This window comes from Hypanus sabinus, chromosome 13 (assembly GCF_030144855.1).
Source record: "Hypanus sabinus isolate sHypSab1 chromosome 13, sHypSab1.hap1, whole genome shotgun sequence".
Classification (NCBI taxonomy): Eukaryota; Metazoa; Chordata; class Chondrichthyes; order Myliobatiformes; family Dasyatidae; genus Hypanus; species Hypanus sabinus.
In genome coordinates this window covers 48496845-48618740 of record NC_082718.1, presented here as the reverse complement: position 1 = coordinate 48618740, position 121896 = coordinate 48496845, and the positions used below count along the sequence as shown (strand labels likewise).

The 121896-nt window shown below is 40.8% G+C and overlaps 1 protein-coding gene across 1 annotated transcript; it reads left to right on the top strand.

The window, feature by feature from the left end:
• Window positions 1–3139: 3139 nt before the first annotated feature.
• Window positions 3140–117642, top strand: ano2b (anoctamin 2b). The gene is made up of 25 exons (XM_059987571.1): window positions 3140–3340; window positions 3926–4252; window positions 13968–14066; window positions 31402–31550; window positions 32793–32847; window positions 33713–33764; window positions 34387–34442; window positions 35251–35292; window positions 35580–35644; window positions 39749–39883; window positions 41292–41452; window positions 55736–55818; window positions 59265–59336; window positions 60995–61075; window positions 90494–90568; window positions 90769–90970; window positions 93213–93324; window positions 94282–94339; window positions 94466–94566; window positions 96700–96851; window positions 101720–101872; window positions 101987–102039; window positions 104206–104384; window positions 107615–107720; window positions 116801–117642. The coding sequence occupies exons 1-25, from the start codon at window positions 3191–3193 to the stop codon at window positions 117080–117082; spliced, it is 3000 nt and encodes a 999-aa protein (XP_059843554.1). The 5' UTR covers window positions 3140–3190; the 3' UTR covers window positions 117083–117642.
• Window positions 117643–121896: the final 4254 nt, after the last annotated feature.

Sequence of the window (121896 nt, the reverse complement as noted above, 5' to 3'; positions counted from 1 at the left end):
TCTGAATAAAAACTGTTTCAGAGGTAATTTCGTGTCTCTGGTGTTTTTCCTCAACTGAGCAGGTTAATATTTGTTAATTTACTTGACGTGGTCAGACTTTAAATCAAAAAGGTTATGCTGTCCCGTATACTTGAGAAACCAAAATACATATTGCATATGAGTAAATGTAAACAATTTCTTTAATTCTTTTGCCAGCAGGTAGCCCTGTGATTCTCCCACCCTGCTCACAGCAAAAGCCTGTAGAAGTGTCAAGGGCTGGACCAGCGCAGTTTGAGAAATATTTGACAGTTCCCCAGGTTTTGCCCAGGAAACATTTCAAAGACTCTGAGCGAGTTGTGGACCATGCAACCTCAAACCCATTCAGTAAGGAGGAGCCAGACTTCCCACTGGTAAGTGTGTGTGTGTGTGTGTGTGTGTGTGTGTGTGTGTGTGTGTGTGTGTGTGTGTGTGTGTGTGTGTGTGTGTGTGTATTACAGACCCACTGATATCCACAGCTACTTCTACCTCGCCTCCAACTACCCTGTCACTTGTAAAAGGGTACCATTCCTTTGACTCAGGTTTTCCATCTCCACCACTTCTTTTTTTCAGAATCAGAATCAGGTTTATTATCACCGGCATGTGACGTGAAATATGTTAACTTCGCAGCAGCAGTTCAATGCATACATAATCTAGCAGAGAAAAAATAAATTAAGTGAACCATAATAATAATAATAACAAATAAACAAGAAAATCAATTACATATATTGAATAGATTTTTTTTAAATGTGCAAAAAGAGCAATACTGTATATTAAAATATTAGTGAGGTCATGTCCAAAGCTTCAATGTCCATTTAGGAGTCGGATGGCAGAGGGGAAGAAGCTGTTCCTGAATCGCTGAGTGTGTGCCTTCAGGCTTCTGTACTTCCTACCTGATGGTAACAGTGAGAAAAGGGCATGCCCTGGGTGCTAGAGGTCCTTAATAATGGATACTGCCTTTCTGAGACACCACTCCCTAAAGATGTCCTGGGTACTTTGTAGGTTAGTACCCAAGATGGAGCTGACTAGATTTACAACTTCTTGCAGCTTCTTTCGATCCTGTGCAATAGCCCCTCCACACCAGACAGTGATACAGCCTGTCAGAATGCTCTCCACAGTACAACTATAGAATTTTTTGAATGTATTTGTTGACATGCCAAATTGTTTCAAACTCTTAAGAAAGTATAGCTGTTGTCTTGCCTTCTTTATGATTACATCAATATGTTAAGACCAGGTTAGATCCTCAGATATCTTGACACCCAGGAACTTGAAGCTGCTCAGTCTCTCCATTTCTGATCCCTCTGTGAGGATTGGTATGTGTTCCTTCATCATACCCTTCCTGAAGTTCACAATCAGCTCTTTCGTCTAATTGGTGTTGAGTGCCAGATTGTTGCTGCGGCACCACTCCACTAGTTGGCTTATCTCACTCCTGTATGCCCTCTCGTCACCACCTGAGATTCTACCAGCAATGGTTGTATTGTCAGCAAATTTATAGATGGTCTTTGAGCTATGCCTAGCCGCACAGTCATGTGCATATAGAGGGTAGAGCAGTGGGCTAAGCACACACCCCTGAGGTGCGCCAGTGATCAGGATTTTCACTTCAGGAAGAATGTCTTTCACCAGACAGTGGTGAATCATTGGAATTCATTGCCACACATGTCTGTGGAGGCTAAATCATCGGATATAGTTAAAGTGGAGATTGATAGGGTCTTGAGTAGTAAGGGCATCAAAACGTACAGAACGAAGGAAGGAGACTGGTGTTGGAAGGTAGAATAAATCAACCATGATCAAAGGGCAGAGGAGACTCGATGGCTGATTGGCTAATTTTTCTCCTATGGTCTTACGCTCAACTGAGATGTATTTCTTCTTCAGAAGTAGGGCTTTCCCCTCTCTGTTATTGACTACTCCCCCACTTGCATCTTCCCTTACCCCTGGCCTCAGGCAGAACAAGGATTGAAATGCTTTGGTCCTCACCTATCACCCCACAAGCCTTTTGCATCCAACATATTATTTTCTGTAACCTCCGGTAGCTATAGGATCCCATTACCAGCCACATCTTCTCCACTCCACCCTTTTCTGCTTTCTGCTGGGACTAGTTTTTCTGTGGCTCCTTGGTCTGCTCGGCCCTGCCCACCCATCCCTCTTCATTCCCAACCTCCTTCCACTGTAATCGCAAGAGATCTATCACCAGTCCCTGCAACTCCTCCCTCATCACCCTGCAGGGCTCCAGACAGCAAGTCCTCAGGCATCAAATACATCTGTTGTGGCTTACTCTACTTCGATGAGTCCAAAGAGAAACTAGGAAACAGCTTCACTGAGCCCCTGTGCTCTGTCTGCCATGGCTGCCTGGGGATCCTAGTTTAATTCAACTCCCCATTCCTTCACCAACATATCTGTACACCTCCACCACCGCTGAAACTAAACAATCTAGAAGAACATCACCTTGTATTCCACCTATGTAGAATATAAACTGTTGACATGAACGATGAATTCTCCAACTTCTGGTAATGGCTCCCAGTCTGTCCGTTTTCCTCACATTCTGGCCCCCATCACCATGTCTCCTTCCCCTCATCCACCTTCCTGCACCCTCCATATGCCCATCACCCATACACTTTGCCCACTAGTTCCACTCTGACCTACCCACTTCTCATTTCTCTGTTTTATGCTCCAACTTTCCTTCCTATCAGATTCCACCATTGCCCGCCCTTTGTCACTTCCACCTGTCTCCTCCCGGCTCCAGATGCATCTCCCTATCTGCCTATCACCCCCGCTCACCTGGATCCACCTATCACCTGCCAGCACTTGTACTACTCTTCTATACTGCCTTTCTCCCACTATCTTTCAGTGCAGATGAAGGGTATTAACCTGAAATTTGGGCTGTCCATTTTTCTCCATAGATGATGTCTGACCCACTGAGTATCTCCTGCTGTGTATAATTAAACAGAAGCTTGTTACCAGGGTTGTCTTGGCAACAGTAAATGCAGATTATATCTCCCAGGATTTGCCTGTAACAGGCTGACTATAAAAAACACCTAACCAGAACAAAGCAGTGGTTAATGGTTAGCACTTGCAATGTTAAGTGCTGGCTCTTCCATTTGGTTTCCATACCTCAGCAGATCTTCTTTTGAGGAGGAGAGGTGTAAGAAAAGTGTCTGCTCTGCTCAATTGAAAGTTGATGGAAATAAGCTGCTTCTTTTGGCAAAGAAGGATTGCTGAGTTGTTCTGCACCAGCTGTCTTCACGTTGTTTGTTCAACTAACTGCCTCATGGATCTTCTTACTCCTCCCAGTTGTGTTGTGAGTTTAATACCAGAAAGCCTGTTTCAGGTGAAAGATGTCATATCTTTATTTGTCTCTTCATCTGTGCTTCATTGGGTTGTGGATGCATTTGCATTAACAAATGCATGAGTTTGCTGGATAATTTCTGTCTTTACCTTTCCTTCTGTACAAGTTTATGAATAATATTGCTTAGAACTCATTTGCAGTTAGTTTTGATAGAATCCTAGGTTGCATTTTGCTTTGCAAAGAAACACTAAGCAAATACCTGTGCTGTCTATTATATCTTACACTTTGCCGTCAGTTCTACTGAATTCAATGGATCTGAATATCAGACAACAAGGTGCCAGGGGTATTCATGAGATTTAAAGATTAGTTACACTTGTAATGACTCGTTTCATTTTCCTCACCCTGAAGAAAATCAAAGTTTATTTCTTTATACAAAGGCTTGCTGGTGTATATCTTACAAATACTGAAACTATAGAAACACAAATTGTACGAATAACAATATTAACAAAACAATGTTTTGTCGTGTTTTTGGTTTGTTTAGATTCGTTAAATAGTCATTACTAGTTATAAAAAATGGGAAGTTGCAGGTAAAAACTTAATGGGTGCTGCTTTTTTCTCTTCTCTTAGGTTGTTAACAACTACATTGAAGATAATGAAAAACAAGACAGTAAGAAAGGCTTGTACTTCAGAGATGGGAAGAGAAAGGTAGACTATGTCTTAGTTTATCAAAACAAAAAAGTTACTTCGTTGTCCACAGGGGCTTTCATCCTGAATGGATCTGCAACAATTTCGCACAAAATTAAAGAGCATGCAGAACATCAGGAGTGTAAGCAAGAGGATGTGCTGGAGACTGGCATTCCACATGGGTCTGTGGAGGAAGAAAAGAGAGCTCGTAGAGAAGAATTTGAGAAGAACCTCATGGAGAGCGGGCTGGAGATAGAGAAAGACAAAAAGGTGAGAATATGAATTTTCCTCTGATAAGAAATTTATTAAACCTTAAATTTGAGTTTGGGATTTGAACTTCAGTCTCTGGATTATTGGTACAGGCTTCTGGATTATTTACCCAACAATTTAGGTGTCGTGCCCTCACCATTTCTTAAGAGTTTAAAAAAAAGGTGGGCCATGGGCAAAGATGTTTGTGCAGTAATATCCAGACCTTGATCAGCCTATTGGAAAGCAATCTATCATTAGAAATCCCACAGATCACTGTATGTATGTACTGTTCTGTATGCTATAGAAGTCTTCTGTTCTATCAGCACATTCCCACCTACATTTTGTTAGTGGGACAGTTAATCTCAGACTTACCAAAAGTAATCTGATAGAATAAACTACAAATTTTATTTTGAACCTATAATGCCAAATTGGGGCAATTAATTCCAGTTTCTTTGTATTTAAACTTGTGTAATAAGTAATACAATGAATGCTCTGGCATTTCGTAATTTGTACTGGGGTCAGTATCTTTTTGTGTGCAACGAGCTAATATGCAAGTGAATGCAATATAAAGTGTTTTTTTTTATTTTTGATAGCCCTTGGACAATCGGATTGGATTTTGTTTTTAAACTCTGTCCAAATTCCTAGAATTTTAGAGCAACACACACAAAATGCTGGAGGAGCTCAGCAGCTCAGGCAGCATCTATGGGAATGAATAAACAGTCAATGTTTCAGGCTGAGACCCCTCCTCAGGCTCAGTCCTAGTTATTACAAAATTCTTTCCTAAATCTAAGATAAACATTTGTGGTCAATTAAAATTAGAAAATAAAACATGGAACTCTATAATTAGAAAGGTCTTCAAATTTCTACTGAAGGGTAATAAGCAGGAATGTTAAATACATCTCTTTCTAATTCTCTGCATCTCTGTTTCAGTAAACCAGTCATCCATTTATGTTTAACCAGATGTTAGTTCTCATAGCTGATTTCGACTAACTATTCATTAAATTAAGCCAAGCTTCCTGTGCAGAAACAAATAGCAGAGACATTAATTTATAAGTTGCATTTCAGTAGTTCGATGGGATAAAGAAACATAAAAAGATTACCTGCTTCAACAGATTTTGTACAATTACAGGATCAGTCCCAATCCACAATTTTCCCCAGTAGCTCTTAAAATTTGTTGCAATTATATATTCAATTCTTCGAAAGTTATTGTCAAAACTGCTTTTGCAGCTTGTCTGCACGATAACAATTTGTTACACAAATTCAACCTGGTTCTTTTGATAGTTATTTAAAATATTAAGTCCCATAATTTTCATTCCTTTCACTGGTGGAAATAATTTCTCTACTTCTGCTGTCAAGAACTTCTGTAACATCACATTGCGGCCTGTCCCTAGCACATTCTTAGGTGAATTAATGAAATGATACATTTCACAGTATGCTTGTGACAAGAGGCCTAGGCGAGGAACAGGTAAGGTTTCGTATATAAGCAGTGGGTGAGAAGATCAGTGGTATAGTGCATACTCCTAAGCACTATGCTGACCCGAAAAATTGATCAGGAAGTGTAAACAATGACATGACTAAGTTGTGCTTTCCCTTGCTTGACCTATGTGCAGAGCTGTTCTTGTTCCATGTGCAATACAAATTTAATACCCTGCTGTGTACTTAATTCACCTCTATTCAATCCAGTCAACACCAGAGTGACCTACATGTAGAAATCAAGTCTGGAGAGTGGGAATAGACTTTGTACCTGCACTACTTAAAGGAATACAAAAGTAGAAAGATAAATGGAAGTACTCAGCAACTCAGGCAACATCTCCAAAAAGATAAGCACATTCTCTGTCTCGAGTCCGAAGCAGTTACTCATGTCTCTCTGCCTTTGCTGCCTGACCTAATGAGCATTTTCAGCTTGTTGTTTGCCTTTGTTTCAGATATGTTTTTAGTTTGGTTGATATCAGAAACTCTTGCAGCAGGAGGGGGTGGTTATTATCTTTTTGAGACTTTTAGACAGTCACTTGAAAAGGCAAGGCATAAAAGGTGTGAATCTTGCATAAGCATATAGGATTAGAATAGATGGGCAAAATGGTTGGTATTGATGTGGTGGGCCTGTTTCTGTGCCGTTTGGCTCTGTTGTCATACAGTGAGATTGTCCAGCTCCGACCATTTTCTGTTTCACATCCATGCAGTCCTTTAACGGAGCTTCATTAGGCCCGATTATCTGGAAGAGCTGCTGGCAAGCCTTTCTGCACTGAATGAACCACTCTGTTCAGAGGCATTTAAGGATGGATGCTGGTTGCTGGTCTAGCTAATGAGACTTGCGACTTGTAATTAAATTCATCCTTTTAAAAAAAGTGAAAACCCTTTGTACTTTTTATTTGGTCCTGGACATTGAGATGATTTGTGGTCCTTTCTGGCTGCCATACTTAACTTTAGCTTGGCAATGTCTCAAACCAAGAACATTCACGCAATTCATCATCATAATACATTGATGGCTGACAATAGATTAATTATTAGGAATAAGCAAAGTAAGGTTTGTCCTTCAAGAAATCCAGCACATTAATTACAATGATCTCTGTGCACTGAGAGACTGAAACAAATGTTGGCTGACAACAGTGTCGCACAAGATGGAGTTAAAAATGAAGAATATGCAAGGATATTTTTAGTGATGGGTTGTCCCATTCTGGATTGTGAAAGACTTCATTATAACATTTGTACCAGATCCCTGTTGTGCAATTGGCAACCTAATTTTAAATTAACAGCTGGTTGTTAGATTTTCCAGAGCCTGGAGGGGATGCAGCTGGCTCTTGAAGTCAAGTATTCAATTGAGCATCCTGATGGGTCAGTAGGAAGTGAAGGGCACACGTACCATTCCAACAAATAAATCTCTGATTCCTTCTGTTTGTAACATTTCATTGTTGAAATTAAACGTAGATATACATGCAGACATATGCACATATATGTGCAGAGGCATAAAATTTTTAAAAATGTATTATATTTTCTTAAGATAGAATCTTGGCACCTCCAAACTTTCCAGTGTATTACCACTGTACCCAGTAATAGCACCCTTTTCCACCTAATATATTACCACTGCTTTTGCACCCAGCTCTCCCATTTTCTTGTGTAAACAAGGAGATCATGCCCTATTTGCTTATTTACTGCCTGTTAAGCCTGCTGGCATTTAAGGGCAGCAGTGAAAATTCCTCATCACTGTCTGTCCTTGGCCATCTTTTCTATTATGCCACAAGTGCAGTTTAGGGTCCGAAGCCAAAGTTGGCCATGTTCTTGATGGCGTTTTCAGGGCTTCCTTCATCATGCCTGTAGCTTCCTTTTGGTTTTCTCATTAGTCAGCCATGTAAGTTTGGGTGGAAACTCAGGAATACAGTTTCACACAGATGTAGAAGGATACTTCAGTGCTGTTTTCATAACAGTTTTTTCTGAGCTGAACCCTCAAATCTAGAGGACTGGTGGGCCACCTTAGCTTGACTTCTACCTTCTGGCCTGTTTGTCATGGGTGACCCTACCAAGAGCCAAAGTATGAGGCCATGACTCCAGCCGCATAGCACTCCAGCCTCCAAACTACACTTGTGGCTCTTATCCAGTATTCAGTGCCTTGAAAAAGTATGCAGCTCCCAAACCTTTGTTCACATAAATGAATGAGAAATTTTGATCAATTTAACTGAGAATTTTTGTTTGTGAATATGCTTCATGCTCCATTTTTCACAGTAAAAGCCAAAAACAGGGAAGCATAAAATACTAAAAATTCAAAAACTGAAATGTCAGCAGTTCAAACTATTCATCCCTCTTTTCTCAGTACTTAGTAGAACCACCTTTCGCAGCTATTACAGCCAGCAGTCTTTTTGAATAAGGCTCTATTAGCTTTGCACAAAGTGGTGGAACAAGATTTGCCCAGTCCTCCTTGCAAACTTGCTCATGCTGTGCCTGGTTATTTGGGGAGTGGTGATGGACAGCAACCTTGAGGTCTTCACAGAGATTATCAATCAGGTTAATGTCAGGGCTCTGACTGGCCATGCAAGTCCATCAATTTTCTTCATTTGAAGCCATCCATGGTTGTTCGGGCAGTGTGCTTTGGGTTCTTGTCCTGCTGAAAGATGAATTTCTTCCCAGTTTAAGTTTTCTGGCAGGGGCTAGAAGGTTTTTATCCAGGATCTCTCTGTGTATTTAGCAGCATTTATCCTCCCATCAATCCTGACTAAATTTCCAGTCCCTTCTTCTGAAAAGCATCCCCATAGCATGAAGCCACCTCCACCATACTTCACAGTAGTAATGCTGTTATCTGGCTGATGCACAGTATTAAATTTCCGCTATATGTACCGTTTAGTGTTGAGGCCAAAATTTTTCACTTTAGTCTCACCTGACCACATGACCTTCCACATCTTCATAATACCTTTTAAGTGGCATTTCGCAAAGTCTCCACAGGCAAAGATATGTATTTTTCCATTAGCAAAACATGCAAAAATACTGAGGTAGTGTTCATGGGTTGATAGTTTATTGTCTATTCAGAAATCTGAAGGTAGAGGAGAAGAAGCTGTTCTGAAAATATTATATATGTGTTTGTGTGTCTTCAGGCTCCTGCACTTCCTCCCTGATGGTAGCAATGAGAAGAGGGCATGGCCTGGGTGCTGGGAGTCCTTAATGATGGATTACAGGAAACCTCAATGATAAAGCCTAGGTTACTAGTCTAGTAAGTTAGCCAACAGTACCATACTCACAGGGTTGACCTCTTTGAGTGACGTTGAAGATACACTTAATCAAACACCGAGCATTTAAACATTTCACCTCCATTGCATATATTGGAAAGAAATAAACTATTAGGTGAACAATTTATTTCAGAAAACTCTGTACCTGTCTGCTTCAGTACCCACTTTTATTTAACTATTAAATTTAAATTTACAGAGAAACAGACCACTCAGTCCATTGCTCCCACCCACAGGAAATTGAGAGAGGGGAGACTGGTAATGACATGAATTGTGTGAGGGAATAGCCAATACTCTCTTTATGTATGTTTTATATATGTATAAACAAGCAATTGACACTGTGTTCCTCTGGGCCAAGGTGCAAAGCACTGCACCAACAGTCATACATAGTACAAACATGTGTAGCACATATAAAATAGTAGTGAGTATGCAGTCACACAGAAAAATATAAACTATCTCACGCCTCTGAGAGTCATTCACTGTAGTTTGATGCTACATGGATGTTGTCAGCAAGAAAGGGCCCACAGCACTCTGAGATGAACACAACCCAGCTTGTCTTCCAGCGAACAAACACTGGATGGAAGCACCAATGGAAGGGGGCAGCCCCCAAAACCATATGGACACTGCCACACACCACCTCTTACATATCCTTTCCTGGGAGGCTACAACAGGAGACCCCCTTGCATGAGGCCCAGTCCACACTATAAGTGAGGCCACACAGCTCCCCCGCCTTTGGTCTTTTCAATAAGCCAGTGAACCAGACTTGCCGTACTCTACATTACCAATGTCCAACAGGGTCTTGCAATCACAAGAAAACTATCTGAGACGATCATTCGCTGTGAGACTGCACGCCACCTTCATGTACGAACCCCGATGCCTTTGAGTAGCAGACGGCAACGCAGTCTACACCAGTCTAGCTCCTCTGCCAATGAGCAACTTGCTAACGGGGTAGACCTGTAGTACTTGATGTTCCTAATGTTCAGCATTATGATCTTGTGACCATAAAAAAGACGCTTAAAAAGCTAAAGGGGGAAAAGGAAGAGAAGTTTGAATAGGAAGGTGGATGGAGGAGAAGGAGGACAAGCTGGCAAGTAATTGATGAAACATGTGAGGGGGAAGGTGGGTGGGAGAGAGTGGGGTGGTTGAAGTACAAGCTGGGATGTGATAGGTGGACAAGGCAAAGGGCTGAAGAAGAAGGAATCTGATAGGAGATGGTAGTGGTCCATGGAAGTAAGGGAAGGAGGACAGGTACCAGAACGAGTTGATGGGCAAATAGTTGGAATGTATTAATCAGAGAACATTGACTGAGTTGCAGTTGCTCTACTCATAGAGGCAAGCCATATACGGGTAATGATTTTAAACAATGACTGTTTAGAGCTTGGTTAGGGGTATATACATGTAGCTTTAGATTCTGGGTCTGAAAGATTGAGCCTACATTGACATGAGCAATTTTTGAGGCTCCCACCCTACACAAACAATATTATTATAACCATTATTATTATATCGTTCTTGTGGTAACCAGGATCTACAGTGATTGTTGTTTATGACCTATTTTGTATTGGCCCTTCTCAGTTTTGATTTTCACTTTATCTATAAAGTACCTTTAATATTTACCTTTGATAATATCTCTAGCATACCTAGTTTAGCCATAGTGCAGATTTTCAGTGTGGCTTCCTCTTAGCAAGAAGAAATGGATGAATAGCAGAGACTGGGTTATTGGACTTGGAAGGCAGAGATGAGGAAACCATGAGTGGTCCTAGTGTGTATAGACCGGGAAACCTGGTTGGCAATCTCTGAGCACTTTTGCTATTTGGTTCTGCTTCTTTTCTGAAGTTCTGAAAATGCCTTGTACAGTTTTACATGAAGAGATGTAAACTTTCTGAAGGAAGAGGGCAACATTTGCTGTAGTTCATAACATCATTAGTCCACCTAATTAGCCAGTGCTATGGAAATTCCAGGGAGAACCAACCGGTTCGAGCAGCTTGTGTGCAGTTTCAAATGAACTAATTAATTAATCACTATTCTTCAAGCAGACCAATGTAATAGGGTGAAGTCATTCACATGGGAGAGACAGTTGAATGAGCAGACCTTTTAATTTTTGGTAGATTAGGGGCATTCATGAGTACTTGAAGCTTTAGGTTGTCCTCAGGTGGCCATTGGTGCTCCTTCCCTGGCCCATGATATTAATTCAACCAAAGGGGACTTAATTAATGCTGAATCACTGTGTTCAGTTTCATCCAAATAAATGCATGTTATTTGGGAGGCAGCCCTGATTCATTGGTCCCTTGATGCTCCAGTCATCCAGTAGAATATCTGGAATTGAGGGAATGGCTGACTGACTTGACTTCCTGAAGCAAGCTCTTTGTGCCTGGTCATTTATGTTAAGTGGGCCAGGGGAAGGAGGACAGGACTGATAGGATTGTTCTGATGGGCCAAATAAACATCCACTGTAATTAAACAAGCCCCTAGAAGTACTTGTAGTTAGTGCTGTCATTGTACTTCCAAGATTGAGTTTCTGAAGTGGAATACACATTTGTTATTTTATACCAACAAAAGAGTGTCAATTTCTACACCTAATGATGTTCATCACCATTTGAAAGATACAAGACTTTGAAATAGATTGACAGGAAAACATGCTGAGAAATGGAAAGCACAGAATTAAGGGTTATTGTTTTTATGTTTGGATTTCCTTACCAGTTGAAAACTATCTGACCTTGCTGCTTTCAGTTTCATTCATCATCCTTTTGAGAATTATTCAGCTGAGTGCTCATGTTTAAGGTTAAGATGACCCTCTCCTGGATCCAGTACATAAGTGCAATTACAAAGAAAGCACAGCAGCGCCTATACTTCCTTATGAGTTTCCGGAGATTCGTCATAACATCTAAAACTTTGAAAAACTTCTATAAATGTGTAGTTGAGAGTATATTGACTGGGCTGCACCACAGCCTGGCATGAAAACACTAATGCCTTCAAACTGAAAATCCTACAAAATGTAGTGTACATGGCCCAGTCCACCACAGGTAAAGCCCTCCCCACCGTTGAGCACATCTATATGAAACATTGTCACATTGTCGCAGGAAAGCAGCAACCATCATCAGGTCTCTCACCATCCAGAACACGTTCTCTTCTCATTGCTGCCATCAGGAAGGTGGTACAGGAGCCTCAGGACTCACTCTGGCATTCCTAGTCCTCGTGCTTCTGTACCTTCTTCCTGATGATAGTGGGTCAAAGAGATTGTGGGATAAGTGGTAGGGATCTTCATGAATGCTCCTAAAACTCTGATCCTTTTGAGCTCCTGAAGTGTTATGCTTCCTGCATTTGATAAAGTACTTTTACCTGAGGTATTTCCTTACCTTTGGAACTGGTATCCATCCATTATATGCATAGAATCATTGTTCTTCGTGGTGGTAACTTCTCGATCCCTTGTTTTGTTCGTACACTCTACATATTAAGTACTTGAAGTTTCTCAATTCACCATTTTACAATTAACACCTCCTCCTGATGCTAACTTTACCTTCAACCTTGCTTCCCAGCACACCCTTTGTGTTGCCAATGTTTGGTTTCTGGCCGCCTTAGAGTTATTGAGCAGCAGCAAGGAAGCAGGCCGTTCAGCCCATCATGTACGTGCTGACCATCAAATACCAATCTCCACTAATCTCACTTGTTCCATAGCCTTAAGTTCTGTGCCTTGGAGATTTCAAGTGCTCATCTCGATGTGTTTTAACTGTTGAAAGAGTGCCTGCCTCATTCACCTTCTCGGACAGTGTGGTCCGGATCACATTCACTCTCCGAGTGAGGGGGAAAATCTGCTTATTCCATCTAAACTTCATATTTCTTACCTTCCATCTATGCCCCCGATTTTAAAAACCTTCGATCAGTTAAAATTTCTCACTATACATCTTGTTTATGACCATCATTGATTTGTACTTCACTCGGGTTCTCCCTCAACCACCACTGCTCTGAAGAAAACAAACCAGTCTCTCCTCATAACTGAGATAGTTGACATCCAGGAGGAGCATTCTAGTGAATTTCTTCTTAATACAATCTTTCTGAACTGGCCAAGAATATGCATATCCTCCTCTGTGACTCTGATATGAACTCCTCATAATTACCATCTCAATAAATCTGCTTTTGAAAACATTGATTATACCCTCTTCCAATATCTCTTTAGCAACTTGCTTCTACAGTGCCATTCCTTCTTTGTTCCTTCATGTTTCTCTGGAAAATGACAATATACACTCTGTGACCACTTTATTAGCTACACCTGTACACCTCCTTGATGTTGCAAATATCTAATCAGCCAATCACATGGCAGCAACTCGATGCATAAAAGCATGCAGACATGGTCAAAAACTTCAGTTGTTGTTCAGACCAAATGTTAAAATGAGAAAGATGTGTGATCTAAGTGACTATGAGCATGGAATGATTGTTGGCGCCAGATGGGGTGGTTTGAGTATCTCACAAGTTGCTGGTTTGGGATTTTCACATGCAACAGTCTTTAGAGTTTATAGAGAATGGTGCAAAAACAAACAAAAAAATCTAGTGAGTGGCATTCTGTGGGCAAAAAAAAAGCCTTGCTTTGGAGAAAGTTTGATGGAAGAGGTAGAGGAGGTACCTTGATTGGCATTGATTGTAAGATAATTATCCTCTTCTCTGTTGGCAGAAATCTGTTCTAAAATTCCACTTTGGCTTCAGCCTGTTGATGTTCTTTGTGTTTAAACAGTGATGGAAAGGCTGAGATACTCATCTTAAACTTGGATGAGTAATTTAGAACAGCGAGGATTTTTGGGATGATTATGGTAGCATCAAAGGAGAGTGCAGATCTAGAGGAATGAAGCAATAATATGCATGATTCCTCTACCAATCTGAGCCTTTGGAAAATTGGGAGAATATATGTTTTGGTGGGTGACATTAATACCTTAAAGAATGGGATGCGTGAATTTTCTGTATTGATTTTTTAACTTTCTCGAACTCTTCTGAACACTTACTTGTAACTAATTTTAATTTACTTTGTTTTATTCTTTCAGTGTAACTCCCATGGCATTGGCTATGTCAGGATACATGCCCCTTGGCAGGTCCTCAGTCGAGAGGCAGAGTTTCTAAAAATAAAGGTTCAGACCAGAATGGTATGGTATGATTCAATGAAACACTTTATCTGTTAGAAAGAATAAAAGTGAGTTTTTGTTTTGAAGTTGAGCAGCTGCTACAATTATCCGAGGTGACTGAATACAAAGACAGGTAGTATTTACACAGATAAATACAATTATGATATTGACATACAATAGCATGTTTATTGAAAATAATCTAACATTGTTATTTTATGATATTGTAATCTTGTAGTATTATGAAAGGAAGATGTTTGATATTGTGTGTTATTGTGATGGTGTGCACACAGAGGAGTTTGTAATGTCAGAGTCTTGTACGAATGGGAGTCATGAGTTCTGCTTTAGTAAACTTGGGCTGCAGATTTAATGGCTATGGAAGTTATTCTTTTGGAGTATTATTGTTATGCATTATCGAATGATGCTGTGTACCTTTTGTGTAATTAGCATTTGGATTTCCATTTCACTGGCTCATAAATGACTTAAATTGCAAATGTTATCTGCCTTGCCAATACAGTATACAATTAAGAAAGTTGGTTACATCAATTTATGCTGGTGGAGAGATGTCCAAAAGCATTTCTAATTTGTAGTAGATTCATGAGGATTCTCCCATGCGTATTCAGTGTTTTAAAGTACAGCATGTTTCATGTGGAATGGTTTTATGCTTTTAAAGGGCCAATAATTTTTAACGTATTATGGTAATAAATCAATATTAAAAAGGTGTGAGCGGTATTATTTTCTGACCATAGTTGCCAGAATTTCTCATTTTTGAATTACTCTGATTTTACTTTACCCAAGAGAATTAAATCATTGAACCAAAATGTACAAATAACACAGAACATTGCAAACTTGATATAATAGATAATAGACAATAGGTGCAGAAGTAGACCATTTGGCCCCTCAAGCCTGCACCGCCATTTTGCGATCATGGCTGATCAACTACTATCTATACCCAGTTCCTGCCTTGTCCCCATATCCCTTGATTTCCCTATCCATAAGATACCTATCTAGCTCCTTCTTGAAAGCATCCAGAGAATTGGCCTCCACTACCTTCCGAGGCAGTGCATTCCAGACCCCCACAACTCTCTGGGAGAAGTTCTTCCTTAACTCTGTCCTAAATGACCTACCCCTTATTCTCAAACCATGCCCTCTGGTACTGGACTCTCCCAGCATCTGGAACATATTTCCTGCCTCTATCTTGTCCACTCCCTTAATAATCTTATATGTTCCAATCAGATCCCCTCTCAATCTCCTTAATTCCAGCATGTACAAGCCCAGTCTCTCTAACCTCACTGTGTAAGACAGTCTAGTCATCCCAGGAATTAACCTCGTGAATCTACGCTGCACTTCCTCTACAGCCAGAATGTCCTTCCTTAACCCTGAAGACCAAAACTGTACACAATACTCCAGGTGTGGTCTCACCAGGGCTCTGTACAAATGCAAGAGGATCTCCTTGCTCTTGTACTTAATTCCCTTTGTAATAAAGGCCAACATTCTATTAGCCTTCTTCACTGCCTGCTGCACTTGCTCATTCACCTTCAGTGACTGATGAACAAGGACTCCTAGATTTTGTATTTCTCCCTTACCTAACTCTACACCGTTCAGATAATAATCTGCCTTCCTGTTCTTACTCCCAAAGTGGATAACCTCACACTTATTTACATTAAACGTCATCTGCCAAGTATCTGCCCACTAACCCAGCCTATCCAAGTCACCCTGAATTCTCCTAACATCCTCATCACATGTCACACTGCCACCCAGCTTAGTATCATCAACAAATTTGCTGGTTATTTTCAATGCCTTCATCCAAATCATTGACGTAAATTGTAAACAGCTGTGGTCCCACTACCGAGCCCTGTGGCACCCCACTAGTCACCACCTGCCATTCCCAGAAATACCCATTCACCGCTACCCTTTGCTTTCTATCTGCCAACCAGTTTTCTATCCATGTCAATGTCTTCCCCCCGATGCCCTGAGCTTTGATTTTACCCACCAATCTCCTATGTGGGATCTTATCAAATGCCTTCTGAAATTCAATGTACACTACATCCACTGGATCTCCCCCGTCTAACTTCCTGGTTACATCCTCGAAAAACTCCAACAGATTAGTCAAGCATGATTTACCCTTGGTAAATCCATGCTGGCTCGGTCCAATCCTTTCACTGCTATCGAGATATGCCACTATTTCATCCTTAATAATGGACTCTAGCATCTTCCCCACCACTGATGTCAGGCTGACAGGTCGATAGTTCTCTGTTTTCTCCCTCCCTCCTTTCTTAAAAAGTGGGATAACATTAGTCATTCTCCAATCCTCAGGAACTGATCCTGAATCTAAGGAACATTAGAAAATGATTACCAATGTATCCGCAATTTCCAGGGCCACCTCCTTTAGTACCCTAGGATGCAGACCATCTGGACCTGGGGATTTGTCAACCTTCAGTCCCATCAGTCTACTCATCACCGTTTCCTTCCTAATGTCAATCTGCTTCATTTCCTCTGTTACCCTATGTCTTTGGCCCATCCATACATCTGGGAGATTGCTTGTGTCTTTCTTAGTGAAAACAGATCTAAAGTACTCATTAAATTCTTCTGCCATTTCTCTGTTTCCCATAACAATTTCACCCAATTCATTCTTCAAGGGCCCAACATTGTTCTTAACTATCTTCTTTCTCTTCACATACCTAAAAAAGCTTTTGCTATCTTCCTTTATGTTCCTGGCTAGCTTGCGTTCGTACCTCATTTTCTCTCCCCGTATTGCCTTTTTAGTTAAGTTCTGTTGTTCCTTAAAAACTTCCCAATCATCTGTCCTCCCACTCACCTTAGCTCTGCCATACTTCCTTTTTTTTAATGCTATGCAATCTCTGACTTCCTTTGTCAACCACTGTGGCCCCTTCCCCCCTTTGAATTCTTCCTTCTCTGGGGGATGAACTGATTTTGCACCTTGTGCATTATTCCCAAGAATACCTGCCATTGCTGTTCCACTGTCTTTTCTGCTAGGCTATCCGTCCATTCAACTTTGGCCAGCTCCTCCCTCATGGCTCCATAGTCTCCCCTGTTCAACTGCAACACTGACACCTCTGAGCTGCCCTTATCCTTCTCAAATTGCAGATAAAAACTTATCATATTATGATCACTACCTCCTAATGGCTCCTTTACTGCAAGTTCGCTTATCAAATCCTGTTCATTACACAACACTAAATCCAGAATAGCCTTGTCCCTGGTTGGCTCTCGTATAAGCTGTTCCAAGAATGCATCCCGTAGGCTCTCTACAAACTCCCTATCCTGGGGTCCAGCACCAACCTGATTCTCCCAGTTCACCTGCATGTTGAAATCTTCCATAACTACTGCGACATTACCTTTGCCACATGCCAATGTTAACTTCCTATTCAACTTGCACCCAATATCCATGCTACTGTTTGGTGGCCTGTAGACAACACCCATTTGGGTCCTTTTGCCCTTACTGTTCCTCAGTTCTATCCACACAGACTCTACTTCTTCTGACCCTATGTCCCCCCTTGCAAAGGACTGAATCTCATTCCTCACCAACAGGGCCACCCCATCCCCTCTGCCCACATTTCTGTCCCTACAATAGCACGTATACCCTTGTGCATTCATTTTCCAGGTCTGATCTCCCTGCAGCCATGTCTCCATTATCCCAACAACATCATAGTTACCCATTCGCACTTGGGCTTCAAGCTCATCCGCCTTATTTCCGACACTTCGTGCATTCAGATATAGAATTTTTAGCCCATTTCTCCTCTCTCTGTTTGAATCGCTGCCTATTGTGCTTAACCCAGCTCCCCGAACTCCTATCGGGCTATACACCCCTAGAATTTTGTTGTCCTTCCTAAATTTACTTATTCTTTCAACACATTTAACTCCATGTTCCGTCAGACCATCCCTCTGTACATGTGTCCTCCTTATCCCTTGTTCCTCCTCACCTTTCTCTACTACACACTTAATATTCCGGAACCGTGTAGTCCCCACCTGTCCTTTATTCTTCCTCTCACTATCCTCTCTCACATTCTGGATCCCCGCCCCCTGCAAATTTAGTTTAACCCCCACCCCCCCCCAGCAGCACTAGCAAACTTCCCTGCAAGAATGTTAGTACCGCTCCAGTTCAGGTGTAAACCGTCCCTGGAACAAAGCCCAATTATCTACAAACCTGAAGCCCTCCCTCCTGCACCATCCTCTCAGCCACGTATTAATCTTTATAATCTTTCTGTTCCTTGCCTCAGTCACACGTGACACAGGTAGCAATCCTGAGATTGTTACCCTCGAGGTCCTGCTCTTCAGCTTCGCACCTAACTCCCTGAACTCCCTACGCAGGACCCCCTCACTCATCCTACCCACGTCATTGGTCCCTACATGGACCACAATATCCGGATTCTTGCCCTCCCCCTCGAGAATCATTGAAATCATTTTTGTTGCATCTCTTCAGAACCTAGTAACCAAATATAACAACCAAATAGCAAAATAGTTTAAAACTGTAGCGCAGCTTGCTTTTAAAATTTTCCCAAGTCTTAATGTTTTATCCTCCAGTCTTTGAATATACCCACTTGAAAATGAAAGCAAATTTTGTTGCCTTGCTCCATTGCATGTTCAAAAATCATTCTTAATGGACTTTTGAAACTTGCATCTTTTGTTGTTGTCTATGCATGCCTTAACACCCTTCCCATTTCATCTGCACCAAGTGAATCAACCTGTTAAATAATGAGCATGTGTAATGCCAATAATGAGCCCTAGAAGGCTTGAGAAAGATCAGTAAGGCAGGCAGGAATAAATGTGTAGACCACTTCAGTTGGGATGGTAATAGTCTGGGACAGAATTTATTGGTTTGTTTCCCTCCCGTTTCTTTTGGTCTCTAGATCTCATTGTCCACCATCTATTGCTTCCTAATGCTGGTGAACACAGAGGACTCCCCAGTGCTGCTTAAACTGGCAATGAGTCACTTAAAATTAGTCATCCATTGACCCCTCCATTGCATTCTGGTTTTAAGTTATGACTGGCCAGTCTAGTTGAAAACATGAGAAATCCGAACCAGCACACACATAAAGGCTGGAGGAGCTCAGCAGGTCAGGCAGCACCTATGAACAAGAGCAAACAGTCAACGTTTTGGGCCGAGACCCTATATCGGGACTGGTAAGGAAGGGGGAAGATGCTTGAATATAAAGCTGGGGGGAGGGGAAGGAAGCTAGCTGGAAGGTGATTGGTGAAGCGAAGTGAGTGGGAAAGGTCAAAGACAGGAGCAGAAAGAATCTGATAGAGATGAGAGTGGACGGCAGGAGAAAGGGAAGTGGGAAGTAACAGGCAAGTGAGAAGAAGTGAAAGCTCAGAGTGTGGAATAGAGAGAGGGAAGAGTTTGTTCTCTGGAAAGAGAAATCGATATTCATGTCGTCAGGTTGGAGGATACCCAGATGGAATATAGTGTATTGCTCCTCTACTCTGAGGCTGGCCTCATCTTGGCACAAGAGGATATCATGGATCAATACATTGGAATAGGAATGGGAATCAGATTTAAAACATTTGGGAACCAGGAAGTCACCCTTGGGGCCGTTGGTGTGGAGATGCTCGATGAAGTGGTCCCTCAATTTAGGACAGGTCTCACCAACGTAGAGAAGGCTGTATTGGGAGCACGGACACAATAAATGACCCCAGCAGATTCATGGGTGAATTGTTGCCTCACCTCAAAGGACTGTTGGGGCCCTGAATGGAGGTGAGGAAGGAAGTGTATGGGAAGATGTAGCACAGCAGATCTCTGCTGCTTGCAGAGATGTGCCTAGAGGGAGCAGAGGTGAGGCACGAATGGACAAGGGAATCATGGAGGGAGCGATCCCTGAAGAAAGCTAGGAGGAAAGAAGGTAAAGATATTTAATGGTGGGATCCCTTTGGCGATGGTGGAAGTTGCAGAGGATAATGTGTTGAATGCAGAGGCTGATAGAGTGGCAGGTAAGGATAAGGGGGGCTCTATCACTATTATGGCAGCAGGAAGATGGAGTGAGTGCGGATGTACAGGAAACAGAGGAGAAGCAGGTGAGGGCAGCATCAATAGTAGAGGGAGGGAAATTCTGTTCTTTGAAGAAGGAAGACATCTCTGATGTCATGGAAATGAAAGCCATATCCTGGGAACAGATCCGGTGGAGGCAAAGAGACTGAGAAAAAAAGAATAGCATTTTTACAGGAGATAGGGTGGGAAGAGGTGTAGTTGAGATAACCATGGGAGTCAGTAGGCTTATAAAAGATGTCTTTTGACAGTTTGTTTCCAGAGGTGGAGATGGAGAGAGCAGGAAAGGGAAGGGTCTCAGAGATGACCCAAATGAATTTAAGGGCAGGGTGGACATTAGAGATAAAATTGATGAGCTCAGCATGGGTGCATGAAGCAGCACCAATGCAGTTATTAATGTAGTGGAGGAAGAGTAGGGGAGTATAACCAGCAAAGAGTGTTCTACAAAGCCGACATAGGGACAGGCATTGCCTGGACCCATGTGAGTGACCATGGCTACCCTTCGGTTTGGAGAACGTGGGAGAAGCCAAAGGAAAAATTGTTGAGGGTGAGGACCAGCTCTGCCAGATGGAGGAGGGTAGTGGTGTTAGGGGATTGGTTAGTTCTTTTGTCAAGAAAGAAGCAGAGAGCTTTGACACCTTCCTGATGGGGGATAGAAGTGTATAGGGATGGAATGTCCATGGTGAAGATGAAGCGGTCAGGCCCTGGGAATTTAAAGTTACTGAGAAGATTGAGACCATGGGAAGTGTTGTGGATGTGGTTAGGAGGGACTGAACTAAGGGCAATAGCATAGAATTGAGATATGTGGACACTAGTTCAGGAGCAGGCAGAGACAATGGGCCTACCCAGACAGACTGGTCTGTAGATCTTGGACAGGAGGTAGAAGCGAGCAGGCGGTGTAAGGGAACTATGAGTTTGGTAACAGTGGTTGGGAGTTCTCCAGAGTGGATGAGGTCAGAGATGGTGTCAGAGACAGTTTTGATGGTGTGGAGTGGGGTCCTCCTCGAGGTGTAGGTGTGAGGAGGTGTCTGAGGGTTGTCGTCATCACACCCCCTTCTTCTGCAGGTTTAATGGTAAGTTTGGGATTGGTGCTGGGAGAGTGGAGGTCAGTGCGTTTTGAAGGGGTCAGGTTGCAGGAGGAGAGAGGAGCGTTGAAATCGAAATGGTTATGTCTCGTTGGCAATTAGAGATGAAAAAATCCAGATCAGGCAGAGAAGCATAGCGAGTTAGTTGAAACCCAGTTTACCCCCTCTTACCTTAGAGTTTCAGATCCAAGCCTGTTGTATGAGTGATGTTCAGTGTTTCAGCCACAGCTCTGTAAAACATTTCACCCTTTGGCCTGTCCATCCACCTTGCTCAAGTAGTTTGAAGGTCCACTAGGCAGTGAGACTACATCTTGTTGAGTGCCGCCGCATATAACTTCCAATATACCTGCTGATTACAAAATGGAAAGAATCTTGGCCTTCAGAACCAGAAGATAAATTTAAACAAATAGATAAAATTAATAGAAGCTTATGAATTCTAATCAGCAGTGGGGAGAGTGTGCTATTTCAAGATCTTGGTTTCAATATCTGAGGACCTAACTTGGATGCAAAATATTGATGCAGCTATAAAAGGCAAGACATTGGCTATATTTTATTCCGAGTTTGAGGAGATTTGGTTTGTCAACTGAAACACTCAAAAACTTCTGCAAATGTACTATTGAGAGCAACCTGGCTGGCTGCAACACCGTCTGTATGGGTGGGGGGGGGGGGTGGCTACTGCACAGGATCAAAATAAGTTGCAGAGACTTGTAAAATTAATCAGCTCCATCATGGGTACTAGCCTCCGTAGTATCCAAGACATCATCAAGGAGCGTTTCCTTAGGAATGTGGTGTTCATCATTAAGACCCCTATAACCCAGGACATACCCTCTTTTCATCATAACCATCAGAAAACAGGTACAGAAGCCTGAAGACACACACTCAGCGATTAAGGAACAGCTTCTTTCCTTCTGCAATCTGATTTCTAAATGGACATTCAATGCATAAACAATACCTATCTATTTTTTTTAAATTTCTGTTTTTTGCACTACTTATTTTAAATTAACTATTTAATAGATATACATAGTAATTAAGATTTTTTTCTCTATATTTATTTAACAAGTATTTCATTGTACTATAGCTAAAATGTTAACAAGTGTCACAGCATATGCCGGTAATATTAAACCTGATTCTGATCCTGATTTTATAGGATTAAATTTAATATAATATAAACATAACTTTTCATAAAGATATCCGGTGCCTTCAATATTGCATTGTGAGAACATGGAGGAAATGAGCTGAGCAATGAGGATAGAAGCTGAAGAAATCAGATTAGTTTTTAAATGTTTTCAAAATGAACACTGCTGAGGGCGATTACTGCTATTCTTTAAAAACTGTCTCAAACAAAACTTGCATGGCAAGGTCTGCAAGTGGCATGAAACCGATGGTGCAGAAAACTTCTCCAATGCCCTTTCAGATATCTGACCAGCTTTGAATTCCAATGGATAGAGTGGCTGAAAACTCTTGTAAGATCTATTTCACAATCAATGGCAACAGGCTGCTAGGATCCAGAATAATATTGACTTATGAGGAAATGATCCCACAAAAATAAGAGAGAGGTAGGTCAAGCTAAATGGAATGGTAAGGAGGTAGTACACGCAAGATCCTGGAGATCTCCCTATGTCAAGGAAGGAGGGTGAGGTGCTGCCCTCAGGGGGGCAGAGAGAAAGGGCTGAAAGAACGTTGAGAGATCTTGGGAAACGTGAATTAGGTTGTGATCTATAACTTTCAATAAAAATGTTGAATCCCTTTGTTTTATTGTAAAGCTTAATTGAATATATGCAATGCAAACTTTTCATCCAAGCCTCCAAAGGCCATGGTGGCTGATGCCTTGGGACTTAAATTTCCTATTGCCATTCAGCAATTGTTCTTCACAAAATAACAAAAAAAAGTAAAACTGATCCTAATATTTTTGACCTAATACCAGGAGTAAAACTTTTAAAGCAACAGACACTCTGTTGGAGTATCAGAGGAAAGGAGCTGCTAACATTTCAGGTCGGGACCCTGCACCAAGTCTCATGATGCAGGTTTTGACTCAAATCATTGACAGTTCACTTCCTCTCACATATATTGATCAATCTGCTGAGATCTACCAGCAGGTTCTTGCTCCAGATCCCAGCATCTTTAGTCTCTTGTTTCTGTGAAATACCTCTAAAGATAGATATTTTCTCAAAGTTAAAAGTTCAAAGCAAATTTATTATCAAAGTACATATATGTCAGAACTTTCTTGCTGGCATACACAATAAATCCAATAACTGTAACAGAATGAATGAAAGGCTTTTCCAACAAGGGGTAAACCAGTGTGTAAAAGACAACAAACTACAAGTAAAAAGAGAGAAGAAGAAGAAGAAGAAGAAGGAGAAGAAGAAAAAGCAACAGCAATAAATATTGAGAACAAAAGATGGAGAGTCAATGAAAGTGAGTCCATAGGTTCCGGGAACATTTCAGTGATGGGGCAAGTGAAATTGAGAGACATTTTCTCCTTTGGTTAACTCAGGATACGGAGCACGTGCGAGACCTATAGAAAAATCTGTGATCTGTGACAGTAACTCTGTTTTTTGCTCCACATATTGCTTGAGCTGCTGGGTCTTTCCAGCATTTCCTGTTTTCATGCTCCCTTGACAATGAACCTGGTCTCTTTTACCTTGCTCACGAGAGCCAACTTTTATCAGAATCAGGTTTAATATCACTGGAATAGGTTAAGAAAGTTATGGTTTAGTGGCAGTGGTACAGTGCAATTTGTAAAAATGTTAAAAATTACAGTAAGAAATATGTATAAAATAAATTAAGTAAGAAATGCAAATATACTGAGGTAGGTTGGTTCATCGTCTGTTCAGAAAACTGATGGTGGAGCGGAAAAAGCTGTTCCTAAAACATTAACAAATTCCTTCCGTATTTTTGATGAAGCACATATATTCCTGTAGCTCAGGTTACAGTGCATCCTGTCTTACTCTTTGTCTCGCATTCCACAAGCAGTCAGTCAGCTGTTGTTAATGTTCTGGATTGCCATTAATTTGAAAGACCTTCATCTGATTACACTGATTTAATTTAAATTTGTAGACGTGGCTAATGTGCAAAAAAAAAGGCAGAGAAATCAATAAAGAACAAGATGAAGCATTTTCCAGGGGTTTTTGAATAGCATGTTTATTAAATGTCTCAACTAAAGACGTTGTTTGAGTCCTCAGCTGAGCAATTCCTTTGTTATTGGATCAAGAATCCGGGCCTTTAAGCAGCTTGAGGCAATTTATTTAATGAAGATATAGGTCATATCTCATGGGTATTATCTCCAGTTTGAACCTGAATTCGGTCGCTAGAATCCACTGAGAAATTGCCTTCATAGTTGTGTAACATTGCCAGCTGCAGCATACTTACTGTTTCAAAGAGTTACTTAATTGTCTCCTATGTTCTTCCACAATATTTGCTGCATAAGGGTACTTTGAATTTGTGTAAATGACATTGTCAGAGGCTGTTAGAAAGGATGGCCACTTTAAGGTTCATCAGTAGGAATGATTGTTATTGTGGAATAGACCAACAGCGGTCTCAGCCATTGGCTGCCCCTGTAATTGGTTAGCTGGTTTATTAATAATGGCAATAGCTATTGTAGAATCGAACATGGAGATACTTTAAGGTGAATGCTTCACTGATAGAAAATTTAGATTAATAGTTCCATCTCTGGCATCTAGCCTGCGATATTTCTTGGATTATTAACTCCAGTTTGTAGCTCATTATACCAAAGCTTGAAAAAGCAAAAGGGCTAACTCTTGCTATTGTAGCACCTTGACCTTGGCTGCCATCGCAATTGAAAAGGAACATCCAGTATTTGGTTGGGCATCTTTTAACCACTTCCTTCCCCATTGATCACTGCCAAAAACAAGGCTTAATTGCTGGCATTTGTCGTGCTTTAGATCAGATGTATCTCCTAATCTCCTATCCATTATTGGGGACATTAGCCAATAATTACTTGGATCTGTAGTAACTCATTGCATCACATAAAAATCAGCAATCTGGACAGTGTGCAACTCCACAATGACCATAAGTGGAAACCAATGGATGCCCGGAAGGGGACATGTTATTCAGTGTTTTTGTGTTCATCTATGACAGTAGTGTCTTTACTGTGGAAGACACTAGCAGTGTGCCAGAGGTCTGTGAGTGTCAGGGAGCAGGAGTGTGTGCCATTGCTATTGCAAAGGAAAAAGTGCTAGGCAAACTGAAAGTTCTTAAGGTGGATAAGTTACCTGGGCCTGATGGACAACATCCCAGAGTCCTGAGAGAAGTTGCTGAAGAGGTAATGGATGCATTGGTCATGATCTTTCAAGATTGCTTGATTCTGACTTGGTCCCAAAGGGCTGGAAGATTGCAAATGTCACTCCACTCTTTAAGAAGGGAGGAAGGCAAAACAAAGGAAATTATAAGCCAGTTAATCTAACCTCAGTGGGTGGGAAAGTGTTAGAGGTTTCAAGGTGCTTGGAGACTAATGATAAAATAAGCAAAGTCGGCATGGTTTCTGTGAAGGGAAATCTTGCCTGACAAATCTGTTAGAGTTCTTCGAGGAAGTAACAAGCAGGGTGGACAAAGCAGAGGCGGTGGATGTCATTTACTTGGATTTTCAGAAGGTGCTTCATAAGTTGCCACACATGAGGCTGCTTAATAAGGCAAAATCCCATAGTGTTACAGGGAAGAAACGAAATGACTGACAGGCAGGAGGCAGCGAGTGGGAATAAAAGGGGCCTTTTCTGGTTGGCTGCTGGAGACTAGTGGTGTCCCTCAGTGGTTAGTATTGGGACCACAACTTTTCATATTAATGATTTAGATAATGGAATTGATAGTTTTGTGGCAAAGTTTGCAGATAATTCAAAGATAGTTGGAGGGATAGGTAGTATTGAAGAAGCAATGCGATTGCAGCAGGACTTAGACTAATTGGAGGAATGTGCAAAAAAAGTGGCACTGGAATACAGTGTTGGGAAATGAGTTATAACGCAATTTGGTAAAAGGAACAAAAGTGCAGACTATTATCTTAATGGGGAGAAAATTCAAACATCAGAGATGCAGAGGAACTTAGGAATCCTGTGCAAGACTCCCAGAAGCTTAATTTACAAGTCGAATCTGTGGTACAGAAGACAAATACAGTGTTGGCATTTAATTCAAGGGGAATAGAATATAAAAGCAAGGAGATGATGTTGTGGCTTTATAAGACACTAGCTAGGCTGCACTTAGAGTATTGTCAACAGCTTATCTCAGAAAGGAGGTGTGATTGGAGAGGGTCCAGAGGAGATTCATGAAGATGATTCTGGGAATGAAGGGGTTAACATATGAGGAGTGTTTGGCAGCTTTAGGCCTGTACTCACTGGAATGTAGAAGAATGTGGGGGGGGGGGGGGGTGTGGATCTCATTGAAACCTACTAAATGTTGAAAGGATTAGATGGGTGAATGTGGAGAGGATGTTTCCTATGGTGGGGTATCCAGAACTAGAGGGCACAGCCTCAAAATTGAAGGGTGACCCTTTAGAACAGTGGTAAAGAGGAATGCTTTTAGCCAGAGAGTAGTAAATCAGTGGAATGCTCTGGCACAGACTGTGGTGGAGGCTAAGTCCGTGGGTATATTTAAAGTGGAAGTTGATCATTTCCTGATTCATCAAGGCATCAGGGCATCAAAGGATAGGGCGAGGGCAGGTTTTTGGGGTTGAGTGGTATTCAGGATCAGCCATGACGGAATGGCAGAGCAGACTTGATGGGCTGAATGGCCTAATTCTGCTCCTATGTCTTATGGTCATTTAGTAGTTTTCCATGGCATACAGAGGTCCAAAACAAATGAGCCTTTTGACCCACTAAACTTGTTCTGACCATGTAGCACCTATTTACACTAATCCCACTCTAATCCGCCTTATTCTATCCAGATTCCTGTTAACTCTCTCCAAATCTTAGCACTCATTTATGCACTACAATTAACAGTGTATGCACACGCTGTCACACACACCACACGCTGGCTTCCCCTCTCTCATGTACTACACGCCCGCACACTCTTTCACATAAACCACATGCTTATTCTCTTTCTCATGCACACACACACACACACACACTCACTCACTCACTCACTCACTCACTCACACACACACACACACACACACACACACACACACTCACTCACTCACTCACTCACTCACTCACACACACACACACACACACACACACACACACACACACACACACACACACACACACACACACTCATACACACACACGCACTCACACTCACTCAGATACACACACACACACACACACACACAATTATACTGGAGTTATGAGCTAAATCCTTCCTGTGCTGGTGTTCAGAAGGTCTAGCTCCAGAACGTATCATTTGATCATTTGCTACAGGGTACTTGGTATTTCCAGATTGTAGTAGTTCCCAGTCTTTTTGATGGATTCTTATTCAGTTAAGAGGAAGAGAAATGAAGAATACGTTATTGCTATTGTCCTTGCCTTTGCTGTCCACAACCGCTGAAGTAATAAGGAGAAGATAGGCAGAAATATTTGAGGATGTGCTCAGAGCTCCAGGGTCTTCCTGGTGCATCAGCAAAGTGCAGATTGAGAACCTTGTGAACACATATTGGGAGCTTGTAATGGGAGAACAATACCACATTATTGATGACCATCAGCCAGCTGATCTGCCCCGTCTCAGAATCAGGTTTAATATCACCAGCATTTGTTGTGAAATGTGTTGTTTTGTGGCAGCAATATCATGCAATACATAATAATAGAAATTGATAGTTAAATAAGTAGCGCAAAAATAGAAATAAAAAGGTAGCATTTACGGGTTCAACGTCCATTCAGAAATCAGATGGCAGAGGGGAAGAAGCTGTTCCTGAATCATTGAGTGTGTGTCTTCAGATTTCTGAACCTCCTTCCTGACGGTAACAATGAGAACAAGGTCAGAGCCTACACTTCCCACATCACCCTCATTAGCTACTTCAGAATCCACAAAACTCAAGTGGAAGCAAATCAAACTGAATCCCAAAGGACTGACTGAGAAATCCCATTTCCCTGTAAGCTCTTTTCTCTCATGTATCCATTAACTTCCCCTTATTCTCCTGCCACCTGCGTACACCTGGGGTAGTTGACAGTAGCTCATTAGCTTACCCAGCTTTTTAGATGTGGGGAGCAAGTGGGGCTCCCAGGGAAAACCCAGACTGTCTTGGAGACAACAACCAAGCTTCACTCCAGTCGTGCCAGAGATTAGGACCTAGGTCACAGCTATTACAAGGAAGCATCAATCCTCTGCTTTGTATAGTTCAATAATAAAACTTTGTACAGTTGAGTTAAATATTTATGAAAATACTAAGTTTTCAGGATGTTTATCCATACAGCAAAGAACCTAAAGGGAGTTGAATTGATCAGGTTGATCAATGGGCCTATCATTACCATACTAAACCTTTGACGAACTGGATCAGTGACCTCCACTGCCATGTCTTATCCCCAAAATAGTAAAAATAAACATTCTACATCTGTTTCAAGTCTCATTTTGCTGCATATTTTGGTTCCTCATCTCTCCTTTGCTTCAATTATCTTGGATCTGGAATCTCTAATTATCTGCAGTCTTGCCAGACCAAACAGTTGCTCTGGATTTACTAAAACCCCTCTGGTCTGTGCTAGCTGTTATGTTGCAATTATCTGAAAAGCATCTTAAAATGTTTAATCAAATATATTTTCCATCAGCTATTGTGACTGCAGTTTAAATTTGACAGACTAGCAATGTTTGGCTCTCAGTCCCAGCCTCTTTGTTCGGGGCCAGCTCGTGGCAGTCAGTCTTTAAATAAGGAGTTTTGGGGATACAAGTGCATGTAATAGATACTACAGTGAGGATGAACTCCAGCATCTTCATTAAACGATGATGTTATCAGATTGTGTGCAAGTTTGATAGATGATTTCTTAGCCAGTATCACAAGTGTGAGGAGGTCAGGCCAAGTCAGGCATCTGCAATGCTGAAGCTCTTTGTATATCTGAACACTGAGAGAAAATCATCAATTCAGGTCAAACTTTCAAACCTTTGTTTGACAAAAACCTTTGGAACAACATAAAAGTGCATTTTTCTGCAACAGAACAATATTAATCTGAAAGCTGAAAGAAAAAGATGACTTTTTTGACTATAGTGTCAAAAACCAGGAATTAAAATAATCATTGTGCCACAATTTGCATCTCATTACATATTTATTTGTCTCTCAGGTTTAAAACAAAATCTTTTGAGATCATACTTTTGATTAATTGATATGCTGAGAATCATTGATACCGATTAGTAATTTATGCATGGGATATGGCCTTCTCTGACAATGTGGCCATTTATTCCTCATCCCTATTTGCCTCCGAATTGAGCAGGCATTTGAGATCCAATTCAAGAGGTGGATATAGGTAGACTGAATAAGACAGGCACATTTGTTTTGGAAAAGGAGAAGTATGTCAACTGTCTATTTCCTTCCACAGATACTGCCAGATCCTTTGGGTTCCTCAGGTGCTTTTGTGTTGCTTCAGATCCTAGCATTCCTAGCCTCTAATATCCCCAATATGCTGCTCACTGCAAAGTCTCTTCAAGTACAGATAAATGTCTTGACCAGAAATGTCAACTGTCCATTTCCTTCCATAGACGCTGCCTGACTCACAGAGTTCCTTCAGTGCTTTGAATGAACCATATGGGTTTAGTTGATCATCCAGGAGTTTCATGATTACTTTATTAAGACTAACTTAAACTCCCTAACAGCCATGGTGGACTCAAACTTGCATCTCTGGATTAATTCTGGCTGCGAGGATAATAATCTCACTTGTGTTACTAATTTCTCTGTGCTGTAGCTACTGCTACTGAATAGCTGAGTTTCCATGATTCAAGATTCATAGATTCAACATGCATTAATTATCAAAGTATACCTGCAGTATACAACCCTGAAATTAGACTTCCTCACAGACAGACATGAAACAAGGAAGAATCATAGAACCAACCAGTTCAAAGAAAAACATCAAACATTAAATTTCCCTCCCCCACACACAAAAGAAATTAACAAATGGCAGCAAAAATTAAACAATCAAAAAGTACAGAATATAAAACTCAAAATCAAAAGTCACTTTTCAGTTCAGATCATCTCAGTGTGTATTATCTGCAGGCTTCTCCAATTCAAAAATCGCCCAAAATTAGTAACAAAAAGGAACAATCAGAACTAGAACAGAAAACTAGAACACGTCATTAAAACTGTATCAGAGTCCAAATCTGCAAGCCATTGATTAAATTGCCCTTTGCCCTGGCATCATACGCTGACAGCATTGAGAGAGAGAGAGAGAGAGAGATCACTCAAATGCAAGCACCTTCCCTTAGGAACAACATGCGAGAGTAAATGAGAAACCATCACACGCAGACACCTTCTCCAGCAGCAGTGAGCAAGAGGCTGACGGCACTAAACAATCACTTGCCTTCTGCACCCGCCTGGATGATTTCAATCTTCCTTGGCATTTTAATCAGTGAGATTGGCAAGAGATGGGGTCACAAAAGGACCTGTGTCTGAAGTTATTTATTTGGTGGAAGTTTTGTGATGATAATGTATTCTCTTTTAAATCTCAGGATGTAGACTGTTAACCACAGTCAATAAAATTGAAATTCTCTGCTTTAAATATTCTGTGAGATATAGCATATTTATAAAAAAATTAAATGTTTATTATCTAAGTACATACATGTCATCATAAGTAACCCTGAGATTAATTTTCTTGTGGGCATACTCGATAAATAAGTATTATATGTAGCCTGTAGAACATTGCGATAGTTCACCAGCGCCATCTTGTAAATGACATAATATGTTTCAATTAAAAATCTTCTCTCGAGTTAGTGATAGAACAGACTGCCCAAACTTCTTCAACCATCTTGGCAAACATTTGTAAAAGGTGCAATCAGTGATTAACAAGGCTGGATTTCAGGAATGCATCAATTAATATTCTTGTTCTGACACTGAACATGTTATTCTGAAGTGTGTTTCTTTATGATTCTTTGTTTTACCACAGAAAATATCCAGCTTGGTTAAGGAGTTGTTATACACATTAACCATGCCATTTTAAGGCTTGGAAGGTAGGAAGGAGAAGTTATTCAGATTCAAGTTCAATGTGAAGCTTTACACTCATAATTAATAGTTAGAAAATCCTAGTAAAGAAATCTCCTTCATGGAGAAATACTCTGATGAATCCCAGCAGATCTATTGACTGGATTTTACTTTAGTGTTTAACCTGAGTCGCTCTCACTTCTTTCCCAGACATTTGAAATAAAACACGATAGTGGAATCACAGCAAAAATGAACTCAGTTTTGCAGAAATTCACAAAGCCTTTTCAACCCAGGGTTGGACAGATGAACCGGAGCAGCAAGCACCTATCACACCCCTTCAGCAGAGACAAGATCCATTTGTAAGTACTGCATGGAAGTCCATGATTTTAATAATACTAACATTTAGGGGTCCAGGCATGCATATTAGCAGATGGAAGAAAGTGAATGAATGATCATTGCCATGATCGTGATGAAGGTTCTTGGCCCAATATTAAAGAGGACACTAGAAGTTTCTAAACATGCATAATGTGATGCTGGAGAGGTAGTGATGGGGGTCAAGGAAATGTCAGACAAACTGAATATGTACGTTGCATCAGTCTTCACTGTGGAAGACACTAGCAGTATAGTGGAAGTTTCAGAGTTGTGTTGGTGTTTACGCCTGAGCTGGAATGACAGGCTTTTAACTCAGTGATCACCAATGCCAGGGCAATGATAGAGAGCCAGGCCTCCAGGGAACTCAGTGCCCCAGAGACAACTTCCCTTCCCTGCACTTTTCAAAGCCCCTGGATATATTGCTTTGTATCACTGCACCATGAGAAAGTAGGGAGAGAAAGGCTGCACCTCTACTCTGTCCGCAACAAGCAGGACTTTTTTGTGGCCAACCATTTCAATTCCAATTCCCATTCCTATTCCGATATGTCTGTCATGATGAGGCCACTCTCAGCTTGGAGGAGCAACACCTCATCTTCTGTCAGGGTAGCATGCAATCTGGTGGCATGAATATCGCTTTTTCGAACCTACAGTAATTTCTCTTCCTCCCTCTTCTCTTCTTCCATTCTCCATTCTGATTCCCCTCTCACCCCTTCTCCTCAACTGCCTGTCATCTCCCTCTGGTGCCCTTCCTCCTTCAGGTTCCTGTATCACCTCCCTGATGGTAGAAATGGGAAGAGGGCATGTCCTGGATGGAGAGGGTCTTTGCTGATGAATGCAGCCTTTTTGAGGCATTGCCCCTTGAAGGTGTTGTTGATGGAGTTGACTGTATCTTGTTATCCTATCCTGTCCTACCTTGTTTTCCAGTGGACTCTATGGTTATCTGCCCAAGTTGCACCAAAGAAACTTGGTGGAAATTTTCTTGGTACCATTGCTCTGGAGCTGTTATTGTTATAATAATGTAGTAAGAACTGATGAAGCAATAAACAAAGAAATAAAGAAATGGAGAATAGTGTGTGGGTTGAGTCTTAGTTGCAATGGTGATTATGTAGTACAGAGTGAAGGGAGGGCAGTAAGTTTGGGTTTCAAGAAGCAAAGGAGAGGGTGGTACAGAGGCAGAATACACCTATACCAGATGTATAAATAGTTAACAACCTCTCTGTTATTTACAGGTACAACATAACAAATAAGGAAACATTTTTTGACAATGCAACTCGGAGTCGAATTGTAAGTCAAGTTATCAAAATGAATAGTAAATCTCATTATAAATACCTTGACCATGAAAGCACCAGTTGGAGTCCATTCTAACTTATTGCTTGGTTTGAAAAAAGCTGCCAGTATACCCACAGTGTATCTATGATGGACCTTGATTCCATATTTTTCCATATTTTACATCTACATTCCAGCAATCAAGATGAATCCAAATTTCAATTTACAGTTTGTCCACACAGCCTAGTTCCTGCCAATGGCCAGATTGATGCATCAGCCTAAGTGCTTGTGAAAGTTACTGTTGAACAAATTACTTTTGATTGGTATTTATTTCTGTCCGGCTGGAATTCCATGAATTTGTTGACTTAGTGCTCACTTTTTTTTGGGATGTCTGGGGGGGGGGGGGCATTTACTTTAATTGGTAAATATTATTTCCAAACTATACAGTGATTCAATGGGATTGCTTCAATACGATATAGGGAGACTCTTTCAAAAACAAAGTCATACTTCTCATTCCTCCCTTTGAATCATGACTGCAAAACTTAGCCCAGTTCCCATTATTTCAAAAACAAAGTTTGCTGTACCAAAAGCAACTCAACAAGCAACTCAAAAAACTTCCAATATCACAGTGACTTAATTCTGTCTAAGCTAAAAACACATTGAAATCAAAATGTACATGGTGATACAAGAGTTGGAAATGAGCCAGTTTTTAATTCATATACATTTCCATATGTTCTGTGACCTTAATACTCAATATTTTAGTTACCTGGGCCCAAAAGTAGATTGTGCATCACAGTAGCACTTGAAGACATGAATATTCTTTTCTGATGATGCTAATGCAGCTTGACTTTGGATTATTGACTTTTTTTTAATTTCCATAAAGGTTTATGAAATTTTAAAACGAACATCATGTGCAAGAGCCCGATATAACATGGGTAAGATTGCTTCACAATCCATGAAAGCTTCTTTCAGGGTAATCTTTAAGTAGCTAGATACAGGTATTTACGGGGGCAATTTGTATTATTATTATTCTGGTTTCTGCTCTCTTCCTTTCCAGTCCAGATAAAGAGTCTTGGCCTGAAACATCGATAGTTTATTCTCCTCTATAGATGCTGCCTGACTTGCTGAGTTCTTCCAGCATTTTATGTGTGTTGCATGGTTTCCAGCAGCTGCAGAATCTCTTGTGTTGATAATCAAACTCCACATACCAAAATATCTGACCTAAAAATTCTGTCGCGGCTAAAATGTTGAGTTAAAATTATGCTTTTGGGGGAATTTGTGCTGTTCTTCACAGCAGCCAAAAGAGCGATATTGGTAGGGAGGCCCAGGTAGGTGCAAATCCTGGTGGTGGGTGCAGGAGGAGGATGGGGCTTGTGGTTAGGAAGCTACGGACCTGCTAGGGATGGGGACCATTGGGGGAAGGGCATTAGTGGGGAGCGTTGCTGTCATGACAGCATGATGCCAAAAAATGGCAACGTGAATGTCTTTATCAGCTGGTTCAATTGTCATTACAAGGTGCTGTGTGGTAGAAATTGATATTGTAAATTTGCTTTTCAGGTATAACAACTTTAATAGTAAATGGTGTCTATGACTCAGCTTATCCACTTCATGATGTAAGTCTGACACTTGCTGTTTAATCTGTTTTCTAAAAGGGATCACTGCACAATAATACATTATTTGGTGGTGGAGTTTCATGTTGCAGTATAATACAGGGAAACAAAGTGATCAGACAACAACTGAGTTACTTACCACAAGTATGTACTAAAAGAGAGTGGGAAAGTGGATGGAGTTCAGGAGCAATGCTTAAGGCAAAAGGGGTATTCTGACTTTGGGAATGAAAGATAGACAGCAGAAATCAGATTTCTGCAACGTAACTCATCTGATTTTCAGCTCTATTGAGGGCAGCATTTTAAATGTAACAATTTAAAGATAATGAAAATCAGATATCTGAAAAAATAAGGTTGCTTAGTTATGGGAAAGAAAAGTTATATAGAAAGCAAGCAAAGACAGTAAATAATAACAATCATGTTCAGACTGTCATGAGCAATATTAATGCACATTAAATAATATGTTTAATATAAGGACTTAATATAGGAACTTACTGCCAATCATCGAACATACTGCCTCAGGTAGCGGTTGAGACAAAGAATATGTAAGATTTTAAGAGGGGGCTGGATAATTGTATGTAGAGCAGGGGTCCAAACCTGGGGTCCTTGGACTCCTTAGTTAATGGCAGAGGGTCCATGGCATAAACAAAAGATTAGGAACCCCAGATGTTGCGGAAAGGATTACTCCAATAAGATTAAATGAAAGAGTGAAGGAGGAGGAATGTATGGAACTCTAAAACTAGTGTGGACTTAATGGGTAAAATGATCTTTGCACTATTCTGTATAATTCCATGTAATATTTATTTTTACAAAGGGTGATTATGACAGACCTGACCCAGAAGAGAATGAGCGCAGGGTAAGGGAGTCATCTATAATATTCTTTACTAATACCAGCTCTTGCACTTTAAAGGTTAGAATAGAAATAGGTGGAAATGTATTGATAATAGTTACACTGATCAATTCTTTTGTAACTTTACTAAGTGTGCTGGCTGTTGCAGGTTCAATATAGTGAGCAGCACAAAACTAAATACCACTAACTTCATTTTGCTTGATAGATTTGTGTTGCTAGCTTGAGATAACACAATATCTGTTAAAATACTAAGATGCCTTCCAATGTATTAATACTGTCTTTTGACATTACAGCTGCTATACCAAGAATGGGCACAATATGGAGCGTTTTATAAATACCAGCCAATTGATCTCATAAGGTAGTTTCTGACATATTCTTTTCAGATTCTGGAAATATATTTTTTCCTTAACTGTAATAATCATCTCAGACAATCATTAGGATTGTAGATAACTTTCTCTGTAATTTTGTGTGTTCATCAGTGGCTTCTGAAGCCAATGAGGGAATCACAGAATGGTAGCTAGTGGGAGATGGGTGAGTAGTCTGTGATACGGTCTGTATCTTTCACCACTCACCCAGGGAGTCTTTGTGCTGCCACTTCATGGATTAGAGGTTTCCCATACCATCCTGAACGTACATTGAGCAGTTCTCCCCAGTGGGATTGTGGAGTTGTAATTCTTCCAGGAGCTTTGAGCACATCCTAAAACATGTTCTTTTGTTTACTTGGAAGTCTCTTCCTCTGAATGATCTTGTTATATCATAGCTAGCTGAAAAATCTGGTTCCTATCGTGCAAAAGATGTAACCTACCCAAAATGGCCAAAATGGTAACTACAGCCACAGTAGTAGGAATTTTAGCCCGGAGAAGGTACTGCCATTGATTTTCTTGTCCTTTCTGTAAATGTAAAGGATTTTAAGGTATTTTTCAGTGACTTGCGCTGCCCACTGTGGCATTTAATAGCTTATAGGTAGGTAGCCAAAGGACAATTAGTTTTATGCCAGACCTGAGGTCTTGAACTTAGAATCATATAATTGTGCACTTTTAGTACCTCCTGTTCACACTGACTATGATCTCTGTTTACATTAATCCCATTTGTTGGCATTAGCCCCGTATCTCTCTGCACCTTTCATTTCCAAGTACCTACCTTTTTAAACATTTTAATTGAATCTGCCACCACCAGCTCCTCTAGTAGCTTGTTCCAGGGATTCATTGCCCTCTGTGTGGAAAACCTCAGATCTCCTTTAAAATTTTCCCTTCTCACCTTAAGCAATGCCTTCTAGTTCTAGACTCTTCTAGTAGAACTTTCTTTTACTATCTATTCTATCCATGCCCCTCATAAATTTATAAACCTCAAAACAGCCTGCTATATTCCAGTGAGAATCACAGCTTCTTCAAATACCCCTTTCCTTAATTGACCAAAGGCTCTGTTCGCTCATTGAAGGTAGTGGTGAGTTTCATCATTAATGTTTGCCCTTGCTGAGAGAAGGCTTCCAAGATGTTTTTTTCCAGGGTCTGTGAACTTTTATTATCGCTGGACGAGTTCTCAATCTCACCAAGCAATTTCTTTCATCAATCAGATGATGGAACCCCCTTCTCAAATTCATCTGTTTATGGAAACTCATCTCTATCTTACTCTTGCAAGCAAGAATATACAAACCATGGTACTAACCAATAGATCCTCCACAGATCCATTAGCAGTAAATGCCAATGTCAATGAACGTTGCCTCGTTGCCCCAGAAATTTTCTCCATCTTCCTTGCCATGACATTATATTCTACCTACACTGAACTTCTCTGAAGATTGAAGCTACTCTTCAACAATGGACTGAAAAGCTTGAGCTTGTAGATATTAAGAAAAAGGATCTGCTGGAGCTTTTGGAAAGCATCAAGTTGGATAAGCTCCCGAGACGGGATGAGACGTACCCCAAGCTACTATGGGAAGCGAGGGGAGAGATTGCTGAGCCTCTGACAATGAACTTTGCATCACCAATGTGGATGGGAGAGGTTCTGGAGGATTGGAAGGTTGTGGATATTGTTCCATTATTCAAGAAAGGGGTCAGAAATAGCCCAGGAAATTACAGACCAGTGAGTCTTACTTCAGAGGTTAGTAAGTTCATGGAAAAGATCCTGAGAGGCAGGATTTATGAACATTTGGAGAGGCATAATATGATTAGGAATAGTCAGCATGGCTTTTCCAAAGGCAAGTTGTGCCTTATGAGCCTGATTGAATTTTTTGAGGATGTGACTAAACACATTGATGAAGGTAGAGCAGTAGATGCACTGCATATGGATTTCAGCAAGGCATTTGACAAAGTACCCCATGCAAGGCTTGTTGAGAAAGTAAAGAGGCATGGGATCCAAGGGGACATTGCTTTGTGGATCAAGAACTGGCTTGCCCACAGAAGGCAAAGAGAGGTTGTAGATGGGTCATATTCTGCATGGAGGTCGGTGACCAGTGGTGTGCCTCGGGGATCTGTTCTCAGACCCCTACTCTTCGTGATTTTTATAAATGACCTGGATGAGGAAATGGAGGGATGGGTTAGTAAATTTGCTGATGACACAAAGGTTCGAGGTGTTGTGGATAGTGTGGAGGGCTGTCAGAGGTACAGTAGGACATTGATAGGATGCAAGACTGGGCTGAGAAGTGGTGGATGGAGTTCAACCCAGGTAAATGTGAGGTGGTTCATTTTGGTTGGTCAAATATAATGACAGAATATAGTATTAATGGTAAGATCAGTGGGATTTTGGGGTCCGAGTCCACAAGACTCTCAAAGCTACTGCGCAGATTGACTCTGTGGTTAAGGAAGCAAACAGTACATTGGCCTTCATCAATCATAGGATTGAGTTTAGGAGCCAAGAGGTAATGTTGTAGCTAAATAGGACCCTGGTCAAACCCCACTTGGAGCACTGTGCTTAGTTCTGGTCACCTGACTATAGGAAGGATGTGGAAACCATGGAAAGAATGCATTGGAGATTTACAAGGATGTTGCCTGGATTGGGGAGCATGCCTTATGGGTATAGGTTGAGTGAATTTGGCCTTTTTTCCTTGGAGTGATGGAGGATGAGAGGTGACCTGATAGAGGTGTATAAGATGATGAGAGGCTAGCACGAGAGGGCACAGTTTTAACATGCTTGGTAGTAGGTACAGAGGAGACATCAGGGGTAAGCTTTTTATGGCAGAGAGTGGTGAGTACGTGGAATGGGCTGCCAGCAATGGTGGTGGAAGCGGACACAGTAGGGTCTTTTAAGAGACTCCTGGACAGGTACATGGAGCTCAGAAAAATAGAGGGCTTGGGTAACACTAGGTAATTTCACAGGTACTGACATGTTCAGCACAGCTTTGTGGGCCAAAGGGCCTGTATTGTCCTGTAGGTGTTCTATATTTCTAAAAGGAAGTTCTTCAGACAAGGGCAACTACACTCCAGAATCAAGGTTGCCCAAACCTCCAGAGAGGAATTGCATTTGTGCATGCTCAGAAGCTCAATTCAAAGCAACCACTGGTTCTTTCACTGAAGCAAAGAAAGGATTGGCCTTTCCTTCAACATCTACAGTTCATTTGTCCTCTATTAACCTGCCCTTGCTTCCATACTATCAATAATGTTCTGTGCTAAAGCATCATGTACCAAATCATTGCTGGAGGGGAAAAAGAAATCCTTCACTGAAAAATCATTGGTGTCTATCTTGTAAGTGATGCATTCACTGTATTTATCTGGTGGGAGAATAAATCTAGTACTCTGTCATGGAGGTTGGAGTGGCTGGTTTCTGATGATATAAATTTCTGTCTAATAAAATTAAAAACCTGAAGAGTGTGACCAAAGAATGAACTTACCTGGATTCCTGATGCATATAACTATCCCTTAAATATCTTCACATAAAATTATAAGCCATTCTGTGTATAATACTACTCCTCTCTGGAGTATTTGAATTTATAATTATTAAGCATTTTAATTTAAAAACAGCATTGTGATTTGTGAGTATGCTGGAGGAACTCAGCAGGCCTGGAAGGGAATAAACAGTCAGCATTCCGGGCTGCGACCCTTCATCAATCCTGATGGCAAGTCTTGGTCTGAATTGTCGACTGGTTATCCCTCCATAGATGCTCCCTGACCTGCTGAGTTCCTCCAGCATTTTGTGTGTGTTACTCTGGATTGCCAGCTTCTGCAGAATCTCCTGCGATTATGATTTGTGACATGTTTAGGTATTATAAAATTGATCTTTCTGTTATGTATTTCAGTGAACCATTTAAAACCCAATAATCTGCCTGTGATTCTTTTGTTGAATTCATGTGCCCACTGAGGGGCCTATCTCAGACAGATTATGTTAGGGAGAGTGCTACATCTAAAACTGATTTTTCGATGTGTGGTCTCTTTGAGCAAGGTCCCTTGCTGGAATCAGGGAAAGGCTTGAATATTGCATCCTACTTTCTACTAGTTTAACTTCTAGTCATCTGTTATCATATTTTTCATAGGAAGTACTTTGGTGAGAAGATTGGCCTGTATTTTGCATGGTTGGGACTATACACTGAACTGCTGATGCCAGCATCACTGGTTGGGATCATAGTATTTTTTTATGGTTGTGTTACTATGGGCAATGATATACCAAGGTAAGATTTTACTATAAACAAAATAAGAGAAATTTGTTAATGCCTAATCATTTATTGAGAAGAAATAAGAGCATATTAATCCATTTAATATTATTGAATTGTCTAATTCTAGCAGAATTATACAATTATGTAATATTATACAATCACAGTTGTATAATATTGTTCAATTTAAAGTGCTGTTGAACCATCAATTGGCTTTGGCTCTTGGTACATTCACCCACACCAAACAGGTCAAAGGGCAGAGGCATCCGGGTTTAGGGTTCAGCTCAGGGCTAACAACCTGGACTGGTTAAACAAAACTTTTAGGGAAGCAGCAATGAAGAATCCTTCCACATCTTTGTACGATGGTATTCCTGAGTCTTCACCCAGGACCTGCATGACTGACAGTAAATCGAGAGGGAGCTATTGACAGGGTGTAGGAAGCTGTGAACGCCACCAGAGATGGAGGACATTCATTGCTGACTTAAACGCCAGCGGTGTAATGGGCAAAGGAAGAAGATTATCAATTGAATCAGTGATTTGTAATACCCATCAAAAACTATTGGTACATAGAATAATAGGAGATTGATGACAGAGAAATAAGCCATTCAGCCCTGAGGTCTATACAACTACTAATGCTCCACACAGGTCTGCTCCTACCATACTTTACCTCACACTATCAGTATGAACTGTACTCATCACGCTTCACCCTCGAAACATCCATTTACCTCAATAACCTCAACTGATAAAAGCTCCACACCTTGAATACAGAATATAGTTGAAAGATCCTTGTGATCAGTAATAACAACCAACAGTTTAGATTGATTATACAGATTGGAAATTGTTCTATTCTGTGGCCATTTCTCTTTCTTTCCTTAGACAGCTGAAAGGACAAGGAACCATACATATTTGCAGGCTGAAGTACATTATACTCAGCACCGAAAGCACTTGTTCAGGCCAGCTTCAGTTACAATGGAAATGGGGGGAATGTTGACATTTTAAGTAGAGAAACATTCAATTCCTCATGTAATTCAGCCTTGTGTGCCTGCCACAATTTCTGTGAGAAGTGCGCATGGAATGACTTAATTCACCAGCCTCCATTCTGAACTCAGTGCCAATGGAGACATTAACTTCATTTATTGGGCATCCCCAGTGCAATCTAGAGCTAAAGTGAGACAACATTCAGGCAAGTCCCCTGCTTTCCCTTGGCCCTTTGGTTTCGTCCATCACACCCACAACTCCTGAGACCTCACTTAAGAGGATGAGAATTCTTGGGGGGGTTCATCATGGGAATAATAAAGGAAGGTGATTTAAAAAAAACCCTTACCATTTTGAAAATTTGCATCAGAGATAACTAACTTAAATGGAAATAAGATTGTGTTAGCTAAGTTCAAATCCTCAATATCCTTTGGTTTTCTCTTTGTTTCAGTATGGAGATGTGTAATGAGCAGAATAATTTCACCATGTGCCCACTCTGTGACAAGTCCTGTGACTACTGGCATCTCAGTACAGCTTGTTCCACGGCCCGTGCCAGCCATTTGTTTGATAATCCTGCTACTGTCTTTTTTTCTATCTTCATGGTCCTCTGGGGTAAGAATTATCTGCTGTTCTGCTTTTAGTTAAGTAATAATTATGTAGCAGGTGGTACTAATTCCTGCCTAGTGGTGCTCAGCCTTTGGATACTATAAGTGCATATTGGCTACTTGTTAGCTTCTCCAGAACCTCTTAAGCAGATTGAGCATGTGGTTCCCTATGCAATACATACCAAGTACTGGAGAACTCAGCAGGTCAGGCAGCATCAATAGAGGGAAAGGAATAGTCAACGTTTCAGGCTGCAACTATTCATCAGGAGTTTGGCTTCAAGTGTCCTGATAAAGGGTCTCAGAATGTCATGTCAATGGTTCACTTCCCTCCGTAGATACTAGCTTGACCTGCTGAATTTATCCAAAAATGTGTGTGTGCTGCTCCAGGTTTCCAGCACCTGCAGTCTTTCTTGTGGATTTCTGTACTGTTTTACAAGCTGTGTAACAGCTTGTTTAGGCACCAAGAGCGCAAAGGTGCATACATTCAAAAAGTTAATGAATACCTGTCAGATAACGATCCCTGGCATAAGTGCCAGGGCATTGAGGGCATTATTGACTATGCAAGGAAAAACAGCACTGTATAGATATTTAGCCACTTTTATTCAAAGAAATTAATTATTAACTGAAAGCATGAAGAGGTGGTACTACAGTTTAACACCTACGTTCTCAGCAGCATATCTCACCCAGTGTGCCAGAGTAACGTCATTACCATCCTAAGGAGACAACATGGGTAATCACACCACTGGTAATGTGCCGCAGACTTCCAGGCAATCCAAGGGAGAGGAAAGAATAAATGTGTAGGTGTTATTTCTAAAAATTAAGTGTTCTAGGGCAGAGAATACAATAGCCCTAATACTAACACTACAGAATGTATTGAGGGCACAGAATTCCTAAACTTTATTCTAAGTTTTTTTTTTAACTGATGGATAGCAAATCAGGTAAGAGTCGGGATTAGGGATGTAGTTGGTCCAAGGGAACAGATGGTGGTGGGAATTCTTGATTTGGTTCAGGGAATGAAGATGGGCCGGGTAAAGGAGTGTATTTTGGTGGCGGTGGCCATAATTATTTTAGAATTAGCATAGTTATGGAAAAAGGCAAAGGCAAAATAGGAGTGAGAGCCTTAAATTAGGATAAGGCCAGTTCTACTGGGAGGAGCGTTAACAAAAGAGAGTTGAAAGCATCTACTCAAAGTAAATAAGTCTCGGAACAATGGGAGGCTTTTAACAACATTCAAGGGGTTCTGGGTAAATGTGTTCTGGAAATATAAAAGAGTTGGATCTAATCTTTTTTGTATTGGATTGATCTTGAGTCAAAAATGTTGTATTAAGTTTTGGAAGGATCAGAAGTTATTTCTTTTTGAGGTGTATTGTTTTGCAAGACCTTCTCAAGCTGGAAGCTATGAGAATGTTTCCTTCGGTAGATGAGTTTGAATGTTGAAGCACTGTTTCAAGATAAGACTAAGATGTGAAGGGATATTCTCTCTTGAAGTTTGTTAATTTTTAATGAAGTAATGTGTATACCAAGTTCATAAGGACATAGGAGCAGTAATAGGTCATTTAGGGCCATTGACTTTGCTCTGCCAATCAATCTTGTCTGAATTATTTTCCCTCTCAACCTTCTCTCTGTAGCCTTTGTCACCCTTACTAAATCAAGAACCTGTCATACTCTGCATTAAATAGAGCCATGCCTTGCCCTCCACAGTCCCTGTGGCAATGAATTCAACAGATTCACCACTTGCTGCCTAAGGAAATCCCTCCTCATCTCCATTCTAAAGGGACATCCTTTTCTAAGGCTGTGCCCTCTGAGCGTAGACTCGCCCACTTTTGGAAATACTCTAGTCCAGTGTTTTCCAACCTGGGGTCATGAACTCCTCAGTTAACAGTAAGGCTCCATGGCATAAAAAAGGTTGGGAACCCTTGCTCAAGGCCTTTCAATATTTGGTAGAGTTCAATATGATCTCCACTCATTCTTCTAAATTCCAGTGAATACAAGCCCAGAGCCGTCAAATGCTCCTCACATGTTAACCCTTTCAGCCCCAGGATCATCATCATTAACCTTCTCTGGACCCTCTCCAATGCCAGCACATTTTTTTCTTAGTTATGGAGCCCAAAAATTATCACAGTACTCCAAGTCATAAAACATACTGGAGAATCAGTGAGTCTGTCTAAACTAAAGTGAGATCCAGCATTTTTGGAATTGGCAAGTTAAAACCAACAATTTATTCTATACAATTCAAGATCACTTCCTGAACACAAGTGTTGTTGAGTGCCATTGAATTGATGCCAAATCATGTAGTTGTCAGATTGTCCTCACCTACCACCCCACCAGCCTCCAGGTCCAACATATAATTCTCCATAACCTCCACCACCTCCAATGGGATCCCACCACCAAGTACATCTTTCCCTCCCCCCCCCTTCTGCTTTCCACAAGGATCACTCACTATGCGACTCCCTTGTCCACTCATCGCCCCCCATCCCTTCCCACTGATCTCCCTCCTGGCACTTATCCTTGTAAGCGGAACAAGTGCTACACCTGCCCTTACACTTCCTCCCTCACCACCATTCAGGGCCCCAGACAGACCTTCCAGGTGAGGCGACACTTGACCTGTGAGTCGGCTGGTGTGGTATACTGCATCCGGTGCTCCCGATGTGACCTTTTATATATAGGTGAGACCCGACACAGACTGGGAGACCATTTTGCTGAACACCTACGCTCAGTCCACCAGAGAAAACAGGATCTCCCAGTGGCCACGCATTTTAATTCCACGTCCCATTCCCATTCTGATATGTCTATCCATGGCCTCCTCTACTGTCAAGATGAATCCAAACTCAGGTTGGAGGAACAACATCTTATATACCTGCTGGGTAGCCTCCAACCTGATGGCATGAACATTGACTTCTCTAACTTCTGTTAATGCCCCTCCTCCCCTTCTTAAACCATCCCTGACATATTTAGTTGTTTGGTGTTTTTTCTCTCTCTCTGCCCATTACCCTGCCTATTCTCCATATCCCTCTGGTGCTCCCCTCTCCGCCTTTCTTTCTCCCGAGGCCTCCCATCCCATGATCCTTTCCCTTCTCCAGCTCCGTATCACTTTCGCCAATCACCTTTCCAGCTCTTAGCTTCGTCCCACCCCCTCCGGTCTTCTCCTATCATTTCTCATTTCCCCCTCCCCCCACTACTTTCAAATCTCTTAGTATCTTTCCTTTCAGTTAGTCCTGATGAAGGGTCTTGACCCGAAACGTCGACAGTACTTCTCCCTATAGATGCTGCCTGGCCTGCTGCGTTCCATCAGCATTTTGTGTGTGTTGTTGTTTGAATTTCCAGCATCTGCAGATTTCCTCGTGTTTGCTCATGTAGTTGTCAGTAGGGTTTTGGTGGCAAGATACAGAAATAAATTACACAAAGTACACTGCAGATGCTGTGGTCAAATCAAGACGTACAAAAAAGCTGGATGAACTCAGCAGGTCGGGCAGCATCCGTTGAAAGGAGCAGTCAACGTTTCAGGTTGAAACCCTGTGTCAGGACGAAAGGTCTCAACCCGAAACATTGACTGCTCATTTCAACAGATGCTGCCTGACCTGTTGAGTTCATCCAGCTTTTTTGTACATAAAGAAATAGATTGCATTGCCAGCACTTTCTTCCATGCAGGTACTGCTGCTGCCCAGATTAGGATCCAGCTGGGATTCCAAACAGAATGGGATTGAAACTCCTGTCATAATGGTGGGGGGGGGGGTGCAAAGGGAGTGAAACCAAAAGTAAGACAGACACTGAACTACCAGAAACAGGACTAGGCATGAGAAGGAAGCAAGAGAAGTGAGGAAGAAAGGACACTGGACATGACACAGGCTCCAGACAAGGATTCCAGGCCTGGGCAAGGACTTGACAAGGATAGCAGAACCAGGACATGGAACTGGGAACTAGGAGCCTGGGCTTGGTCTCTGAGCCAGAGACTGGACAAGGACCCAGAACCTGGGTCTTGACTCAGGTTCAGACTCCAGAACCAGGTGAGGACAAGAAATGGCTGCAGGACAAAGAGAGGCACAGGACTGGACATGAGATTCCTGGACAGGACAAGGGAATCCCAGCAGGAGGCTGGGCAAGGCTCATCGACAAGACAAGAACAGAGCCCTGGTCAAGGGAGAGACAGGAACATGCAACACCAAGCCAAGACCCCTCCTTGGATACAGGACATAGGGCCAGGACTCATTACACAGAACACTGAACACAACAAGGCAGTTCCCAACACTAGGTAGTGGCAAAACAGTCAGACCTACCTAGCAAATGTGTGGACACAGTCAGGCAGTTCCTAAGAAACATAAGAAATAATAAAACACACAATAAATTCAAAGTGCCAGAGAACAGCCAGTAACATCTGACCCAGCCTACTCATGGATATCAGGGATGAGTTGACATAGCATCCACACCAGGATCACCAGACTCAAAAACAGTTACCTTCCACAAGCAGTAAGACTGATGAACACCTCCACCCACTAAATCCACCACTATTGCATTATTTCCTGTCAGTCACCTTCTATACAGCCTAGCGTCAATTTATGGACGCACAATCTATGTATCTGTAGAATGACGTCAGTGTGGATGTGCAAAGGCCATCTCTCCTCAGCCTCCTCAGAAAGTAGGGTCATTGGTCAGTTTACTTGACTGTGTTCTGAGATTGTGAGAGGTTGTATGTAATGACTACTTCAAGAGTTTGAAACTGCTTGCAACGTAAAGGGAGCCGTGTGTGGTGTGAGGTCTCCTGAAGTCGCTAATCATCTCCTTTATCTTGTTAACTTTAAGGAAGAGGTTTTTTGCCTGGCACCGGGCCTCGAGCTCTTTCACCTCCTCTCTGTAGGCTGTCTCATGGTTGTTCCACTGCTATGTCATCGGCAAACTTTACAATGAGATTGCTCGGGGGTTTGGCCCTGTGGTCCTGTGTGAGCAGCGTACAGCAAAAGGCTCAGCTCATAGCCCTGGGGGAAACCCTTGTTGAGGATGATGGGGAGGGAGTAGTGGCTGTGCATCCTGACTATTTAAGGTCTGTTGGTTAGGAAGTGCAACAGCCAGTTGCACAGAGGTGTATTTAGAGCAAGGAGTAGGGGTTTGTTCACCAAGAAATCTGTGGGTAATAGTGTTGACCTGAAATCCAGAAACAGCATACTGACAAAGTATCCTTGTTTCCTAGGTATGTCAGGGCCACGAACATGACAGATCTGTCAGAGAGTGGTTCTGTCAGTAAGCATGTTGGTGAGTTTTCAACATGGCAGGAATGATGCTTTTGATTTGTGCAATTATCAGCCGTTCAAAGCACTTCATGATGATTGGCGTCAATGCTAACCAGCATTAGTCATTTAGCTCTGAAGGTGTAGCGTTCTTTGGTATAGAGATGATGCGGCTGATTTGTAGCTCATTGGGGATACCAGACTGGATGAGTGAAGATGTGTTGAAGATATCAATGAGCTGGTGTGCATGCTCCCTGAGTCCTTAGCCTGGGATGTTGTCTGACCTGACTGCGTTATGGTGGTTGACTCCGCAATGTCTACAGACGGTGGCTGCTCACTAGGGAGCGGGTTAGCTTTTGTGGCTGGCATTATGTTGGTTCATCAAAGCATGCAAAAACGTTGTTTATTGTATCAGGGAGGGAAGCGTCACTGGTACAATCAACACTGTTTTTCCTTGTGTTGTCAATAATGCCCTCGATGCCCTGCCACATATACTAGGGGTCGTTATCAGACAGGTGTTCCTTAACTTTTTGAATGTATGTACCTTTGCCCTCTTGCTGCCTAATATGAGGTTTCACCTGGGGGCTTGAGACTGTTCTGTCACCGCACATGAAGGCAGCATCCTGGGCATTCAGAAAAGACTGTACAGATGCTTGTTTTGTAGAGAGCTGATGATACTGTAAAGCTCTCCCAGTGTGCCCTTGGTGTTCATGCTCAACGTTGATGAACACAACAGTAAACTCCCTGAGCAGATACTGTGGCCAGCACTTAATGGTAAGATGCCTAATTTTCCGAGAACAGAGACTGCTAGCTACAGTTGAGTTTGTGAGCCATCTCCCTTGAATTTCCCTGACAGGGAGTTTCTGTCTGCATGCAACAGTGTCATCCCATCGAGTTGGAATGCTGTGTTGCGCATGTTATTGTTCAGCCACATTTCAGTGAAAACTGAAGTATAGCAGTTTCTCATCTCTTTCCATATGCTTATTCTCTGTCTCATTAAGTTCAGTTCATCAGCTAGTGAATGGACATTGGTCAGGAAAAGTGATGGTACCAACTGTCTGGATGGGTTGATTCTCAGCTGAGTTAGAGGCCCAGCACTCTTGCCATATTTCTGCTTCCTCTCACACCATCTGTGACTGCCGCTTCCTCAGCTGAGCCACTTAGGCCAGGTTGCTGTCGCCAGCTCTGGTGTCCATAAACTCCCTCGTCTATTAACTCCACTGCAGGCAGATTAAATGTCATTTTGTCTAAGAGTTCAGTGATGCTGTATTTGTAGAGCTTTGGATGACTGAAACCTTGACCAGAAGCCTTGAAACTCTATCTAAGAATTGAAAGCTAACAAAATTATTGGGAGCCAGAGTAGCCACTGCGACTCTGCGCACCACCATCTTTTATCTTTATAACAGGACAGAGTCAGGCTTGAGGGTCTACTCCTCCTTTCTTGCATTCTTGTGTTTATTCGCAGAATAATCTTTGTCATCCTGATGTTCTAGCCCAAATGAAGAGAAGTTCAGGTGAACCTTACAATGACAATGCTTGGCCAATGATAGTCTACATGACAAACTCGAAACCACTTTGAGGGTAAACTGCTTGTACAGTGGTCCATACTCATTTTAAAACAGCTGTTTTGTTTGTTTCATCTTGTACTTGAGGATAAGGAATCCATATTTCAGAGCAGATAAGTATCCTTTATTGATTGATGTTATACATGAAAATAAACAACTAGAGGAAACATTTCAGTGGAATTTTCAAATCAGGCATCCCAATGGGTTGAAAGCAAGTGGCTTGCCATCTTCCTCAGATGTTTCCCTCCTCAAAGCAAAGTGTTCTACTTTATGCTTAGGATTTGATTGGACAGCTGATGAACTCATTGCCAGATGTGCGGCTATTCCAGTTTGTCTAATGAGGGGAGTTTTTTATGAAGTGTACTTATAAAAGCAATCTGTCTTGTATTAGTACTATTGTCCACTTCCGAGCAGGAGACACTGCTTCATCTAGGTTCACTGCCTGTGGGAACCATGATCACTCCAGGCAATGTATATACTCAGTGTCCACTTCATTAGATACACCTGTACATCTGCTTGTAAATGCAACATCTAATCATCCAATCATGTGGCAGCAACTCAACGCATAGAAGTATGCAAACATGGTCAAGAGGGTCAGTTCATAATTAAAAACTGTGCAACCAAGTTGGGATAAGAAAACAAAGGACAGCTTTTATACAAAATTCAGATGGGGGATGGTGCGAACTCAACTTGGAGATGAGTATAAAGGAGGGAAGAGGTTATACATATACGTTTATGTATTAGACATTCTAGTTTGAATAATTCCTTGTTCAGAATTAATATGCATGAAACGGGCATTTGTAGAGAGTGCACTTGTCAAGAAATTGTGCAGCGTATATTGTTTAAATGCCATTCCTATGAGATGCAAAGGAAACAGCTAATAGATCTTTGGACAGACACAGTTTAACATGAAAAGTTTGTTAGGATATCTCTGCCACATTATGCATGTAAGTGTGTGTTTGACTTTCTGAAAAGCTTTAGACTCTTAGATATTGTTTGAATTTATTGTGGAGAGGAGAATTTAATGGGTATACTTCCTGTATCTTTACTCTACACTACACCTCAGGAAGTGGCAGTAGTGCATCTTATGTTGGTCTGCCAACTGCCATTAAACTTTACAAGAAGAAGAAAGAAGGGGGGCAGTTGTTGTTCAGACCAAATATCAGAATGGGGAAGAAATATGATCTAAGTGATTTTGACTGTGAAATGGTTGTTGGTGCCAGACAGGGTGGTTTAAGTATGTCAGAAATTGCTGATCTCCTGGGATCTTCATGCACAATAGTCTCTAGAGTTTAGAGATTGGTGCGAGAAACAGTAAAAAGCATCCAGTGTGCAGCAGTTTTGTGAGAGAAACATATTGTTTATGAGAGAGGTCACAGGAGGATAGCCAGACTGGTTCAAGCTGACAGGAGGGTGACACTAACTCAAATATCACACATTTAAAAAGTGGTATGCAGAAGAGCATCGAACCTTGAAGTGGAATGACTATAGCAGCAGAAGACCACTAGTCCTGTTTTAAGAATACAGATGGTTAATAAAGGTTTAGAAGCCTGAAAGTAGTCTGTGAACACAGATCTGCTCATAGTCCAGAAGTAAATGGCAAAAAAATCACTTGTTAGAAATTATTGATTAATTATTTAAAACTCAGAATAAATATGCAGCAACATCATTTTTTTCTTCACAATGAAAATATCATGTTCAAAGTTAAAGCGTAAGTATCATTTTCTGAAACGATGCAGTTTCCAGTAGATAAAGTTTAGGAATTACGAGTCCACCAGTTTCAAAGAGTTCATCAGTTAAGGTAATTAACATGCTAACAAATTAATATAGAGTAAAATATAAGAAGAAACATTATGAGTAGGAAATTCAGCTTGTGTTTACTCTGCCACTCAATATGATTATTGGTGATTTTTCTCTCAACATCACATTCATATATTATCCTATCTCTGGATTCTCAATATTGAATTATTTGCCATGCTTGGGATATTAAAAACAAGAGGGTGTGGGATTAATGTCAGAAGAAGGTGTTTTAATGGGGATTTGAGTGGAAAGTTATTTTAAACACAATGGTTGTTACCTGGAACTTGTGGTAAGAGGAGACAGTGAAATCAGATATAATTGTGTGCAATTCTGGATGTTAGGGCTTTGGAAAGGATGTACAGTAGATTTCCCAGAATGCATATGAGCTTTTAGGAGAGCTTGAGCAAATGTGAGTTGTTTTGTCTGGAGTGTTGGAGGCTAAAGGAGACTTGATAGAGGTTTCTAAGATTATAAGACGCATAGGCAGTGTAGACAACCAGTATATATTTCCCAGGGGAGAAATGGAAGCCCCAGAAGACACACAGTTAAGATGAAAAGGGGAAAGTTTAAAGGAGGTGTGTATGCCACATTTTTTTGTACACAGAAAGTGGATGGTGCCTGGTACGGGCTGCCGGGAGTCATGGTGGAAGCAGATGCAATAGTGTCATTTAAGAAGCTGCTAAGTACACACATGAACATTTAGGGAACAGAGGGATATGGTATGGATTATGTGCAGGCAGAAGAGAATTATTTTAATTTGACATTCTGTCTGGTAAAGACATCACATTCCAATGCTGTGCTCCTTTATGTTCTTATAGGCCAGGGGTTCCCAACCCGGGGTCCATAGTCCCCTTGCTTAATGGTATTAGTCCATGGCGTAAAAAAGATTGGTATCCCTGTTCTAGGTTTAAGAGACATTTAGATAGACTTTTGAATTGGCAAAATATAGAATGATACAGACCTAATGCATATAAATAGGATTAGTGTGGATGGGCAAAATAGTTGATAGGCTGAGGGCCTGTTTTCTGTGCTCTACAATTCTATGATTCTATCTAGATTATATTCAATGATTGAGCCTCTACAGCATCTTGGATGTAAAATTCCAAAGATTCATCACCACCACCTGGGTGAAAAGTTTTTCTAATCTCTGACTGGAGTGGCTTACTTTGAGATTGTGCCCTGCTTTGATTCATGACATCCATGAGAAATATCAGTTACACCCCTGCCCTGTCAACAATGTTTCGCTCTTCCGTGAGATCAACTCTCATTCTGCTAAGCTCAGGAATGCCTAGGCCTAGTCTACTTAATACACCTCGAGTTGTAAAGCCTAGTGGTCTTTGATCATATTTTTATTTTCTGGCCTGATATGTTACTAAAAAATATAAGCTGACTGGGATTGTACTGGGATATCAGGGAATTTGGGGCCAAAGTGGATGGGGTAACCGACTGTGTAGCCCTTATTCGATCAGATTGTAAAATTAATAGCACAAGCACTGAGAAAGGAGGTGTAAATTTGGAGTGATTGAACTCTGCATTCAGTCTAGCCCAAAAGGAGAATTATTATAGGGGAAAGCTTGGAATAATGAAGAGAAAAATGCGACAATGGGAAATTTTAAAAAAACATTAATCTTCTTTTACTTGTATTGTAAACCTGTGCCAAAAAAGTAAGCAAAATTTCATGGCTTTAGCCAGGTCAGTTATTCGATCATAATCATGTCATTTTCAGTTTATATCAAGCGATTACAATTCTTCTCAGAGATGGCAAGATGATTTTGTTAGGAAAAGTACTCTGTACCAAAGGTTCAATTTTGCAGCTCATAGCTGGCTGGTGGTGTAGTGGCAGCTATACCGGACTTCACGGTAAGTGGTCCTGCATTTGAATCCGGTTGGCTCCTTGTATGCTTTCCATCCGTGCTGGGTTAAGCATCGAACTAGCAACACGGCCTCACAAAAAAAACAGACGAAACAGCCACAAATGCTGCCCAGTGTGCCACAAGGAGCCAAGAGGAACAACTTGTCAGCTAATGGGTTCATTGATAGTCATAAGATGGTATGTATTGGTCTTATGAGAAGATGAGCTTCAGCAAATTGCAGCGATGGGAGAATTTGGTTACATCACAATCATCTGCCATGGCATTCTGAAAAGTGATCTCAGCTCGATCTAGATTTTCTGCCCATGGAACATCTGGTGGAATAGGACTTTGAGTCTGGAAATTTGGAGGATTTTAGCCATTTTCCATGAAGCAGGAATGTATCAGCCTACCACTGTGAAATACTGCTAATTAATTCATCTCGTCCTCATCTTGCTGTCAGTCAGGTCCTGATTTGTAGCATTCCCAATTTTCCAAATATTGATATAAATCACAGTGCATGCAGATCTGTTTTCTTTTTTCTTTCTTTTTAAATCTTTTTATTAATTTTAAACAAACATAAATAAAACATGAATACAAAGTGTTTGAGAGTACATAATTAATAGTTTAAATAGACATTCAGATATATAATAATAAAAATATATAACCTCCCAAACTCATAACATTGATGAACAAAGAAATAAAAAGAAAAAAAAGACCCCAGAAAAAAAAGAGAAAAAAAAACACTAACCAACATGGGCCATTGAATAATGTTAAGTACATATACAGTAGTGCCAATAACTCCGAACCTCCATCCAAATAATTAAGGATAATATAAGTAAGGTTTAGGAAAAGACAATTCAACTCATATGAAAATGTTGAATAAATGGTCTCCAAGTTTCTTCAAATTTAACTGAAGGGTCAAAAACAACACTTCTAATGTTTTCTAAGCTCAAACAAGAAATGGTTTGGGAAAACCACTGAAGTATAGTTGGAGGATTAGTTTCTTTCCAATTCAATAGAATAGATCTTCTAGCCATTAGTGTAACAAATGCAATCATTCGTCGAGATGAAGAGGATAGACAACTATTATCCACCATTGGTAAACCAAATATTGCAGTAAAAGGATGCGCTTGGATATTAATGTTCAGAACTCTTGAAATAATACTGAAAATATCTTTCCAGTAATTTTGTAAACAAGGGCAAGACCAAAACATATGGGTTAATGAGACAACATCAGAATGACATCTGCCACAGGTTGAATTAACATAAGAATAAAATCGAGCAAGTTTATCCTTAGACATATGAGCTCTATGTACAACCTTAAATTGTATTAGAGCGTGTTTAGCACAAATAGAGAATGAATTAACTAATAGTAACATTTTCTCACATTGCTCAATGGATATAAGACAATGAAGTTCTTCTTCCCATTCCTTCTTAATTTTTTCTGATACATCTGGCTGTATATTCATAATCATATTATAAATGACAGCTACTAAACCCTTTTGACAAGGATTCAGAGCTAAAATTCTTTCCGTAATGTCCAATGGACCTAGTTTTGGAAAAGACTGTAACTCATTATACAAAAAATTTCTAACTTGCAAATATCTAAAAAAATGAGTTTTAGGTAAATTATATTTATTAGATAACTGTTCAAAGGACCTGTTTTCTTGACTCACATAAAGAGAAAGGTTTCAGGGAAAAACCTTTATTTTATGAACAACCTCATCCTCTTCTGACTACCTATTGAAATAAATATAACCAAACTCTGCTTAAAGAAATAATGACATTTGGTTAATAGTTTCAGAAACCAAACGATATTAGGCAGTGGCTAGCAGTTGAATGCCTGTATGTTTCTAATACATAATAATCTGTAAGTAATTGTTTTATATATTAAAACCTTAAGGAGCATTGAACTATGGCATCACATTTTTATTTACGTTAATTTACCATGAATTAAGGAAGTTTGATTAATAGCCAGGCTTTTCAAAGTCAATATATTAGAATATTTTAACAATAACCATCTGGATTTGGAAGTCCCATGCAGCATTTTATGAGCACTCTTCTCGTAAATCCCCTCACATTAAGTTTTGATTGTTACACCCCAGCTTTAAAAAATTGACCTTGCAAACATGACTTTCTCCAATGAGAATCATTTCCAATTCCTATTCTCATCTCCCAAGTCTTTATTTCCATTCTGTTCTTGAGTATTCAATCTCCTCCTCAGCCCTAGAATGATTTCTTAATTTGCTCCTGTTGGAAAAGTACAGACCCACGCCTTCACTCTTGAATGTCTTCCCTGTCTGATTGTTCATACAATATTCAGCACCAGGTGAATCACTGCTCATTTTCATCAAGATCAAGATATCCTAACTCTCCACCTTCTGTCCCAACCATAAATTTATATCCTTCTGTTCTGATTCCCGGCCACAGAGTGAATTAGGTTGTGATTGCAAATGTGAAGCCAGTTCTTCTCCATCAGAAATTCTACCTATTCCATCTTATGACATTGCCTGTCTCTCCCAATCTATTTCTAAGACTCACATTCATTCCTTGGGCATCTCCAAGTGCAGCCAGTCTATTGTTTGTGTTACTATTCTCCTGTCCTCGGCATTTACACATCTAAGCTCATGCAAAACTGTTGCCCAACTCCTAACCTATATCAAATCCTATTCCTTTACTTTCTACTTGCCAGTCTTTCAGCTGCCTTTGTAGTATATTCCGGCCAGACTTCTCTCTAGCCCTGCATTCCTCTGTTATTAACTTCCTGTGGATCTCCACATCTTTCATCCCACTATTGGCAGTCGCATCTCTGGTCCACCAATGCTCATGTATTTCTTCCCTAAACCTCTCTGCCTTTTCAGTTCATTCTCCACCTCTGAGATCCTCCCTATGCAACATTGGCAAGTTTTCAGTCACCTTCTTTGGCTTGATGTCCATTTTATCTAATCAGAGTTCTGTGAAGCAGTGTGTAGCTTTTTGCAAAAGCCAGCCATTCTAATGTAAGGAGTTCCATGAGTTTTCACAAAACTCTGATTTAAGATAAAGGCATTACAAAATGTAAGCCACACACACAAAATGCTGGAGGAACTCAACAGGCCAGGCAGCATTTATGGAAAAGAGTACAGTCAATGTTTCAGGTGGAAATGTAAGAAAATATCAGTTTGTTTTTATAAATATGCAGTGTAATTCAACATTATTTATTCATTCATTTACGGGATGAGGGCATCACCAGCTAAGCCAGCATTTATTGCCCAGCCCTAGTTGCCCATGAGAAGATGGTGATGAGCTGACTTCTTGGACTGCTGCAGTCCCTGAGGTGTAGGTACACCCACTGTGCAGTTAGGGAGGGAATTCCATGATTTTGACCCAGCGACAATGTAGGAACAGCAATATGTTTCCAAGTCAGGACGGTGAGTGACTTGGAGGGGGATTTCCAAGTGGTGGTGTTCCCAGGTATTTGCTATTCTCGTCCTTCTAGATGGTAGTGGTCATGGGTCTGGAAGATAGCACTTTAGTGCACTAAAGACAGATGTGTAACTTCTAAAACTCACTGACAGGTGATAATCTGAGTTGGGTTAACACCTATGGCTGTTATTTGAACTCATGTTTCCTCAGAAGTTTGTCACTATACTGAACGAACAAGAATTTTGTACTTCATATTCACTGGTGTTTCTTTTGGCCCACTCACAGTTCTATCAGAGGGGCCAAAGGCAGTAAATAGAATTAATGTCTTGCTGAACTGTTCCTCGAACTGGCATTTGGGAAAGAAATGAAAAAGTCGGCAGCTGCCGATTATGTTTACAATCTGACTACTTTTTATTAACATCTTTCATTAAAATTGCTTTCTTCACAGCAACCTTTTTCCTGGAATGCTGGAAGCGACGACAGATGAGATTATGTTACCAATGGGATTTGACTGGTCTGGAAGAGGAAGAAGTGAGGAAATGTTAAATTTCTTTTGACATTGAATATATATCTAGCATTTAAGAGCCACACTAAGTAATTCAATAATCCTTGTCAGAGAGAAATAACGTTGGAAATAATGCAGCAAGGTACAGTTAAAAACAAATGTGCTGCAGATGCTGGAAATTGGAAATAACGGCAATAAAATCCAAAAACTCTCAGCAGGTCCGGCAGCATTCGTGGTAGAATTATAATATAGATAGATCTTTGAGTTGAAATGTCAGCTCCCTTTCTACAGATGCTCTGAAGCTGCTGAGTGTTTCCATTTGTTTCATATTCTTTAGTGGAGCAACACTGATTGTGCGCTCTCATTAAGATCATCATCCTGCTGGGAGCGAGTATTGTGGAATAATCCCAATAGTATAATAAAACTCCTAAAAGCAGCACGAGTTGCCGTACAAATCAGGTCGGTAATGAAGTAGATGTTGTGACACTTAGTGGCACCTAATAGCTCAGTGTTCCCAGGGTCACTATTTTCCTTGGTTTACAAAGCTAAAATTGTGTGGATAAGGTCTCTGAGGTTCACCCAGCATCTTTAACATCGGTGCTCACACGAAATGGTGGGGTTGCTGAGTTACAGGTAGCAGATAATGCCTATAGTTCCATGAGGGAGGTAACCTCATTTTTTTCCTCTCTAAATTAATTTCTGTTCATACCATCAATCTCTCAACAAATGTCGATGGAGTCCTTCAACTAAAGCGAAGTCTCATCAGACTTGGGCATATTAACAAAAGCCAAACCTCCCTGGATACATCTACCACCCTTCAGCCATGCATGTCACATTCTTGTTACGTTCTTGGTGTCACTTTAAGCTCTAAACTATTTGCATTAATGTAATAAGGGGTTAATAACACTTTTCAACCACTCTAGCACAATATTGGATGCAATGAACACTTAACATCTATACTTTGTTAAGCAAGTTACAAACCATAAATCTGGTCTTCTGCCCTCACTTATTCCTGTGTGTTTTCAGTGGGTGCACCTGTCCTTGGCAATTCCATCAGCCTGATTGATTTTAAGGTCTGGATTCCATGGCCATCCCGAGATTAAAAGTAGATTGAATGGATTTTAGCTTTTAAGCAAGAAAAGAAACTGGATCTTCTAGCATTTCCCATTCTCCATTGATTCAGTGATGTAACCTTAACTGGCCTATTTCCTTCAGACATTAGTTTGCAGGTGAAGTTCACTACAAGAGCACAGAGTTATCCTTCACACATGTTTGAAGTATCTGTCGAACCAGTTAAAATGCCCCAGACTTCAAAAGAAATCTCAAAAATCTGAATAACTGAATAGAGCATTAAGTCTATTTATTCTCAGGATCTGAGGTTCAATCCATCCACGCAAATTGAATAGTTCAGTCAGCTAAAAGCATTCCTCTTACACAATCAATTATTATTTGTTCCTGTTGACTGAGGATCCCTGTCACAGTGTTACTCATAGCTCAGAACTAAATTGACACCAGATTGACAGTCCACGTAAGCTGCTATCAAGATCCTTAAGGTCTTGTTCCAGTTTGTTGTCATTCATGTGTATACCACCAAACGAACCAACATTCCCCTGGACCTAGGTGCACAACACAGTTCATACAACAAACACACAACACATAAAGGAATATTAACACAAATAAAAAAGGGGCATTTATGACACAAGTTTAAAAGTAAACAGTATAATGCTACTGGTGCTTCATATGTGATGGTGGTGCTTTTGGAAATATGAAAAGAAGTTTTAATCATGGTGAGCTGGTTAGGGTTGGGTTCTTTAATGCAATAAAATAGGAAGAACATTACTCTGTATCTGACTTGTATTGGCTGAAGAAATGGGACTAAAGTCATTACAAAATTCTTGTAACTGTAGTATATAGCAAAGTAGCAAGTTTCAGCTACATGGTGAAAAGGACAGAACAATTAATTAAAATCTAATGAAAATTATCTTGGTAAAGTTATTCATATTCACACCATATCTGCTATGTTCTAAATTTATAGAGGTATTAACATGTTGATTAACAATTGAGGTGAGATAATATGTATGGAACTGTAAAATGGATGCTTGAATTACACTAACCTCTACTTCTGTCATTCATTCTTTATTTATGCAGCTTTTGTAGCCATTATGTGTTTCTGGAACTGTTACCACTAACATGATCCCCTGAGCTAGAAATGTTCTTTTCTTCTATGAAAGATTTTATTTTAAATTTGATTCCTTTCTCTCTTTTGTTGCCAATTATGCATCAAGGAACGCATACAGGTTTGAGATTGTTTGAATGTGGACATTTCCTTTGTTTGCCTTTTAGTACATCTCAGCAGCATTAGTACTTATATCATTCTGCAGAATCTGTACTGCTGTCCTTCCCAGATGAATGTTTTTATTGTAATGTGTAGTCCAGAATTGTATACAGAGCACCATATATGATCTAACTGGACTTTTACACAGAGCCGAACATGCACTTTCAATGTACCTTGTATATGTGAAAGTCTGTTTCGTCCTTTTCCTGATTATTTTGAATCTGTCTACAATGTCTAAGTGATCTGTATAAATTGACTCCATCTTTATGCAACTCCTCATTTTCTATTAACAGTTTACTACTTTCAAACAGTTTTCTTAAACAAGAAGCCCTCCATTCAGAATTACCTTAAACATGATGAAAACCATCTGCCGCAAATTTGACCATTCACTTAGTTCCTTGTGATGTTCTCCCTCTGTTTATGCCAATTATAATACCATCCTTGTGTCAGTGGCAAACTTGGTTATGTTATCCTTGTCACTAGACAAAAATGTAAATATTTGAAGGTCCAGCACAGATTCTATTAAGATTACAGCAACCCCTTCCTTCCTATCTGGGTGGATACACACTGTACCTAATCTTAGTCTTCTAATGCCTAACCTTTTTAAACATTTACCTTCAATTCAGTCATTTTTGCTTTTATGAGACATTGTGGAACTCGATACTATGTCAATGCATAGATATTCCCCTCTCTATCACTTTGGTTACTTACACAAAGATTTTACTGAAGTGTCACAGATATAACCTGTTTACAAACCCACATTGGTTACCTCCAGTCAGATTCTTTGTGCTTAATTTTTGCCCCACAAATGTTGTGTTCAGGAGTTGCATATACAATTTTCCAAAATCAATTGTTGCATTGTTAAGATTTTGGAAGATTAGGGCTAATTTCTCAGCAATACCATCATCTACTTAAAATCATAGAATAGAAACCATGTCTTCTTCAGGATCTTTACTGAAAAAAGGCATTTTCCTAAAACTTCCTTCCTTCCTTCAAAAATAGTGCAACATTCAAGTTAAAAAAATATACCAGTGCAGGGAAACCATTTTCCAGCTTTTTGATGCTTCTGACTGGGAATAATATTTCATCAGTTTCAGTTTACTTGAATTGTTCTTAACAAGTTTTTTTTTGTTTTAGGAGCATCCAAGACCTGAATATGAAACTAAGCTTTTACAGAAGAAACTTTTAAAAGAAAAAAAAGAACTACATGTAAGCTACGTGATTATATTTTTACTGCAGAAGAAGTTTATCTGAAGCCTTGTTGATAATATTGGCAGGGGTGGCACGTTTTGGGAGATCGTCGTTCTGAGTCCCTTGCCAACAAGAAATGCTCACGCATAAAGGCAAGGCTATTGGGAGTGGGCTGTCATGTAAGAGAATATTGATTTGGGAAAGGCATCAACCCAACTGCAGAAATAGATCCTCATAGAATGCCTTTTTCCTGAGATCTGTCAGACCTGGCCACCACAATGCCTTTCCTGGCAATGGCCTTCACATGACTATATTCTGTCACCATATTCCAACCAGCCAACACACACAAAATGCTGGAGGAACTCAGCAGGCAAGGGAGCATATGTGGAAAAAAGTACAGTCGATGTTTTGGGCCGAGACCCTTCGGCAAGACTGGAGAAAAAAATTCCCAACCAGGCATTTGAGGTAAAATCTCTAACAAACTCCCACCGTGATGCTGTACACATTAGATTACAGCTGGGCCATTCAAAATAAACCGTCTGTCGTGCCCAGTGCTCCTGATGCAGCCTCATCTACGTTGGTGAGACCCGTAATAAATTTGGGGACTGATTTGTCAAGCACCTCCACACCATTCACCACAAGCAGAATTCTGAATAACCAAACATTTTAATGATGATTCCCATTCCCATTCTGTCTTGTTGGTCCATCACCTCCTTCTGTGTCAAGGTGAGGACACCCTCAGCAATATCTTCTATTCCATCTGGTAGCTTCCAACCTGATGGCATGAGTATCAATTTTTCCTTCTAATAAACAAATTCTCCCCCCCCCCCCAATTTATTCCTCACTCTGTCATTTAACTTCTCACCTGCCTATAACTTCCCCTTGAGTTCCTTACGCTTTCCCTTTCCCCTATGGTCTCTCCTATCAGATTCCTTCTTCTCCAGCCATTGACCTTTCCCTTTCCCACTTGGCTTCACCTATCATCTTCCAGCCAGCCCTTTTCCCTTTCCCCCCTCCTTTTTATTCTGGCACCTTCCCCCTTTCTTTGCAGTCCTGAAGAAGGGTCTCGGCCTGAAATGTCGACAGTCCATAGCCAAATATTTCCACAGATGCTGCCTGATGTGTGTGTTGTTTTGGATTTCCAGCATCCAGAGAATTTCTCGTGTTTATTTTAAAAAGCTGGAATATTAATTGTTGGCATTGCCTCATTGTCTAAAACAAGTTGTGATGAGCCATTACTTTCTATAACACCAGTCATTCTGAAGAAGATATTCACACAAAGCTGTTGGGTAGGGGTTTTGGACGTTGGCAATGCCAAGTTCAGACAGTGTGTGGCTTCGGGAGGAACTCATGGGTAGCAACACTGACAGGTTTGTTTTCCTTTGTAATGAACAGCGTCAATGAAGCTGCTGCTGCCACAGCCTTAGTGAGCTGTTACGTACCTCACTCTGTTGTTTCAACAATATATCTTTGCACATGAGAGAGTTTCTAGCTTGACATCTTTATTCTGTAAAATTAATATTCAGAGCTTGCATGATTGTGGCTCATGCTTAAAACTTTCTGTGATGAATCCTTGCTTTAATAAGATCAGTGTCTGTCATATTGCTATTGATGCCTGTTTGACTTTGATCACCGTCTGTCCTTCAATACTGATAAACAACATTATTTTACAACAGGAAAAGGGGCAGGAAGAATGTACAAAAGACAGTAACAAATGGAGGGAGAATGTTCTGTCAGCCATGGGTGGGCTGAACCTGGTAACTATAACCCTTTATAATAATCATACTTGTCAAATGCTGAACCTAAATTGAATTAACTGCAACATTTATTGGGCCATGTTTGGTCTTCTTTTGTAATTTATATGTTGAAGGGATGAAAGGAATAGATTTACTTTTCCTTGTTTTACATCCTGGGTTCATTGGGATGAATAAATTAATGGTTGAGGTTCAGATTCATCCTTGTTTAAATTTTAATCAAATATACTAGACAGAATTTGATCCTGGAGAAGATAAGGGGGACAAACTGTGTCATAGCTCTGAGGTGCTGCCTAACATAGTCGGAGTCAGGAAAATAATTTAATCTGCAGAGAGTGGAAAGTCCAGATGGTAAAATGAAGCTTAGATGAAGAGTTCTTTGAGTATTTTCAAGATCGTTTTTTTTTACAATAGTAGATCCTAAAGTCAACTAGAAAGTAAAGTATATTCAACTGTGCCATGAGATAGAATGAATTAATGACTGATGAATTAGAGAAGGTACCTTGAGGGACTATCTATCTGAATATGACTGAATCTTATGTTCAGTAAGGGAGAGAACAAGTCAAATACACTTATTTCAAGTAAGGCAATTATGAGGGCATTTGCCAGTTCACTAAAGTGCATTGGCGGATTCAATTAAAGGATCGAGGGAGGAATTCGTGGAGTGTGGGAGGATTATGGTCATGAGGGGAGTTACACAGAACATATCATTAGAGCCATGGAGTCATGTGGGCCTAGATCCCAATGGCTAGTGAGATAGTTGGTAAGTAGGTTCTAAATTTCTAAAATTCCCTGGATTCCTCAATTGGAAAACATCAAATATAACTTCTTTGTTCTAAAAGAAAATTAGATAGGCAGCTGCAAGCCACAGGCCAGTTAGCTTAATACGGTATGTCTATGGAAAATATCAGGAACTATTACTAAAGACATTACAATAGCACACGTAAGAGAAAAAGAAATATTTTTTTATTGAAGTACAACACAGAATAGGTTATTTTTGCCTTTTGAGCTGTGCCGCCCAGCAACCTCCAATATAACCTTCGCCTAATCATGGAACAATTTACAATGTCCAATTAACCTACCTACCTTTGAACTGTGGGAGGAAACCCGCGCGGTCACAGGGAGAACATACAAACTCCTTACAGATAGCAGCAGGAATTGAACCCGGGTAGCTAGCACTGTAAAGCATTATGCTAACCACTACCCTACTGTGCAGACCAAGTCACTGGAGTTTAAGTAAAGGGAATGCATGTTTGGTCAGTTTCTTGGACTTTTCCAGGAAGTAACATGCTGCGGATAAAGGTTGTTGAAGAAAATAAAAGTGTGACTTATTGGTGTGATTAAGGATTGGCTGGCTCACAGGAAGTAGAGAACAGGCATAAATATTTTGTTTATGGTTGGGTAGGTTAACCCTAATCCTCCATTTAATTTAATGCACGGTTAATGTACTACTGCGTTCTGGAATAGGATATCAATTTGTTCACAGTTTATAGATTATTTGGGTAAAGGGATTGAAGGACTGCTGGCTAAAATTGCTGATGACGTAACAAAGTAAGTTGTGAAGATAACAAGGCTACAGAGGTGCATGGGTAGGTTAAGTGAGTGTACAACGATCTGACAAATGAACTATGATGTGAGAAAATAGGAAATTGGCTATCTTGACAAGAAAAAAAATAAAGAAACATATTATCTACATGACAAATGAATGCAGAACTCTGCAAACAGAAAGATCTGTGTGTAGAGGATGGCACAGTAGCACAAGTTCACACCTTACAACTTGAAAAGTCTGAGTACAAAGTAACACGCACAACACGCCGGAGGAACTCAGCAGGTCGGGCAGCATCCGTGGAAATGAACAGTCAATGTTTCGGGCCGAGGCCCTTCATCAGGACTGAAGAAGGAGGGGGCAGGGGCCCTAGAAAGAAGGTGGGGGGAGGGTGGGAAGGAGAGGGCTGGTAGGTGCCAGGTGAAAAACCAATAAGAAGAAAAGATCGGGGGGGGGGGGTGGTAGGGGAAGCAGGGAGGGGATGGGCAGGAAAGGTGAAGAAGGAATGTAAGGGAAAAGCACTATGTGAAGTAGAAAAAGGCAGAATCATGAGAGAGGTGATAGGCAGCTGGAGGAGGAGGCAGAGTGAAACTGGGATGGGGGAAGGGAGAGGGAGGGAATTACCAGAAGTCGGAGAATTCAATGTTCATGCCAAGGGGCTAGAGTCTACCCAGATGTTAGATGAGGTGTTGCTCCTCCAACCTGAGTTTGGCCTCATCATAGAAACATAGAAAATAGGTGCAGGAGTAGGCTATTCGGCCCTTCGAGCCTGCACCGCCATGCAATATGATCATGGCTGATCATCCAACTCAAAACCCTGTACCTGCTTTCTCTCCATACCCTTTAGCCACAACTTCCTATCTAACTTCCTCTTAAATATAGCCAATGAACCAGCCTCAACTGTTTCCTGTAGCAGGGAATTCCACAGATTCACTACTCTCTGTGTGAAGAAGTTTTTCCTCATCTCGGTCCTAAAAGGCTTCCCCTTTATCCTTAAACTCTGACCCCTCGTTCTGGACTTCCCCAACATTGGAAACAGTCTTCCTGCATCTAAACTGTCCAATCCCTTTAGAATTTTATATGTTTCAATAAGATCCCCCCCCCCTCATTCTTCTAAATTCCAGTGAGTATAAGCCTAGTCGATCCAGTCTTTCTTCATATGAAAGTCCTGCCATCCCAGGAATCAATCTGGTGAACCTTCTTTGTACTCCCTATATGGCAAGAATGTCTTTCCTCAGATTAGGGACCAAAACTGCACACAATATTCTAGGTGCGGTCTCACCAAGGCCTTGTACAACTGCAGTAGAACCTCCCTGCTCCTCTACTCAAATCCTTTTGCTACGAATGCCAACATACCATTTGCCTTTTTCACCGCCTGCTGTACCTGCATGCCCACCTTCAATGACTGGTGTACAATGACACCCAGGTCTCATTGCATCTCCCCTTTTCCAAATTGGCCACCGTTCAGATAATAATCTGTTTTCCTGTTCTTGCAACCAAAGTGGATAAACTTTATCCACATTAAATTGCATCTGCCATGAATTTGCCCACTCACCTAACCTATCCAAGTCACCCTGCATCCTCTTAGCATCCTCCTCACAGCTAACACCGCCGCCCAGCTTTGTGTCATCCGCAAACTTGGAGATGCTGCATTTAATTCTCTCGTCTAAATCATTAATATATATTGTAAACAACTGGGGTCCCAGCACTGAGCCTTGCGGTACCCCACTAGTCACTGCCTGCCACTCTGAAAAGGTCCCGTTTACTCCCACTCTTTGCTTCCTGTCTGCCAACCAATTCTCTATCCACATCAATACCATACCCCCAATTAAGTTTGCACACTAATCTCCTGGGTGGGCCCTTGTCAAAAGCCTGTTGAAAATCTAAATATACCACATCCACTGGCTCTCACCTATCCACTCTACTAGTTACATCTTCAAAAAGTTCTATAAGATTTGTCAGACATGATTTTCCTTTCACAAATCCATGCTGACTTTGTCCGATGATTTCACCTCTTTCCAAATGTGCTGTTATCAGATCTTTGATAACCGACTCTAGCATTTTCCCCAACACCGATGTCAGACTAACCGGTCTATAATTCCCTGGTTTCTCTCTCCCTCCTTTTTTAAAAAGTGGGGTTACATTAGCCACCCTCCAATCCTCAGGAACTAATCCAGAATCTAAGGAGTTTTGAAAAATTATCACTAATGCATCCACTATTTCTTGGGCTACTTCCTTAAGCACTCTGGGATGCAGACCCTCTGGCCCTGGGGATTTATCTGCCTTTAATCCCTTCAATTTACCTAACACCACTTCTCTACTAACATGTATTTCCCTCAGTTCCTCCATCTCACTAGACCCTTGGTCCCTTACAATTTCCGGAAGATTATTTATGTCCTCCTTAGTGAAGAGAGAACCAAAGTAGTTATTCAATTGGTCTGCCATGTCTTTGCTCCCTATGATAAATTCACCTGTTTTTGTCTGTAAGGGACCTACATTTGTCTTGACCAATCTTTTTCTTTTCACGTATCTATAAAAGCTTTTACAGTCAGTTTTTATGTTCCCTGCCAGCTTTCTCTCATAATCTTTTTTTCCCTTTCCTAATTAAGCCCTTTGTCCTCCTCTGCTGGTCTCTGAATTTCTCCCAATCCTAGGGTGTGCCACTTTTTTTGCTAATTTATATGTTTCTTCTTTGGAGAAATTGTTATCCCTAATTTCCCTTGTCAGCCATGGGTGCACTACCTTCCCTGGTTTATTCTTTTGCCAAACTGGGATAAACAAATGTTATAGTTCATCCATGCGATCTTTAAGTGCTTGCCATTGCATATCCACCGTCAACCCTTTAAGTATCATTTGCGAGTCTATCTTAGATAATTCATGTCTCATACCTTCAAAGTTACCCTTCTTTAAGTTCAGAACCTTTGTTTCTGAATTAACTATGTCAATCTCCATCTTAATGAAGAATTCCACCATATTATGGTCACTCTTACCCAAGGGGCCTCGCACGACAAGATTGCTAACAAACCCTTCCTCATTGCTCAATACCCCAATCTAGAATGGCCTGCTCTCTAGTTGGTTCCTCGACATGTTGGTTCAGAAAACCATTCCGCATACATTCCAAGAAATCCTCTTCCTCAGCACCCTTACCAATTTGGTTCTCCCAATCTATATGTAGATTGAAATCACCTATTATAACTACTGTTCCTTTATTGCACGCATTTCTAATTTCCTGTTTAATGCCATCCCCAACCTCACTACTACTGTTAGGTGGCCTGTACACAACTCCCACCAGTGTTTTCTGCCCCTTAGTGTTATGCAGTTCTACCCATATTGATTCCACATTCTCCAGGCTAATGTCCTTCCTTTCTATTGTGTTAGTCTCCTCTCTAACCAGCAATGCTACCCCACCTCCTTTTCTTTCCTGTCTATCCCTCCTGAATATTGAATATCCCTGGATGTTGAGCTCCCATCCTTGGTCACCCTGGAGCCATGCCTCTGTGATGCCAACTATATCATATTCATTAATAACTATCTGCACATTCAATTCATCCACCTTGTTATGAATGCTCCTCACATTGACACAAAGCCTTCAGACTTGTTTTTTACACCACTCTTAGCCCTTATACAATTATGTTGAAGAGTGGCTCTTTTTGCTTTTTGCCTGCCTGCCACTTTTACTTTTCACCTTACTACTTTTTGCTTCTACCCTCATTTTACACCCCTCTGTCTCTCTGCACTTGTTCCCATCCCCCGCCATATTAGTTTAAAGCCTCCTGAACAACAGTAGCATATGCTCCCCCTAGGACATTGGTTCCAGTCCAGCCCAGGTGCAGACCGTCCTGTTTATACCAGTCCCACCTCCCCCAGAACTGGTTCCAATGCCCCAGAAATTTGAATCCCTCCCCCTGCACCATTTTTCAAGCCATGTATTCATCTGAAATATCCTCCTATTTCTACTCTGACTAGCACATGGCACTGGTAGTAATCCAGAGATTATTACCTTTGTGGTCCTACTTTTTAGTTTATCTCCTAACTCCCTAAATTCACCTTGTAGGACCTCATCCCGTTTTTTACCTATATCGTTGGTACCTATGTGCACCACAACCACTGGTTGTTCACCCTCCCATTCCAGAATGTCCTGCAGCCGCTCAGAGACATCCTTGACCCTTGCACCAGGGAGGCAACATACCATCCTGGAGTCTCTTTTGCGGCATCAGAAACATCTATCTATTCCCCTTACAATCGAATCCCCTATCACTATAGCTCTCCCACTCCTTTTCCTTCCCTCCTGTGCTGCAGAGCCACCCATGGTGCAATGAACTTGGCTGCTGCTGCCTTCCCCTGATGAGACATCTCCCCCAACAGTATATCTGTTTAGGAGGGAGATGACCTCAGGGGACTCCTGCACTACCTGCCTACTGCTACGCTGCCTAGTGGCCACCCCTTCCCTTTCTGCCTGTGTAGCCTTTACCTGTGGTGTGGCCAACTCACTGAATGTGCTATTCACAACTTTCTCAGCATCACGGATGCTCCAGTATGAATCCAATCGCAGCTCCAGACGCTCAATGCAGTCTGCCAGAAGCTGCAGTTGGACACACTTTCTGCACACATAGTCGTCAGGGACACTGGAAGTATCCCTGATTTCCCACATGCTGCGGGATGAACAAACCACGGGGCCAATCTCAGCTGCCATGACCTACCCAATACTTGCCTCAACTTTTGAAACTTTCTCCTTTGAAAGTAGAGGAGGCCATGTATAGACATGTCTGAATAGGAATGTGAAGCAGAGTTGAAGTGGGTGGCAACTGGGAGATCCTGTCTGTTGTGGTGGACGGAGCGGAGGTGCTTGATGAAGTGGTCCCCCAGTCTGCATCAGGTCTCGCTGATGTAGAGGAGGCCACATCAGATGCAACAGATGACCCCAACAGACTCACAAGTGAAGTGTTGCCTCATCTGGAAGGACCGTTCGGGGCGCTGACTGGTGGTAAGAGAGGAGGTGTAGGGACAGGTGTAGCACTTAAGCTTGCAGGGATAAGTGCCAGGTGGGAGATCTGTGGGGAGGGACATGTGGACCAGGGAGGTGTGGAGGGAATGATCCCTGTGGAAAGCAGAGAGGGGTAGAGAGGGAAAGATGAGCTTAGTGGTGGGGTCCTGTTGAAGGTGGCAGAAGTTGTGGAGGATAATATGCTGGATCTGGAGGCTGGTGGGGTGGTAGGTGAAGACAAGGGGAACTCTGTCCCTGTTGTGGTGATGGGAGGATGGGGTGAGGTCCGAAGTGCGGGAAATGGAGGAGATACAGGTGAGGACATCATTGATGACGGCAGAAAGGAAACCATGATCCTTAAAGAAAGAGGTCATTTGAGATGTCCTGGAACGGAAAGCCTCATTCTGGGAGCAGATGCGGCGGAGACGGAGGAGTGTCAAGGTAGCAGTTGTTCAAGGAAAATTAATGAAGGAATGAGTTTCCTCTGTAAATGGGCATAGACTAGCAATGGAAGGATATGCATCGTATACAGGCAGAAGAGATTTAGTTTAATTTGGCATTGAATTCTGTACAGACATTGTCAGGCAAAGGGCCTGTTTCAGTGCTGTACTGTTCAATAGAGTGAGTGATTTGTAATATACCTATTAGCTGGTTAGTCAGTTGTAGTCCTTGTTAGTGAATACCAAGGTTGATAAATGAAGCACCCTCTTGGTAAATATCTGTCTGTTGTGTTGTGGTGTTGTGGTGAATCATCAAAGCAATTTCATTCTCCTGGGATTGGTGCATGAGGTATGCCTGCGGTTAATATCAAAACTGTTTGATTTTATGAGCACATATGAGCTTTATGAGAAAACTGTAATTTACAGTTTGTTCTCTGATCCTGCCCCTATAAAACGTGACAAATACTCTCCAAGCTTCTTTGTGAAGCTTCTGAATTTACTGCCTCAATCACCCGGAGAAAGTTTTAAATTTCCATCCATCACAGTCAAGTCATTTAAGTGGTGCAAACATCTGATTAGCAGCATTAGAATAGACGTCATAATCGTCTTTTGTGTTACTGAATTAGATTACAAAATGAGATTACATTTTTGCAGATGTGATGCGATGGCCGGGGAACAGAAAGGATATTAAAAAAAGATTTGCATTATGTACACCCTTCAGCAACCTCAGCACAATGAAACCTCTGCACTGAATGACAGGAAGCAGTGTATAGAACACGAGGAACTTGGATTCATTATTTTTCTGAGCACTACCAATAAAGTGCTGTACTCTTGTTTACTCTCCTGTTTAAAAACTTTTCTTAAACCTCAGCTCACCTTCATAAACTTCAGTTCTGAATGCTATTTGCTTACTTTCGTTGTTTGCATGATTTTTTTCTCTCTGCTCACTGGCTGACAGTCTTAGTTTAAATGAGTTCTGTTGGGTTTCCTTATTTTGCGGCTGCCTGCTAGGAGACAAATCTCAAGGTTGTAGAAAGTATACATACTTTGATAATAAGTGTACTTTGAAGTTTGATAGCATGGTTATTCATAGTTAATGGGGAAACATAGTACTGGCACTAGCTATCACAGCTGATGAATTAAAAACTTATTGCCAAGGAATGTAGTCAGCTGATAGTGTTTCTACCTCTTTATGCCTAATTTCTGAAGAAAATTCTACACTCTTTGTGTGGAGGTGATCTGTTCATGTGTTTGCTGGTATAGTGATTCACATTAGAACATAAAATGGCCTGATGTGATTATAAGCTTATTCAGGTTAAGGGGCTTTTTTTTTAATATACGTTAATAATCCTTAGGTCATAAAGAATAAATGAGCTGTTTTCAGCTAAGACTAGGGAGTGGACAATTATGATGATGCCATTTGTGATGTAGAATACATTGCCCACCATGAAACACAAGAAGAAACTGCATTCACCATTGCCCAACCACAATGGACCTTGCTAGATTCTCTTCAGCTTTTACACTCTCTCAGTAATGAGGCAACAAGATGGGTAAATTTACTGATTTAACACTCATTGCTCTCAGGATGCACAAAGGGAAAGCAGTTTTAATATATGAATGTGGAGACTGACTGATTTTTACTGACTTTTTTTCATTTTTATTAAATGAAAAAATAATTATTAAAAATGAAAAACAAAGCAATTTGTAAACTTGATTGGTTTTACCTTCAAATTCCGAATATGCATTGTCCTTCCCACACTAGGGGAACTAAATATAGAACTCTAGTGACTAGTCAGGGAAAATGTCACATCAGTATTGAGTCAGGACAGGCCAGAGAACTAATCTAATGAGGTTTTATGGATGGAACTGAGGAATAAGAAAAGAATGACTATGTTAATTGGACTGTATTGTAGTCCACCCAATGGTCCGAGGGAGGTAGAGGAACAAATCTGCAGAGAGATCATGGTCTGTTGCAAGAAACATAAGGCTGGTATAGTAGATGATTTTGTCTTTCCACATGTTGACTGGGACTCCCATATAGTAAAAGGACTAGATGGGATAGACTTTGTCATACGTGTTCAGAAATATTTTCTTATCCTGTACATGGAAGTCCTAATGAGAGAGTGTGTGATTCATGATCTCCTATTAGGGAATGAGACAGGGCTACTGACAAATTTTTTTTATGGGGAACTCCTGGCATCTAGTGATCACCATGCCATTAGTTTCCAAGTAAATATGGAAAAAGATAGATCTGGTCCATAGGTTGAGATTCTAAATTGGAGAAAGGCTGATTTAATTTTGGTATCAGAAGGGATCTGGCAAGTGTGGATTGGGACAGGCTGTTTTCTGGCAAAGATGTGCTTGGTAAGTGGGAGGCCTTTAAAAGTGAAATTGTGGGAGTACAAAGCTTATATATACCTCTCAGAATAAAAAGCAAAGATAACAGGTTTAAGGAAACTTGATTTTTCAAGAGAGATATTGCATCTCTGGTTAAGAAGAAAAGAGGAGCATAGCAGGTATAGGCAGGTAGGAAAAAATGAGATACTTATGGAATATAAGAAATGCAGGAGAACACTTAAGAAAGAAATCAGGAGGGCTGAAAGAAGGCATGAGGTTGCCCTAGCAGACAAGTTGAAGGAGGATCCTAAGGGTTTCTTCAGATACGTTAAGAGCAAAAGGAGAGCAAGGAGCAAAAATTGTTCTTTGGAAAAGGAAGATCAGATGGTAATTTAAGTGTGAAGGCAAAAGAGAAGGGGTAGATCTTAAATGCATCTGCATTTACTCAGGAGAACGACACATATTGTAGAATTAAGGCAATGCAGCAGCAAAGTCATGGACCCCATAGGGATTACAGAATAGGGGATGTTTGCTGTCTTGGGGCAGGTTAGGGTGGTTAAATCCCCAGGGCCTGACAAGGTGTTCCCTCAGAACCTGAGGGGGGCAAGTGTAGAAATTACAGGTGCCCAGCAGAAATACTTAAATCATCCTTAGTGACAGATGAGGTGTTAGAGGATTGGAGGATAGACAATGTCATTTTGCTGTTTAAGAAAGGCTCTAAAAATAAACCAGAAAATTATAGGCCAGTGAGCCTGACATCAATTTTGGGAAAGTTATTGGAAAGTATTCTAAGTGAATGGATATATAAGTATTTTGATAGACAGAGACTGATTAGGGATAGTCAGCATGGCTTTGTGGGTGGTAGGTCATGTCTACCCAATCTTATAGAATTTTTTTAGAAAGTTTCCAGCAAAGTTGGTGAAGGCAAGGCAGTTTCCACATGGATTTTAGCAAGGCATTTGACAAGGTACCACATGGGAGGTGGATCTAAAGGTCCAGTTGCTTGGCATTCAAGATGAGGTAGTAAATTGGATTGGACATTGGCTTTGCAGGAGAAGCCAGAGAGTGGTAGTAGATGGTTGCCTCTCGAACTGGAGGGCTGTGACTAGTGGAATGCTACAGTGTTCAGTGCTGGGTCCACTGTTATTTCTCATCTATATCAATAATCTGGCTGATAATGTGGTTAACTGGATCACCAAATTTGCAGACGACACCAAGATTGGGGCTGTAGTGGACAGTGAGGAAGACTAACAGAGCTTGCAGTGAGGTCTGGACCAGCTGGAAAAATGGCAGGTGGAATTTAACGCAGAGCAGTGTGAGGTGTTGCATTTCGGTAGGAGGACCTAGCAGGGTAGGTTTTACACATTGAACTGTAGGGTACTAAGGAATGCAGTAGAACAAATGGATCTGGGAACACAGGTAGATAGAGTCATAAAGAAAGCTTTTAGCACATTGGTTTTGATAGATCAAAGTATTAAGTACAGGAGTTGGGCAGTTATGTTGAAGTTGTATAAGGTGTTGGTGGGGCCTAATTTGGAGTAATGTGTGCAGTTTTGATCATCTATCCAGAGGAAAGATGCACATGAGATTGAAAGAGTACAGAGAAAATTTACAAGGATACTGCTGGGACTGGAGGACCAGAGGCGTATAGAAAGATTGAACAGGTTAGAACTTTATTCCCTAGAACATAGAAGATTGAGGGGAGATTTGGTATACGAAATTATGAGGGGTATAGATAGGGTAAATGCAAGCAGGCTTTTCCACTGAGGTTGAGTGAAACTTCAACGAGACGTCATGGGTTAAGGGTGAGAGGTGAAAAGTTTAAAGGGAACATGGGGGGAAACGTCTTCAGTCAGTGGGTCTTGAGAGTATGGAACAAGTTGCCAGCACAAATGGTGAATGTGATTTTGATTTCAAAGTTTAAAAGAAGTTTGAATAAGTATATGGATGGGAGAAGTATGGATGACTATGATCTGAGTGAAGATCTATGGGACAAGTCAGTTTAAGTGGTTTTGGCATGGACTAGATGGGCTGAAGGCCCTGTTTCTGTGCTGTAGAGTTCTATTACTCTTTGACTCTAAATCATAGAACATGCCCCAATAGGATAGTCCATTCCCGATTCTATAGAATTATGTTTTCCTTATACCACTGTATAGAAACCCATATGCCCCAAAACAGTAAATAGATTTGCAATTCATCAATGCTATGTGAGGCTCGCACAAAAGAGAGCAAATGCTGGAATCTGGAGCAAAAATAAACTGCTGGAGGATCTCAGTGGATTGAGTAGTATCTGTTGGCATGTGTCAGGAGGGATAGAACTGCCAAGGACCCATCTCTCAGTACTGGCACAAGGTATCAACCCACAATGTTAACAGTTCTGTTTCTCCACATCAACTCACTGAGTTCCCCCAGCTGTTTGATTTTGCTCACCAAATGACTTCCTTTACATTAGAAATACTAATTCAACTGTGTGGATAAATCGACTAAATAGAAAAGCAAATTTAATTTGGCTGGTAGGCCAAGAGGGATATCAATAAGATGATGCAATTTGGACTGCTTGCCAGTACTGTACTTCATACTTCTCCAAAACAAAATGTTTGCTTCCATATTCGAATCATTGGTTCCTACAGTATATGGAGACTGTATAGTGTGGTGTCATAGCAAGAACTGGTCCACTTTTGCATAAAATAATGTACCCTACGGCACCAAAATGGAGAGCTGGGCAATATATAAACACAGCAGATTCTGCAGATGCTGGAAATATTGAGCAACACAAGCAAAGTGTGGAGGAACACAGCAAGTCAGACAGCATCTGTGGAGGGAAATGACCAGTTGATATTTTGGGCCAAGACCTTCCATCAGGACTAAGAACTGTGTTAGACGAATTTGTGCTAACAACTGCAGTCAAGTTCATCAAAGAAGAAAATTATATGAAGACAAAAAACTTGTTAACTTTTCCTAAAAGTGGGATTGGATATCTGAGTCTGATGGAAAGAGATGTTTCTAGACATTTTTTTGAAAATTGTTTTTACTAGAACTATTGAGACAGTATAGGAGTAAGTCGATGCTGACGCTTCAGAGCCCATGGAGTTTCAACTCATTTATCTCACGATCTTTCTAAATAGTTGAATCACATGAATTGGAGCAGCAGATAACAATTAGGTTTATTCCCACCCTATGTTGCCTTTGAAGACAGGGATCCTCAGACCCAGAAGAAAGACACAACAGGAGAGACAATGCCCCAAGTGGAGAGACAACAAAATCTGACCACGCGCTCCCATAGCTTCATGTGACTCTGATCACTGGGGTGCTAAGCAGGTGCTACACCTTGCCCAATTGTGACCTTCAGGCTCGCAGAGGGAAGGAGCACCTTATACCTCCTTTAGTAGTACCACCCCACCACCCAGTTTTTGCACCATATAGAACAAATTTCCACCTCAACTGTATGTGTATAAACCAAAGACTTGTCAATCCTGTCCCAGGGCCTTCCTCACTTTCCAACCACCTTCACCTGCTTGTGCTTATATAGGCAATAGAATCATCTAACAGAAAGCAGTCAGTAACACCATGTTAAAATGATTTCTCTCCTGCTTTGGTGCACATTTCTACTGTAATTGGAAATGCATGACTTATTCAAATCAAAACCAGGACGTATTCGTGGGTCTGTTAAGTGTTATGATGTTTGTTGATAATCCTTTATCCTGCCACAGGTGCAGATGATAAGTGCCACACTTCTGAAGTATGAAGTGTATTGTGTCAGCAATAAGGAATTGCTTTGAAATAGAATCCTGCCAGTGCACCTTGCCTAGAACTCTTCAAGAGCGTAAGAAAGATTGCCTCCTTAATAGGTTCTGCAGAAAAGATTTAAGTCTCTGGCCAGTGAAGTAGCCACTCGATATTTTTTACCAATCAGTTTCAAACTGATTGCCACCATTGATATTGGAATTCAGAATCTAACTTCTATCAAGTACGTCCAAGAACCCGATGTTAGATTTTCCATGGAGACCTGGTATCACATTAGTGCTTAATTAGTAGACAATCTCCTAAATCCTTCTGGGGAAGCAAATATTAAACTGCTGGATAATGTTGGTAGTGCCTTTGGGACTAGCTCCTTCATTGAGGTGTCAGCCATAGCTCATTAACAACATTTCCATCTCCAACTCACTACAGTGTTTTAAACTGGGCTGAAACTCCAGTTTTTCGTATTCAAGATTGAGAGGGTAATGTGGCCAGAGATCCCAACTTTCCAGTGAGACATTAACACTTTATTTAACCCTCTGCCTGAATCAATAAACCACTTAGCTGATGATTATTTATTGCTCTTTCTGTGAGCTTAATGAATGCAATTCAACATTATAACAGTGATTGTATTTCAAACAGTGCTTTGGCTGTGAAGCACTGTGAACATGCCAAGGTGAAGATTGCTCCAAATACAAATCCAGAAAATGATCACAAAATCTGTCAGAACGATACGGTACATGAGCAGAAAGGGGCATTTATGTTCTAGTTCCACCCAGTATGGGGTGGATGAAATTTCTGACAAGAATGCTAACATTTTAAAATAAATCAACTCAACAATCTGAATTAACTTCTAATTATTTACCTGGATTTCTTTTGTTCCTGAGCCTTTGTGGCCTATTTCATCTCTGATCTTTCATCAAACTCCCCTCCCATTGAAGAAGCATGATTGAATTCCTTTTAAGGAATTTTTAATTTTCCTTTTAAGCGTTCCCAGCTTTTTTTAAAGCCATGGACCCCTAACGTTAACCAAAGGGTTCTTTGACACAGGTTGGGAACCCCTGTTTTAAGGAATGTTTTTTTTTAACAAAACTCTTTTGAAATCACAAGTGTCAGTTAGATCTGTGGATATTCAGTTTTTGAGAGAAACATGGTCAGAATGGCTTATAAATTTAAACTTGAAATTATAAGGAAATGAAGTAAACAGCAGGTCATTAGGTAGGAATTTACCACCATTTTCAAAGCTCACTCTTCACTAGTTAACAAAATTATCCCCGATGGAACTCGGATTACTGTGAGGTGACAACACTTTCTGTTGCGTTATTGGCCTCAACTGTCAAAAATTGGTGTTATTCAAAGTGGTAATTTGAGAATTTGTGACAGGTGCCATAACCCTAATAATGGAAGAAATTATAGAACATAGAACATAAAACATAGAACTCTACAGCACTTTACAGGCCCCTCAGCCATGTAACCTACTCTAAAATTTCCCTACCACATAGCCTTCTATTTTTCTAAGCTTCATGTACCTATCTAAGAGTCTCTTAAAAGATCCCATTGTATCGACCTCCACCACTGCTGCCTGCAGTGCATTCCACACACCCATCACTCTGTGTGAAAAACTTACCCCTGACAATCCCTTCATTACCTATTTCCAAGCACCTTAAAACTATGCCCCTCATGTTAGCCATTTCTGACCTGTGAAAAAACCTCTGGCTATTCACATGATCAATACCCCTCATCATCTTATACACCTCTATCAGGTCACCTCTCACCCAAGGAGAAAAGGCCAAACTCACTCAACCTATTCTCATAAGGCATGCTCTCCAATCCAGGCAACATCCTTGTAAATCTCCCCTGCACTCTATAGTATCCACATCCTTCCTGTAGTGAGGTGACCAGAAATGAACACAGTACTCCAAGGTATAGGGACAAAGGGGCAACAAATGAAAGGAAGATGTGACTCCACCAAAGCTTTGGAATTAAATGCATGCTCTGATCCTGTTTAGTAGGTCCCTTCCAACTGCTGAGGGTCCCTGTGAATCTGAGAAATGAAAGGTCCGCATCTATGGAGTGAAACAAGGGATGGCTGTGCTTACTCTCATTACAGGTGGAGTGGGTGACACAGAAAGCTGTGAGATAGTAATGCCCTTTTTTTCAGTGAAAGATCTAACTGATCTTTGAGGCATCGCAGTTAGAAGGAACATGCAATAACCTGGCAATATCTTCTTCCACACCGCAGCAATCTGATGTGTGTGGTAAATTACTAGCCGGGCAGAAAGAAAATGGACAAAAATAAAGATAGTAGTAGCCAATCACAAACAAGAGAAAATCTGCAGGTGTTGGAAATCCAAGCAACACATGCAAAATGCTAGGGGAGCTCAGCAGGCCGGGAAAAGAGTAAACCGTCAATGTTTCTGGACAAGACCCTTCAGCAGGACTGGAGACAAAAAGGATGAGCAGAGTTAAAAGGTGGGGGGTGGGGAGGAAGAATCCCAAGGTGATAGGTGAAATCAGAAGGGGGAGGGGTGAAGTAAAGAGCTGGGATGTTGATTGGTGAAATGCTGAGTTCCTCCAGCATTTTGTGTATAATACTAGCCAGATGCCTATTAGAGAACACTTTGCTCTCGATCCCAGAATTTTGAAAAAGAAGGTTTCTTCAAAGACACTGAAAGCCATGTTGTGAGGGTTCATGTGCAGTGACATCTTCTGGCCAGCTGTATGTATTGCAGTTTCTTGTGATGTAAGGAGAAAGGAGAACCTATATTGGAGTAGTGAGTAAAAAAGACTTAGACCAGGACATGGAAAATGGAGTTTTGGACAAGGTCAGATTTACAGAAGAATGATGATGGGAAACAGTTCAAAAGAGTTTTGGAAATGTAAAGATGACAGAAGTAGGGAAGTCAGTTTGAACAGAGGCATAGTTGGAGTCAGGGTCATGAGGGGATGATGTGTGTGATGGAGCAGCTATTGGGTCAAGCAGAACTCCAGTCAGAACTAAATTGGTGACATCATCTAAGGCAGGATATATGCTAAAACTTATCATCTTGAAGCTTGAATTGAGTGATGCAAAACTGAGAGTCACAACAGTTAAGTCATACCTGCTATGTTTGGTCTTAATAAAGATAAACTTGCCATGGGTAAGCACTAGAGAATTTTATTACTGAGTTGTCCTCAACACTGAGCGCATGCGGCCAGGTCTCTGTCGAAGCTTCCGGTTCCGGGTGAACCATATGCATTGCCTACTGGGAAATAAAATAATTTATTGTTCACACATAGGACATGAGGGCACAACTTCAGGATTGAAGGATGTCCCTTGAGAAGAGAGATGTGGAGAAATGACTTTAGTCAGAGGGTGATAAATCTGTGGAATTTGTTGCCATGAGCGGCTGTGGAGGCCGAGTCCTTGGGTGCATTTAAGGGAGAAGTAGATAGGTTCTTGGTTAGCCAGGGCATCAAAGGGTATGGGGAGAAGGGAGGGGAGTCGGGATGGCCAGAAGATTTGGAGCAGCCCATGACTGAATGGCAGAGCAGACTTGATGGGCCAAATGGCTTAGTTCTGCTCTGATATTTTATGGTCTTATAACACAATACCCTATAGTTTAGCAGAGAAGTCTTATCCCAAATAAAGAAGATTCTGAATGTAAGCACATTAATCTGTGAATAGAGTTCAAGGCCAGCCATGAACAGAGGTATCAGCACAGATAGTTTCAGTTTCATAGCTTGAACAGAGTTGAGAGAAATACAATATGTATTTTCTGCCACCAGCTTGGGAATTTTAAGTGGTGATAAAAATGAGATTGGGAGATTAAGGGCAACAATGGGTAGGAAAGAAGTGGAAGCTGTTGGGCTAGGAGCCATTGTATGCCTTCGTAGTAGAGGAACTATGCTTGGTTGTGGAGATACTCAGATCAATGATCTTCTTTGTACTGATTTCCTTGGGGTGCAGCAGGTATCGTTCTGAGACTCACTTCCTCAGTTCAAAGCAGCCCATTTACTGGGTGTTTACAAGGCCAGATACCAAATCAGCTGTTTCTCTGTGGATGTCTTGGTCCCTGGTGCAAAGTGACCTATTTCCTTGTATGTCTTGGTGTTCATGTGACAAATAATCCTTTAAGTACCACCATGGGACCCAGACCAGTCTGAGCGGGTTTGAACCGAAGAAGGGAAGCATTTCAATCAGAAAACAGCTACTGTTATTTTGGTGGAGTATGCCAAGCCTGGGGAGGTCTAGCACCAGTGAACTGGCTCTTGGAATTTATGGTGTTAAATCCACTTTCTGCTTCTCAGCCAAGGAGTAATGTTTTACAAAGCTGTGTTTCTAACAGTAGCACCAGCTGCCAGGAGGTATCTTGGGAAATCCTGCCATGTGTATATCAAGCCAAACAGTTTGTAAATTTAGTTTAACTCAAGACTGAGGCTGGACTCAGGTTTAGACTGGAGTGAGACACCCTGGAGGTAGAATTCTCATTGTGTTTCACAATCAACCCAAGCCTTTATGTTGCAGTTATAACATACAGGAGGTTGCTGAATGCACATGTAATGAATAATACAAGATGTGGCCAACATCAGAAGTATTGATTTGCAGACTAATCACTTTTTTTGTCACTAGACTCTTCACCATTACTTGAGAAATCACAGAGTTATGTTTAGCTCAAGTTGCCTTTTAATTACAACCCCCATCTCGTGTAATTCATGATTCTGTGCATTATATTAGAATTTTATGACAGAAAGGTTTTCAGTTCACTGGAGTTTGTAATTGTCACTGTTGAGTATGCAGAAGGATGTATTTTGAAGTGAATGTTGCCACTAGGGGGTGTGCATGTGTAGACAATCTACCCATCTGCATAGAAACTTGAAATTTTGGATAAGGGGTAAAGTCTTGATCTCTTCTGTTATAGGTACATGTAAAAGCCCCTTGGCACTTATTTTAAAGCAGCACCCAGAATTTTATTCAGTTTTCTGACCAATATTTTGCTCTTCAAAAAAACGCCATCAACTGCTGTCTCATTTACTGGGACAGAAATATTTAAATTGTAATTGATTTTAGCAATTAGCATCTTGGAGCTTAAAAGGCCATTGGTTAAAAAAGCACTCACCTTGGAATGTCAGCACATAATGAAGAACTGAGGGGCTGCAATATTTGAGTTGACTTGTTTCAGGTGAAACATTAAACATTATTCAGCTCTACACCAAGTATATCCTTGGGCACAGCCACCTCTCGACTAAGAATATCAAGTCATAAGAATAATCAGATATACGAAAGAGGAAAATTAGTTGTGAAAGAAACAAATTGAATGGTTGATGAAGTTGGGAGGCGATAAGTGGAAAAGGCAAAGGGCTGAAGGAGAAGGAATCTGATAGGAGCGGAGAATGAGTCATGGGGGAAAGAGAAGGAGATGGATCACCGGGGGCAGGTGAAGAGAAGAGAAGAGGTAAGAGGAGAGCCGGCATGCAGAATGGAAGAAGAGGGAAGGGGGTGTGGTGAGAAATGACCGGAAGTTAGAGAAATTGATGTCCATGTCATCAAACCAAAGGCTACCCAGACAAAATATGAGGTGTTGATCCTCCAAGCTGAGAGTGGCCTCATCGTGGCAGTAGAGAACACGTGGACCAGTCTGGCTTCACCTGTAACCTTTTAGCTTGTACTGCTTCCCCTTCCCCCACCACCCTTTCCTTCTGACTTTTCCCCCTTCTTTTCCAGTCCCGATGAAGAGTGACAGCCCAAGTTCTTGACTGTTTATTCATTTTCATAGACGCTGCTTGACCTGCTGAGTTGCTCCAGCATTTTGTATGTGTTACTTAAAGTTTTAAGAACAGGTTCTTTCCCTCCACCATCAGATTTCTGAATGGACAATGAATCAACCTAGGAACACTACCTCACTATTTTTACTAATCTTTTTGCACAACCTATCTAATTTTTAAATATATTTTTTATTTGTAATTCATGTTATTATGTATCACAGTGTACTGCTGCCACAAAACAACAAATTTCTCTATGTGTTAAACCTGATTCTGGTTCTGCTTCTGCTAGTCACGACAAGAAACTCATTAAAAAGGGTCAATTTAGAACGGAGAACAGTAAAACAAAATACAGGCTCTTCAGCTTGCAATGTTGTTTCAAGTTCAATCTAAACTTAACCTGCTCCAAGTTCAATCTAATTGCTCCCTCCCTTAGAGCCCTCCATTTTTCCCATGTGCCTGTCTCAGTCTCTTAAATGTCCCTAATGTATCTGCCTCAATCACTACACCTGACAGGGCATTCTATGCACCCAGGACTCCACGTAAAAAAAACTACATCTGACATCCTGTCTATACTTCCCTCCAATATTAGCCACTTCCACCCTGGGAAAATGTCTCTGGCTATCCACTCTATCAATGCCTTGTATCATCTTGTTCATCTTTATCATGTTGCCTCTCATCGTCTTTCACTCCAAAGAGAAGATCCCCAGCTCATTCAGTCTTTCCTTATAAGACATGTTCTCCAATCCAGGCAGCATCCAGGTAAATTTCTTCTGCACCCCCTCTAAAGCTTCCGCATCCTTCCTATAATGAGGTGACCAGAACTGAACACACTATGCCATATGGTCTAACCAGAGTTTTATAGATCTGCAACATTACCTTGCTGTTCTTAAATTAATTTCCCTGACTAATGAAGGCTAACACACCAGGCACTCTTCCCCACCCCATCAGCCTGTCAACTTATCAACCTGTATAACCTGAATATACCATCCTGTCGATCCTATTAACCTGTATAACAGCTTTAAGGGATCTATAGGTGTTGTCCCCAAGATCCCTCCATTCCTCCACACTGTAGGAATCCTGGGTACTCTGCCTTCAAGTCCAGCTTTTCAAAGTGAATAACTACACACCTTTCCAGATTGAGAAGCTGCTTCTCTTTTCCCCATGATACTCAATACCATTCAGCCCACTGAGTCTCCACTAATTACTAGATTAATTCTGTCTGTCCCATTCCCGTAGGTCTTTCCCTGTGATCTGTTCTGAACTTGCCTGACACTCACCTGCACTGAGGTATAATTTACATTGGCCATGTTACCTGGGATGTGGGAGGATATGGTGCTCTCACAGGAAGCTGATAAGGTGTCAGGGACAGCGTGCCAGTCCCAAACACAGATCATGGGAAGTGAGGACTGGATTCAGGTCATCGAACTTGTGAGATGACAACTCTAAAGCCTCACCCTTTTTTTTATCTTTAACTCATCTGTTTTTGTAAAGGACAAACGTGTATCACAGAAATATTGGCTTCAGCAGCGCTCTAACTATTGATTTGACCTGCAGTGTTTCTGCTGGATCGTTGGAAGTGGTACCAAATCAAAGCTGAGTCTCTGAATTTTCCCTGTAAACCTTTACCTTCCCTTCAAGTTTGAACTTTGGATCAGTGTTTGATTATTGGTACTGACGCTTTGGCAAAGGGCCAGTTTCCATGTGGTATCCCTCTAGGACTCTGAGTCCTGAGTTCAGTTGTCCTTTGAAAATTCCTGTGGGATGTGCTTTCACCACTCTTTCAGGACATGTGCTCCTAATCATGAGAGCTGACTGGGTGGAGAAATGTTATCTCTTTTCCTTCATCGCTCTTCAGATAATTTTGTATGTAGATCAGTGATGTTTGCTACCTGCTATACTTAATAATTTCTCCCCATTGGCTGTATCTAGATTTCTAAAATTTAAGCGTAACTTATCATCCACATCCATGTTCCATTGCTCTAATAGCCTATCTGAAACAATTCATTTATTTTACATGACCCCTCCAGGCTGATGTGCATCACTTCATACTTTGCATTGCCAAACTCTGAGGTGCGTCTGCCCATTTCAATAACCTCCCTTTGCAATCCTAAATTTGTAGGCTCCTAAAGTTGGGGCTGATGGAGCACCTCTGCTCTGTCCACCACAAAAGGTGGGATTTCAGGTGGCCACCCATTTAATTCCATTTCCCATGCCCATTCTGATATGTCAGTTCATGGCCTCCTCTACTGCCACAATGAAACCACCCTCAGGTGGCCTCCAACCTAATGTCATGAACATTGAATTCTCTAACTTCACCCCTCCCTCTTTCTTTCATTCCCTTTCCTGGCTTCCCTCTTACCCCTTCTCTTCTCACCAGCCTATCACCTCCTGCTAGTTCACTCCTCCTTCCATTTTTGTCCTGGTCCACTCAGCTCCTCTACTGGATTCTTTCTACAGGCTTTATCTTTTCCACCTACCTACTCCCGGCTTCTCACTCCATTTTTTTTTTCTGGCTTCATCTCCTTTCCTTTCCAATCTTGCTGAAGGCCTCGGCCGAAAATGCCTGCTGTTTATTCCTCTCCATAGATGCTGCCTGACTTGCTAAGTTCCTCCAGCATTTTATGTGTGTTGCTCTGCATTTCCATCATCTGCAGAATTACTTGTGATTAAATTTGTTGGCTATCTTTCACACTAGACATTACATTGCCATATTTTGCATTGTCTGCTAGTTTCAAATATGTCAAATGCAAACCATTCACATAGTGCATGAGAAAAACAATCTCAGTATAAATCCACAGTATAATTTCTATGATCAAGCTGTAAGTCCTAAATTAGCACTCCCTCCCCCTGTCAAAGCATGAAGAAGAACAGTGAAACATGTGTGAATGATTGTGACTGTGAGTGCTTGGACAAGACTTTCCAAGAGTCAGCACTGGCTCAATAAACTTCAAGTTCTCTAAAACAGAAAGTGTATTTTCCTATACTGTAAATGATGGGGAGATGATCCTAGTAGGGAAAATAATCAGAGACACTACTGTGGTTTATTAATGGTTGGTCTTTAGAATTGACTTGTTCCCTTAGTTATGTTTCACTGAATATGAATAATTTGCTGGCAATGGCAACAGATGCATAATATTTTTGTATGATTGAGATACCAAAGGGCAACCTGCTTGTGGTTAAACAGTTCTGTTTGGACAGGGAAAGTGGTTATAAAACCAGAATATATTATTTCATCTGATTGTTCCAGTTGTTTTTTATTTACTTTACAGCTTCCCAACAACCATGTGATATGAGGAAAATGAAGTCACTTTTTTCTGTATTGTGTAATTGTATCAGTTGTAACCAAGCGAATTAGCCTTTTTTCCATAAAGATTGCCTGTTTACTCCTGTATTTTTATTATGCAGTGTCTCAGAAAACAGTAATTCTCTTTGCAACCACCCTGCAATTCATAAAGTTAGACTAAAAAGCCAAACAAGAGGAATCTTAGAGATTTTGTTATGAGCAATGGGAAACCAATGGGATTTGGACTCATTGTCTGAAGAAGGGGCTTGGCTCGAAATGTCAAGTGTCAACTCATTTCTACAGCATTTTGTGTGTGTTGTTTTGGACCCAAAAAGCATCTTTAATTATTATGGCCACTTACACTCAGTGGATCTGTTACCTGCTTAGAGGTGAAAAATAGATCAAACAAGCTAAAGTCAACTTACAGTGAAACCCCATACTGGTCGAAACAGAGAACAGCACAGTATAGTACAAGAACAGACCTATCAGCCCACAATCTTGTGCTGAACCAATTGAATTAGTAATCAAATGAACAACTAAACTAATCACTTCTGGCTGCAGGATGTCAATTTCCTTCCAATACCTTCTCATTCACATGCCTATCTACAAATCTCTTAAAATTCCCCAATGTGTCATCACCCCAGGCAGCGTATGCCAGTCACCTACCACTCTTTGTGTAAAAAACTTGCCCCTCACATCTCCTTTGAGCTTACTGCCCCTCACCTTAAATGCATGCCCTCTGTTATTAAACATTTCAACCCTGGGGAAAAGATATTGTTTTTCTATCTATGCTCTCATAATCCTTTCAATCTCTATTAGATCTCCACTCAGCCACCACCAGTCCAAGTAAATCAACTCAAGTTTGTCTTCATCAATTATCTGTTTGTGTTAAACTTTGTGGCTAGCAGTATTGACATGTGGTGCTGTTTTCCCCAGGGCTGTGTATGATAGATTTATGTTTCCAGGAACAGAAAATGTTGGCTTTCTGGTTTTCTGACTCATACCTATCTTCCTTCCCAAAGCATCAACTGGTTGATCCTCCAACTCTCGAACTTTTAAAACATTAGAACATTAGAACGTTTTTGACATAAACGGGCCATTTGGCCCAACAAAGCCTGCCAAATTCCTATTCACATATTGTGGTGAAATAACTATTGAGTTTAGATTTGAAAGTCTCTAAGGTACTATTCTCAACTACATGACTAGATGGTTTGTTCCATGTGTTCACAACTTGCTGTGTAAAGAAATGCTTCCTGATGTTAGTCTGAAATCTCCCTTTAACCAATCTCCACCTATGGCTCCGTGTCCTCATTGATGGATTAATTCTGAAGTAGCAGCTGGCATCTATCTTAATTATACCCTTAATGATTTTGAACCCTTTTATCATGTCTCCTTTCATTCTCCAGCTTCTCAGGCTAAACGGTTTAATTCTTTCAATCTTTCTTTATAGCTCATACCCTGCAAACCTAGAATGAGTCTAGTCACCCTTCTCTGGACTCTCTCCAGTGTCATCAAATCCCTCACACAAAATGGAGACCAAAATTGTACACAGTACTCAAGGTGTGGTCTCACAAACACATTATGCAGCTTAAGGAGAATTTCTCTTGACTAGAACTGCACTGTGCATTATATAGCCCAACATTCTATTAGCCTTCCTCATCACTTCTGTGCATTGTCCAGATGTTGATAGTGATGAGTCTATCAGGATGCCCAAATCTTTCTCATACACTGTGCTTTTTAACTCAAGACCCCCCCCCCATTGTATATTTATATCTAGTACTTCTACGTCTTACGTATAATACTTCACATTTATTTGCATTACATTTCATTTGCCATTTATCTGCCCACATCTGGATTTTGTTCAGATCTAACTGTACTGATTCTGCTGTCTAAATGTTATCAGTCCATCCCCCTAATTCTATGTCATCAGCAAACTTTATTAGTTTATTTGTTATGTGTTTATCCAAATCATTAATGTAAATTAGAAGCAGCAGTAGTCCCAAAGCTGATCCCTGTAGAACCCCACTTTAACATCTTCTAGGTGTGAAAATGATTTTCTCACCATAATTCGTTTCCTGTTTTTGAGCCAACTCTTTCCATTCGCATTACCCTAAATGCCTACCTCCTGTAAATTGATTATTAACCTCTCATGGGTACCTTGTCAATAGCCATCTGAAAGATCATGTTGATGATATCAACCACACTATTGTTATCGTAATATTTTGTTGCCTCTTCATAGGGCTCCACCATATTAGTAAAACATGATTTCCCCTTTCTGAACCCATGCTGGCTTTCTGCCAATATGCCTGTTCTTATCAGATGCCTGTCCACCTCATTCTTTATTATTGTTTTCACTATCTTCCTTGCAATACATGTTAAGCTTACTAGTCTATAGTTACCAGGGTCAGTGTGGTCACCCTTCTTATATACTGGGACAACGTTAGCCCATTTCCAGTCTTAGGGGTTTCACCAGTCTTCAGTGACTTTTGAAGAATACATGTTTGTATACATAATCACAGACCTCGTAAGATACATTTGACAGACTTCACATGAAACAGGGACAGCCCTACGCCAAGTAAGTAACCTCCATCTGTCTCAATGAAGCTTTGCATCCCTGTCACCAGCCTCCACATAGTTCAGTTGTCCTCTTCCCCAACATGCTGCCTCATCAGTGCTCACCATACAATCTTCCCAGCCTCACCTGTTGTCTGCCATGAGATTGGTACTGAAAAGGGCCATGGAAAAGAGGGCCTTTCATAGGCAAGGCCAACTGGCACTGTGAGCATCAGCCATTGCTGAATATTGAAGTAGCAGGTCCACAGCCAAAATAGCCTTTGACGTTGATTTTATTTCATTGATTTATTTAGAGATACAGCACAGTAACACTTCTTTCTGGCCTAACAAGCCCATACTGCCCAATTACATCCCATATGACCAATTGACTGTAGGCCTTTGGAATCTGCGAGGAGACTGAAGCACCCAGAAGAAACTCACATGGTCACAGGGAGAGAGTGTACAACCTCCCCACAGTAGTGGGAATTGAACTTGGATCACTGTTGCTATCTATTAGGCTACCATGCTGCCCAAAACTGGATTAAGAAATGACCAGTGTAGTTCCATATCTTCCTCACCATCTCTACGTCTTTCACATACTTCCAATATCTTTTTTTTTCTGCGATGAGTTTCTTAAACGGAAATATTATTGTTCTTTATATCCTCTTTTACTCTCTGACTTCATTCACTTCTTCATCCACCAATGATTTTCTAGTTCAATCCTTTCTCAATGTTGCATGCTCAATTACCTTCATTCTAAATTATCCCCACACTTTTGAGACCATTTGCTGCCTCACGTGCTGCCCATTGAGGCTTGTGCATTCTCTCTGTGCCTATGTATGTAGGTTTGTCCTGGCAGCTCCTGTTTCAACTCACATACAAAGATGTGCAGCATAGAGATGAGCTGGCTGCTGTAAAAGTGCTACTTGCGTGCAAGTGTACGGTGGGATCTGTGAGATTTGACGGGAATGTGAGGGTTAATGTAAGTAGGTGCTTGATGGTCTGAATGCAGTTGGTGGATTGAAAGGCCTGCTTTTATGTTGCATGATTTATATGATACTCTATGAGAAAATGGAAACAAAATTATAATTCCATCTGCTTCCTACTCTGCTGCCTAAAGTAGTTCAAACCAGCTAGGCTCTTGAATTCCCTGTTGCATCAAATTCAAGGTGTCACCAGATCATTTGTATTGTACCCTACAATAGTTAATTTATGCAACACTTTGTTTATCTATGTGTAATTCATTTGTAACTTTTCTCTGTTATCGTATGTTATGTATGTGTAATGTGTACTACTGTGCTTTACACCCTTGACTGGAAAAACATTGTCCCATTGACAGTACACATGTATATAGTTAAATGACAATAAACTTGACTTTGTTAAATATATTCAAAGTGGGGTTAGATTACTTATTGGAACTAGACAAATCAAAGAACATGGCAAGGCAGCTAAAATAAGGAACATAGACTACCTGCTGCGATTATACTGAATGACGGTATAGGCTTGAAGGAACGTAGTACTGAAAATGACGTGAGTATCTCTAAATGGGAGAAAATAGATGGACCAGGCCATCTATTTTCTCACATTTAGAGACACATGAATCATTATCAGTACTTTACAATTTCTGCCTTCAGTGCCCAGTAACAAACTGGTGTGTTTCTTCCTTCTGAGTGAAAGGTAGTTAACCTGGAACATTAACTCTATTTCTCTTCCCACTGTTTCCGAACATTTCCTGGTTTTATTTAAAATTATTAAAGAACAAATTGTGGAATGTAAGTTCGTCTGTAGGCATGGACTGTGGGAAGGTTTTTGAAAGGAAATGCATCCAAACAATATAGTCTTAGGGAGGATAATTGAGACATGGAAACATCCACTACTGTGAACAAGTAATCACTGTTGTAATAGTTATTAATACAGTCCTGCCACTGTGAGTCCAGACTTTATATAGTTTCTCCAATTTTATATTGTCTCCATGGGTATAATGTAGTAATCAACAGACTACGTTTTCTGAAGTCAGCAATAGACAAGTAATAGTTAGCAAATTACACACAAAAGCAAAATAAATAAGACAGAAAGTCAAAATGAAACTGCAAGTGCTGCAAATATAAAAGTTAATAAAAACTTTTTGCTGGAAATACTCAGGAGGCGAAGCAGCGCCTGTGGGCAGAGAAACTTAGATTTGAAACGTTAACTCTATTTTTCTTCCCACAGATGAGGCCTCACCTGCTGAGTGTTTCTGGCAATTTTGATTTTTAATATAAGATCTCTGAGGATCTAACCTGGTCCCGACATATTGATGTAGTCATAAAGACGGCAAGCCAGTGGCTATACTTTATTAGGAGTTCAAAGAGATTTGGCATGTCAACAAATACACTGAAAAACTTCTATAGTTGTACCATGGAGAGCATTCTGACAGGCTGCATCACTGTCTGGTATGGAGGGGACTGAAAGAAGCTGCAGAAGATTGTAAATCTAGTCAGCTCCGTCTTGGGCACTAGCCTACAAAGTTCCCAGGACATCTTTAGGGAAAGGTGTCTCAGTAAGGCAGTGTCCATTATTAAGGACCTCCAGCACCCAGGGCATGCCCTTTTCTCACTGTTACCATCAGGTAGGAGATACAGAAGCCTAAAGACACACACTCAGTGATTCAGGAACAGCTTCTTCCCCTCTGCCATCCGACTCCTAAATGGACATTGAAGCTTTGGACACTACCTCACTTTTATTAATATACAGTATTTCTATTTTTGCACATTTTTAAAAATCTATTCAATATATGTAATTGATTTACTTGTTTATTTATTATGTTTTTATTTTATTTATTATTATTATTATTATTATCTCTCTGCTAGTTTATATATTGCATTGAACTGCTGCTGCTAAGTTAAGAAATTTCACGTCACATGCCAGTGACAATAAACCTGTTTCTGATTCTGAGATGCAGTAGACAGACAGATAAGCAGTGATGATTACACAGTCAGTAGATAATGTCAACCATAAGCAGACAGGTGATGTATTGCAATTAAAACTTGCAAATTTGGCTTGAAGAATACTTGTAATTACATAGACCATAGGCATTTCAACCCAAACTTCTCACCTACTCCAATCTCAATTAAAGCTTCCCTCCCTCATAACTTTCCATTTTTCATTCAACTATTTGCCTATGTTAGAGTCTACATATAGAAGGGTACGGTAGAAATTTTTCAGTGTCAATTTAAATACGATGCAGCAGGAAGTTCAGAAGCCTAATGGCCTGGGGTAAGAAACTGTTTTTCATCCTGACCATTCTTGTTTTTATGAATTGTAGTCTCCTGCCTGTTGGTAGAAAGTCAGAGAGGATGCTGGATGGATGGGTGGGATCCTTAATAATACTAAGAGCCTCATGTACATAGCGCTTCATATTAATGTCCCTGATGGATGGCAAGGACACCCCTCTGATCCTCTTGGCCATTCTTACAGTCCTTTGTAAGGACTTCAAGTTTGACGCTTGGCTGCTCCCAAACCAGATGTAGATGCAACTTGTCAGAACACTCTCAATACTGCTCCTGTAAAATTCAGTTAAAATGGGGGAAGGTTCTTCACTTGCCTCAATATCCACAGGAAGTGGAGGTGCTGCTGTGCCTTCTTATTCAGCAGGTTGATATAGAAGGACCAGATGAGGTCGTCTGCAATGTGAATCCCCATAACTTGGTGCAGTTAACTCTGTCTACAGAGGAGCCATGTATACACAGAGAGAGATGGTTCATCTGCACCTTCCTAAAGTCCACAATCATTTCCTTGGTCTTCCCTACATTCAGATTTAGGTTGTTCTCACAGCAGTTTGCCAACTGCCACTTCCTCACCGCACTCCGACTCATCATCATTGTTGATGAAGCCAACCACTGTTGTGTCATCACAAACTTGATGATATGGTTTGAGCTGAATCCTGCGATGCAGTCGTGCATCAGCAATGAGAACAGTGGTGGGGAGTGCCAGTGCTCAGCATAAAGGGCTAAAGATGTTGCTACCCATGCGGACTTTCTGTTAGGAAGTCCAGGATCCAGTTACAGAAGGAGGAATTGAGACCCAGCTAGGACAGTTTCTGAGGTATTGTTAGTCTCTCGAGATGGGACTGCAACTTGGAAGTGAAACTATACCAATGCAACTCCAGTTTATTTTCTACTGATCCCCTAACCTTGCTCTGATATAAATCATGGATCAAGAATCAACTTTATTCACTAGATACATTCACCTGTTTTGGGAATTTGCTGTGGCCTGGTGGTGCAACAACAACAAAAAATCCAACAATTATAAACATAAAAGTTTCTCAAATGCTGGAAATTACAAAGAATAATGAATGATATAAAAATAAAGTTAGAAGTATGGATATGGAGGTATTTACAATGTAAACAGCATTATGAAAACTGGTTTAAAGTGTTTACAGTACAGTGCAGTAACTGAGGTAACTGATAGAGAGGGTGGGGGAGGTAACTAGAATGGTTGATCAGATTAGCTTCCTGGTGAAGAAACACTGAAGTTGGAATAAAGTTTTTATTTTAAAACATTAGAACTTTCCGGAAGGGTGCTTTTAGAACAGGCAGCTCACTGAGTGTGTAGTATCTGGGATGTTTTTTTCTGCCCGTCACTTTGTAAGCCCTGTAGTGATGATAGACAATGAACTTTTCTGTAATTTCCATACACGGTGAGAGGATGCTCACAACATACAGAAACGATCATAGCAAAGCCTCTCCATGACTGCTTGTTAATTACTCCACTGACACTTTACTTTCCCTCTAACCACACCTTTTCCAACCAACAGGCTGAGAATGACAAGCTGACCTGGCGGGATCGAGTTCTTGGCTACCTGGGGAACTTTGTCTCAATTCTGTTCATGGTAGGATCAGCAGCACTTTCTTTTTACAGTGTCAGTCTGAAGCAACATTTTACTAAATGGAATTTGAGATCTGTGTTTTTTAAAAACTGTCGAAAATGAGAAGTGCCTCAAGCCCAGCAAGGGCTGTTGTTGGAGGTAACGCTGCCCAGAGTGAAGTTTGTGAAAGCCGATAATCCTAACTGCTTTTCTTTTACGCGCAGATCGGTCTGACATTTTCTGCTGTCTTTGGAGTCATTATATATCGAATCTCCATAGCCACAGCCATGGCAATAAGTGCAACGGAGGGCAGCAAGTCAAACATCCGGGTCACGGTGACTACAACTGCCGTCATCATTAACCTTTTGCTGATCCTCATCCTGGATGAGATTTACGGAGCTGTTGCTGAGTGGCTGACTAAAATGGGTACGTCCACTGACAAGGTCCATCCAGAAGGAGGTGTCACTGAAAACTTCTGGGGTCATTCCTTTGTCCACATTGTTAAGATTGTAATGAGTGGGGTTAATGTTTCTAAAACAATAAAGGAAATTATTATGTCAGTTTTTTAAGAGATTTTTTTGTTCAGATGGGATAAAAATACATCTAGAGGACTATAGTTTCTTTAAAGTTTATTTCTGGGACATTGACACTATAGTCTGGAGGTTTACACACTGTTTATATTCTAGACTAGAGATCACTGTATTTTTATATGTTAAAGAATAAATGGTTTTTAAATATGAAGAGAATTGCACAGTGTGCAGTTTTGGTTGCCTTTTTATTGCTAAAATGTGGCCAACTTGGGAAGAGTGTTGAGTGGGTTAATTGGGCCAGAAGATCTGAGTTAAAGGGAGAAGATGGCCAGAATATGTAGATCTTCATTTTAGACATGAAAATAAAGCTCACTGTCCAGTGTACCTGTCCAGGCAGATACGAAGCTTGCAGGACACTGAAACGAAGCAAAATATTCTTAGTGTCCGAATCAACATTTCTCCATCGGCCCACACCACTCAGCTTAGTTCAGTGGGCCACTTTGTTTGTGTAACTACAATGGCTGCACTTTAGAGGTAATTCCTCGTCATGAAGCACTTGGGCATAAACTATGAATATGACGTGGCTCTGCACAGATACAGATTCTTCTTATAAAAAAGATTTACCACCAGGTCATTGCTTTTGAAAGGTCCCAAACCAGCCTGTATCGAATGCTGTACCTTTAAAGGATAATTATCACTGTGAGGTGGGAGACAATCTGTAGCCATCATTCCTTCAGATACTGCATCAGAGTAATGAACTATTACAGACAAGCTCTGATCATTCTCTCTCCCATTGCTTAGAAATCCCAAAGGTTTCGCATCTGATTCTATATTCCCTTTGACACATCGGGAGTTCTTGTTCCTGAACTCCCTTTAAACTTGGTGCTTCCTATTTCATGTGTTCCTTTTTAATGTACCAGACCACTGGTTTCCACACTCCCTTCCAAACAGTGGGGCATTGGATCCAGTAATCCTTTCAAACTCATCAGGGTCCTGTTTCACAAGCTCATCTGGTTTTGATTCCCTCTCTCCATTTAAATTAACCAGGTTCACAGGGAGGTTTATTCTGTATTAAAAAAAACATGCATTAGAAATGTTGTTAAAGAAAAATTACATCAGATAGTCCAGAAAGTTACCAGTCCAGCTCCACTGGATTAGCAGAGCTTAATTGTGTGCACTTTAGATGTAATAATTTTGAGGGTTAACTGTAGCTTGAACAATGGTAGTACCTCCTTTACACTTCCTGAACAAGTTCTATGTGAACGTTTGTGTTCAATGAAGGAGCAGACTGAATTTTCATTTAAGTCCTCATCTACAAGATGACATCTTTCGTTTTGCAACGCGCCATCAGCGTTCCACACTAGTATAAGACTGCACGTCTGTCCTCGAATCTCTAGAGTAGGACCTGAAGCCCCAGATTTCTGTCTCTGAGGCAGATGACTGTGCTGGAGTGTGCTCCATGACAGTGGCACTGTAGCATAGTGGTCAGCACAATACTTTGTGGTACAGCTGACTAGAGTTCAATTCCCAGTGCTGCTTATAAAGTGCTTGTTTGCTCTCCCAGTGACCATGTGGGTTTCCTCCAGGTGCTCTGGTTTCCTCCCACAGTCCAAAGACCTACCAGTTGGTAGGTTTGTTGGTCATTGTAAATTGCCTCATGTTTCGACTAGAATTAAATTGGAGGATTGCTGGGCTGTACGGCTCGGAGAGTCAGAAGGGCTTATTCTGCGTAGTATCTCAATAGACTATTATCTCAGCATAAAGTGGCTACTGGATTATGGCTTTGTGGATGGGAAAAGAATTAAACCAAATTAATGACCAAGTTTACTAAAACTCTGATAAATATCTGGTAATAACATGCTGTATGACTTGTTTGCTATTGAAATATACTTAACAGTCTAAAGCATTGTATGTCAATGAACGGGATAAGCCCTGGCTCAGACTTGGCACAACTTCAAAGACTCTTTCCCACTTTCATGACTCAACTTTCATGCAAAGTAGAAAGCCTTGTGAAGCATGATATTCAAATAGAGTTAAAAGATGAGTATTAATAGTTTTTAAAAAATTTCTGATACTTATACCTCATCAAAACCTATTAAATATGCTTAGAGTTACCTGTTATCTGTTTGTTTTTTCAGAAGTCCCCAAAACAGAAAAGATCTTTGAAGAAAGATTGATTCTGAAAGCATTCCTGTTAAAATTTGTCAACTCTTATGCTTCGATTTTCTATGTGGCCTTTTTTAAAGGACGGTAAATTTCAATGATTTCATATACTTTGAAAAGAATAAATAGTATAATCTTAAAAGAAGGTTGTTAATTTGGTGTTTCTGAGATTTATCTCAATCTTCCTGCACAATAAAGTTGATCAGGAAAACCACCAAGAACATTCCAGGTAATAGTCTTAAAAGGAATGGAAAGCTGGCGGTGGCTGTGCTTGTATTGATTGCCTGGACTCTAAGCTTATTGCCCATTCCAAATAATTGACTTATTTAACTTGGTACAGTTTCAACTGAACTGGCAGTTTGTTCCCCAATTTAGATGTGATTGATCTGAGCAATAAGAAATTCTAAGGATTTTATGTTTTGAATTAAATTGTTGATATAAATTTCTCTCATGAGGAAGTGGTAATTGGCAGTGCTACCCACGTCACCTTTACTTGATAGTTTTCCTGTTTAGGGATATCTTGCTGCTATATAAATACAAGCTATTGTTGGTATGCACGCCACTTGAAGTCAATGGAATTGTATATGGAGTATAATTGGCTGCCGATATGATGGAAATTTGCTTTAAATTACTGCATAAGATGAGTATCTGCTGTATTTTATATTCTCAGAAGGAATGCAAAAATAGCATCTTATTCATCCTCAGCTGTTAGTCTCACTGAGGAGTATCTGTGCATTAGAAAGTAATAGTACAGTATGCTGCTATTGTTGTGGATGGTCTAACCTTGAGGTGAAGCCACAATGTTATGATTTAACCGACCACCTGATGCACTTACTGCTTTTATTAAAATGAATATTAAATTTATATTAAAATATATAATTATATACGGCATTTGTGTTAAAGTGAATAAATTTATTAAAATGAATATTAAATTGATATTAGAATATATAATTGTATATATGACATTTATATTAAAATGAATAAACAATGTGACAAGCACAGTTGTGTGTTGAAGTACATGATAGTAGTATATTTTCGTGGCAGGTTTGTTGGTCGACCTGGGAAATATGTTTATGTCTTTCACAACTATCGAATGGAAGAGGTAGGAGGACAAATTTTATGCATAGTGTTACAACATTGAATAATTCTATGGAATTTGTTATTAAAAATTTAATGCTTTATATGCTCTAAGATAAAATACTTACACTTTCCCTTCACTTCTAACCAGTGCGCCCCCGGAGGCTGTCTGATTGAGCTCTGTATCCAGCTCAGCATTATTATGCTCGGAAAGCAACTTATTCAAAACAATCTCTTCGAAATTGGAGTTCCGTATGTACTGTCACTGCTTCTGTTCGTTCTTCAACTGTTTTCTAACCAAACTGTTTTCTTTACCTCATATTGTAACTTCATATACTGTATGCAAGACAGCAAAGGAAGACTTGGTGAGCTTGTAAGGTTGCTAGCTATATCAATAGACCTGAAATATCTCTTAGATATGTATGGGCATTAAGTCAGGACAATAATATAGAGGGGAAAATTGATCTCATATCCTTTGGGATCTATCCTTTGACCAAGTTTCTACCTACAGTCATGATAGTGTTGTCTTCTTCAGGGAGAACAAGATTAGGCATGATTTAAGTAATATGTAGCAGAGTTGAGGACCCTGGTCAACAGTCAGACATAAACAGTTGCAACCTGTGTTAAATACTGGTGGGAACTTGTTGGATTATATCTTGCCATATTCAGGAGGAACACTGAGATAAGCAGTAAGATTTGAAGCCAGACTAGATGTTTCTTCCAAGCTGAAAGATTAAGACTGCAACTACATGGCATTTTTCAATGTAATAAAATGCCTTTTATTTATTTATTTGTTTGTTTATTTATTTATTTATTCATCTATGTATCTATCCATCCATCTATTCATCTATTGATCTATCCATCCATCCATCCATCCATCCATCTATTTATTGAGATATAGCATAGAATAGGCCTTTCTGTCCCTTCGAGCCACACTACCTAGTAATCCCCTGATTTGATCTGAGCCTAATCATGGGATTGGCCGGCTGGTGGTGTAGTGGCATCAGTGCCGGACTTCGGAGCAAAGTCTCCCGAGTTCGAATCCAGCCGGCTCCAAAAAACTGGAGAGGGATGGGCTTCACCAGGTTTCAGATGCCCAAGACACACCGTATGATGAGCAATCACCAAAAAGATCGGTGCAAAAAGCTTGTCACAACGGCGCCCTGATGAGTCCTCCAGGAGTTAAGGGTGTGTGTGCGCACACACACACACAATTATTGGATACTTTACAATGACCAATCAATCTGTCAGCCTGTATGTCTTTGGACTGTGGGAGGAAACCGGACCACCCGGAGGAAACCCACATAGTCACGGAGAATGTACAAACTTCTTACAGGCAACGACAGGAATTGAACCCCTGTCGCAGGTACTGTACAGATTTGTGCTAACCACTATGCTACTGTGCTGCCCCACTTGTATAATCATATTGGTGAAGGCGACAAGATTCTGAGTGAAGGAGAAGGGTTATTTGAGGGCAAAATCTCTGAGTATTTTCAATCCATCCATCCATCTGGGAGACTGGCAAACTGGGAGTTTTAGATAGAATGTTCTATTCTAGGCGTCACAGGATGCAAACTTTTTGATTAAAGATAGTGCTGGAGCAGAAAGCTGGGCAAAATTAGAGGAGCCAAGCACCTTTCATTACTCAGGATGCTTGGGTTGCAGCCATCAGTACCAGTGGCCATTTGGCAATGTTGCTAATTGTGCACTTGTTGATGATCTGCCAACTTCATCTGCTACAAGCTGTCAGTGGAAGAAATCCTCCAGCAGAATTCTGGGCTGTGAGCCGGTGACAGTGACGCATTTCCAAGTCAGGATGTTGCCTGAGTAAGAAGAGAAATTACTGGTGATGATGTTTCCAAGTTGCTACTCTCCTCGATCTGTTACAAGATAAGAGATTATATGCTTGGATGGTGTTGTCGAGCTTGAAAACAATTTAAAGGTGGAGGAAATGAATTTGGACTGACTGACCAAGCAAATAGGCTGTTGTCCTGGACTGTGTTTTGATCTTGAACAATGATGAGGTTGCAATCATGATGGAAACTATAAATATGAGAAAGATAAACATTATTTTATGAGTGACAGAAAGCTTTAAGATCATTTATGCAGCTACACACAAAAGTTGATAAGCTGTTTGCAAAATTGAATTAAATGGCAAATTAGTAGGTAAAAGGCCCACTGTGCTCAAGCATTTTATAGTGCACACATGAAGGAATTTGACTCTAAAATGCTCTTTTAATTCCATTTTAATTTATAAATGTTTAGATTGCTATAATTTTAGAGTGGAGTTGACATTCTGCTGCACCAAATGCATGATCTTATCAAAGGTCATGTTTCCAATTTTGTGTGTCAGTTATGGAAATACTAATTTTGGCTTTCCCACAGGAGGATGAAAAAATTGTTCAGGAAACTAAAGGATGAAAGGACTGAAACCAACATATCGAGTAGCCCAGGTGCTATTAGAGAACCACAGCAATGGGATCTGGATTATAATTTGGAGCATTTTACTGGCCTGACGCCAGAGTATATGGAGATGAGTGAGTTTTTTTATTGATTGTGAATCTTGCTTATATACTTTCAAATGGATTTACCAGTTTCGAAATATGGTTGGAAAGTTTGTCTCATGAGATGAACGAAACATTGCAGAATAAGACAAATTTAATTAGTAGATAAAAAAAACTCACAGCTTGTTCAGGCTTTTTGCATGATAAGATGGGGTTTCTTTAATTTTGTATGACAGTATACAATGAGAAGGAGTGATTTTTTTCCCACTGAATTCAGTGAAATAGAGCAACTACAGTGTAAAGTTTGGAAAGCCATTGATAGCAAGGGTGTAAAACATGTTATGGAATAGACATCTAATAAGAAAAATCATCATCTTATTAGTCTCCTGTTCCATAACTTGATTTGAATTAAGAAATAGATTGTGGGTGTAGCAAAATGTACAATATCCATAATAAAGCAGAGGAGCTGGAGGAAATCACAAATCCCAGACATACTTAAGATTACAGAGACGTAAGTGTAGAGAAATTAGAAATGTGAGCTATACATTTCAGAAGTGTAGTACAGGCATACTTTGGTGATAATATAAGGTAGTAGAAACAGAGAAACTTGTAAGGAAGACAATTCTTGAATCCATTCATAGATGACGCTGATAATCAAAGAGGACACATGATCTAAAGGCTTATGAATAAATAAACAAATCCATTATTTTTTAAAAATGTAAAGTAATAATTCTGTGCTATTGCTGTTGTTGTTGTTGATAGGCAAGAAGAGGTGGATAAAGCCAATCAGAGAATCGAGTTCCTACAATATATACAGGATTCTTATTTACTCCTTTTACAAAAAAAAAAGCAACAGAGTCAGATCTCTGCTTGAATCTAATAATAAAAAATAAAGCAGAAAAAAATAAAAGAAATAAAAATAGGGGGATAAGCACAATGACCCAAATGTTGCAGAATCAGAACCAGAAACAGGTTTAATATCCCTGGCATTTCTCATGATATGTGTTGTTCTGTGGCAGCAGTAAATTGCAATACATCATAACAATAACAAACTATAAATTACAATAAGAAATATATATATATATAAACACACACACAGATATATATATATATCTAATTAAGTTAAATAAGTAGTGCAAAAAGAGAGCAAGAAAAAGAGAACAAAATAAACAAAATAGTGAGGTGAAACTGATCCTAAAACTTTGACTGTATGCCCTCAGTCTCCTGTATCTTCTACTTGATGGTAGCAATGAGGAGAGGGTATGCCCTGGGTGATGGGGGTCCTTAATGACGGATGCTGTCTTTTTGAGACATTGCCTTTTGAAGATGTCCCCAGTGCTACGGAGGTAAATGCCCATGATGGAGCTGAGTGAGTTTACAATTTACTGCAGATTTTTCCAATCCTGTGCAGTGGCCCCTCTGTACCAGATGGTGATGCAACCAGTTGGAATCTCCATGGTAAATTTGTAGAAATTAGCAAGAATCTTTGGTGATATACCAAGTCTCCTCAAACTCCTAATGAAATATAGCTGCTGTCTTGACTTCTTTCTGCTCGCATCAATAGGTTGGGTCCAAGACAGATCTCCAGAGAGATGTTGACACCCATGAACTTGAAACTGCTCACTCTTTCCACTGCTGATCCCTTAATGAGGACTGGTGTGTGTCTCCTTGACTTCTCCTCCCTGATGTCCACAGTCAATTCCTTTGTCTTACTGACAGGGAGTGCACCACTCAACCAGCTGATCTACCTCACTCCTGTACACCTCATCATCACCATCTGAGGTTCAGCCAGTTACAGCTGTGTCATTCAGCAAATTTATAGTTGGCATCTGAGTTGTGCCTAGCCACACAGTCATGGGTGTAGAAGGAGTAGAGCAGCGAGCTAACAGTATTCTTGAGGTGCAACAGCAAGGAGAAGGTACACTTGAAGATAACAATAGTGGAAGATATAAGCATATTGAAGGCCAGGTTAAAGGATTGGAGTAAAGCTGATTTTGAGGTGTTAAAATAGAATTTAAGAAGATAAAGTGAGCAAAAATATTGAGAAAATGATACTGTGGAAAAATAATGGAAAACATAAAATGGTGCTCAATAGGGTACAGGCAAAATACATTCCAGTAAAATGTTAAAATAAAAACGAATCAAGATGAATGAATATATGAGGGAACAAAAGTGATAGGGAAAGAGGCATATATTCAATACAATCAGTGGCCACTTTGTTAGTAGAGGAGTAGAACCTGGTTTGTTCATCTGCATCCATTTCAAGGTTCAACATATTGTGTATTCAGAGATCATCTTCTGCGCACCAATGTTGTAATACATTGTTATTTGAGTTACTGTTGCCTTCCTGTCAACTTGAACCAGTTTGGCCATTCTCCTCTAATCTCTTTTGTAACGAAGCATTTTCACCCACATAATTGCTTTATGAGCATTTTTTTTGCTTTCATGGCCTTTCTCTGAAAAACTCTAGAGACTATTGTGCATGAAAAGCCCAAGAGATCAGCTATTTCTAAGATACTCAAACCAGCAATCATTCCATGGTCAAAATCACTTAGATCATATTTCCTCCCCATTCTGATGTTTAGTCTGAACAACAACTGAACCTGTTGACTGTATCTGCATGCTTTTTGCATGGAGTTGCTGCCACATGTTTAGCTGATTAGATATTTGCAATGACAAGCAGGTGTACCTTAAAAAGTGTGTATAGACTGCTTGGGAGTATTTGTTAAGAAGAAATTTAAATAATTCAAAGAAGTAAAAGAAATTATTAAGAAGACAAAGGGGAACTGTGAAGTTAAATTAACAGTGGACATAAAAATAATACTGAATTATTTTAGTAGCGCATTAATAGAATACGAAGATTGGGGATCTGGAGAAGGCCATTAAATGGTTTATTAGAATATAATACAAGTAACAGCAGGAAAATGGCAGAAATTATAAATTATAATTGTATATCAGTATTATCTAGGAGGAATCAAAGAGTGAACATGATATTCAAAACAAAATGTGTGATGAGTGATGAACAAATTGAAAAGAGGGAAACAGTATGCATTAAGTAAAATAAAAATAAACTACCAATCTGATGAAGCTGCAGCACAAAGAGTTGATTTATGCTAAACGGTGGGGGGGGGGGGCGTGGGGAACATGCAATAAACATCATATTAAAGCTTTGCTGCCCGGCTATGTCTAATTGTGAAAAGCAGGGGACAATTAAAAATCTCTGAAAACTTTCCCAGTCTCTGTAATGATGGGGTCCTCACGAACGTGGAAACTAAAGCTGAAGCATTCACAACCATCTTCAGCAAAATAACCTTCCTCCTGACTCACCATCCCAGAAGCCAATCTTACATCCAAATAGCACACCAGCTTCAGTTCTGAAGGCTTACTTATTCTCACCAAGTTAGACACCACCCTGACTATGAAATAAATTGTTAATGCCCAGTGTAAATCCTGGAACTGCCACCCCAACAGAATCCAGGGAATTCCCATGAGAACAATTGCAGTGGTTGGAGAAGTTGCCTTGTCACCATTATTTTTAGGGGCAACGAAGATCGGACAATAAATATTGACATTGGTAGCAATGCTCCTCTCCTGGAAAAAAAAATCTAAAACCTAAAAGAGGATAAACCCCATTCTAAATTTCTGAATTTATGGATGAAAACAAATTGGGATGTGAGGGAATACTCAGGATGGGTGAATAGTGGGAAAACAAGTTCAGCACTGAAAAGTGCATCCTGCTGCACTTCAGGAGGAAAAATTGGGAGACCATATATAATTTGGAAGATGTGAGTTTGTGGGATAGTGGAACAAATGATATTGGAGTACAATACACTAATTACAGGCAGTTTTTATCACTGGTTGCCAAGGTTAACTGGGCAGCAGGGTTTATGTATGTAATTATAAAGAATGGAAGTCTTCCTTAATCTGTGTAAACCATGGTTAAGCTAGATTATGTTTATTGCATACAATGTCGATTTCTGTTTTATATGAGGAAATTGAAACATTAGGTAAGGTGCAAAGAAGTTATATAAGGATGATACCAAATATATCAGGGTTAGCGAAAGGTGGATATATATAAGGATGATACCAAATATATCAAAAAATCTTGAGAATATGGAAACCACCACCACAGGCAGTGAATGAAGTGAATAGTGCCAATACTTTTAAGAAGAGGCTGGCTAAGCATATGTAGACATAATTTTCTTAAGAGAAGGCATAGGGATGACCAGATAGAGATCAAAGAAGTAATGAATGCGTTTTGACAGAGTGAATAGAGAGAAAATGTTTGCCAATGAGATGAGAGCGTAACAAAAGGCCATCAATGTTAGATGGTCACTACGGAATCCAACAGGGAATTCTAAAGGAACTTCTTTATTCAAAAAATCTTGAGAATATGGAAACCACCACCACAGGCAGTGAATGAAGTGAATAGTGCCAATACTTTTAAGAAGAGGCTGGCTAAGCATATGTAGACATAATTTTCGGGGGAATTTTTATTCTACAAATCCAACTGTCCTTGAGAACCTAGTGGGAAGTTGAATCACTGCAGCCTGTCTGAAAGTTGTTAAGCAGTAGGTTACACAACGTAGACTCAGTGACCTTGGAGGAATGCTGGTGAATCTCTTTGTCATAATGATGGATGACTTGGAGGAGAACACAGTTGATTTCAATCCCAAGCACCTGTTCTCTTTTTAGACGGGGAAGAATAAAAGATTTGGGAGATACTATCAGACAAGCCGTGTAACTTGATGGTGTAGATTTCACAAATGGTATCTATTATTGTGGTGTGCTGGTAGTGTAGAGATCAATGTTTTTTTCTTGTTACTCCACACTTAATTGAATGATACAGAGAACTGAAATTGTGTACGTTGAGAGGCTTTAATAAACATTATTTTTTACAGTTGTCCAGTTTGGATTTGTGACGCTTTTTGTCGCATCCTTTCCCTTGGCACCATTGTTTGCGCTTTTAAACAACATCATTGAAATACGGCTGGATGCCAAAAAATTTGTCACTGAGCTAAGAAGGCCAAATGCAGAGCGTGCAAAAGACATAGGTACGTCTGCACTAAAAAATATACATTTGCAATTCATTGGAAATCATGTCTGTGAATTTGACTTGCACTGATGGTCTTGTGTTTTTATATAAGTGTGTCTTCTTTATCTAATAGGAATCTGGTATAACATTCTGAGTGGACTGGGGAAATTCTCAGTTATCATCAATGTAAGTCAGTAAACTTCCTGTTAACTTCACTAAACAAATAGAATCTTCATTTATATTATACAGGGTTTAGCCATAATTGAAGAGATTGTCTTTTTATTAAGCAACTTGTAGAGTAAAATCAGAATAATTATCATTTATCTAATCTGTGAATGGAAAATTCTGCTCTTATTGGTGCTACTAATAAACCCTGAATCCTGGGTTTAACTTGTCCCGGAGTGCTGTACACGTGGAGTTTTTTTTCTGGGACTGTATGGGCTTTCACCAGTTGCTTCATTTCCCTCCTGCAAGGATGTGCTGGTAGGTTAATTGACTCCTGTAAGTGTAAAAGAATCGAAGGAAATTTGATTATGAAATAGAAAAAGTCGAAGAGGTACTGGGAAATAAGGAGAGATGAATTTGCGGCTCAGGAAGTTTCACTGATGGAACCTGATGAGCCAAATAGCCTCCTTCAAAGTCAAATGATGTCACGCTTACATGGCAGGTTTAATTTGAAAGTTCTAGAAATGTTGACTCTCTGTTCAAATAGTAACTTCCTGTGTTTGTTTAACTTGAAGCAAATTTAACACAGGCTTTACCTGTTATGTGTCCATTAATTTTCTTTCTTTCTTCATAGTTTTTTATGCTGTTGTGGTATCCATCAACAAAAATCACAAGTAAATTGTGCAGAAAGCTATATTTTCCAACATTGATTTCTAAGGAATTCTCTCAACTGATGTGCCGAAGCCAATTTTAGATTTGTTGACTTAATGAAAATATTCCCTTGTGAAAGTAACATTAACAAATTGGCAGACCTCAATGTAAACTTCCTTAGTGAAAAAGAAACAATCTTGATCTCATTTCAGGACTAATTGAGATGTCCTCAGGCAGATTGTACAGTGGAAAACCTCCCCTTAATGTTGTATTAGAGGGGAGGTTTTCCTATTAGTGATATCACCTTTTCCTATTAGTGATCTGATGCTTCAAGGCAGAGGGAGAACCATGCTTGAAACTAAAGAATGGCTCTAATCCTGAGTTATTCAGATAATCAAGCCCTAGGTCAGGCTTCCCAAAGTATTCAGCATCCACACACCAGAATTCTGGACTATTGAAAGGATTTTACAGAAACAAAAGAGTGGACAATTGCCTTTCCTGGCAACAAACTTTTCAAATGTAAAATTTCAGATGTGTACTGTTGATATTCAGGTTTTGTAATGATATATGAGCTATGATTAACAATCATTCCACGTAATATAAACACAGCAAGTAAATGGTTGAACGTTATATAAACTTACGACAAATACTGGTTTGATCCTTCTTGGGCATGGCATTTTAGCAAAAGGTATGAAGGCTTTGGAGATGGCACGAGGACGTTTATTAGAAGTCCCAGAAGTGATGGATTAGTCATAAAGTAGTTGGGCTTGTCTCTAAATCAAAGAAGGCAAGAGAGAATTGATAGAAGGGAATGCAATCATGATGTCTATATAGATTTTGAAAAAGTGTGTTAATGAAGTACCACACAAAAAAAATTAGTTTGAAAAATGCAAAGGAATGATCGGTGTCGGCTTAGGTAAACAAAAAAGTTGGCTTATGAACAAAAAGCAAGTAGTTTTTTGGAGAGGAAAATGGTGATTAGTGGTGTTCTCCAAGGAATAGTGTAGGACCATGATAAATGAATTAACTATTAGAGTAAAGAATAAAAATCAATGAAGTATTCACCTTCTGTGCTGTTATGACTCTATGCCTCTGTAATTCATAAAATTATGAAGGAGCAAATGGAGTATATACAGACAAGTTACTTCCAATAACTTACATGTCAATAACCACTGACTTAAGAGCATTGACTAAAGAACCAATAACAGAATATATGTCTTTTAGAGAGGAAGTGGAAAATAGTGCTTGAGCGGACAGTGGATGTGTATATTTAATAGATCTTTGTAATGCAATCGAATAAATAAATGGAGAAACATGCAGGGGAGAGGGACAAATTTGAATGTGCCCTTGCTGACCCAATGGACTGAAAGGGATTTTTCTGTCTGCAACTGTTAGTGAATACCTGTTTCATATAATTGTACAACATATCAATGTCCGTTACTGAGAGAAGACAGTAACCCTATTTAGTTTAACATTGGAATTATCTTGCATCTGTTGAATTATGGCATTAAAATATTTTATTTGTGTATCATCCAGGCATTTGTAATCGCTATCACCTCAGACTTCATCCCACGCCTTGCTTACCAATACATGTACAGTGATGATGGCAGTATGCATGGCTTTGTGAATCATACCTTGTCATACTTCAATATCAGTGAATTTCAACAGAGCACACATCCCCAATCATCACATTTCACCAACATTAAAGTCTGCAGGTAATTCAATATATTTTCAACTGTTGCTGATGCTTGATAACTGTCTTTCTCAGAAAAGGCCTGCCTTATTCTAACCTTCAAGCTGAGATATAACTTTCCAATATACTGTGTTAGCAAATGCAATGTTAGCATTCCTTTCAAGAGCATTAGAAGCAAAGAAGCAAAGCAAAGCAAAAAAAAACCCAAGGCTTTGTAGGGCATTGGTCAGATCACACTTGAGTATTCTGGGCATTTTTGGGCCTCTACCTAAGAAAGGATGTGCTGGCATTGGAGAGAGTCTGGAGAAGATTCATTAGAACGATTCTGGACATGGAAGGCTTAATGTATGTATGACATTTGATTCATGGCCTATATTCACTAGAGTTTAGAGGAATGAGGGGAGATCTCATTGAAACCTATTGAATACTGACAGGAAATAGTAAATTTCTGATGAGGTTAGTGGTTTGATTAGTCTTACTGCCTGGGGAAAATCGCTGTTTGCGAGTCTCATGGTCCTGATTAGATGTTACATAGCTTCCACCTTGATGGGAGTGAGACAAACAGTCCATGAGCAGGGTATGTAGGATTCTGCCTACTGGCCCTTTCAGGCACCTTTCTGTATATACGTCCTTGATGGTGGGTACAGTGGTGCCAGTGATGCATTGGGCAGTTTTGATTATCAGTTGTGGAGTACTCCTGTCCTCTGCACTGCAGTTTCTGTACCCAGCAGTGATGCAGTTTGTAAGGATGCTCCCTACTCCACATCTGTAGAATGACATGATTACTGATATGCAAAGTCCAACTCTCTTCAGCCTTCTCCTGGTGAGCTTTCTTGACTTGTGTAGGATAGGTTCTAGGACCATGAGAGGTTGAGGAATTTGAAACCGCTTGCAGTCTCCACGGCTGTGCCGCCGACGTAAAGGGGACTGTGAATGTGTGTGTTCCCCTGAAGACGATAACCATCTCTCTGGTAACAGAGAACACCAAAGTCGGTACCTGATACAAGGTGTTACACCTGTCCTCTGCCCTCTATCCACCTTTACTATCGGTTCCTATCTCATGCCCCAATGGCTGAGTTCTGCCCTTCCACAGGTGGAGATGAAGCAGTTTGGCTTCTATGTGTGGCTGACTCAATGATCAGGAGATGATGGAGATGATCTCTTTTGCACATCTCCATCCAAGAGCCGGGAAGACGATAAGGCTAAGAAAAGGTCAAGTGGTACCTTGATGAAATGTAGCCACCAGGTTCTGATCAAGGTTGATTCCGATATCTTGCCACCACTTGATACAACAGGTCACTTACATGTCTTCAGATTATTGTTCTGAGGTGGGTCAAGGAAGTTCAGTTTTTGTTCACTGCTAGAGTAATGGCTAAAGCCATCAATTCATTCAGCAAAAGAATAGCAAAATTCATAAGTGAGCTTATATCTCTTTTGCTAAATAGACTGTCAACAATCTTGAGGGAAGCCCTTCCTTGACATTCAAGGAAAGAGCTTTGATACTGAAGTGTTCATTGCCAGATTTGCTTGTCAACTCTTTATCCAGTAGTACTGGACTATTCCAGGAAACTCTGAATTCTCAGTCAGAACCATAAATTCCTTTTGAGATTGCTGCAGAGAATTGATTGCTATTCTGAAGCTTCCAAGCTATTACTCCAGAGGGAGCAGCTACAGGAACACAAACACCCACACTCAACACTTTAACAGCAGTTTCTTCCTGTTTGCCATCAGATTTCGGATTGATCCTTGGACTCTGGAATACCACCCTGGTATTTGTCTTTTGCACAAGTTATTCATTTTCAAGATTGTTTAATGTTATTTCCAGTGCACAAGTGTAAAGGAGAACAAAATAATTGCTACTCTTGATCCAATGCAGTACAGAAAAAATACAATACTATAAAGAACGCAATAATAAAAAATAGAATAAATATAAATACATACGATATTACATACGTATGTAGATTGATCATATGCCCATAAAGTGTCGCTAGGCACAGAAGTGTCTTTCTGTAAATAAGGAGACACTGAGAGGAAATGATAAAGTAGTGGTGGTGGGGGTGGAGGTGTTGATCAGTTTTACTGCTTGGGGAAAGTAACTGACTTTGAGTTTGGTTGTCCTGGCATTTTGTTGTAGAGCACTTTTGTAATTTATAGTAATGATTATGTTTTGCACTGTACTGCTGCTACAAAACAATAGCTTCCATGACACACATCAGTGATGATAAATTTCACTGGACAGCTTCAGAGCTCTACTGTGCTTTCACATTTAGAGATATGCTAAAAGTACAAAGATGTCTGACCCCAGTCCCCACCCAATGGTACTACCTCCAAATCTAAAGTTCACAGTGTCTACAAAATACAGAGCATGTTCAGCATCTATAAAGAGTGGAAAAGGTTCGTGTTTCAGTTCCAAGATCTCTCATCAGGACTGGGAAAGAAGTTAGTTCATGTTTTACAGACGGTGGAGATGGCAGTGAGTGGAATATGGAAGTTTTCTGATAGGGTGAAATGATGTAGATTTTAAGGGGCAGACACGTTATTTGGTGTAATACGTTGCCAATGTTGTAAAGTCTGTATAATGTTGCATTGTTTGGTTACTGGGATGTGCCCCCCAGTAGACCAGATTATACAGACAGGACTAACTTCTTTCTCAGAGTTGAGGAAGGGTCTCAGATCTAAAACATTAACTGATTCTCTTTGTAAAGGTGCTGTCTAACCACTGAGTTTTCCACCATTTTCTCATTTAATTCCAGATTTCCAGTAATTGAATATTTTTTTAAATTTTCACTCAGGGTTAGTGTCTCCCTCCATATTCTTTTTCTTAATTGGTGTAGCAATGTGAAGTTCTCACTTAGCTGGTAAAAGGAATGCTTTGTGCAATATTTTACATTAATTGAGTTGTAGAAATAGCTCTTCAATCAATGATGAGCCTGTGATCTGCGATCCAAGTTGCTAGTGACTGCAATCACAGCAAAACATTTAAAAGAGATGGAGATCCCATCACTTGTGTATTTAGTATTGAGACAGCACATGGTAATGCTAATTGACCTCCATTTGTCAGTTTTTCTTAGTGATTCAAACTGCAGAATCTGATCCTACCAACAATTATACATTTTTTGTTTTTCTTTGAAAGAACATTTTTTCTGTGAATATATAACTGCGTAAATATTATTTCTTACTTATATAATATTGCAATTTAGTTTAACTAATTGTAGAACCTTTACTCTCTCCCACGCTGACACATTGCTACAGGTATAAGGATTACAGAGAGCCACCATGGTCTGATCATGCATATGACTACTCCAAGCAGTATTGGACAATCCTGGCTGCTCGCTTGATCTTTGTTATCATCTTCCAGGTAAGTGATTTGCAGTTAGACTAACAGTACAAGTATATAAGTGGAGCAATAATTGTAGCAAAGTCAACAAGGTTCTCTAAAAATAAAGATATTTTCAAGAGATCGATTGCTATAGGTAGGCTAGAACTTAGTTCAAGATAAATGGGTTCAAAAAAGCTTTCTTAATCAATATATAGAGGGACCTACTGGAGAGGATGCTATACTGGTCATCCTCCTGGGAAATGAGGTTGGGCAATTGGAAAAGGTAGCAAACACACAGTGCTGGAGGAACTCAGCTGGTCAGGTGGGTGGCATCCATTAGTCTCGCGAGACCATGGATCTGCACCTGGAAAGTCTTGCTTCAGCCTCTCCAGGGCACACGCCTGGGCAGGGTTGTATGGAAGACCGGCAGTTGCCCAAGCAGCAAGTCTCCCCTCTCCACACCACCGATGTTGTCCAAGGGAAGGGCAAGGGCTGATACAGCTTGCCACCAGTGATGTCACAGGAGTTGCCATAGTGGGGTTGAAGACAACGTCAGACTGCCTTAGGGACTGCAGCTCTGGATTTGTCCTCAGGGTTTACTCCCGAAGCCTTTCCCATGAGTGCGTATGGCTGCAAGGCAGCGGAGGTTTGAAATAAGAGTTTTCCCTCTCTTATATGGACTTCCTTCCCAGGCTGATGAGCTCCATCTATCCGAAGCACTGGTTTTAAGGCACCAGGACCCGCGTTCACCCCTTCTCCTGTCAGTAGAACCAGTTTCGCTGGGCTTAGAGGCTAAGCCACACGAGAAGGCCGGGAGTTGGACTTGGTTGTCAGAGGCTATTTGAGGTGCACGCCATGAGGAGCACTTTTAGATAATGAGCTTGTCCCCACTACCACCCCTCAGCTTGATGGGTAGCCTCTCTGGAATTAAATTTAGATGGTTCAGGCCAAGACTCGGCCTCAGGATAGAGAAAGAAGAGGAATAAAAAAGTGGGGGGAGGGGAAAGAGGCCTGTTAGAAGGTGATAGGTGAAGCTTGGTGGGTGGTAAAGGACAAGGACTGGAGAAGAAGGAATCTGATAGGAGAGGAGTGTAGATCATAGGAGAAAGGGAAGGAGGAGGCAACACAAGGGAAGGAATAGGCAAGTGGGAAGAGGTCAGAGTGAGAAGGGGGAGGGGGTAATTTTTTTTCTGGAAGAATAAACCAATATTCATGCCATCAGGTTGGAAGCTACCTAGACAGAATATAAAGTGTAGCTCCTCCACCCTGAGAATGGCCTTATCTTGGCACAAGAGGAGACCATGGACTAATGTGTCAGCATGGGGAAGGGAATTGGAATTAAAATGTTTAACCACCGGGAAGTTCCACTTGTGGTGGATGGAGCAGGCAAAGTATTGTTGGCGAGTCTAGTAGCCATAATTCTATTAATTTAAAATAATTACAAAGAAGTAATTGGTTGATTGATCAATTAAGATCCTGAACTGGAGCAGAGCAAATTTTGGAGCCAATAAACAGGATCTTGCAGTGCTTGACTGGGCAATATTTTTTTAAAAGGAAAGGAGTGTCTTCCTAGCGGGAGACCTTTAAATATGTGATGTCAAGAGATCCGGGCCTGCATGTACCCGTTAGGGTAAAGAGCAAAGTTGACAGGTTTCAGAAACCTGGTTGACAAGCGGTATTGGAACTCTAGTTAAGAAAAAGCACAAGGCATACACTGTGCATGAGCACTGGGGAACTAGTGATTGCTGTAATGATGACAAGCAATGAAAGCGTGCATGTAAAAGGGAAGTTAGGAGGGCAAGAAGATGATATGAGATAGATCTGGCAGGCAAAATGAAGCAAAATCCCAAGTGACTTTACGGGTATGTTAAGATTAGAAGCATAACTAGAGGGAGAATGGGTTCCCTTAAAGATCAGCATAGATATCTGTAAGTGGAAGTGAAAGAAATAAGTGAGATTTTTAATGACTATTGCTTTTCAATTTTTAGTGTGGGGAGAACAATAGAAGTTAAGGAAATAAGGGATGTAACTGCTGTTTTCTTGGACCACATATGAATTAGCAGGGAGGAGGTATTGGAAGCCTTAAAGTGCCCTAAGGTGGATAAATCCCTAGGGCCTGACCTAGTACATTCTTGGACCCTGGGGGAAGACGGAGAAGAAGTAGTGGAGACCCTTTCAAAGATTTTTGCTTCATCGATGGCTCAGGTCAGATTCTGGAGGACTAGAGAGTGGCTAATGTGCTCCTTTGTTTAAAAAGAGGTTTTAAAAACAAGCCAGGACATCACAGGCCACTGAGAATGACATCACTAGTGAGAAATTTGGTGGAGGGGATTCTGAGGCACAACATCTACCAATACTTGGAGAGATAAGGTTTCAAATGGAATAGTCAGCACACCTTTGTGTGTGGGAAGTCATGTCTGAAAAATCTCTTGGAGTTCAGTGTAGATGAGGGTAGGGAAGTGGATGTTGTCTATACAGACCTTAAAAAAGCCTTTGACAAGCTCTCCCATTGCAGGCTAGTGTAGAAGATAAGATCACATGGGATTCTGGGGGAGAAAGCAGATTGGATTCATAATTGGCTCAGAAGTAGGAAACAGAGTTAGTCCTGAGGAAGGGTCTTGGCCCGAGACATCGACTGTACTTCTTCCTATAGATGCTGCCTGGCCTGCTGCGTTCCACCAGGTGTGTGTGTGTGTGTGTGTGTGTGTGTGTGTGTGTGTGTGTGTGTGTGTGTGTGTGTGTGTGTGTGTGTGTGTGTGTGTGTGTGTGTGTGTGTGTGTGTGTGTGTGTGTGTGTGTGTGTGGTGTGTGTGTGTTTCTCTCAGACAGGTAGCCTGTGTCTACTAGTGTGCCTCAGGGACCTCTGGTTTGTAACTTACATACAAATCATTAGATAGGAATGTCCAAGGCACGATTAGTAATGTTATGGATGATATTAAAATAGGTGGTGCAGTAGACAGTGTAGAAGGTTATGAAAACTTGCAGAGGGTTTTGATCAGCTGGGTATGTGGGCTAAGGGAAGATTGACAAATGGCTTTCAATACAGATAATAGGGTTTTAAAAATATATCACACAAAGGACAAAACTGTGCAAAGATCCTTTCCATTTATGCTCGTAACTTTGGGAGATCAAACCAGGATAGGATCTGTACAGGGTCTTACAGAACAGAGGAACCTAGAAGTTCAAGAACATCCCTGAAAAGATCAGGCATTCTCTTCTCTGCCTGAGGGACACGAGACAGAGTATAAAGATCAGCAGTGACCATAGGCAGAAGAAGACTATGAAGACTATGGATTGAGCATGGGAGAGAGGTATTGTCACACACCTGTCCAACATGGACTCCATGACTGAAAGACAGTTCACATGAGCAGCCTGAAAATTCATATTCCCAATACAAACCAAATAACCTCTCCACACTGTGACCATTGTCACCATCAGTGTCAATATTCAACCAAGCACAAGAACCCAAAGGAAAAATAATCAAGTCTTTGATAGAAGAAACTAACGATAGTTTGAAATCAAAAGAGCCCTAATTAAATTACCAGAAATAATGATAGGCCTGAGTACTCAGTGAAGATAAAACGAGAACTTGGTATAGGAAGAGAAGATGGATCATGAGAAGTATTGGGTAGGCAGTTGCTTTGAAGGGCTAATGTTTAAAGCAAATGAACCCCACTCTTAATTTGCAATGAAAATTTGCTCATGGAATTCAAGATAAGGTTCATTGGAAACAATTGCACCAGTCAGCCATTTTAAGGTGCACTTTGTGTATTTAATCACGCAAAGCATCATGTTTCACTTTGAACAAGATGAAATCGATGTTTTCCTGTTCAAGCAATCAGTCACTCATTGTTCCTGACACATAATCTAGAGAATGGGCAACACAGAACAAGAGTTTCATTTCACCAGTCAACCTGGCTCTTTTTTCTCATCCTCTCTCAAGGTTCCCATCCTCAGTACAAGCCATTGCAGAACAAACGAATCAGAGAGGAAACTTCAATTCAGATCATAATCATTCATTACCAAAATAACTTGACAACGGTCATATTAGTTGTGTTGCTTAGTCATATACCCTGCTCAGTAAAGCACAGGAATGCCCCAAATCAGACACTGTAGGTCACTTAACCCCAAGTCTTGTACACTTCACAGAATATAGACCTGAAATATAATTGACTGGGGAAATTGTTTGCCACCCTCACCTTCCACAAAGGTTTTAGGTGCTCTGTTGACCTTGTTTCACCATCGCCATTTTACACATGGAAGCAGAAAGTGACTGGTCGGCCTGACAGGCTGCCACAAGCATACTGTTTATAGCTGAGAATGACGAAGGGTTTCACTACAACCACAGCCAGGTTAAAAGCAGATGAGTTTGCAATCTGCTTGATATTTGACTTGGTGGAAAAGTGACTTCGATGATTTTTCTTCCAGTTTTCCATTTATTAAGCATTAAGTAATGTGTCCCCAGCATCAGCTGATTATGGTCAGGGAGCTTTCCTTATCTGGATTAGTATAATTGCACTTCAGTGCAGTATTCTCCCCTGGTTGAATACTTCCTCAGTTTTTGCTATGGAACAATCACTGATGTGATGCACAAGATGCTGAAAGAACTCAGTAGGTCAGGCAGGGAGGTAACTAGACAGTCAACGTTTCTGGCCGAGACTCTTCATTGGGACAATCACTATTGTCTGGGGAACATTTCACAGGCTTGGCTGAAAGGGCATGTTAATCAGTGTGTATTATTTAAAAAATCTAGTCAGCACATTGAATTTGTTGGACCATTCAGTGAGATAATAGTTGATCTATGTCCATTTCTTTAACTTAATAGGCTTTAACAACTTTAGTTATGAACAATCTATCATACTCAGGGATTGCATGAGCAATAACTGCAATTGCTTTTTTCAGTGGTGAGTTCCCATTCCCATTCTGATATGTCTATCCATGGCCTCCTCTGTTGTCAAGCTGAAGCCACACTCAGGTTGGAGGAACAATACCTTATATTCTGTCTGGGTAGTCTCCAACCTAATGGCATAAATATTGACTTCTCTAACTTCTGATAATACCCCTCCTCCCCTTCTTACCCCATCCCTTATTTATCTACCTGTCTGTCTGTCTATTTATTTATTTGTCTATCTGTTTATTTATTATTTTTCCCCCTTTTTCTTTTCTCTCTCTGCCCCTCTCACAATCACTCCTTGCCTGCTCTCCATCTCCCTCTGGTGCTACCCTCCCCCTTTCTTTCTCCCTAGGCCTTCCGTCCTATGATCCTTTCCTTTCTCCGGCAGTGTATCCCTTTTACCAATCAACTTTCTAGCTCTTAGCTTCACCCCTCCCACTCGTGTCTTCTCCTATCATTTTGGATCTCCCCCTCCCCCTTTCAAATCTTTTACTATCTCTTCTTTGAGTTAGTCCTGATGAAAGGTCTCGGCCCAAAACGTCGATTGTACTTCTTCCTATAGATGCTGCCTGGCCTGCTGCGTTCCACCAGCATTTTGTGTGGGTAGCCAGTCAATAATGTTGTCATCCCTTTCCATTCAATTCCTCTGAAGGGGAGCACAAGTCAAAACAGGACTGGATGGTTAAACCCCACTGTTCTAAGATCTAGCTGAAGAATCAAAATGTAAAAATGGAGTTTGAGGCAAATGTAAAATATCCAGCAGAATGGGAAAATGGCAGGAAGTAATGTTTATGGGGAAGCTTTTGGTGAACTATTCATAGAACTATTGGGTTTCTGGGCTGCAATCTCCTTTGTCCTATGATTCCTAATGCTCTGCAGTTTACTAAGCTAGTAATGGGACTTTCTGACAGTAGGTCATTTACCTAGGGCAGAGTGTTTAACTGAAGGGCCCATGCTTCAGTCAGCCTGTGTGCCCTTAATTATGGCTTAATCGTTTCTATGATCCATTATCGTTGATTATTCCTGAAGGTTATTTGAGGCTGTTGTTGATTTCAGAAAGAATGTGGGCAACTGTCTGATATCTCGTGAAGGTTGAATCAGTACTTGTGGAGAGAGAATCAATGTGATTAATGTTTTGCAGGCTACCTTAGTGTGCTTTGTATCAGTGATTCAGGTAACTGCAGGGAACTGATTGTCTGTAAAGCAGTATTCTTTGTGAATGATGGTGTCATTTTGACATGGAAAACTGGTAGTGCAGAATGCAGGGCGGAGAAGTTATTCACTTCTTGAATCGCAACAAGAGAAAATCTGCAGATGTTGGAAATGAAAGTCATACCCTCAAAATGCTGGAGGAGCTCAGCAGGCCAGACACTACGTGTGGAAAAGATTAAACAGATGATGTTTTGGGCTGAGGACCTTCATCAGGACTGGAAAAAAAAATTAGAAGTTAGAGTAAGAAGGTGGAGGGAGGAAAGGAAGAGATACAGGGTGGTAGTTGATATAAGGTGAAACTAGGAGAGGGGGAGGGATGAAGTAAAGAGCTGGGAAGTCAATTGGTGAAAGGGATACAGTGCTGGAGAAGGGGGAATCTGATAGGAGAGGACAGAAGGCCATGGGAGAAAGGGAAGGCGGAGGAGCACTTGAGGGAGGTGATGGGCAGATAAGCAGATTAGGTGAGAAAGGGAAATGGGAATGGGGAATGCTAAAGTAGAAGCAGTGGTGGGGGGGGGGGGGGTAATTACCTGAAGTTCGAGAAATCGATGTTCATGCCATCAGGTTGGAGGCTACCCAGACAGAATGTAAGGTGGTGCTCCTCCGACCTGTGTGACCTCAACGTCAATTTCTTGAACTTCCACTACTCCCCCCACCTTTTTATTCTGACTTCTAATCTCTTTTTTTCCAGTCCTGTTGAAGGGTCTCAGCCTAAAACATTGCTTGCCATAGAAGTCTGACCTGCTGAGCTCCTCCAGCACTTTGGGTGTATTTTGGGTCACTTCTTGTTCCCTAAAACAAAGTACCACAGTGTTTTTGATTTTTTTTTGTTGCAATGAATGCATTTTGATCTGGAACCACTGCTTTGATTGTATGGTTGTTTTCTAACTCCTCAGACTCGAGTTGCACAATCAAATAAGTTATTCCAAACCACGTAGCACTGTTCTTTGAAATAATGCCAGTGGGGGGGGGGGGGGTCAGTGAATCTCGTGTCTCCTATTCACATGGATATCAATACTGGAATGTCTTACATCCACCTGTAAAAGAGTCAAGACTTTTGAGAGCTATGGTGTACTGCAGAGCTAGGGATGAGGTTGGAGCTGGTTTTACTTTTTGTCAACTTTGAACAGGTGCATGTTGTGGGCAGCAGTCTCTTTCACCATCTTAGTTACCCAGTTATGTCATTCAGGATTCATCACTGCTAATGAATGGCCTGTGGGTTCTAGGACCATCTCCACCAACAGGACTAGTCTTCCAAATCCAGAAACACAAACTGGGAAATGCAGGCAGGCAACATGAGCAGCAGCACCCACTCAGGAAAATTAGAGCAAATGTGTAAGAAAGTGGGGCAGTATTGTTGTTTTGAATGTTGCATTATAAGAAAGATGCCAAGACCTAGAAAGGAGAATAAGTGTAATTTTGAAGAAATAAAGGACTGCAGTTTTGAATGCAAACAGGTCAGGGTATGTGCAATAAAGGTGCTGAAAGATCTGGAGGATTTTGATAAACTTTAAAACAAATGCTTCTACCAGTAAGATAATCAGTAACTAAGGGATACAGTTGGCATAACAATCAGAGGGGAACTAATGTTGGTGCAGACATATTCACTACTAACATCCGAAGTTATATCCTTGAAAAGGGACATTGATTGCATTGTTATGAGGAGGGATCAGGAATTAGTCTGATTGGGTAGATGTTGAGATTCAGATTCATTTATTTACCACATGTGCATCGAAACATACAGTGAAATGTATCATTTGTGTTACAAACCAACAAAACCCAAAGATATGCTGGGGCAGCCTGCAAGTGCTGCCATACATTCCAGTGTCAACCTAGAATTGTTTCAATGCTCAGCAGAACAACAGAGAACACAACAAGACAGAATATAGCGAGCAACAGCACAACAGGAAAACAAAACATTTCCTCCCTCCCAGCCACCTACACATCAGCTGCACACACAGATAGTCCTCCAAACTCGGGTAGGCCTCTGGGCCTCCCGCTTCCAGTAGACCCAGGGATTTGCAGACAATTGGACCTTCGACTTCACCAGTGGACTTTCAAAATCTTTGATCCAGGGCTTCTGATATTGGGCTTTGACTTATGGACTTCCCAGTGATCTTCAGGCTTTGATCTTTGGTATCAATCCCAAAAAACAGAACCCCAACTCCTGGCCTCAAACTCCGAACTCACTGACTTGTATAGCTAGGGGGTCGGGGAATCTCCTGTCTCCTAGTCACATGGATATCTCATCCTGGGACCCATGACCTGGGGGACTTGCTGACCCAGTGAGCCACCATTTCCTCGTCCACAGCACTTGCCAACCCAACGTCTGCAGCTGTCGTTCATCACATGCCCATGCCTCTGGCTTTTGAGGACAGAGAGGAGGTCTAGACTCCGGATGTCCTTTGGCCCATGTCCACATCATAGGTCTTCAAGAGTGGAGTAGAGGCCCAGACTCCAGATGTCCTTCATCACCCATCCGCATCATTCTGTTCTAATGAATGAATGTATGAATGAATGATCTTTATTGTCATTACACACAGATACAATGAAACTCTGTTTGGCTTCCTCTCAGGCAATTAAATAAAGTGATAGATAAAAACAAGACAGTAATAGAAAAACAGTATTAAATAGATAGGTAGCAGAAAATAAGTTGCAGCAGCACCAGCACCATCAAATGCAGAGCATGGAACAGCAGCCTAACTTCTATCAGAGAAGAGGCCTGACATAGATTCATCATAATCATACTGAATGTTGGAACAGGCTGGAGTAGCTATTATCTTGTGTTTTTGCAGCATCTCTTTCAAAGAGCACAGGACTGCCTTCAATGCACTGGGACTCTTCTCTCTGAGATTGCAGTATATGTTGTCGGTAATTTACCCCCTGCTGAACACAGATTAAGACTGACTTTTTCCCCTACCCATACTTTACACCCTGGAGGGCACTGAGGGGCAATGTGAGGCTGTCACAAGTGAACCCTCTAATCACCCAGTGTCCTCTTTCTTGAATTTCAGAACCTGGTGATGTTTTTAAGTGATGTTCTTCACTGGCTGATCCCCGATATTCCCAAGGACGTCAGCGTACGCATGAAAAGGGAGAAGACACTTCTCGTCGATGTGTTCCTGAAGGAAGAGCAGGAGAGAATTACTCTAATTGAGAGTTTCTTTGTACGGGACAGGCAGAAGCAAAACCCTAGCAGTGACGTTCGAAAGGCTCGAGCAGCCAGCTTCTCCCAGCCCAACAGGAGTCAGCAATGCAAGTTGACATCTTATAGCCTAAGGCACACCGATGTCTAAGCCTACAGTGATTCAGTGGACTAACCCGTGTGCACTTGACGTTGTGACATTAGGGGGAACACGAGAAAGTTTGCTATCTGAGATAAGCTGCAACTACAATGCTCTTACTCAGAAAATCATGGTGATGTGTACAGACTGGACTGCAAGACCACAGGAAAAGCAAGATCGCAGCTTGACACAACAAGTACACAACTTTGTGTGTAAGAACTTATTGAAAAACAATAGGAAGGTATCAGCGTAAACAGATGGCTGTCATTTAACTTGACTGCAAAGTCAGAAAGGGACCTAAGGGGAACTTGATAAGTTTGAGCCTATTAGGATTAGTCGTTGAGATCAGTCATTTGATGTATTTAAATGTTTGTGATCATGTAAAGTTCATCATTAAAATAATAAGTAAATTGCTGTTTGTGTTTTTAAAAAAGAGTTTTAAATAGACAATATAGAGTTTACAATGGTTCTTTGGATCATAACCAAGGCAGCTGTTTAATAAGCCTGCCCAAAAATGCCTACTGTGGGTAAAATAAACCTCTTATTTCAAATTAGTTTGCTTTTCTTCTTCAAACCAGCTGTATGAAGTGAAAAGCGGAAATAAAAAGTCACAACCCTAACTTGGAATCTTGGCTACAAGGAGCATATCTACCAAATTTTGTGACCAATTCCATCCCTATCTGGGCATCACATGGACTCAGGTCCCCAGGCTAGGTTCCACAGTGGGAATATCATTTCATAAACTTAGCCCTTAATTTTTGCCAGGGGGCAATCAATTATAACTGATTAGTTTATTCACCTGTACTCCATTTCCCTGCAACTTCATACGAGAATGCTATCATGCAAGTAAATCTGAGAAAAAAAGGCAGTTGCATTTAGTCTAATAGTCCAATATTGTAAGTTCCAGCAACCAATTTCCCTCCTAATCCCCCCTCCCTACTCTGGTTCACACTTGTGTTCTACAGTAGAAATGTCACATGGAGTGCATTTGTAGGAGTAGTTTGCAGGGCGTGAACAGTGCAGTGCTTGGTGCATGTGCAAATGGCTGCAAATTTCAGAGCATGGGAGAGTGCAGGCCCAGTCCTGGAGCATTCCCATGCCAGCTTGGAGACATACTACAGAATCTGGTAAATTGCAGAAGCAATATCCTGTATCACAGAGATTTCTTTTGTAGTTTTTTACAGCTAGATGACACAAGTTCAGAAAACTGCCATTAGGCTCAAATGGCCTTACAGATTCCAATGGAGTCCACCCATCTTCTGTACTTGTATTGCTTAGAACTACCCAGAAAAAATGGTGCCACCATGAAGTAAAATTCTGATGACCTGTCAGAGGACGACAGCATCCTGCTTCGCCAGAGTCCTTGGCCACCAGTGCAGATTGTTGTTCCATTATCCTGAAGAAGGTCTTAGCCCAAAACGTCGGCTGTTTATTTATTTCTGTGGATGCTGCTGGACCTTCTGAATTCAAATGGTTTTGTTTACTATAAGTGAATGTATACCGTACGCAAGCAGAAATACTTGTCTTCGCAGACGTCCATGAAAAACAGGAGGGCCCCTAAAGAATGAACGACAGAAAGATATTAGAACCCTAACACCACCCCCCCCCCACCACTCCCGCACAAGCAGCAGCATACATCAACAGGTCAACCTCCCTCCCACCCGGTTCAGCAAAAAGAGCCAGACCCCCACCAGTCACCAAGGAACGTCAAAGCACCCAAAGAGAGACCGTGATCTGCAGTCACGGTTGTTTACTGAACAGTTTGACATGCCACAGGCTCTTTCCCTCACTGACAAGGGTCAGAGAGATATCACCCATTTCACAGCAAAACGGGGGGGGGGGGTGCGGCTGACAGTGACTGTTACGATATTACACTCTGCCGCTTTGCTTTTTTTTATTCCGAGATTCCCGGCTCAAGGATCAGCAGCAAACTCTTCCCACCGTTGGAAGAATGAGGAAGTGCGATTTGCTTGATGGCAGAGATCTCTGTCCATACATCCACCGCGGCGAAAATCCTGATGTTCCCTCTCCTTGCGAAGCCTTGGTCAGCAACACCAGCCTGGAATCGGTTGCCCACAGAGCCTCCTTCCGGAGGTGCCATCTTCCAAGTCGGACCTGGAGAATGTCGGAAAATGTCGGCTGGTGAGCTCCATGAATAGGAACTCATCCGCAGTAAAAAAAAACAGCTTGAGTGCCACTTGCAGATTAGGACCTCGACAGAACCCCAACCACCTTGAAAAGGGAAAAAAAAATGAGACGTTAAAGAGAGCAGTTTAAGCTGTTTCTACAGACGAGCTCGAAGAGGCAGCCACTTGGATTTCCTCCAGCACTTTGTGTGTGTTCCTCTGTTACTGCTCATGTTGTGATTGTGCATTCTGGGTCTGGGCCTTCTTGACCAGAAATGTTCAATGAGATGCTGCATATCCATCAGGAATTCTCCACTGCAAATCAGCAGTATCAGTCCACAGTACACTTGGGGACTTGGGTAACTCACTGCAATTTGTTTATAATCCGATATGGTTTATACTTCTGGTCTCGACTGTTTATTTGTTTTTTAATGCTTTCATTGTGTCCAAACATGGGCAGATGGTGAGCAATGGAGAAATGTGCTGGTGAGTATAAAAGTGATTTCATGATTCACTCAACAAGAAAGTAAGTCTCTATGTTTCTTCTTCCTTTCCTCACTTTCCTCCTCTTTTTGGACCCCTTCCTTTATCCCCTCTTGCTTTCCACCTCTCTTTAGACCCCTTCCTTTATCATAACCTGCTACTGCTTGTGGTGAACTGGCTACAAGGACTATGATCGGTCAATAGGGTATGTATAAACATGTCCATATAAAAGGGGCACTGACACTTTTTGTTGAAGCAGGCAGAGGGGAGGAGGTCTTGATGCTTGATGCTGCTTGTACTGGGGAGGAGGGAGAGGGGGCTTTTGGCTTCCTACGTTTTTCTGTCGCTCATTTTTGGTGATTTTTCGTGGATGCCTGTGAGGACAAGTATCTCAGGTTCACTCTGAAATAGGAATAGTAAGCTCAAGTGATTTTACAGATGCTGCAAATGTTGAACACAAACGAAATAATGAGAAAATCCAAAAATCTGAGAAGCAAAGGGACTTGGCAGTCTTTGTGCAGAACACCCTAAAGGTTAACTTGCAGGTAGAGTCGGTGGTGAGGAAGGCAAATTCAATGTTAGCATTCATTTTAAGAGATCCTGAATACAAGAGCAGGGATGTGATGCTGAGGCTAAATTTATAAGGCACTGGTGAGACCTCATCTTGAGTACTGTGAACAGTTTTGGGCTCCTCATCTAAGAAAAGACGTGCTGGCATTGCAGAGGGTCCAGAGGAGGTTCACAAGGATGATTCTGGGAATGAAAGGGTTATCATAGGAAAGTTTGATGGCTCTGGGTCTGTACTCACTGGAATTTAGAAGGATGAGGGATAATTTCATTGAAATCTTTCGAACGTCGAAAGGCCTAGACAGAGTATTTGCGGAAAGGATGTCTCCCATGGTGGTAGAGATGAGGACAAGAGGACACAGCCTCAGGATAGAGGGACGTCCTTTTAAAACAGGTGCAGAGAAATTTCTTTAGCCAGAGGGTGGTGAATTTGTGGAATTTATTACCACAGGCAGCTGTGGAGGCCTAGTCATCAGGTATATTTAAGGCAGAGATTGATAAGTTCTTTTGATTGGACATGGCATCAAAGGTTATGGGATCAAAGTTTACAGGAAGAAGGCTGGGGAGTGGGGTTGTGGAGGGGAGAAAAGGATCAGCCATGATTGAATGTCAGAGCAGATTCGATGGGCCAAATAGCCTAATTCTGCTCCTATCTCTTATGGTCTAAAATAATGGAAGAACTGAGCAATTTAGGCTGCATCTGGGGAGGACGATAAACAGTCTTAGAAATAAAGCAGAGTAAAAAACTATTTCAAGTTTGTGGCTCAGATTTTTCTGAGATTTTACCCATTTAATTAAAACATATGCTGAGAAATAAATTAATACTTGTGCTTTACTGTAAACCAATACAAGTATTTTTCCTGTCATAGTTAACTCCAAAAGGATGCCATTTTGCAACAATAGTACTGATTAAAGATAGTTCAAAAAGCGACTGAAGTGAAACAAACTCTGAGTGTGATTGCATGCATATTAATACTTCAAAAAAGAGACTTAAACAAGGAAATAAGCCAGAAAAGGCAACTCGGCCAGAAATATCGACTGTTTATTTCTCTCCATAGATGCTGCCTGGCCTGCTGAGTTCCTCCAGCATTTTGTGTGTGATGTTCAAGACTTCCAGCATTTGTAGAATCTCTGTAACTCTGAAAGGCATTTGAGATTTGTTATGTCAGTGGTGATAAAAAATGACTTTCAGCTTTGCTCTAGTTCACAGACTGGATGGTTTTTTTTTCAGCATCTGTTTCCAGGCAAATTTCCTGTGCTCTTTGCTACACAAGACAATGGGACATCTCCCTGAAGGAATATGCCAATGAAGCATGCATGACTTTTGGATGGCAGTACAATGTATTATTGTTGAGAAAATAAACATTGGCTTTTATTGAACAGTTTCGATGGAAAAATGCCCAGTAGCATTTTGCGTAAACTCTGGCCTGGAACAAATATATTTAGTAATTTGTATTTATATGCCATTTAAATGTATGAAAGCATACAGGAGTGAATATAGGAAATCCAGTCTATAGAGCCACATCAAAAAATTATTAGCCATGAATTATTACTCCCAAGGTAGCCTTGCCTTCCATTATATTGCTGTCTGTTTCACACATCAACCAACTGGCACTGTGAATTACAAAATAAAAGCACAATATAAGGGAA

Excerpts from the sequence above, each read along its gene's own strand:
- ano2b (XM_059987571.1), top strand. The coding sequence starts at position 3,191 with ATGGAAATAAGCTGCTTCTTTTGGCAAAGAAGGATTGCTGAGTTGTTC. Across the intron at positions 31,551-32,792 it reads AGCAGAGACAAGATCCATTT|GTACAACATAACAAATAAGG; the intron begins GTAAGTACTGCA and ends TGTTATTTACAG. Across the intron at positions 35,293-35,579 it reads CAGAAGAGAATGAGCGCAGG|CTGCTATACCAAGAATGGGC; the intron begins GTAAGGGAGTCA and ends TTGACATTACAG.